This window comes from Phodopus roborovskii, unplaced genomic scaffold (assembly GCF_943737965.1).
Source record: "Phodopus roborovskii unplaced genomic scaffold, PHOROB, whole genome shotgun sequence".
Taxonomy (NCBI): Eukaryota; Metazoa; Chordata; class Mammalia; order Rodentia; family Cricetidae; genus Phodopus; species Phodopus roborovskii.
Genome location: NW_026125397.1, coordinates 6,235,590 through 6,379,768, shown reverse-complemented (window position 1 = coordinate 6,379,768; position 144,179 = coordinate 6,235,590). Strand labels below are relative to the sequence as shown.

The 144,179-nt window shown below is 39.2% G+C and overlaps 1 protein-coding gene across 1 annotated transcript; it reads right to left on the bottom strand.

The window, feature by feature from the left end:
- Window positions 1-52,306: 52,306 nt before the first annotated feature.
- Window positions 52,307-126,001, bottom strand: Moxd1 (monooxygenase DBH like 1). Its single transcript, XM_051175407.1, has 12 exons — window positions 125,701-126,001; window positions 104,146-104,292; window positions 97,580-97,747; window positions 97,338-97,421; window positions 73,065-73,244; window positions 72,657-72,759; window positions 69,933-70,099; window positions 68,765-68,956; window positions 66,681-66,740; window positions 63,401-63,543; window positions 53,426-53,594; window positions 52,307-52,537 (listed from the first exon to the last, which is right to left on the bottom strand). The coding sequence occupies exons 1-12, from the start codon at window positions 125,962-125,964 to the stop codon at window positions 52,373-52,375; spliced, it is 1,842 nt and encodes a 613-aa protein (XP_051031364.1). The 5' UTR covers window positions 125,965-126,001; the 3' UTR covers window positions 52,307-52,372.
- Window positions 126,002-144,179: the final 18,178 nt, after the last annotated feature.

Genomic DNA, 144,179 nt, shown 5'->3' with positions numbered 1-144,179 from the left:
TTATGGCTACTCAAGGTATGAATCTCATTAAGAAATTACTTATATAGCATTGGAGAGATGCTACCATTGGTAAAATGTTGGCAGTGTATGCATACGCATAAGGACCTGAGCTTCGATACCCAGCACTCACACACAAAGCTAAGGTGTGATCCCACGCATCTGTAATCCTAGCACTATGAGAAAGAAACAGAGAATTATGGATCCTCAGAGATCACTGGCCAGCCAGTTTAGCCAGTCAGAGTGTTCCCCCTCAGTGAGATATTCTATCTCAAAAGAAAATGTAGAGAGCAGAAAGAACAAGCCAGAGACATAGGATGCCATCCTCCTGCCTCTACACATAATAAGTACATGTGTATAGATACCTACAAGAATGCACAAACATAAACCATGTAAGTGCACAGAAAATATCTAAATAAATAAATAAATAAATAGAATAAGAAATATGTCTTATGGTCAAGTTCCAGGCAATCTGGAACAACATTCTCATACAGCGATTATTTCTCTTGCCTATTTTAGGTAAAGCTCTTCAGTGTGGTACATCAAATTTCCTTTAATTAATTTGAAGTATAAGTAGAATTTTACTGTCTTTTTTCTGGTCATGAATTGGAAGTTTAAGTACATTCCTATAGATATCATCTACTCTGGAATTGACAGCTAACCCTTAGATACAATTGTACCTGAAATAATTAGGAGTGGGTGGCCAACTCCTTTTGGAAACCAACCAAGGACTGGTCCCATTGGTTTTTTAGCCTGTGAAGACACATGATAACAATATAAGCATGTCATCGGTGAATGGTGGAGAGGAGAAAATACCTTGCCAAAGATTACGTTGCTCGTTGCCAGCAGAGCTTTGATGGGAACATTCTTTGCCACCAAGCCACCTATGTATACAGGATGCTGATTGGTGGATTATCTCTGTGACCTAGGACTATATCAGTTACTCAGATTGTCCAAATTACAAAGATATTTAGAATTTGTTACTTGGTATTCCACATCTCTGGAATATTGACAGAGGCCTCATGCCAAATTTTTATGTTCTTCAGTGGTCAAACAGCTAGATGTGTGTCCACCTAGTGGTAACTCTGTATCAAAGCAGGACATGTAAGAATTCTTTGTCTGGGATTGGTCATGGGTGAAAGTTAGTTCATTCTATGGTATAAGAGGATAATTTATTCCAGGAACAATAGAAAAGAAAATCCAACTGCAATAATGGTCTTTGATCTCTTCTAGTGACAAGGGCTCCTGTCCGATCATGGCTTCTTTCACTTTTCAACAGCTGGTGTGAACAGGGAACCATATAAATTATTCCATATATTAAAGGGAATTCTCAACTGCATTTCTTATGTAAATATACTCCATCTACTCTGATCTCTGGAATGGTTTAGGGATTGACCTCTTCAATAATCCCTCTTCCCTGTGAGCAGATGACGCAGCAATGATTAGCTCAATCTTTCTGAGCGGGCAACCTTAGCCTGATGCCTCGATATTCACATAATTGAGGTTGAACAGACTCCGGTGCGTTAACACATTCTGCGGCGATCAGTTAAATGAGTGAGTAATGAGTCTCCTCATCTAACAGAACAGCTGACGATTTCACGGAATTATCTGACAAATTACTGGAAAATGTACTATAACTCTGAACTAAGCAAACCAAAACAGCAGTTTTAAGTAAGGGCCATTGATAAAAGGACAAAAGAGGGCAAAGGGCAAGCCTCGATGTTGGGTTCAACAGACAAAATGTGAATTTCTTGTAGGCAGATGCACATTGCAGTCTCTCTCATTTATTTCTTAGTTTTGACCTTATGTTCACTGGAATGTCCAAAAAGGTACTTTATAGAACTGAAAATCACTTTTATTTCTATGCTATGATTTTGTTCTTGAAAGAAATCAGCATAATAAAAGTCAGCTTCATCAATGTGCACTCTTTTTGTGAGCTCCACTCAGAAAGGCCTTGGCTCCTTCTTCTGAGCTGTATCACTAACAACTAGATTATTTTCTCACCAGGATTTATCATCTACATATAATTCCAAATGAAATTCTAAGTGAAACCCTTTTAAAACTTGCTAGAGAGCTGTTAAATGTTGCCTTAGGCATTTATTTACTTTTTGTAAAATCAATTAAGCTAGATTACACACTTGTAATCACAGAGCTCGGGAGGCCGAGCAAGGATGAGCAGCACAAGTCAGGGTCAGCCTGGCTGCATAGTGAGTTGAAGTCTAGCCTAGGCTACATAATGAGACTTAATTTCAAAATAAAAAGAAGAAAATTAAAATGTATAATTTTTGTAAGGTAATATTCATGTCTTTGTATTCCACAAATACTTGAATTAAACACATACTTTGTAAATCACTCCTTCAAATATTTTAAACCTTCCAAAAGATGGTATGTTCCTTGCAATTTTAGAAATAGAGAATTAAAAAAAATATGTCTTATTATGAACTTGTACTTTGGGGTAATCAGTAAGAATTATTGAACCATAATTTTTACAGTGTCTGTAAATCCTTTTCAAAATGGTTAGTGATGAAATAATTCGAAGATCTGAAGCCAAGTGACTCAACTATTCCCTGAAGTGAAAATGTTCATCTGGGCAAGATCTGTTCCTAAATTGGAGCTCAGTAATGGTGCTGCTCCCAGACACAGCTCCTTTTTAAATTAAGTCATTGATCAAGTAGAAACAAGTCTACAGACTTATTGCCAACATGAGATTGTTATTTTCCCTCACTGGAAAAACAACACTGATATCAAAATTCTCCTCTGAACTGTAGAGTGTGCATTTCAGTTGCTTATATTTAAAGCTGTAAAGAGGCTGGGAAGATGGTGAAGAACACAGACTGTTTTTCCAGAGGACAGGAGTTCAGTTCCCAGTACCAACATCTAGTGGCTAAAAAAAAAAAAAAAAAAAAAAAAAAAAAAAAAACACCTGTAACTCCAGCTCTATGGGGGCCTCTCCAGGCACCTCACCCATGTCTTTCTAAGGACACATAAGCATGCACAGGTGTATGCAATTGAAAATAACCAAAATAAACCTTTGAAGTTGTTAAGTGACTGTTTGAAAGCCTTAACACATATTTATCTAATGTTAACATAGATAATTAAAAATTCTTATGAAGGATACAAAGGCAGATTCATGTTCTCCTGATTGATGCACATCTGTGTTTTCCTCTGCAGGCATGTTGCCGAAGTCATGTGAATCCCAGGAGCAACATGATGATGGTTAGACATTGCATAACTCTCTTACGAGGTAAATTAGAAATCTCTTCTAAACCTTGAAATGGTTATTTATAAAAGGTGTTTTCTTTAATGAAGAATTCTATCACAAAAATGCATACATCGAGATTCTACATGGAGGTCTGAAAGAGCAGGACTCTGGGCCCTCTCTCGGGTAAGCTAAGACCACATGGAAATATTTAGATTAACAGAAATGGGTTAATATTTAAGACAGAGCTAGCCGATAAGAAATGTTAGTAATGGGCCAACAGAATTATATCTAATACAGTCTCTCTGTGTGTTATTTGAGGCTGTGGGACCAGGCAGGTGGGTGGAAAAACTGCTCATAACAAAATGGTGCCTGCACCAATGGTGTAGGAGAACTTCCATTTAAAACTTGAAAAAAGCTTAAAAAGGAATTTTAGAAACAAAAGAACAGAGACAAGCAAGGCTTCTTAATAACAGCATTTTTCTCAGTTGGACTCTGTTTTGCTAGACAAGCAAGAGACTTATGCGACTCCTTTAAGGGAGATTTCCTTACTCAGCACAGTAGCAAAAAAAAAAAACCCACCTATTTTCAGAAACACTGCTAACAATTCAATGGTGTGTATGAGCAGCTGATTTAAAAAAAAATAGAAAGAGTAGCTGGGAATTGATGGTACATGCTTTTAATTCCAGCAATCAGGAAGCAGAGGCAAGAGGGTCTCTGTGATTTCAAAGGAAACCTGGTATACAGAGTGAATTCCAGGGCAATCAAAGATACACAGAGAAACCCTGTCTCACAAAATATAAAACTAGAAGTAAAAGACACAAAGTAATAAAACATTCATGTAAAGATGGAAACCACAAAAAGAATCTGGATACTATATGCTATTGTATTGTCTTTAAATTATTTGCTGAGGAAATAGCAACAACTGTTAAAACAAATGCTTCCAGATTAATCCAATTTATATATTTTTAAAATGCTTTGACTTCAAAATTTAAGTCTAAGGACAGGTTACTCAGGGAAAGGATTTCTACTTTAGTTTCCACAGAAAATGAAAAGCTGTGGATTCCTTCCAAACTAACATGATTTGATCAAGCAAGACCCCCTGAAGCAGTGTTCCAGGTGATCCAACATTTAAAACAGCTGGGACAAGGCAGCTTTGCAGACCACTACAGCCAGGATTTCCTACATCTTCTTAGGATCCCCATGACAGCACCCCACACCAGCAGGAAGTAGTTTAGAAAGAACGATGCCCAAATTCCCAAATAGTATCTATAAAAGTTTGTTTTCATTTAAATGGGCTTGGTTATAAATGGTTAATGATCACAACCAATCTCTTTGTAAACACAAAAAGGGGGTTATGGTATAGATATGAATACTTTGTTTTGGAATGGATTTTCATTTATTGATACAAATTTAAGGTCAGTTTTGTGACAGAAAAGAGAAGATGATTGGGGATGTCTTTCTGTATATATGTTTCTCTTATTTGCTGATGAATAAAACACTGATTAACTAGTAGCCAGGCAGGAAGTATATTCAGGGCTATGAGACGTGGAGAATTCTGGGGAGAAGACACCAAGAGAGGCCACAGGAAACGCCATATAGCCAAGGAAGGGTCTGGACCCTTCTCTGGTTAGATAAGACCACGTGGAAGTACTTAGATTAATAGAAATGGATTAATAATTAAGAGAGAGCTAGCTAATAAGAAGCCTGAGCTATTGGTCAAACACTTTCTAATTAATGTAAGTCTGAATTTATTTGGGGATAAATGGCTATGGGAGTAGGCAGGACAGAAACCCCAACTACAAATCAAGTTAAGATACGCCCTGTAGCCAAGACCATAACTAAATATCTTCACAGAAAAACATGTGCCTTTTCTTTTTTAAATTTTGGTTCTTTGAGACAAGTTTTTTCTGTATTGCTTTGGAGCATGTCCTGGAACTCGCTCTATAGAATAGGATGGCCTTGAAATCACAGAGATCCACCTGTCTCTGTCTCCCAAGTCCTGGGATTAAAGTTACGCCACCAATGAACTGCTTTCACTATCCTTTTTTTTTTTTTTTTTTTTTTTTTTTTTTTTTGGTGGTGGTGGTGGGAATGTGTAGCCCAGCCTGGCATCAAACTCGTGATTCTCCTGCCTCTGCCTCCTTCAGCAAATCCAACCGGCATGCACCACCACAACCAGCCATGCACCTTTTCTAACTCCTGTCAAATACATAAAAATGCTTATGTTGTGTTGATTCCAAGCACCTTTCATTGATCTGGTAGGCAAGAGTTGAAACTGTTCAGAAAGTGTTGGACACAATTTTCTTGAGTAAATTACTAATAGAACATGTGTGAGAATCTATTGGCTTCTGCACAATTGCAGAAATGTAGTAGGATCTTACCACTGTTTTTCCCTGATGGGAAAGTCAGTACTGTCTCTTAAACACTATGGAGGCTACTGAGTCAACTTCTTTTGTTCTGTGAGCTTGCTTTTCTTGTTGTATGATGGGTATGGTGACACATGCCTTTAATCCCAGCACTCGTTTGGGAGGCAAAGGCAAGCAGATATCTGTGAAATCTGATGAACAGAGAGTGAGTTCAAGTGCAGCCAAAGTTACACAGAGAAACCCTGTCTCAAGAAGGGAAAAAATAAAAGTAAAGTAAGTAGAATAATAAAACAAAGTCATGTAAAGATTAAAAAAAATACAGAGAATCTGGATACTGTATGCTATTGTGTTGTCTTTGAATTGTGTGACTGCTGAGGAAATAGCAGCAACTTCTAAAAGAAATGCTGTTGGATTAATTCAATTTATATATTTTAAAAATGTCTTGAATTCAAAATTTAAGAATAAGTATATGTTACTTTGGAAAAGAGATTTTATTTGTTTCTACAGAAAATAAAAACCTGTGGATTCCATCCAGACTGATATGGTTTGATGAAGACCCCCAAAGCAGTGTCCCAGGTGATCCAACATCCAAAATATCTGGGACAAAGCAGCTTTGCAGACTACTACAGCCAGGATTTCTGGGTCTTCTTAGGATCCCCATGGTATTACAGAGTCTCCAACCAGCACGAAGAAGTTTGGAGAAAAAAACACCCACATTCCCAAATATTGTTTACAAATGTTTTTATTTAAATGGGGTTGGTTATAAATGGTCAATGATCACAGCCAATCTCTTTAAAGGTAAAAGGAAGATTATGGTATAGAAATGAATGCTTAGTTTTGAAATGGATTTTAATTTATTGATACAAATTTAAGGTCAATTTTGTGATATGTATATTTCTCCTCTTCTTTAGGTATTGAGTTTGTATAGATATTTTAAAATGTAATGTATAAATAAGTACAGATTATAGATCATTACCTATAATAGTCAAAACTTATAGTTAGGTTAGTTAGGTTTTCTAGATATATAGATATATATTTCAAATGATTAGGCATTCTTCAAACCTTTCAAAGAACTACAGAATATGGCACTTAAAATGGTTTAGGGTTTTTCTTGACAGTGAGTCATAAATGCTCCTGACACCACCACCTGTGTCAGAAAAAAAAAAGGTGGGCATCAAAGATACTCATTATGGGATTTACTTCCAATGTGGCAAGATGAGCCATTTAGGCAAGATACTGCTCTTGTCTGGACTGTTTAACTATATGCTTTATAAAGTAGACATGCAGGACCCACAGGAAAGTGACTGCTGAAACAAGATGGACATTGCTTCATGGAAGAGTCTGCCAGACACTCTCCAGGACACACACAAAATTGACTGACAAACTGACAATACAGGTGGACACACAGAAAATAGACTGACAAACTGACAATACAGGTGGACAGTTTAAATTTTCCTATTTTGTGGAGAAGTCTTCCGGACACACTGTGGCCTATGGGCTAAAGATGGCTATCCCAACATTACAGAGAAACTTTGGGTGACTAATGAGGCAGCGAGTTATCTCTTCCTATTCTAGAGTCTGTGGTCTTTGATGGAGTTGAAGACAGATAGTCATGGTTATAGTTTTCCTTAGCTATGATAAAAGATAAGTTACTTATAAGACTTTAGATTCACAAAGATAAGATAGATAAAATATTTTCTTTAAATCTTACTAAATATTATTGGACTAAATATTGTAATTATAGTTCTTGCTTAATAACTGTTTTGTTATATATTTTACTATGTTAAAGTTGAAACCCTTCTTTTTATTTAGAAAAAAAGAGGAGATGATGGGAGATGTAATTCTGTAAATATGTGTCTCTTACTGGTTAATGAATAAAGTACTGTTGGTCAGTAGGAAAGCAAGATAGATGGGACTAGGAGAGGTGGAGGATTCTGGGACAGAGCCGTGATGTGATCTTGGGAAGAGAGGATTTGTGAATCTGGCGTTCTTGGTAAGCTAAGACCATGTAGAAAGACATATATTAGTAATTATGGGTTAATAAGTTAGACAGAGCTAGTAACCTGCCAACAGCTTTATATCTAATACAGTGTCTCCGTGTGTTATTTAGGGCTGATGTGGCTGTGGGACCAGGTTTGTGGGAAAGTGCTTGTAACAGTTGCAAGACCACCAAACTTCTGAAACATTTTTCTCCTAACTGCTCGCCTCTGATGAGGATTTTACTCTCCTGAGACATTCTCATGTAACCCAGGCTAGCCTCTACCTCACTATATCACCAAGGATGATTGTGAAATTCTGGCTCCCTGCTCCATCTCCTGAGTAAAAGAAATACAGGTGTGAGCCATCATATCTGATTAATGTGGTGCTGGGGATGGGATAAAATCCAGGGTTTTGTGCATGTTAGACAAGGACTTTACCAATAGGGCCATTTCCCTTGTCCTGACAATAGACTTCAACAGTTATACAGCTAAGTTGCTATGAAGTACTAAGGCTGATAAAATTTTTTTTCCTCACTATTGTGACATTATTTCTAAATGTGCATTTCTTTTTAGTAGGTGCTGTATCTAGACTGAGAAGACAGAACTCAAACAGGACTACTTAGGGACTTTGGAGCTAGCTAATGACCAGTAGTGTGTGGTCTACAAACCCACATTGTTTCTTTGCCAGCCATTCTGTTCAGTGAATTGGCCCAGAATAACTCTTTCTGCCATTTCATTCTAGAAACTTCTGTGTGATAATGACAAGATTAAATGGAGTCAAAATGAAAAAGCTCCCCATACCACCGCTTGTCTCTAACTCTTCTATAAGATTGGGTCCAACTATCCTTCATCTCACCTTTAGCCTGTTAACACATGCAATGTATCTATTAAGTTATATAGAAGTCTGTAGTGTATGGGAACTGGAGACATGGCTCACTGGTTAGGAGAGCTTGCTGCAAGTGCTAAGGACCTGAGTTCATTTCCCAATGAGTCAAGTAGCTCACAACCACCTGTAAGCTCAACTCCAGAGAATCTGATGCCATTTTCTGGCTCCACGAGGACATAGAGAGACACAGACACACATGTACACAAATGCACACGTATGTATAATCATATAAATTGAAAATAAAATAAATTTTATAATAATAAATCTATAATGTGTCAACCAGTCCTCTGACTGAGACTGTACACAAAACCTTCACATTTCCATCAATACCTTCTCTCCTGTCCTTCAAGATAGCAAGTTGGAAGCTCCAAACAGTAGAGCCATGAAACATATGGCTTCTAACATGCAAATGTGAAGATAACTTAAGCAAAATATAATGTGTAGTTTTATATTCACAGTATATTTAGTAAGTAATGTTATGCTTTATGATATACCTATGCTATATTTAATTATTTTATATGCTTAATCATATAAATATATATATATATATATATATATATATATATATATATATTATAACACACTGGAATTAACCAGACCCAAAGTCTACTCATGTCAATAAACTCCTATACAATTAGAACAGAAACTCAGAATGGAAGCCATGGAGCTCCATATGAATTTTATGGTTGTACTCCTGCTGAATATATCTATGCACTTAAAATGGAAAAATCCAAGACAGAGTTAGAACTAGAAAATAAATTAGCTTTATGCCCCTTTTCAGAACTCATGTCCAAGAATTGCATTTAGTTCTTCCCCATCTCCGAATATTTGGCCTATTTTCTCTTTTCCACATGTTATATTGTACACATATGTACATTACATCTATTTACATATATTTACACACATTATTGGCTAGATGCCACATACAAGGGAGAGCATCTCAGCTTTTTTCTTGCTGAGATTATGTTACCTCACATCTTATATGCACTAAATCTACCAATCTTTAACATTCATAGTACATTTAAAGACATACTTTTATTTCGCTAAATTCTGATTTGTCTCCCATTCTATATATTTTAACATACATTTCTCGTTATAATAGCTAATGAGTCATTTGGGCTCATTGCCCTTTAAAAATAAATGTTTTCAGGAAAATTGGAAAATGGTAAGCATTTTTATTTATGAAAATATTAAAGTAGTTTCACATGGTAACTACTCCATTACTGATTCACGTATCTTTGGATCATAAGCAAAGCATGCTTTGTATGAAAAGAAAGGTTGGATCAATTAACCTCTGAGATCTTTCTCAGTTCTTAATATTTCAAGCTCTCTTATTGTTAAGACAGATCTGAGCTTGTTAGGTTGAATATGTCTGCACATATAAGTAGTTCTATGGCAGCCACATGTACCAGCAAGTGACATTTTAAATGCCACCCTCCCCAACTTCCCTGAACCAGAGGAAGGGTGCATGATGTCCTCATTTTCACCAATGAAAGACTGTCTAAAAATCATGTTTATAAACACATTCCTTTGCTGATTGTATGCAGCCCCTGCAAGGTCAGAGCAAGGAGTAAAGGCCTTAGGGGAGGGCAGAGGCAGTGATGGGTGAATGAAGCCTTTTTCATCGTTGGAGAGCCACCCTCAATGAGGCCACTCTTCCATGGGAGATGGAAAGGAATCTGATGATGTCTGTTTGTGTTGGCTGCCCATGTCCTGAAGATGCACAGGTCCAGAGAATGACAGAGAGTCCTTTTTCCAGGCTAAGGCTAATTTGTGTTTCCATAACACTGTGGTAATTTGAAAATGCAAGTCACACAGGCTTGTCCCAGATCTGCAAATGAACAACCCTCTGCTCTCAGTGATACAGTCCCTAAATCACCTCTCATCCATTAATGATTCACTTAAAAACTTAGGAAGGAAAATGCTAAACCACACACACACACACACACACACACACACACACACACACACACACACACACACCACTCTGTACGTCTCAAATAATAAGGGTTGGCAAACAAATAAGGCTTTCTTAGTCATCAGCATCCATGATTGCTGAGGTAGCATGACAATTAGGTTTTTGGGGAACTTTATTAGCTTCATGGCATTCTTTGCAATTCTCCAAATATTGATTCACTGCTATTCTTGATTCTCATGATTTTACTGTTCTAAGAATCCTGGAGCAAAAAGCTCTCAGCACGATCTTTTCACTCAGCAATGAACATGATTATATTTTCTTGATGTGCATTCAATGATTTTGAATTCTTTATAAATGACCTATGTAGACACCCAGGTTCTCAAAATATAAGGTATCACAACAATGTAAGTTGAGAAGAGACATGAAACAAAGTGGCTAAAGTGTTCATGAATACTATTCAAGTTGTTTATATAGAACTTAATGCTGTCTAGAGATCCCAAAGACCACAGCTTAGAACAAGAATGTTAGCTTTCCAGTATTGGTTCTTCATCTCAACTTTCAAAGAATATGTACTATGTGCATTCTATTACTGTAACTACAGATTTTAGATGCATATTACACATGTGTTTGGCATTTTACTCAAACCACTGGTAGAGGTTGCTAGGATTTTGTTACTTTACACAAATATCTTTCCAATGGTTTTGCATTTTTGGTTGTTTCAAATTATTCAGATCATTCTTTGGACCCATATTTTTGAGCAGAGCATGACTAGTCATTTATGGAGAGATTAGTACCTATGCAGGTTCTTTCCTGGTAACAGCATGAAAAATAAAATCACAGTAGCCAGTCTTTTGTCATCACCTAACATTGTATCAAGCACAATGGTATTTTTATGTAGACTCATTGATTTAAACTACACAACTATCTTATGAAATAGATACCAGGATGAAAAGATAAAGATTAAGCAACTTGCCCTCTGCATGAAGTGAATACACACAGAAAATATTGACATCTAGGCACAGGAGAATGGTGAAATACTTATAAGTCCTTCTGAGGTTACATGTCATGTTTTAATACTTTTTAAAATCTGTAACACATAACTATTGATTATAGCATTATGACAGACTAAACTTGTGGACTTCCTACAGCAAAACCTAAAGTGGTGGATAAGGTGGAAATTAAATAACCAGGCAGTAAAGTAAAGCACAGATGAAAGTCAGCTGCTGGGTGTGATAGAAACTAGAATTGGAAGCTGATTTCTGTTGGGTTAAGTGTACTCACCAAAATTCAGGCTTTGAACTTGCTTCTGTGGCTTCATGGTGCAAAAAAGACAGGAGATCAAACTCGAGGGCTATTCCAAATTGTTGCCCTATAAAAAAGTATAAATGTGATGAGTGTACTTTCAGGAGGAAGTTGAAGTAGAAAGGAAAGTGCTTCCATTTACTTTGGGGCTGCAAAGAAATGTACCTCAGCCACCTCAGTGTTCAGTGTAAGTTGGGGAACTGTGTCCTGAGAATTTGTATCAAAGGTTCCATCTCAAGAGTTTCCTGAATCAATTTTAGATCACATTGGTCACCTGAGGAATTTTCAAACCAAGATTTTTCAGGTTGACTGTTTCTCTAGCAATAATAGATAGCTAATCTGCATCTTCTCCAGGACTCTTAAATCCAGAGTTCAACTAAAAAACTAGGTAACATTCCAAAAATAACAATAGTAATAGTCAAAAGCAGTAAAATAGAATACAATGTGCTGTGTGAGAGAGCCTGCCATGGAGACACCGTGTTCATACCCGGCAAAGTTATAACTACATAATGAAAGAGTGTATTCCCTGTTTTGAAAATAATACAAGAGGAAATAAAAATATTATTTTGAAGGAGTATGAAAGAACTACTAAACATAAATTTCAAAAGGCAAAGATGTAACTTCTAGAAAACATTGAAGGGATAACTTTTTAAATATTCAATAGTAACTACTAAAGTGATGTTTGATTAATTAGAATTTAAATCTGAAAAAAAAATCATGAAAACCAATACAGAGTCAAGAACAAGAACATTTGAGAGAAAATTTAAGTGAGCAAAATATATTATTAAACTTACATCCCAGAATCAGTATTTCTGGAGATAAGCACTCATAGTTTTCTGAAACTGAAAACATTCAACTCATGCTTTAAAAATTCAGTTGGATGACTATTAGAATGAATTAAAAGAAAATCTCACCTAGTTTAAAAAACATTAAAAAAAAAAGAATCAAGGCAATAGATAACCATGTACTTGCAATAGGTGATCTTTGTTGCATACAAATTACACTTCAATATTTCAGGTATGGTCCCCAGGGCTGGGACTCCTAGGTGCTATGGAAAAAGGCTGACTAAACCATGAGAAGTGGGCCAGTAAGCAGCACCCTCCATGGCCTCTGCACTGACTCCTGCCTCCAGGTTCCTGCCAGCCATGAGCTCCCTCTCTGACTTCCTTCCATGATGACCACTGAGTGATGTAGAAGAGCAAACAAAATAACCCTTTCCTCCCCAAGTTGCTTTTGGTCTTGTGTTTCATCACAGCAGCAGTCACCCTGACTATGAAACCCAAAATTGTTCCTTCTTGTACCAGTTTACATGTTTCTGCTCTTTCATTTGAACATTACGTTTATGTATGTATCTGTGGCATTTGTGTAAGAGCTTGTTGCATTAGTGTAACAGCTTGCTGTATTTGAGTGTGAGCTTGTTGCATTCGGGTATGAGCTTGTCCTACTTGTGGATGTTCTCTTCTCTCCTATTACTTAAGAACGTTGCAGAAAAACAACCCTTGAAGTGAAGCAGATTCTTCAGGTCTTCCCTGGATCCTGAAGAGGAAAACTGTGTTTTGCACATTGGAAAAGCTCAAAATAGCCATTTGGACTCTGGCTTGATTAAGAGAACTGACTTCTAATTTGTAAATGTCTTTAAATAGTGTGGACATCTAATATACTTGGAGAGTTCTGGATGGGGTTTGCATTTCTGGATTATGTGTGTGCTTTTTATCATTTCCTTGAAGGGTGCTTTGTCTAGTTATCACTGCTTGTGTTTGGCATGCATCATGGTTATACTGCCTCACTGAACTTTTCTGTTGGAACATATTCCTTATGTTCCAGTCTATCAACATACATTTGTCATGCAACCCCTGCATGCCAGATATTGTGTGGAGCTCTAGATACTCTGTGACAAACAAGATTTCCATTTGTTTCTGGTGCTTTGATGTTTATAATCTAATGGTTACAGAGGAGGCCTTGATCTTATTACACAAAAACCTCTACAATATCATTTTATTACCTTTATAATGATGAAATGATAAATTCTCTTTAAAATATCCCTTTCAAATGTTCACAATAGCATGATGACCTAATATTTATGAACTTAGAAAAGAATTTCATGGGAGAAACAGCTCAGAGGATAAAAGAAAAGCATTAAGATTACTGGTGTTGTTAGGGTCAGAGACTGTGCCCTGGTGGCCCCAGCAAGCTATGCTCTGCCATTTGCCTTTATACACCAAATAGAGAGATAAGTAACACAAATGGAAGGAAAAGGAGATTTATTCAGTGTGGCCACATTAAGAAAAGGAACCAATGAAGAGGCCCAGTGATCCCAAGTCCACATTTGGAATTCTGACCTGGATTATATTTAAATAACAGGCAAATGACACCGATACAATACCTAAACAGTCTTGGTTAAGCTATGGCACCATTCCTCAATGGCCCATCATTATTTCCTGTCCATCAAGAAGGTGAGAAGAATTGTCAGAACTGTGTGGAATCTCTCCTACAGGGGTGAGGTCCCTTTGGGGTGGCACCAGAGTGCCAGTCTTGCGTCCAGCCCAGAGAAAGTTCAATTCTTTGGAGTTCGCTGTCTCAATCGTGCTAGCTGAAGGGAAGGGTAGGAGTGCTTCCTTCTGGGATGTCTTTGCTCCTGATAGGATAAGGATGGCTTTATAATGGATATTTATAATGGATATTTATAATGGATATAATGGGATATCTTTGCTCCTGATAGGATAAGGATGGCTACAATATGAATGGGCTTTGATGATCTTTGTTATCTGGCAAGCAGCCATTTGTTCTGTAACTAAAACTTATACTTCATGAAATGACTGCGTTCCTACGTCAGAGTCCGGTACTTCATGGGGATGGATATTTTGACTTCTATTTTTTTCTTTTTCTTTGTTTATTATTTTTCTTATTTTACATATCTATCCTAAATGCCTCTCCTTCCTTTCCTCCCATGTCCCTCCTGCTCCCCCCATCCCATTCCCCACCCACTCCACAGGGAGGGTGAGGCCTTCCAGGAGAGATCATCAAAATCTGTCAAGTCATTTGTGGTAGGGCATAGGCCCTCCCTTCTGTCTCTAGGTTAAGGGAGTATCCCTCCATGGGAAATGTGCTCCCAAAGTCCTTTTCGTGCACCAGGGATACATCCTAGTTCCACTGTCAGAGGTCCCTTAGACTGCCCAGGCCTTCTAACTGAGACCCATGTTCAGGGGGTCTAAGTAGGTACAATGTTGGTTTCTCAGCTATCAGACTGGGGGGGGTGGTCCATTAGCTGCCCCTTGTTCAGGTCAGCTGTCTCTGTGGGTTTCTGTAGCCTGGTCTTGACCTCTTTGCTCATCACTCCTCCCTCTCTGAAACTTGATTCCAGGAGTTCGGCTCAGTGTTTAGCTGTGGGTTTGACGTCTATTTTTTAAAAGAGAAAACCCTATTTCCTTCCAACACATGGTCAACATAGCACTTAACAAATTTTTTTCATAACTGATAAAATATTGATACCTTTTAATGTTAAATGCCATTGTCGATCAAGCCATATGGTGACTGCATCTATTCACTGCCACAGATAAAGCAATTTATGATATAAAAATATTTGCAAATGAGGGTCTTTATTGTCTTCTTTTCCTGTTTGTATCTCTTTTGTCTTCTTTGCCTGTCTTACTGCTTTAGCTAAGACTTCAAGCACTGCAATGAATAATAATGCAGGGGATGGGCATAGCTGCCTGGCTCTTGGTTATAATGGAAACACTTGGGGTCTTTATTTCTTTGTTTAGTATGGCAATGATCAACACAGAGACCCACAACTGGCCAACATACAAAGAATCAGACAATGAAGAGTGCTTGGCCTTAAATGGGACATCCATGTCAAAGCCACTAGCCCCCAAACTCTCCCAGGCACATTGCCAGAGATGATGGATTACTACAACAAAACATTTTTTTCCAGGACACAACAGGGCAAGTGTACATACGAATTCATAGTAGTTGTGCCAGCAAGCACAAAAATGAACTAGATCAACACCAGACAAAATCCTAGCATGAGGGGGCAGGGGGATGAACCCAGATCCCCACCCCTAGCAGGGAAACTATTGCCAGTGATAGCTGCTGGGAGTGGTGTAGCCTGCTTCCTTCAAGGATGTGGTGTCTGAGGGACTATCCTTGATCCAGTAGATGGCGCTACATCCATGTGCTAATAGTCATGGCCCTACATCCATGTGCTAACAGTCATGGCCCTACATCCATGTGCTAACTAACAGGCAGCATCAAGTGGGCTCGGTGAGTATTACAAGAGAATAAAGTTACCTATGAAGGCAAGAGAAAATGATGGTGGGGAGAGGAGGTGAAGGGGAGGGGATGGAAGACAGGCTCTACACATTCTCTGCATGCATGGAATTCTTGAACAATAAGATATATAACAATCATTATTTGCCGGTGACGCGTAATGTCAATGCGTCAGTTATAGAGCAAAGGAAACAGTTGATTTAGATGCTTAGGACTGCCTCCCAAGGTTCCCTTCCTCGGCCTCTCAGCACCGTGTGACTTTCAAGCGCTTCCCCAAGCAACAGAGGACACATGGCATTTAACAAGGCTGTTTGGTTTTTCATTCTGAGCCTGAACATACCAAGACTTGTCTGGAAGTACTACAAAGTAGCATTGACAAACTTCTTGAAGACATGAGTGTGTCTCACAAAACAGTCTCTCAGGGAGAAGCAGCAGTGAAGCAGAAACGAAAACCACCTATAGAATACCGCTTGACTGGGTTCCCTCTCCCACAAAAACAAAACCCACAGAGAGTTGATCTGAATCCAGTGCGGAAGACATTTTTCATATAGAGGTTATTTTCCATGGAGCCCTGAGGCAATTTGGAAGATGCTTACCCTTTAATTAATTTTCTTGAAAGTTTGGTGGAAACATTAGCCTTCATAAGCCAAGATATACGGCATAGATTCCCATGGTTATATGCCTACTAATAAACACCGGATGAATATGTACATATGCACACACATGTTCATGGTTGTTATATGTAAGAGAAGATGGCGGAGGTGAGAAAGAAACATGGATGGTTTATTTTGCTGTCTCCCCTAAATCTATAAAAACATCCTCCTTTGATTCTTAATCAAACATTGGCAAATTCCTCAACAACAAGAGCATATATTTGGGGTGTAATTTTTTAGTTACCACATCAGTGTCAGGGATAAGAAATATTATCAGGTATGTACGACTTCCAAAAATACCACATTATCAAAAAAATAATATTGTACCAAGTAGGTCAGCCATTCATTAAAGTTTGGGTAACATAGTTACAGACTAATGTCAAGAAAGAGTAGATCTGGGCCAGCAGGAAGAAAAGCACGTTGTTTGCAGTAGACCAAACACGGACACACGGATATAAACGAGTAAATTACTTCCTCTTCAAAGGTTTTTTTTTTTCCACTTCCTTTCGTTTTTTTAAATCTTTAATGGTTCATTCATTCAACAAATATTTATTAAGTGTCCACTACATTAAAGACGCTGTTCCCGGAATTCAGGATTTGGCAGTTACAAACTTGTATTCACATCAATCTTACTTTTTAACAGGGAGACTGAAAATAAACAGATAGCCCCCTTGGGCAATGATGTATCACAACTCCAGGAGACACATCTTCCGTTTCAAATTTACCAGCAGTCATCATTACCCATCACACTTAGCATTGGTGTGACTGCTTTCAAATGTCCTCTATGAACATCTACTAGGCACATAACACACAAAATTAGCTAGAAGATATTGTCTGTGTACAGGAGGCAATCTGAAATGCATGAAAATGGCACAAGTCAACAAAAGGACATCTGATGTGTAGAACAACAACAAATGCTTATGTAAAATGTAGTTCACAGTACTATAAGATAACACAATTAGCATATGCAATAATTCACTTATAAAACAATGTGTCCTTCTAGTTAGGTGTGTACTCGCTGTACACACATGATACAAATTTATGTTATGCATGTTAATTCATAGTAATAACAAGTGGCAATGTAGAGTGTGGTGATATAATTATAGAAGTGACAGGAAGCTGATAAATAGATCATGAAGAGTCATGAGCAAACTTTTGTTTTCATCAGAGCTGCCATGGATTATTTCACCCTTTCCAATTATTCTCAGAACTCTGGTCATCCCTTGCCACTTTCTGTCATGGCTGAGCCAAAGTTTGGCCCAAAATTGACAGATTCCTTCCTGGGATTAAAGCACTAAACCCTGGATGCCTGGTGTCCAGGATGGGTCGGGTTGAGATAATTGAAGGCAGAGAACAATGGGTAGAGAAGATGTGTGTGAACCAAATCTAAAAACTGGGCACTGAAAGTCCCCTCGTCACAGCCACACTTCTCCCAGTTCAGATGGTGACACTCCTTGGGCTTCCTTTACAGAATTCCTAAGAACAAAACAGAAACAATGCACATATGCTTCAGCAACATTTTGTATGAGATGATGCCACAGAGTTAACTGGTTAAACTCTAGGTTATTTAGATTCAGGCAGGAGCAAATCCACAATGCATTCTATGGCTTTTGTTGCTTGAGCTATGCTGCATGGCAAGTTTCTCAGAATGAGTAGTGAGTAGGAGAACAGATTAAAAACTGAGTGTCCATTTTAGAGGGAATTTGTTACAGGGATTGGCCACAGACTGCCTATTATGTATCAAATTAATGAGCCATCTCTACTGATGCCGGGTGTCTCCTGGATAGCAGGTAAGTTTTGTTGACATGAAGGAGAAAGTGACAGGGACAGAATGACATGCTATCTGGCCTAGAGAGGGTGCATTTAGGAGGTATGGGAGTGGATGGGTTCTTGGGAATATAATGATAACAAAGGAGAACTGAGTTCATGGAGCAGGAGGAGGGAGGGACTATAACGGCATGCATGTGAACTGTCAAAACAGAATGGGTGCAAACTCTCATCTTCCTCTGTGGCAGACCAGACCTCTAAATGATACAAGATGGAAGACTTGCAGTTTTCATCTCGATGTTCAACAACATAGATGTAGTTATGATGTTTGTGAATTATCCAGCAAGGAAAAAGACGAAAAGCATAAAACGCTGCAGTCAACAGAATCCTTCTGGATTGACAGGGAAGCAAACACAGCCTAGTAGGAATGATCAGTGCATATCTTTGCAAGCCACAAGGTCCTCTCTGAAGACTTTCAAAGACTCAACTCCTTGTCTTTCAAAGGAAGTGGGTGTGATGCCTGCCAGGAAAACCACTTAAGCTGTACTCTAAGAGACCCTTCTCTTTCCCAGAGGGTCTGCCGCTCACCTACAGAGTACAAGGATGAGCACATGATTTGTAAAGAAAGACTTTTAATGTCTGTCTCCTGCACAAGTACTTCAAGCAATAAGTGAACACACAATCTGTTTATTTTCTTTGAAATATGTTTTTTAAAATATCCTGTGATCCAAAATATGTGTTTTCAATTTGGCTTGCCATCTCCTGGACCATGAGTGATGTATTTTATCCATATTCATAACCAGGCACAAACTTTCTATTCATAGCTCACTGGGCAGTATAAATTTTGGCTTCCAAGAGGAATTTCCTTGTGTGGCTCGCATATGGTAATCCTTTACCGCAGGCCTGGCTCCCAAAGGGTATTTGCATTCCTCCAAGGGCTCAGGTTCAATGTAAAGGGTCTTCCTTCAAAAGTTGACTGCTTTTAAATGTCAGGGGAAGGCAGGACAGTGTGTTCCTAACCCCTTGCTAGTTTCAGGAATGTCTAACCTGATTTCCTGCCATAAATATTTTATTTGAAGAAAAAAAAAAAGACTTTTCAAATATGCAATATGCCAGTTCAAACTCAGTGCAGACCCTTCCAGCACAGCTCTGCGGTGCCGGGAAACCAGCCCTGCAATCCCCAGGGCCCAATACTGGGAGGTCATGGGCATCCCCATGGGCCTCCTCTTCATGTTTGGTGTGAGGGAAAGTCACCCACCGGGGGCTTTCTACTGGGTGGTAGAGGGAGAATTGTGGGTGGCAGCATAGTTTGTGTGCAGAGAGCTTGGGCAAGAAGCCTGTTTACCAAAGGGTGGCTTCAAAGCCGCCTCAAAGAGCAAAGTCTCTGCCCCATGTCCATGCTGCTCTGGAAAACAGGCCCTTGGTCTCAGGTAGGAGCCCTGGTTGGATTTCCCTCAGTTGAGTGCCTGCTGCCAGCCTCTTTCTTTGCTCTTTGATGAGGTGACATTGGCTAATCACAGGTTTCTGCCGGTGCCCAGACTTGGAGGGGACCATGTTGGGTGTGCCTGTGACATGATATCTGGAGTGATCTGGACTTGGAGGTGAATAAATCAGTGAGCTCAAGCAGTCCCCCTCCTCAGTCCTTCACCAGGTCATGCCTTTGCCCTTGGCCATGGTTCCCAGAGCTACCAGTGAACTGAAACTGAGAGGCTATAAAAACAGAAACAGGAGAGAGAGAGGCAGAGAGAAGGCGGACGTTGTTCCTCTGGGACCCAGAGCGCTACCTCTCTCCAGGCTCTACTTCTTGTCTCCCCTGCCTTGGTATTCCTGCCTCAGAGAAAAGAGATCCCTGCTCCCTTTGGTTTTCCTTTCTGGGAGTGCCGGGTACCCTGTAGGGAGGAAGAGAAAGGCTGTGTGTAAAGCCACCAGGAAACAGCCAGTTGCTCCCTATTTCGGACAGGGGACATTCCTCTGGAGGGAAATGGGAGCAGAACTGGGTGTTTTTTATCTTACTTTTCCAAGATGCAGTCTCAGGTTTCCCTCAAGGGTAACTCAGGAAGATCCTGTTTTCTCTAGTAAACTTGGATCAATTTGTGTAGAGTTGTTGCAATGGCTGTTTTGACCGTTTTCAAACTGACTGGCACAAAACTAATAACATCGGCCAAGGCCAGCTGTGTCAACAGAGCCCAAGGAATTACTGAATGGCTAATTCATTGATATTTTATAATGATCTTGTATGTGGATGGATCAGTGATTATAATAAACAGCAGGTAGTGAACAATCAATCCACAATCTGTACATTCAGAAGTAGTTTCACCAAGAGCCTCACCATTCAGAATAATGTGGCTCTCTTGCCAGAAAGAGCTTCTACCTCACTCAATTATGCATCTAAGGAAAAAAAAAAAAGAAGAAATACATCTACAATTTCTGGAACACTGTGTGACACACAGATGATCCAAGGCTAGAAGACATGACTTTCCCCCTTCACAGAGATGACAGATAGATAGGAAAACGTATAATAATACAATACTACAAATACAATTTTGGAAAGATGCTTAAGGAGCAATAGAAGGAAGAAATGATTAAAACAGGTTGGGGAGTGAGTTGTCAGGAGCATTTTTGGTAGAGAAGAGAATTTCTGTTGCATCTTCACTGATAAATCAGATCCTACCAGGCTTGGATGGAGTGTGTGTGTGGTAGATGTCGCAACCCAAGTAAAGGTAGGAATATGGACAGACATTGAGAATCTGAAGAACCCAGAGTTTGCTAAAGTTGGAGTTTGGTTGCTAAAGTTGCTGCTTAAGGCTATTGAGAGTTAAGGTAGGAGAATTGTGTGTGAAGATGATTCACGAGAACTTTAATACCAGCCCATTAAATTTGTGCTGATAGTATTGCCTTCCTAGGGAAGACAAGACAAGAGTCCACTGGGAGATTTGCCTATGCCTTTTTCTTTAGAAATATTTGGGCAGGGGCATTGAAGACTACTGTGAAAAAGATGTGGATAATACTAGGAAGACTTCAAGGAGGCTAGTAAGTAGTACAGTAACAGGGCTTCAAAGCAAAAACAGAGAGCCAGACCTGGCAGACAAGCAAGCCATAACAAAGTTACTCATGAGACTGAGGGAGGAAGATTGCAAGTTCAAAAGCTGTAGTGAGTTCAAGGCCTGATTGGGCAACTTAGACCCTGTCTCACAATTTAAAAAGTAAAGAGATGAATGGGAATACAGCTATAGGGTAGCACACTTGGATAACATTCACAAGTCTCTACATTTCATTCTAAGTAAAGAAAAAAAATCAAAGAAGTCATAAGAGAGGGAAGTAAGGGAAGAATGTTATAACACCAATGAAAAAAAAACCTGTACATTTCTCTGCCTACTTGAAAAACTCATTACTTAAGTGAAGAAAACATGAACTACAGATCTAGACCCTGTTTTCCAGTTAAAAATTCTTCCTGCCACCACTTCATGAATGTTAAGAGCATACTTGTGTGCTTGAATCAGAGAGAAAGCAGAATTAATTAGTCATGGTAATTTCCATAAGTGAGACTTAGAAATCCTTATTTGTCACTAATGTTCTTAAACGAATATGATTCTGCCATCACAGAAATACAAAATACTGCATCTTTGTAATCTATGTTTTTAAAGTCATTAATGGTTTGTTTACTTCAATGGAATCATAGGATGCCTTGTGAAGAATGCAGTGACTTCAATGTATTAATTTGCAGATTAAGTTCTTGTTGCTCTGAATTTTAACAGTCCAATTAACATTTGTCTTCCTTTTGGCCATTTGGAAGATACAATCTATTTATGTGACTTAATGTTTTGCAGTTGCTATAGTTTGCCTGGGCCCCAAGGCTTCTATCACTAAAACCATTACAGCATTATACAACGATGTTCGTTAGTTTTGCATAGACAACAGTCAGTAGCTTTGTATCTAACCATCAACTTTCATCTGAAAATCCAAGGACTAAGTTTTCCCACAGGTTGGTTCGGTCATAATGAACAACATTTGATGGCCAACAGGAGAGTGTGTTCAGATTTCTCGCTGAGGTCAAGGATGATTACAAGTATTTATTGACATTCACATGAGAAAAAGCCTCAGGATAAAGAGTGGCTCAGTGCATTAAGCGCTTGCTGCAGAGCCTGAGGACTGAACAGTTTGATTCCCACAATCCCTGTAAATGCCCAGTGCATGTGGTATGTGGTGGGCTGCCTGTAATTCCAGCATTCGATGGCAGAGACAGTGGATGCCTGGGGCAAGCTAGCTTCCTGGACTAGTCCTGCCTTTTAACTGTGTATTCAGCTATGAGACCCTGCCTCCAAGAATAAAGATGGAAAGTAGTTGAGGGATGCTGCCACTGTTGGTCTCAGCCCCCCAAACCCATGCACAAGCACACATAACCACACCATGCAAATTAACAAGTAAATTTAAAAGTAGTGGGGAAAAGGCAAAGCCCTTGGATTTTCTGAGAGAGAAAAATGTGGGGTCAGGGTAAGGAAGTGTGTTTTAACAAAACCCTTACTTTTTAGCATGGGAGGGGCCACATCCTAATTCCTGCCCCATAGTTAGTTTTGGGGCTTTTTTGTTGTTGTTGTTGTGTTTTGTTTTGTTTCTGAGTCTTCATTTGTGAAACTGCAAAGCTATAGATTAAATCTTTGATCATGTATAAGATTTAGGGATAATTCATCTCAATTACTTAGCACATCAAAGCATTTTGTGCATTGGTAATTGTTACTGATTTATTGTTGCTTTCATTACTTTGTCTCTGACAAATAATATCATGGCACCTCACTGCTGTTCTGCCAAATTTAGGCCTCTCTTCATCTACAGGAGCATCCTCCAACCCATCTTTTTCTTTAGCTTTGACTAGCAATTAGTAAAGGCTGCTGTTGGTTGGTGCTGAATTACTATTTCCCATATACGATCTCATGTAAATCCTCCAAACAACCCAAGGAAGGAGAGAGATGTCTGTTCTTGCCCCCATAGGAAGGTTGTGCAAAAATAACTTGCCCAGGGCTAGCTGAAGTTAGAATAGAGTAGACTGTAGAACCAGAGCTCAGTTTCCACACCATTCTTCGAACCACCATTCCCTCCTCTCCTTTCCTGCCTCTTTTCTGCCCAAAGACACCTTGTTCCCCCTGCACATGAGCACATGAGCATCCCATCTTCCCTGCTGGAGATGGGACATATGCGAAGGGATCACCGTCTGTCACTTTTTCGTCCAAATTACCCCACCCCTTTGTTTCTACCACTAGTCACTTGGGAATTCTAGTGCAAACTAATCCATTCTTAGAGCCCACTACTGCTTGAGGGCCATGTCTTCGACACACATGCTGAGTGAGAGGGAAGGCATTGAAGACTTGAACCCTTACAGTGTCCTGCGCTCTTCTTTTACCTCTCATAGCGAGTCTTCTAATACAGCCCGGTGGTATGAGTAGGTTTTCCCTGCTGGCCTAGGCCCATACCCATGCCTGCCCCAAATAACACACAGAGTTGCTGTATTAGATATAATTCTGTGGGCCTATTACAAACATTTCTTATTGGCTATCCCTGTCTTAACTATTAACCCATTTCTATTAATCTTAGTATTTCTACGTGGTCTCATCTTACCAGAGAGAGGCCCCAGCATGCTTCTCCCTCCGTCCTCCATCTTGAATCTCCTCCCTACTACTTCCTCTCTCCTCCTTGTCACTTAGTCCCACCTATCTTGCTTTCCTATTGGCCAACAGTGCTTTATTCATTAACCAATAAGAGAAACATATTTACAGAATGACATCTTCCATCAGCCCGGTGTAACAGGGCTTTTTCTTTTGGGCCACCAACCAGCTCCCAAATCATGACTTATTATTAGTTACGAATGCTAGCCCTTATCTTATGCTTTTCCTACTAGCTCTTATAACTTAAATTGGCCTGTTTCTTTTCATTTACATTTTGTCTGGGACTTTTTACCTTTCTTTCATTCGGTATGTCCTACTCCATGTCTGGCTGGCCCTGGGCTTTCCCCTCTCTTTCTCCTTCATCCTTTTGTTTTGCACCTGGTAGCAGATAAAGTGCTAAAACCATCAGTTCTGTGGAAGGGAGGTTGTTTTTAGTGTAACAAAAGGATAGTTATCATGGGTTTGTGTCTTAGGTTTTAAAGCAGTTTATAACTTTATTTTTACATGTATTTATGTGTGTGTGTGTGTGTGCATTTGTAATGTACATGCAAGCTACATGTACACACATGCATTAAAGTCAGTAAAAATATTGTAGAAGTAAGTTCTCCCATTCTATCATGTGAATCCCAGAGGTTGAACTCAAATCATCAAGCTTAAACAGCAGGCAGCTTCATCCAGCAGGCAGCTTCATCCATGGGGTCATCTTGTGGTCCCCAGTTCATAACTTAAAAATTCACTGGGTATTTGTAAGACAGACTTAGGCTGAGTCATAACAGCAACAACAACAATAATTTTTATGCCATCTACTCCTAGTATATGAGTCATACTTAATATTGTTTCTGTTTCCTGTTCTGATCAAATGAGATGCTTTGAGAGTCTACAGAAATACCACCTACCACTGGCCCTGCCTCCAATCTGCCTGCTTTGTGAGGCCCTTCTTGCTCCCAGTTCTGTGTTCAGGAACCATCTTCTCTGCCTAGCCATGGGTTTGTGATTCACAACCTTCCCTTCAGAAGCCTTGTTTTCTTTTAAAAGAAAACTATTGTAATTTTGGTTTTCAAAAAGTATTAACTAATTGGAACCAAAGTACATCTACCTTTTTTACATAGAATTTTATGTTTTAATTTCAAATAATAGTCAAAGTTTGATATGCCTTTTGAAATTAAGAAGAAATACTTGTGCATTTTTATGGGGTATAATGTAACGATCCTATGGATGTGTGTGTGTGTGTGTGTGTGTGTGTGTGTGTTTGTCACTTAAGGAGATATGTGACAAGGCTATGATTATTCTAGAGTCTAGTTATTATAATTTAAAAAGTGGTTTATGAGAGAAAGGTGCAACAGAGCCCACGTGGAGGGGTTTTTATTAGGGGAAATGGAATGGGAAAAGGGGGGACAAAAGGGGGCAGATTAGCCTCTGGGGACAGGAGCAACAAAAGAGAAAAGGGGGGAGACAGAGAGACAGGCATAGAAGCAGAGTAAGAAACAGAGAAAAAGAGAAAGATGGGAGGCAGGCAGGGCCCTTTTGAAAGGGAATGTAGTGAATGTGCACAGGTGGTACTCTGAGTGGCTGCAGCTGAGGATGTATCCTGTCAGAACCCCAAGGGCAAGCCAGTACAGATTCCTGAATACTAATACTATTAGGATAGGCTCTTTTATTCTCTGTTTTATTCCTATTCTAAACGTTGATGACAATGACAGCAAATTGGAATCCTTTGGGTTTGGAAACTGTTTATAGTGAAAATGCACAAGGGATGTGTTACAGTAACAACAGATACACATAATATGAACATAGTATCAGGAAATATATCAATACTGGACCAGGGGCCAGCTATGTCTCAGAGCCTCGATTTGGGGTCTGTTTAGGTGCTTAAGCTATTTTTTTTCTTTCCAGTTTAGAATTGTATTCCAAATCTATGAAGTTTTTAAATGGAGGGCCCCTAAAGATAAGGTGCTGAAATAATGAGTTTGTTTCATTTTTGCCTGAACAACTGTTTTTGTTTAGACTGTAAAATCAGAACTTGTATAATGTTATGCTTAAAAGGATGGTCTGGGTTCTGTAAACTGGTTTCCCTTTTTGTAATTCTTGCTCAGGCACTCAGAAGCTCTATAATTTTAGGCAACTTGTTTAACATTTTTATGGCTCTTTTAGCTACAAAATGGAGGTAACATAAGACAATTCATGCAGCCATTGGGAAAACTAAGAACTAGGGATAACACCTATAAACTCAATGAAGGTTGACTTTTATCATTGCTACCATAACAACCCTGGGGTCAAGACTCCTCTCCTTAAAATAGAGATGCAACCTGTGGTGAATACCTATGATCATTTACATTTCTGCTTCCTGCCAAGACCATTCCCAAAAGCAATCTACATTCTCTTTAAAGTACCAGGGAGAACACCATCTAATTTTCTTTGAGTGTGGATGGACTTGCAACTTCAGTCATGGAGATACTGACTCATCTTTGTAGAGAACAGAGCTCTGTGGAGAGCAAGATCTGTAGGCTCTGCCCAAGCATCAACAGCCCCAGCAACATGGAGGAACCAGAAACTAGCTCTGAATTGAGAGAGATGCATGTTAATGTATTAGGAAGCTCTTTCACTCAGTTACTCACGAGGTACTTCTGGAAGAATGTAGCTGATTAATGACAGTCTTACAGAGCAGAACTTGTCCTGGGAGTGGATAATATTTACTAGGAAAATAAAGTTTTCTAAGTGCCTTTTTGGACTGCTAAATCTCAGATCTGTAAACCAGTAGAAAAAACAATGTCTCCAAAGAATGTGGCTCCCAGTAAGAACAGCAGAGCTTTCCTTTCATGCCCAGACCTTTCTTTGGGAAAAGGCAAACCAGTACCCTGCAGGGGGTTTTCCAGGTTGCTTTCCACCAGCAGTGCCCAGCTCTGGCAATCTGTGTTGACAGGCCAGCTGGAAAATGTTGAAACATTGACAAGCATGTTCTTCCAAGAAGCCAAAGCTAGTGGAATACCCTTTTGATATCACTTCACTTTTCCACAGTCTTCCAACTCAAGAAGGGAGGGGTGTGGGCTAGATGTACTGTGCTCAGCAGTGGCCATTAGACTGGATAGATCACTGAGCACAGATTTTAGCACTGGGGAAGCTTACATTCTAGACTAGCCATGAACTCTTATTAAACATCTCATGCCTGAGAGAGTAGGTTCTGAGGTGGGGTGGTGTTACTTCTGAAGAGAAAGCTGGTCTTTGAGGCAAGTTCAGGAAGAGAAAGCAGGATTGGTATGGATTAAAAACAGAGATGAAAGGTCTGAAGAGAAACACCTGGAAAGCACTACAGCCTCTTCCCATAATTCCTTACTTGTAAACAGCCCTTCTTCCTGCCCGACTCCACAGCCCTGATGCTTCTCTTCCCTGCTCCACCTCCCCAGGGGCAACTTGCCCATTATTTCCCATTAGCTCCTGTTTGGTGCAGGACAACCAAGCTCAATGGGCTCCTCGTGCCACCTAGTGGCCATGTATGGGAAACTTCTTAAAAGGCTGCTATCTCCCAAGTCTTTATCCCTCATGAAGCCACTTCTCTGCAGCTTAAATGATCTTTTCTCCTTTTGGGAGGGTGGCATCGGTGGTAGAACTGGGGGTTATGTCAAAATGGTCATTGTTCTCTCACATAACCAGAAGTACAGGGAAAAACTGGCTTCCTGTGCAATGGCTTTCCTCCCCGCGTATCACTAGCAATCATAGTGTGTTGTGTTAACCTCCCCTGTAGTTACTGGTATCTCCCAGAATCTTCTTTGCTCTCAGAGAATCAGTAGCCTGAAAGGTGCATAATGTGTCCTAGAAGCAAAATAAAGACCTGATAGATAATTTGAAGCTTCATTACAGTGCTTAGATTGAGTTCAAGCCTGAAGGGACACAAACAAACAGAGAAAACCATGAAAGCAGTTGTGAACAAATGAAATAATCATCTGTAAAGAAAATAGTAGATTTTTTTGAGTTTAGAAGGAAATTTCCCAACTCTCATTGAAATTATGCAGTTAAGACAGACAAGGCAATGTTGGTAAAAACCCTCGTTTAAATTTAGACATTGCTTTAGATTAGATTCGTGTACAGAGTTCTACATAAGAGGAAAAGATGTCAGTAGATAAAGAGTTCTCACCATAACCGTAATTAAATCAGATAACTTTGTTCAGCTCTTGCAGGCAGTCCTGGGAATGAACTGCTGAGGGTTACTTTTGGAGTTCTTGCTGTTCACAGGAGCTGATTTCAGCAGGTTAAAAGCCTAAACATCATTGATGTGAGTCCTGAGCCTGTGTTATTCCCATGCTTGCAGCAACTGCAAACTCACTCCTCTAGTGGACACAAGAGCACTCCAGGTTCACAATAAGATGATTGGTGGACAATCTCCTACAGTCTTAGCTCTAGCAATGCAAATCTTTGTAACCATCATCTGGTCAAGCCTTCTGTGCCATGGATGCCAATGGAAACTCTAATTGTGTGAACAGAAAAAAAAAGATCACATCTGATTTTTATCATACTGAGCTAAAGACTTTCCTTCTTGTCATGGTATAAATAAAAATTCTCATTTGGATTCTTACCATCTTTATGTGGTTCAGTCTGCACTTGAAGGGTATGTCATGAAACAGGCTCACTGCCATCTGGAATGGACACTTCCACAGCATGTGGTATCCGTGGTCCACATCACTCTTGCTGATCACAACTGTGGTAGACATGCTGGGACATCTATAGCTGAGTGATGTCGAAGAAGGGATTTCTACAGGCTTAGGCTTGACATGCTTTGAAACATGTGGGAAAAACAACATGGACAGTTCCTATAAATGCAGGGTGTCGGTTCTTAAATGTCTCCATGAGCTGTATGTAGCTATTCCTTGATGTTGTGAGCCTGAAAAGAGAATGGTTACACTCCCAACAAATTCAGTTGGCAACATACATTCATCTTTTTATAGTACAATATTCAGAGGGTGAGACAAAAGTTTGGTTTTGTCAACTTAGCAGAACCTAAGAACTGGATTGAAAGTGGGCGTAAGATAATAACCAAAGAGTTTGCTCAAATAATTAGTGCTAGTGAAACATTAAACTATTTTATTTGTAATAATTTAAGAAAACAAAGAATTATGTTAAATAACATTCTCTTAAACATTTTTTTTTTTGACCTAGAGCTTTGATAATAGTATGTGCAAGCATGACTTCAGGCCCATTTTCCTAAGATTTTTTTTTTTTTTTGAGACCTGTAGGGGTCAATATTCTTACATAACTATGGTCATTCCTCATGATAATTATGTTGTTTGTAGTGATAATATCTCAGTGTTATAGAACACCTCACAATTTTCAAATTAACAGAAAATACGTCATTTAGATTTTATGCGTTAAATAGATGTGAATAATTGTCACCATTACTTTATAAAACTAAATAATGTTTCTGGAAGGTTTTGTCTTTTAAAGCCATATTACCAGTAGGTAAAAAGAAAAAAGTGTCTATGTACAATTGGTGTTCAATACATGCTTTGTAGATGGATGGATAAATAGATGATGAATGGATGAATAAGTTAATGAATGAATAAACTAATTATACATAATTTTCTTTATACAAACTTAAAACAAAGAGAGTAAAGTACCATATCTTAGTACTTCTTTATTCCTAGTTTAACATGTTTTTCTTTATGTTTATTTCAAAATCATCCTATTTGGTCAGCAAGTTCATCTGTTCACATATAATTATTGGAACCGATGCCTAGGTACTAGATAGTGTTGATACTGCTGTGAGTTAGAAAGAACCTCTTTGAGGAGTTGAAATTTCCTTGGGGATTGGCAAGCACAGACAAGAAACACTACTTCCTAAGACAAACTGTGATCTTCTCAGGTGTTGAAAACTTACAGAGAACATAAAATGCAATGAAAATTAGGACACAAGGACACAGAAAGACATCAATGCTTTTCTGGGACCAACTAGGGAAACTTTCCCGTAGGGATAAATAGAGACAAGAAGCTGTAAAACAATGTTCTGAGAAAACCTTATTTTTCTCTTGATAATTCTTTTTTAAATGGTGCAAGATTATCTATTATGGTTTGGATCTTCAATGTCTCACAGAGGCCCATGAACTAAGATCCAACTGTCATTCTACAGTAGTGCTGGGAGGTGGTGGCACTATTAGAAGGCTGGAGTTAGGGGAAGAAAGTTAGGCTATTGAAGGTGTGCCCTGGAGGGTGTAATGTGTGCCTGGGCCTCTCCCCATCTCTTTCTTCTCCACTGTAAGGCAAGCATACTCGCTACATGCATTCTTGTGGTAATGTTCGAAATACACTTAGCATTGGAAGAAACCTCCCGAACTTAATCAAAATCAACCCTCCCTTTTATGTTGCTCTTTTTCAAGTGCCTTGATGAATGGTGGAACCTCACCTAGTTCAAGAGCTAGACATATCAACATGTATAGTCGAAACTACTAATTTTAAGTAATATGTATCAAGTTGTAAAATCTTTATAACTAATTACACCTAACTATAAGTGTTCTACAAAAATTGTAAGACGTGTTGCTAATTATTCATACTTTTAAACCTACTTATAATGATATTTTAATAGCAAGATTGTAGTTGATATTTAAAACTCTCATTATATCCTTTTTCTAGCGATACTTCTAGGAAAATATCAGAAATGAAAAATTTCCTCTTGCCCTTTTAAGGAATCCCATTCGTCTCAAAATAATCTGATGAAAACAATGCTCCAAATGCAATTAAAGGGAGAAGAGAGAGAGGAAGGCAAGCGGACCGTGAAGGTTAGGGACAAAGAACATGCCTTTCTCCCCCAAACCCAAACCCAAATTTTAAAAGAATGTTACTATTAAACTTTGCCATGAAAAAATGCTTAAAGGAAAATGTATGAGTCAAAAATGGAATGCATTGGCAGTCTAGAATCTCTAGATTTCCTCACTGTAACAGAAATATACATGTATACATCAAAAGCTGAAATAGATGTCCAAGACAGGTCTCGTAAAGAGTATGAGAAGTAAATAGATCAAGGATGACATTAAGATCAGCTGGCTCCTGACTGGTAGATCATGGTGGAAGTCAATGGACACAGTTCATGTGGGTTTCAAAGAGAAGAATGGCCCGCAGATGGAGGCACCCTGTCGTCCCAGTCCATCAGTTTAATGCTGTACACTGAAAATGCTGTCTGGAAGCTTCTAAGGACAGGATATACAAGATTTAAATTGTGGAGCAATGATCACTGATGTTTGTGTTCAGATGTAAATAAGGCAAGTGCTTGTACATCAGAAACACACAAGGAGAATAAGAAAGTTACCAGGTCAGGTCATGGTAATGTGGGATGGGAAGACTATGAAGACAGGGGTATTTATTCTCTTTATACCTTATAAACATTAACACACAAGACTGAGGCTTCTTAAACATGCTTCATAAAATTCAACAGAATTCAACATGTGTTGATAGCTCACTATCTACCAGTCATGGATCTAGGTCAGTTTCATCAGAGTCTTCCAGATATACCTAATGCCTAGCATGAGGTATATTTGCTGTTATGTGCTGTTTGGCCTCATGTAAGTGGATGAAGTACTCACAAGCCCTAGCCATAACTTAATTTCACCCATTTCTTTTAAAATCTGATTTCATTTATTTAAATGTTCAATATTTTCTTTAAGGATATTTGCATGTAATTGACCCGTGATCTCTCTACTTGAATAGTCCTAATTTTTACTACAGTTGGTAGAAGTTACTTTGTGTCTTAAGGTGGTACCACTAGTCTTACAATTCTCCAGCCTAATCCCAGGCAAGCTTTCTATGCTCAGGGTGCTGGAAGCAAGATGCTGGCTAGGTTAGGCTTAGAAGAAAATTGTTCTTCAGCCACATTCAGATTGGTCTGAACTCAGTTTTGTGCATTTGGAGAACAAAGTTCAATGTCTTCTTGCTGGAAGTTAGCCATGCGTCTTTTCCAGCTTTCAGGGAAATCCTCAGCTAAGCCTCTCCATCTTCATCCAGTGATTTCAAGTCATGCACACCATTATGTTAAATAATCCAGGAGTTACAAATGTAACTTCTTTTTCTGCTCCCAGCCACAAATAACTACTTTCAGAGGCAGGGCCATGTGGTTAGCTTAGGCCACCTACATAACTTCTCTTTGCTACATAACACAAAACATGACATAATATAAAATCCTATGACGAAATATTGGAACCTAATGTCATGAATGAAACACTTAGAGTGAAGAGTTTGGGTCATCTTCAAATTCTCCTTGCTGCAGTCCCCACCAACTCTCACACAAAGTACTGTCAGGTCTGGCAATGCCTCACTCTCTTCTGTTTGCATTATTATTAGACAGAAGTGAATGAAATGGATGGAAGAGATGGGAACTAATGACAGTATCTTCCACCCTGGATAAATACCTTCCAATGCTGAATTTTCATTAAAACATTAAACATGCATGTATGGGGGGAAACATATTCCTATTTCAATCATATCAACATTTACAAAATATACATCAGTATAGACATTTCTGTTAATTCTATCATATGCCCTCTGGTAAGTTTGTAACCTGTGTGCCAGACACTATACACATGGCGCTTCTTAAAGCAGTATCTCCACATCCTTAACCTTGGGAATTTTTTCTGAGCTCTTCTTTGCCCACAATTAACATATATTCAATGAACAAATTATGTCACCATTTTAATAATATGGGATAAATGGTTATATCATCTGCCTCTTTTATAGGAATGAAGTAAGAACCAGAAAAGTTTTCTGTCTACTTAGATGAGTTACTGCTCCTAACTTGAGATCACAGAAGAATGTTTTAATAGGTATGTCCCATGAGCAAAGAGTTCTTACCTACAAAATATTTTTAAAAAATATGTTCTACAACCAACACTGAAATTGCTCAAGGAAATAATTGTTTCTTAACAATATACCACATCACTTGAAGAATTTTTCTAATGTGCTCATTCTGGGTATATAATAACACATTTTAAGTTTCCACAACCTCCTGAGTTACCACTTTGGACAGAACCCGAGTCTCTCACCAGGATCTACCAGTGACACATGTTAATTGATATTATGTTCAGCATCATCTCCAAAGCATTATCCAATATGTAGATATTATATGATTTTCAAAATTAAGGTAACCTCCAATTACTAGGCAGATATCAATGAGAGTAAATTAAACCATGGATAAAGACTAAATGAATTACTAAAAAGTGCTTCTCTCAGTCATACAGATGACAAGCACATCACCTAAAGAATGTGCAAAATATTATTAAATTCTAGGTCAAATATCATGCTCTGCTTCCATGAATACTTGGAACCTATTTGTTCACACACACACACACACACACACACACACACACACTAAGCTAGAACTATCCATTCTGCTGCCAGTCTTCTAAAAAATAAAAAAATATATGCCAACCAATGGATTAGTCGGGTATTTGAGGTTATCAAATGTCACTTATTGTAATGAAAGACACAGTTTAGATTTAAAAAAAAATTAAAAATCCCTTCAGGTATTTATCTTTACAACAATGACTGCACAAATGTTGTTCAAGGGAAATATAAAATAGGCTATTGTCTTCTCAACATCCAAATAGAAAATTCCAAAGCATACCACCATTGGGTTTAGAGGGATCTTAGTTGCTCTCCGTCATCCCATGACTTGCTCACCTGAAGCTTCCAGCACCCTATGAAGAGAATGACATTTAAACACAAAGAAGAAACTTGGACTCTTAAGAACTCCATGAGGATGATTAAACCACAGTCTGCAAAAATATGTTGTGACTTGTACCTCACTATTATAAAACTAAATTTAGATATTCAACAATAATGTCCAATATCTGAAGCCAACTGAATTGAGTTCCTGAGAACCAAGAAAAAAATTAATGAAATGAAATGGGTACTTTAAGGAAAATAACTTCTGCGTCATAAAAGACAGCTGCTTTTTCAATTAGACCAATTGGATTAGGATTTTGTTCTCTGCCCTATGAAGGTGGTTTTAGTTAAATATAGTAACCAGAACCTACAGTTTGGATTTCCAGCCCTAGGCATTCTTAGGTTCAATTACTGATATTTTTAGTTTTATAGAGTTGTTCCAAGAACATACCTTTTCTCAAAAGCCAGTATGTCCTCTACCTTCAAAGGGAAATTTTAAGGAAAAGGTCAGAAAAACAGACTCCCTAAAAATGTACTCAATTTGCTTCTCAGAATTTGTACACAATTGGCTTTCTTTAGGCCAGTCTATTTGGGGAGTCTAAAGAACAAAATCCTAGAAAAATTCATAGTTATATCTCCACAATTTAACCATTATAAACTGTCAAACATAGACCGTACTTCATCAGCCATTACATCTCTGCTATTAATTATCTTGCTTGCTTGGTATTGAACCTGTGCTTGGTTAATCATCTCTATCTCTGTCCTCTCTCTCTCTCTCTCTCTCTCTCTCTCTCTCTCTCTCTCTGTCTGTCTTTCTCTCTCTCTCTCTCTTTCTCATCTCAGAGACTTATGATATAACCTAGTCTTGCCTGGAATTCATGATCCATGATCCTCCTAAATCAGCTTTCAAGTGCTAGAATTCCACAAATGCAACACCATGACTGGCTATTAGATTTCTCCTGGTTCAATCTAGTGTTGAGATTCTAGATGACATTAGCCACAAAGACTCAATTAATCCTTTGAGGGTCATGGGATTTAAATCTTGGGAGTTCAGAAGTGAAATCCCAACTCTACAATCTCCCTAGTAGAAATGGTTGGTATAAGATATACTTGAAGGATATGTAGTAATCACATTGACACTTTGTTATGGGTTAAAAGGTGAGAAAAAAATCAAGAAGCAAACACCTAGAATAATATGAGGCCAACAGTCATGAGTGATTCATGGAGACTTTCAGTGGTGAACATCATTAAAGCCAAAATTGACTCTGGTGATTTTCATAGCTATTGAATAATTAAGGCATTTGAGATTAATAATAGAACAACACATCTCCAGTTGGATAGAAAAACTGACTAAATCTTCCAATTCTAATTTATGCCAAGATCTCAGCAGACAGCTCTTTGTTGGGTGGTACAAAGTCATAGGGTCTGTGGACATGAAAAGTGGGCTGAGAAGTGAGTAGTGTTTTTAAGACAGCATAAATAAGGTCATGGGTCAGGGAAATGGAAGCACACTGTAAAATAAGAGAAGGCTGAAGAAAGGAGAGAGGACTGAGTGTGGCCAAAATTGTTGGTGTGATCCAAACACTTAGAACATGAATGGGAAACATTACTTAGGTGTGCTGGAGCGCATGCCTGTAATGTCTCGCTATGTTGTGCCCAAACTTCAGTAAAATCTGAAATAAACATTGTAACTTGTGAAGTCTTACTAAACTGTTTTCCAACATTAGCACAAAACTCACCTCTCCTCTTGGTGATCTCATCTGATCATCCATCACCCAGAAAATCCATCCATGGAATATACGTTTTTCATCCCCCCTGTTTCTGTAGTATTTCCTACAAACTTCTGAAACTTGCTCCTGAATAATGTTGCATGGGACTGGCTAAGTGGCTACTAGGCAAGGACACCTGCCATCAAGTCCCATGCCTGAATTCCACTCCTAGAATTACATGGTCGAAGAAGAGAACTGGTTCCCACAAATTATCCTCTGACCTGTTCGTGCACACACATGAATGCTCTCCCACAAGTAAACAAATAAATACAAAACAATTAAATCCTCTAACCTACAATGCCACATGCTTTTTAGTCAGGGGACTTTCCAATTCAGTTTTGTAAACATCAGAGCCCAGTGCTCATCTAACATGAGATCAGCATTCAAGACAAATGAATTGAAATGGATCAGATTTTAGGAATAAAATAACAATAAAGCAAAATCTACTAATCAGGTAGCCAGACTGATATGGAAATAGCATTTGTTATTTTGGTATTTGCTGTATACCTTTTACGCTTTTCAGACCATTGCTCAAGATACACAGCACTTTGTATGTGAGCCCTTCCATGGCCTTTGCATGGGTGTGTTGCCAGTCATTACTTTCTATTCTCCCAGGTGTACCTGTCCCAAGGCTGTTTGCTATTCCTTTTCTCACGCCCATCAACTGCCTCATGCCCAGCATCTAGAATGAGAATCTAAAAAGTTTTTGAGAAAGGAATTAGAACTAGAGGGAAAGGGAAGGGAAAGAATAGGAGGGGGGAACTTAAATATTAAAATTTGAGGCTGTGGTAAAGAAAATACTATTAGAATGTTTTGGAGTATTTTGATAGGGTTGAAAGTATCTAGGTCAAATGAGGCTCCCAGACATGTGTTTCCATGTTGACAGTGATGAAACCAAGTTACATGGATTCTTCCTGGTTTCCTCCTTATTCAGCAGGTGCCACATACGAATCTGACTCGAGACAAAACAGAAAGCTGGATTCCTCCTCTAAAAATGTGCTGGCAGGCGATGTGGGTGACCTTTAAGAATCAGTCATTCCAAATGAGCATTCAGCACAGGGAGTGACCCTCTTCCTCAGATGCTGGCAAGGAGGGAGACATCCAGTTACAAGCAGCAGAAGTGTGTGTATGTGTGTGTGTGTTCAAACTGCCTGCCCAAACCTTCCAGTACTTTCCATTCAGCCTCAAGCTGAATAGGATGTGAAAACTCTCCCTCCCTGACTCAGACAGCCTCCTTCCTTGGCTGCAGCTGGGGGTGGGGAGGGTGACCTCCTTTACTCAGCCCTGTGTGATTTGCGTAAACTGTGTTAGCAGCCAGATATCAAGAGCAAACATTGGCCTGTCTTCTTCCTGTGTCAATGACTTACTCCTTTATCCCAGGACAGCTGGCACTGTACCACAGTGGAAGCTGGTCCCTTCCCCTTGCTTATTGGCTTACTGTGGGTAAACACAGCTGACTGTCTTCTGTTCTTACTCAGCCTTTTCTTTCTTTCTTTAGCCATTCCAAGATTAGGGACGAACTGCCTATGCTTAGTGGTCCATTGGAGACCATGTGGAATAGGGTGGGAGTTGCTAATACGGAACCTATGTGAACTTTTAGAGCTAGACAGAAATTATGATTCTAGGATATTACACAACTTTGCTATTTCTGAAAGCTCCTACAGGTGAAATATCAAGGTTTTTCTTCAAAATATTAATTGAAATATTTCTTATTTGAGTGAAAACAGGCACATTTGCACACCCACACACCAGCACACAGGCTTGTGTACTCACACTCTTTCCTACATAAATGTGGCTGGCTTATTTGGAAAAGAGGAAGGTGGTCAGGAGGGGCCGCTGCTTTCTTTATGGCACACGTGTGTGTGTGTGTGTGTGTGTAATTAAGGATTTTTTGCCATCTCACACTTGTGTACAACACACTAGGATTACAGTCACTTCCCACCACCCTCTGTCCTCCCTGTCCCACTCCCTGCTTTAATGTCTCCATGCTTGTGATGATTCTGGTGTTGCCAATCACTGGAAAGTGTAGTGTATACAATGAAGTATGGGGCATAATACTGTCTCATAACAATAAACATGTGCCACTATACACATTTACTATTCTTCATAGTTGTTTTTATAATAAAACAGTCAGCTGACAGCAGTGTTATCCATGTTGTTTATTACATCTGAGTTGCATTAAAAGGCCACATCCAGTGATATATCTAGATTTGTATAAATCCACACCTTGACATCCACACTAGGATAAAATATCCTAACGACTCATTTGACAAACAGGAACTATACGTAACACAGAGAAGTATTGAACTTCTTAAAAATTAGATTCTTGTCTACAAAACAACAGTGACCTCCACCCGCTCCACAATACTGCTACCTAGTGTACTGGAGAAACTGTGGGAAGTCCCACCATCTTGCTATAATTTTGCTGTGTTATTACAATCTTTACTATTATCTTTAATCATCCACCTAGATTTTGACACTATATACTTTTTTACATTTGGCATTTTGAATGTACCTTTGTGACTTAGGGAAGAGCTCTAACTCTGAAGCTGTCCTCATTTGTATCCATAAGTGCCACAGGTTGTATGTCATTATCTCCTGTTACTCATTGTTTCTCTTGAAGACTGTTTTTAGATCAGTCTAAATTTGGGGAAGCAGACTGTGAGTTTCTTCCCCTCACTCTGCTGTTTTCTATCCCCCAAGACTATGCTGAGCACAGAAAAGATTGACAGGGACTGAGGGCATGGAAAGGAAATTGGAAAGTGATGCCAAAAAAGCAGATGAGTGTAGGGGACAGTCGATGTGTGAAACCCTTCACGTCACCGCCAGAGAGGAAAGTCTGAAGAAATCCTCTTTTTTTTGGCCTTGTGTTATGGAATAGGTACCTCTTGTAAAAGTGAAGAAATATAATTGTAAGTTCATTCTGAAAGTTCTAGGATGAGGTAAGAAAATCCTAAAGAAATAAAATCCTTTAGAATCCAGTCATTGATGCTAACGCCCCAGCCCTAAGCAGCCTCATAAAGCTGTAGGACGGCCAGCCTCTATGGTAGTTGGCAATGAGTATAACCTATTTCATGCTAAGACCTTCATTAAGGCATGGAATTTCATGATATGAAGAAGAAGCCTTATGTATCTGGATGCCTGTGGACCTGCTGCTGTACTTCCTATAACTATTCTGAAGGCAGGGGCAGGCCTCAGAAGGCCATTCTGTGTAAGTACTTTTATGTATGCCAAATTAAACTTTATCAATCCTCTATTTTTAGAACATTTAAAAATACACAAGAAAACTGACCAAAAATTATATCACTTTTGAGGAAAATGAAATTAAGATGTGGTTTTAGACAAATCTACGTTGTGAAAATCGGACTGAGAAAGATATTTAGTCATGGCTTGATTACTTTATTACTCAACCCATTCCTAGTAAATAAGGGCTTTATCTTAATAACACACTCTCCAGATGCACATAAAACAAACAAACAAAAACCAATTCACATGGTTTTTTTTTTCTCACTCGCCTATGTCATGAGCTGGGCTATATCTGAACTGCAACAGACAGATAACATAATGTGGAGTTTCTATTGATTAATTAACATATGATGATGTCAATTAGCCAAATCAACCAAATGTTTGCTAAGGTTAAGATGGAAGACTTATATTCAACATCATACTTTGCAAACTTTATTGATGTTTGCTTATCAGATTTGAGCCACTTACCATATCATTATTTTGAAGTGATTCCCAATGGTTTTATCTTAGTTGGGTTTTCTATTGCTGTGAAGAAACACACACCATGACCAAAAAGCAAGTTGGGGAGGAAAGAATTCATTTGGCTGACACTTCTGTAGCACTGCTCCTCATTGAAAGAAATCAGGACAGGAACTCAAACAGGGTAGGACTATGGAAGCAGGAATTGATGCAGAGACCATGGAGGGATTCTGCTTACTGGCTTGCCTCATGACCTATCCAGACAGCTTTCTTATAGAACCTAGGACCACCTGCCCAGGGTGGAACTGTCCATAGTGAGATGGCCCCTCCCCCACCAATCACTAATTAAGAAAATGCAGTACAGGATTGCTTGCAACTGGATCTGATGGAGGCATTTTCTTAATTGAGTTTCCCTCTTCTCAGATGAGAAGTCAGAAAATTAGCCAGTACAGGTTTACACAAAATTTCTTTTAAATGCCTATAATGAAATGAAATTTCTTGTTTGTCTTATGAAATAATATCAGGAAATGTGGTGGTTGAATAAAATGGTACCCATGGGGAGTAGCACTATCAGGAGGTGTGGCCTCGTTGGAGTAGCTGTTGCCTTATTTGAGGAAGTGTGTCACTGTGGGCATAGGTGGCTTTAAAGTCTCATATGTTCAAACTGTGCCCAGTGTGGCTTACAGACTTCCTTTCTGAGGCCTGCAGATCAGGATGTACAATTCTCAGCTCCTCCTCCAATATCATGTCTACCTACCCACTGCCATGCTTCCTACCATGATGATAATGGACTAAACCTATGAAACTGTAAACCATCCCCAATTAATTTGTTTCCTTATAAGAGCTGTAGTGTCCATGACATCTCTTCACAGCAATAGAAACCCTAAGACAGAAAATACAAAATTTCAGTAGACTATGCATGGTGGTTTACACCTATAATCATAGCACTGTTGGTTGGACACAAGAGCTCAAGTTCAGACCTGGCTACCTTGCCAGTTTGACTGATGAAACAAATAAATAGACAGACAGACAGATAGATATAGATAGATAGATAGACAGATAAATAGATAGAATTTAAAATTAAATTACATTAGTATGATGTGTTAGTTGCTTTCTGTATTTCTGTGACAAAATATCTTATAAAAGCAATCTATGAAGGAAAAGGATTATTTTGTTTCACAGTTTGAAGATACAAGCCATTGTGACAGGCAAGAGATTGAGACAGTTGTTCCAGGTCAGGAAAAAGGGGAGAGGTGTTGGTGTTAGGCTGGCTTCTCCCTTTACTTGAACCCTCACATTGAGGGTGAGCTTTCTCATTGCAGTTCACTTAACCTAGCTAATCCCTCACAAACATACTCAGGTGCTTGTATTTTTAGTGATCTGAAATCCTGTCAAGCAGACATTATTAACCCTTGAATATGTCCTTTGGTATTCCACAGATTGGCAAATACTCACCCAACTATAAAACAGTATTTAAGCCCTTCTTTTTTATATTCTATGCATATTTAGGTGATATATAAACTATATAAACTAATCATAGTATGGTATCATGTGACTTTTGCATCATGTAACCTGTATTAAGTCAGGTAAATTTTATCACTCTCATATATTATTTTATAATTTATAGTGGAGCATCCCAAATGCTTTCTCATTTTTTAAAGATGTACAGTATATTGTATTCCACCATATTTTGCCATCGCACACCAGAAATTCTTGTTCTTTCTTTTACTATAGCCTTACAATCTTTTGATCAAATCTTTCCTTACTAAAACCAGGATTCCACAAATTTGTCTTTCTCGTTGTAAAGTAATAGATTTGCCACAAGAGGGCACTGTGTTCACAGTTCGAGCAAAAACGATTCTAAAGTCTCACTAACTTAGAGCCGTTTCAGAAAGTTCCAGGTATTGCGAAAGAAACGCTTTCACCTGTCTCTTGTATTGGGACGGAGCTGAAACATTTTGAGCCAGCTCATGAGTTCTAACAGCAAAAACACAAACATGACGATTGGTTAACATAGTCATTTTCTTCGTCAATGCCACACGATGGCGCCTCGACCTCGAGTACAGCTGCGAAGGAGCAAAGAGGCAGAAGTCAGGTTTTATCCTCTGAACCCTCATTATGAAAACAGAATATTTCTTCAAAGAAGATGCTTTTTAATCCTTGCAACTTTTAGTTTTGTTTTATTTTCTCAAATAATTACAAAGATCTGTTACTTCCAGAGAACGTTCCCTCTAGAAATGACCAAACATTGAAAGTTGAAGTGAAAAACGGTTCCCATTTTAACTGTGGGATTTTCACCAGTCATATACAGACGCCATTCCGTGTAACAATGTTGATTTACCACCGTCACTTGTGTCCTGTGCCTCCTCAAAACTCTCTTAATAAACTTGAAAGTCCATCAACCACAATTCATGCTTCCAACCATGAAAAAAAAAAAAAGTTTGTAGTTGAAAACGTGGTGCGCCTCCTCCTCATACACACCTTTAATCCCTGAATTTGGAAGGGGTAGCAGACAGATCTCCATGAGTTCAAGGCCAGCCTGGTCTACACAGTGAGTACAAGGACAGCAAGAACTACATAGTGAAATCCTGTCTCAAAAACAAAGGACAAACAAACACCTGAGTGTGGGGTGTTTCTGGTTTGCAGGACTTTGAGATGTGGCCTTTTTTTGTCAAATGAAGGTGCTGCCATGTGCTTGCGTGAAGGGAAGCCATAGGTGCCATATAAAGAAATGAAATGAAGGGTTGGTTCTTTCAGAAAAACCAGTAAGATTGATAAACGCTTAGCCAAATAAACTAAAACAGAGGAAGGAAGACAGAGAGACTGGGACACACACACACACACACACACACACACACACACACACACACACACAAGGAAGACCAAATTAATGGCATTATAGATAAAATGAGGGATATAATAACAATAAGGAAATCAGAAAATCACAAGGCCATACTTTAAAAATCTAAACTCAAATGGGAAAATCTAAATGACATGGATCAATTTCTTGATATGTAAACCTGACTAAAGTTAAATCAGGATCAGATGAGCAAGTTAAACAGACCCATAATGCCTAGTGAAATAGAAACAGTAATTTCAAATCTGCCCACAATGACAACACAGAAGCCCAGGGGCAAAGAGGTTCAGCCCAGAATTCTCCCAAATCCTCAAGGAAGAATTATCACCAATAATCCTCAAATTATGTCACAAGTAGAAGTAGAAGGAACACTGCCTAATTCTTTTTATGAGCCTACAATTACCCTGATACCTAAACAATACACAGACCCAAAAAGGAAACTACAGACCAATTTCACTTATCAATATAGGCACAAAACTTTTCAATAAAATGCCTGAAAACTGAGTCTAGGAACACATAAAATGATCATCCACCATGATTGAGTAGGCTTCATCCCAGAGATGCAGGTATGGTTCAACATATATAAACCAATAAATGCAATTCACCATGTAAGTAGAATAAAAGACAAAAAAAAAAACCCACATGATCATCCATTAATTGAAGAAAAGGCCTTTGAAAAATTCCAATATCCCTTCAAGATGAAAGGCCTAGAGAAGTTCCAGAAACATGTTTCAACATTACAAAGACAATTTACAGCAAACCCACAACCAACATCAACCAAACAGAAAGAAGGAATTCAAAGCATTATGCTAAAATCAGGAACAAGACAAAGATTCCACTCTCTCCATAACTTGTGTATATAGTACTTAAAATCTTAGCTGAGAAATAAGAGACTCAAGGAAATCAATGGGATACAAATAGGAAAGGAAGAAACCAAAGTATATTTATTTGCAGGTAGTATAATTTTATATATAAATTACCCTAAAAACTTCACCAGGAAATTTCTACAGCTGTAATTGCTTTCAACAAAGTAGATACAAAACTAACACACAAAATTTAGTATCCTTCCTATCTATGAATAACAAATAGACCAAGAAAGAAACCAGGGAAATAGCTACCTTCAAAATAGCCCCAAACAAAACAAAACAAACAAACAAAAGGCACTATCTTGGGGTAACTATAACCAAGCAAGTGAATTATTGTATATAAAAGCTTTAAGACATTGAAGAAGGTATTAGAAGATGGAATGATCTCCCATGCTCATGGACCCATAGAATTAATGCAGTGAAAATGGCCATTCTGCCAAAAGCAATCTACAGATTTAATGCAATTCTCATAAAAATCCAATGCAATTCTTCACAGAAAATGAAAGGACAATTTCCACTTTCACATGGAAACACACACACTCAGAGAGAGAGAGAGAAAGAGAGAGAGAGAGAGAGAGAGACAGAGAGAGAGAGAGAGAGAGCAAGCAAGAGCAACAACAAACACCAAAGCCAAAAACCAGGACAACTAAAACAATTCAGAATAATAAAGGAACTGCTGGAGATATCAAAATGTCTGATCTTAAGTTGCATTACTGAGCTAAGATAATAACAGCATCATAGTACTGAATAAAAACAGGGTTGTTGATCAATAGAATTCAATTTAAGATGCAAATGTAAGCCTATGGACCCATGGATGCTTGGTTAATGATAAAGAAACTAGAAATACACACTGGACAAAAGACAGCAGGTGGTGCTGGTCAAACTGGATGGCTTCAGGTAGAAAAATACAAATAGCTTCATATCTATCACCCTCCACAAAACTCAACTCCAAGTGGATAAAAGATCTAAACATAAGGTCAGACACACTGAATCTAATAGAATAGAAAGTGAGAAATAGGATTGGACTCATTGGCACAGGAAAAGATTTTCTAATACACACTAATAGCAGAGGCACCATGAACAACTAAGAAATAGGAGTCCGTGAAATTTAAAGCTTTTGTATGTCAAAGAACAACATCATTGGAGAAAACAACTGACTAAAGAATGGGAGAAGATCTTTAGAAATTACATGGCTGATAGAGGGTTAATACAAAAATATGTAAAGAACTAAATGAAAATATCTAAAACTTGGGTACAGATCTAAGCAGCGTTCTCAAATGATGAAATGTAAAGAGCTGAGAAACACTTAAAGAAATATTCAATGTACTTAGTCATCAGAAAAATTCAAATTAAAACTCCTTTGAGACTTCATCTTACATCAGTGAGAATGGTCACAGTAAATGAAACAAGGACATCTTATGCTGGCAAGGATGTAGACTAGGGGGAACACTCATTCATTGATGTTGGGAGTGCAAATTTGTACAGCCACAGTGGAAATCAGTGTGGTAGTTCCTCAGGAAGCTAGGAATCAATCTATCTCAAGATCCGGCTACACCAGTCTTGGTGGTATATCCATAGAACTCTACGTTATACTACAGAGACACGTGCTCAACTATACTCATTGCTGCTCTGTTCATAATAGCCAGGAAGTTAAAAAAACAGCCTAGGTGTCCATCAATGGATGAAAGAATTAGGAAAATGTACATTTATATGATGTCATATTAGTCACCTATCTAAAAAAACAAACAAAATAAAAATTACAGGAAAAAGGATAGAATTAGAAAAATAAAATTGTTCCAAGTGAAGTAACCCAGATCCACAAAGACAAAGATGGATGGAATACTCTTGCACGTGGATGTTAGCTTTCAAGACTTTAATAGCAATGCTACTATCTGAGTGACCACAGAACTTAGGCATAGAGTAAGGAACTGGATCTTAAGGAAAGGATCGCCCAAGGAAGGGGATAGAATCTATATTTATTTTCACAATGGACTACTACTCCAGACACAGAAAGGAAAACATGTTATGTACTCACTCATAAGTGGATATTAGACATAGACCAAAGAATAACCAGCCTATAATCCACAACCCCAGGGAAGTTAGGAAGCAAGGAGGACCCTAAGAGAGACGTACATAAGTGGAAAGGGACAAGATCTCCTGAGTAAATTGGGAGCACAGGGAGAGGGGGGAGGAAGGTAGGAGAAAGAGGAGGGGAGAAGGGGAGCGTGGAGGGGAACATGAAGGATCAGCAAGGCCAACTTGGGAGAAGAACAGAGAAGTAGAGTGATGGGAGATGTCATTCTGTATATGTTTCTCATACTGGTTAATAAATAAAGCACCGTTGGCCAATAGGAAAGGAAGATAGGAGGGACTAGGAGACAAGGAGGAAATAGGAAGTAGTAAGGAGGAGTCAAGATGGAGAGTCTGGAGAGAGCTGGACGCCAGCCGCCTCCCCGGTAAGAGAAGGCCATGTGAAAATACATAGATCAGAAGAAATGGGTTAATACTTAAGACAGAGCTAGCCAATAAGAAAGTAGTAACTGATCAACAGTATAATATCTAATACAGAGTCTCTGTGTATTATTTGGGGCTGGCACGGCGGCGGGACAAGACTGGCGGCGGGAGGAAAAACCCATACTCCTTACAGAAGAGCAAGAAAGTGATACCTTAATAGAGGGAGCCATTATGAATTCAACAAGAAATCTAGCACTAGAGAAATGTCCAGGATACACAAGATTGACCCCAACTAAGAATCTAAGCAATAGTGGAAAGGCTACCTTAAATACCCTTCCTCTAAAATGAGATTGATGACTACCTTAAATGCCATCCTAGAACCTTCATCTAGTAGCTGATGGAGGCAGAAGCAGAGATTCACAGTTAAGCACTGAGCCAAACTCCCTGAATCCAGTTGTAGAGAGGGGGGATGATGAAAAATGGGGTCAAGACCATGCTGAGGAAACCCACAGAAACAGCAGATTTGAACAAGTGGGAGCTCATGGACCCCAGTCTGACAGCTGAGGAACCAACATGAACCAAACCAGGCCCCCCTGAATGTGGATGTGGGGACCTGAGCAGTCTACGGGGCCTCTGGCAGTGGAACCAGTGTTTATCCCTAGTGCACAAATGAGCTTTGAGAGCCCAGTCACTATAGAGGGATACTCTCTCAGCCTAGATACACAGGGGAGAGGGCCTGGGTCCTGCCCCAAATGATGTGACAGACTTTGATGATCCCACTCTAGATTAATAAACAATGGGCTATTTAATAATTGATAAAAACAGAGTAACAAAGAACCAATGAGCTCTAAGCATTTGTTACATTTTTAAGCTATGCTTAAAAAATTGTGTCTCCGAGTATATTCTTCAACAAATGTTGTCTTACTACCATTGGCACAATGGCCAGTGAGTCTGGAACATATTTCATACTAGGCCAAGTCTCTTCAAAGACATAATTAAATATTCAGAAACTCTATAATCAGTTTGTACTTTGCAACAATTTTCACCCTTCTTATTTTCCATAGAGCATAGCTCTCACCTGAGCACTAACAGACCTTTCCATTATTCTGTTTGAGTGAACATTTTCTGCTCATAATGTACCAATTTGACTGGTTGGATTTGGACTGCCAATCAAGATCTTCACAGGGTGTGGGGGGAAGATGAAAATTATATCAATCAATTTAATGGTTAAAATCATCTTTGGAAAAATTAATTGTCCCTGATGATGAAGTAGGCTGTTCTTAAATCTGTGTTTATTTAAAGGGTTCACATCTGTTCTGAATCTGTTTTTAAAAATGAGCTGTTCATGGTAAGTTTTGATTTATTCGAGCTTCATCATGAGACAATAACTAATTTTTCACTGTTATAAATGTAACACTCATGGAGTGCATATGTCTCAGTTGGCATTTAATACAATTAATAATAATTATTATTTTTCTTTGCTACTATTTTGTGAAATACAGAGTTGATATACTTCTAGAACTCAAACTCCTAGAATCACTGGAAAAATTTAATTTTGCTAACATATATACTGCATCCAAGGTGTCGTTCTATCTAGGCATAATCATTATTGAGATACCAAAGATTGTATTCCCAGTCTCTACTTTTTAATGAGACCACATGACTATTTTTAATGACCATAGTGCAAGTGAAGTGACTGATGTCCCTTCTTAGTTTTTCTCCAGCGTCATCTTGGATGCAGAGTATCCTTGGAAGCTAAGGATAGTGGAACCCTAACAAGGAAGGGAAATCACAAAATGGGTCATGTCCATTAAACTATTAAATACAAAATAAACTTTCTGCAACTAAAACAATAATATTTTGAATTTGTTCTGAATTTAGTGTTCCTTAGCATTTCTAACAATATCTACATATGGATGCACAAAAATATATACCTTCCTGGAGGTATGCTAGAAGCATGCACATCTGAAAGTTAAAAATGGTGTTACCTAGACAAGGGGAATAGGTTTTTTTTTTTTTTTTTTTTCTCTAAATCACCACATTTTTCTATTTTTTTTTTTCTGCTGCATAGGCTCTGCCACACATTAGGTTTGTAATCAAAGGGAAGCCCTTGTTGAGTTCCTTTTGTAGTGACTACCAGACATAACTCTTCCTTCATCTTTGTCCTTCGAACTCTTCCACTCTTGATAATTTGTCCCACCTCCCCTTTTTCAACTTTGAAACTGACAACACACTTTGTTGTTCTTTTGATACAACTATTGCCTAAGAAACACAAACGCGAGACTCAGCGCTCATGTGGAGTTTATTGAGGGAAGGGAGAGAAAGGGGGTAGCTGGTGGCCAACCAAAAGCAGGAGAGAGAGGGGGGAAGGAGGGAGGGAGGGAGGAAAGAGAAAGAGAAAGAGAAAGAGAAAGAGAAAGGGAAAGGGAAAGGGAAAGGGAAAGAGAGAAAGAGAAAGAGAAAGGGAAAGAGAAAGGGAAAGAGAGAGGAAGCAAGAGAGGGAGGTGTGCTTGGTGCACTTGCTTTAAAAGGGGGGCTTGTGTATGCGTAACTGAGTCCTCTGGCAGTCAGGTAAAGTTTGAGCAGCCAGGTAAAGCCTGATGTAGCGATGGCATGCCATGAGCATCCAGCCCATCATAGGGGGTGGGGGACAGCAGACTGCTGGTTCCCAACACACTTATTTAGTAACAACTGATAAAACTGGAAGTTGGAAGTCATCTCTCCTTCTTCCTTGTGCATCAGGGGACAAAAACCAGAAGTAGCCTTTGTTATGATGGAAACTTCACCCCAGCCCCTGACATACATATATGCAAAGAGTCTGGAATGTTTTGGTGGAAATTCCACCCAATCTTCCCTCTCTTACCTCCCTCCAAACCCTGTTGCATCTCAGAAAGCCCACCAAATGATGACCCCTCCCCCCAGAGATGCTCAAGACCACTCCCACGGGGTATTTAACTGCCACCCCCCCCAGAAAATAGACCTGTGGTTTTCTGCTCTCTTCTGTCTCTTCACTTGGGGGGGGGGGCTGGAAGGCCATCTGGGAGTGTTGTGTTGTATCCATTAAACGTGGGCTCTTTAAAAACTTCAGTTTGATTTGGTCTGGTTTGGATTACTGCATCTGCAGGGAGGCTTATCAAGATGCAGATGCTTATCATCTGCAGGTCCCACCCAGGGATTGTTTTTCCCTCATGGCCTGGCCACATGGTGGGAAACACCCTTCTCCCCCACACCTGCTCTCCACTAGGCTAAGATCAGCTTTTGACTTCATTAGTTGTCCTTTCCAAGTCATTGCCTTAGAGGCCCAGGGCCTGCTGGGATTTTCAGGGTATCCTGCCAAAGACACAGTTGTGCCAGGCCCCTGACCTGTTAGCGGGCCTTGTCCAGGACCTGCCTTGTCCAGGAGGACCCTTCCCTTCTTCAGAAGAAGTTCTGTTCAAGAGAACGTTCCACACCCCCTCTGTTTTTGACCCAAGGCCTACCACAGTGGACACATTGCATTTTGCATTAGGCTTTGTTTTCTGGCATAAATTTGTGAAATGGGCACCTGCCATTCAAAGCCAGATCCTCAAATGCCCTTCCTGAGCCTAGGGTAACATTGCAGGTATGGGCTAAGTCCATTACTTTTCTTTTGGACATGGGGGCTACCTACTCTGTTCTGACCTCTCACTCATGTCCAACAGTTCCCTCTCCAATTCCTGTCATGGGGTTGGATGGGACCTCCTTGTTTTCATTTCAGAAAAACCTGGGGCTGCTTTAGTTGAAAGAGCTGTCTCACTTCTGCTCATTTATTCATCCCTCTCAGATCTGATGACGTTTGATGACTAGGGTACCTGAAGCTCATTAGTTCATTAGTTAGGTTTCCTGCTAAAAGTACAGACAGGTGTGCCTCTTTTTAACAGGTTTCAGATGTAACTTCAGAGTTTTACATTTCCTCTGATTGTCTTCTAAAGATGTTTATTTCTTTTAACCAAAAGCCATAGCCTTTTACTATAGCACCAAGATGTAAATTTGTTCCAGCTGTCTTACAGATACCTGCAATTTCCTGGGAGAAGTTCTGCTTCTAGATCAAGAAATCTGGTCTGATAAAAACATTCGCCAGAACCCATTTTTACCCCACCCATTTTCAAGTGTATCTTGCATTTGCTCTTCTGCCTGGGCCAAGGAGAGCCCACAGAGGGTCGTCCAGATGATGCCAGCACCTACACCAGCTCTTGAAACTTCACCATTGCAACCTGCCATCTCTCCCTCCTCAATGAAGCAGCTACCTTCACTCACACCATCTGCTGATCCTGAGCACACCAGCTCCTGACTCTCCCCCTCCCCCACAGCAGGAAGAAACCAGACATGAACCAGCATCTGTATACCCAAAGAGACTGAGATGTAATGGTGGAAGCTTCACCCCAGCCCCTGGCATCCATATACCCAAAGAGTCTGGAAGGTTATGGTGGAAGTTCCACCTAAACCCTTCTGCATCTCAGAAATCTTGCCAAATAATGACCCCTCTCCCAGAGGTACTCAAGACTACTCCCACAGGGTATTTAAACTGCCTCCCAGAAAAATAGACATTTGGTTTTCCCATCTTTCTTTTCCTCTCTGGGGAGGCTGGAAGGCCATCTGGGAGTGTTGTATCCATTAAATGTGGGCTGTTTCTAATTCAGTTTGATTTGGTCTGATTTCGATTGATGTATCCTTGGAGAGGCTTATCTATGAGGGTGTAGACAATTTCAGCCTTTGTGACCAGTTATGAATCTGATTAAGCAAACTGTACAATGTTCTTTTTTGCCACACCCAAATGTAGGGTTACTATCTATGGCAGAGGGCCCTCTTGACTGCATGTTCCCTCTGTCTTCTCATTCTGAAATACTTTCAAACAAAAATCATTGCAAGAATTACACAGTGAATCCCTGCACTCTTCATCCGACCCGTCCTTGTTATCCCTTCGCCATGGAAATAGAAGATAATAGGTAGATGTCAGAAAAATTTGGAGCAAAGTTAAAGGTAATCATCAATAGTCATCAGAATTCATGGAAATGGATGTGACTATTTCCCTAATTCCTCTTATACACTGAATCAGTTGTAGATAGATACTCAGAGGTGTGATAATTTTTCGTATAAGAAAGTTAATGATGCTCATCATACAGAAAACCAGAAATAGTCTTCATGCTCAGCAGTGAGTTTCATTAAAGCAAACTGCATTTCTGCTTCCAAATACCCTTTCCTTGGTCCCTGAAGCCTTTAGAACCAGGGGCAGGACAAAGCTGCTCTATATATCTGCTTCTGCTGAATGCATTTGGTCTTATCAGCGGTAGGACCCCACCTGGACCATTTCAGAAAAGTGTGACCATCCAAGGGCCCCTCAACCATGGTGAATTCTGAATTTCATTATATACATCTCCCTTACATGCCCTTCAGCTGAGGATCAAAATAGAGGCCATCTCATTTGTCTGGATTCTATCCCTCCCCAAGCATTAAGCTTCCTTGCCTGACAACCTCAGGAAGGAGCTGATATTGTGTTGACTTAGCCCAAGGCAGCATCACAAAGACCATGAGCAAGTGCTGGCTGTATATGAGATTTCTCAAAACCATATATAGTCAGGAGAAAACCCTAAAGGAACAACAATACCAGCTTTGTGGCCAGAAATGCCAATGGACTGGCTCTTAGCATCCCAGCTCCTGAAGTTGGGTGTGCTCATGTTTCTTACCATGAACAATGACAATAAATACAATACTGCTTCATTTACAGTGGAAATCATTTGGTTTTGATACCTCAGATCTAGAAAAATCTGAAGTAAAACAAGAAATTTCAAATAGAGTTTATCTGAGGTGATCATATTTCTTAATGCAAATATCCAAATGAAAAAGTAGACTCTGATATAAACTATTCACATAAATAAAAATAGGTAAAATTAACCAGAGAATATGTCAATATTTTCAAAATGAAAAAATTCTTTGAATCAAGAAGCAAACACTGTAAAACGTAATATTTATTTAAAAGATGATATATTTCATGATTGTAAGACAGAAATGGCTTAAAGTGGAGAAAATAGTTTCTCAGCTGACTTTATTGACATCAGTACACAATCACTTGATTCTCTCAAGGACAACATAAGATACTATACAAAAACTCTGATTCCATTAAGTTTATTAATATGATCCAAACATGGGCCATAAGGATAAAGATAGAACAGAAAACAAGATTTAACTAGCTAATACAGAGAACCAAAAGAATGATAAGATCTTCAGTTGGTGGAAATTTTATATTTGAAGCCAGTTTATTAACTAATATAAAAATAAATCTATCGTAGGAAATATGATTCAGATTGAGCCAGTGTGAAATACCCAGTGGTGAGGGACATTGCAGAACCCACGACTTCCTGCTTGCTCACAATGTCTGCTCTACTTTGGAATTTTATCTCCTCTAGGAGTCTTCACAGCAAGGGGTTTGCAACCATCTGCATTTTTTTCCTTAGCCTACAATCAGCCACCACCATGTCTACAATTATCAAAATCTCTTTCTTTTAAGAGAGTTATAGAGCTTAAGAAAAAAAAATTCAGCTGGATGGTACTGCAGAGACAGGAAAATACTTTGATGTGGGTTGGGCTATCAACAGACTCAGATAAGCATGGAAACAATAGAGGTACCACCAAAAAGCACTGAGCTCAGAGGTCCTAGAAAACACAGGAACTGGGCAATGTCAGAAGGTAGGGCTGTGCTCACACTTGCAGGTTACACCTAGGAAGGAAGATGGCATGGAGAGTAATTCCTTTGACATTGTTTGTGAAAAAGAAGGATAGTTGTCAAGTTGAACAATGTGTATTGAAACAACACATAATGTAGGGGGGGAAATTAAAGATTCTTTTCATTCCATGTGACTTGTCAAACTTTGGAAACAGTTTTTATAAGGAAACTCTCCTTATAAACCCCAGTGGCATCGCTCGGGTACTCTGGGAAGGACAATGGAGGGAGTGTGTGAAATGAAGATCTCTATGCTCTCCACACACATCTCTTCTTGCCCAACATGAACATCATCTTTAATCTGACTTTGAAGGACAGTCTCAGATTCCAGACTCTAGTGTCACCGAGTACAGCAGTCACAAGCCCTGGGTGCTCAGTGTGCTCCCAAGAAGCACAGAGCACATCAGCAACCTAAGAGAGAAAGCATCATGCAGAGTAGCGGAGGCTGATACCCCACACACCAGAGGTTCTGCTTTGTAAGGCCTTTGGACATCAGGAGGTAACGCTGTCATCCCTTGAATCTGAAAAAGACAAAGGCAGTTCCTGTGAGCAACTGGGTGAGAGCAGGGCTGTGGCCCAGCTTGATTCAGTGGCTTGAATGGGAATGACCCATATATTTGAACACTTGGTCCCCAGCTGATAGAACTGCTTGGGGAGGATTAGGTGTGGTTTTGTTAGAGTATGTGTATCAGTGAGAGTAGGCTTCAAGGTTTCAAAAGCCCAAGCTACTCCCAATTAGTGCTCTCATTCTCTCTCTCTCTCTCTCTCTCTCTCTCTCTCTCTCTCTCTCTCTCTCTCACACACACACACACACACACACACACACACACGAATAAGAATCTAAGCTCTAGCATCATTCCTGCCTGATGCCATGTTTCCCACCATGATGGCCATTGGCTAACCCTCTGAAGCTGTAAGTCCCCAATAAACTCTTTCTTCTATAGGTTGCTATAGCAGTGGTGTCTTATCACAGCAATAAAAAAAAGTAACTAAGGCACTTGCTTGTTCACCTCTGCTTCTGGTGGAGATTGGGGGATAGAGTGTACTTGCTGAAGAAACCAAGTGTCAGAGGAGGAAGAAACATTAGCCCTGGAAAGAGGGGAGGGGTAAGGGCTAGGCACTGCTTGGGAAGAACTACCAGCCAGTCCCCTGGGGTTCTAAGCTGTCACATCTATTCCACTTTATCACAACTACAGTGTCAGAAGAAATTTCTCTCTTCAAATGGATTTCTCAGGAATCAGAGGTTGTCAATCATCTCAAATGGTCATTAAGCAAATTACATGACCAAACATGAAAGGGTACCCAGATCACTGATTTATGGATGACTACATGAAGCTTAGATTTTTCTTCTTTGGGATTCAGGCCAACTGTGACAACAAGCATCCCAGAGGATGAAAAGCAGGGCTTACCGACCACTCCGCATTGTCTGTCTTGGAACATCTCACATTTACAGGCAGGCTAAGGACAAGCTTATTGAAGGATAGCCCTTCCTTTTTAGTCCATTTAAACTTGTTCATTGCATCCATGAAAGAAAGGTTTCTATATTGCTTAGGGCTTTTGATAATGAAAGGCCATGTCCTGAAATTAGATAATCACAATTAAATTTGGTATATCACATTGCAGTATGGTATTGTATTTGTATTTCCTATCATTTTAAACATTCTAACATAGACTTCATACATGCCCATTTTTTAAATACAAAAATAATTTCATATAGCATTTATGAACTCATTAGTTGTCGCAGGAATCTACTCCAAATAAGGATTTTGTTTCTTTTTATGTTTACTTATTTTATATGCATGAGCGTTTTGGCTACCTATATGTATGTATACCACGTGCATGCCTAGTGCCAAGGGAGGCCAGATGAAGGGTTCAAATTCCCTGAAGTCCGAGAGTTATGGCCTGTAGTGAACTGCTTTGCGTGTGCTGAAACAAAGCTGGGGCTCTCTACAAGGACAAGTGCTCTTAACTGCTGAACGATATCTCCAGCTAACCAGGGAGGCTCTTAAAAGAATGATTCACCTTGTTTAGATGCAACTGGTTACTTTATTTTTATTATTAGTTAAAATCATAGGCAATCTTCATTTATATTTTTCAGTTCCACACACTGACTGAATTTTGTTGCTAGGTGGTTTGTTATGTTTTCAGAGAGATTCTTTTTGTTCAAATTCCCTTTATTACTGAGGATATACACATCTACAACAAAATTTGATCCTATACATATATGATCACCTCCATATTTCCAACACACCCCCTCCCAGTTTCATATCTTTTCCTTTTCTTTTAGAAGAAAAAGAGATAACAAGAAAGCATCTTAGCCAGCTTGAAGGTTATCAAGAGATAGCTTCTGCACGGATTCAGGCATTTTGCTGGCCTGCCCCTGTCAACTGACAGAATGCACTCAGGCAGTAGGCTGGTCAGCTCAAGGTCCCATGACTCTGTAGTCTGCACTCAGGTGCAAAGGACCCCTTTAAAAAAAAAAAAAAAAAAAGACCCTGCCCACCTGTGCTCTCTTTCCCTCTGGTCCCCTGGGACAGACAGGACTTTTCCTGTCTCCCTCTTCACTTCGGTCTGCGCTGTGTCTGGCTACCTCTTTTCTTGCCCCCCCCCATCCCCTTTATAATCAAATTTCTCACTTAAGCTCTGTCTGCCTGTCATGTTCCCCGCCCCCCGCCTTAGTCACCCTGGCTTGCCATGGAATCCTCCAAGGCTCACCACGTGTTTTATTCCTAACAGCTTCCCTTCAATGCTGCATATTACAGATTTCTAGACAAAGAAACAAGTTTGAACTATTTATACATCCAAGACTTTGTATTAACTAATTCATAGTTGTTACACGGGATCATCATGAGTGACCCGTAAGTGTCAGACCCCGTGACAGCCAGGAATGATGACTGCCAGTCGTCACCGATAACCATGCCCAGCTGCGGAATCCACAGTTGAACTGCCGGGCCCACACTCTGTTCACTGGCTTGTTACCGCCTCCATCCAGCCTGTGCAGCACCCTGGATGTTATCTTTTGAAACGGGATACACAAACTCCATGGCTTTGAGGGGCAGGAGGTTATGAAAGTAATATTTTTGTGACAAAATTGAAAATTATTTTTTGTCTGTCCTAAGAAGTGAGGAAATAAGAAAGGTGGGTACTGTTTTAGTAGGCTTCTGTCCTTCAGCACCCCCCCCAATTAAAGTCAATATAACTTTGTGGAGTCTTAAATACATTATTTCGCACAATCTTTAAAGTTGAGTACTGTAGTAAGAGCAATCGGCATCACATGGATTAAATAAATCGTGCAGTTTTCTAAAATCTATGGCATTTTCTAACCGAATTGTGGTGATTTATAGATGCAACCCAGAATTGCCATAGCACAAACCTTGAGTAGAAAGTAGCCTAGTAAATTTGCATATTCTGCCATTTAAAATTTGCTGCTAGGTTTTATTTACATGTTAGAGAGTTTTATATTCAATATTGAATAACATTTCCTTTGAAGAGACAAGGTATCTAAGCTGAGGGGAAAAAAAACCCCTTTGTAAATGGAAAAATGAAGGCAATGCAGGGGTGGATGAGAAGTATTGGCCTGCAATCCTCGGAAATACCAGCAGGGGACGCCTGAACTTTCACTAAGGGTTTTTGTGTGATGAAAGGGTGGTTAAATGTGACCTTCCTAGGCTTTGAGGGCCAAAGTGAACACTGTGAGCATTCTGTAGGGCTGACTCTAAAAGCTTTGATTCTATAATAAGCCAGTAAGTTAATATTTATGGAGATTTTTCTTCCAGAGAGTGGAAGCTGTAACTATGGGTGTTGGTGGGACGGCCAGGGAGATGAGAGCAAAGCGAAAAGCCCCTTTAGGAGACAGTGCCGGAGGACCGAGAACCTCAAAAGCCAGTACCAGCCTTTCTGAGCTTCTGTGACTCACACTTTGTCTCTTTGACTCTTCATAACAAATGTCCTTTCCGTCACCTCTAACCAAAAACCTTCCAAGTTTTCTAACAGCTCAGATTACTCCCTGGAGAACTGAGAAAGGAGGAGAGGAGAAACATTGCAAAAGCAAATAAGCTTAATATTTGTTTGAAAAGGACTAAGCTTTTCACCAGAAATAGTGGTGGGATTAAATAAATAAGTTCAATTAACACAAATAAATTAATTAAATTACTAAATACCCCACTATTACTGGGACTAGGGTTCATTTGGAAGAATCGCGAATGTTGAAGAAACTAAGTGATATATTTCGGATGTGTCTACCCAGACACAACATAAAAATAAAATGATATTATAAGTAATCATAGTAGTTTATTTGAACAAATTGTGTTAATTTTATACTTTAATACTGATGGATAATTTTCCTTTGTAAATTGAATTTAAACTCCAAAATATATTTTTCTTGTAACACAGCAAAATTCACTACTACCCATGGTAGTACAGTGTGTATTTTAGTTTCCTTTGCAAAAAGTAAGCAATATTATTTGTAAATTCAGTTCATTTAATGACTCATTTAAAAATGTAATGACTTTAGGCATGGCTCTCCTGCTCTGTATAACAAAACACCGGATGGAAGAAAACAACTTGTAGTTGTTAGACTTTGCATCTGCCTGTAACCCCATGGCTGCTGCAAAGGTCTTAGTTCTAGAGTCCTCCTTGGGAACAGGAAGAGGTGTGAAGAGGAGAAAAGAAAGTGGGCAGCTTCAGCCAAGAAGCAGGGCAAGGTCCATACAGCTGCATGAATAGCCTCCATCACACAAATAAACACATGGTCAAAAATTAGTAAAACAAACGAAGTGCTCGTTAATGGACTTTCACTCCTGACCATGTGCAGTAACAGACACCAGCTTCCTGTGAAACATGCCAACACTCATTAACAAAGCTGTACAGAGTGTCTAGACTCGGAGACTGGAAAACAGTAGAAATCTGTGACCCTGAAGGAAATGAACACATGTCATATGCGAACACTGTGTTCACCCCAGGGTTCTGCCTGTGCTCAGCAAAGGAGAATTTCTGACCAATAAACCGACATCCTCAAGGAATTAAAGAGACAAAGTCAGAATGAGGGAGCCTGGAAGCATTGCAAGCCTCAAAGCAGAGTCCTTCAGGGGAAGCTATCACACACACACACACACACACACACACACACACACACACACACACACACACACACACACACACACACACACACACACAGAGAGAGAGAGAGAGAGAGAGAGAGAGAGAGAGAGAGAGAGAGAGAGAGAGAGAATCCTTTAAGTCTGCAGCAGGGGTAACTAAATACGTGCTTGAGTAATGAGACATGAAATTGCATAAGGATTGGCAAAAAGTAACTGAGGAACTGTTTTAAAAAACAAAAACAAAACAATGATTCTGAGAGCTCCCAGAGCTGGTACACATTCCAGTTCCAACTAGCCAGAGCAGAGAATCTTCGCTGATGACACAGGCAGTCGGTCACATCCAAGGTCCATCTGAGGGACATGAGAGTGAATCAGGCCTTAGTGATAAAGATAAGTGGTCCTGAACATCTACTCCAGCCAGAGTCACACTGACAAGGATATTAAAGAATTAGAGATAGGACAGTGCTAATCATCCCAAAAAATATACATATAGTCATAACTGAATCTACAGACATACTGGATAAACACCAAGATTTGGAAATTAGAGAGGCGAATTACAAAATTAGCACACAGAGGTGCTAAGATATAAAATATAAATATTACTACCAAAGGTGAAAACCACCAACTACACTAAAAACTACAGAGAAAAATGGCAAAATACTTCATTAAGTGAAGTACTATGTTCATGGAATAGATTTCCCACGGCTAATACATCAGTTTTTTCGAGTTGACACAGGGACACCATACCATCCACATAAATCTCTTTTGGTCGTGAGTGTTTTGTTTTTAAACTTCTTGTCTAGAGATGGAAACAGGGGCTGTTATATTGCTAATTGAGGATGTCTGGTTTTTATTTGGTGGCTAATGGGTTCCTTCTGCATGCCCTGAGCTTTTGGTAGTGTTTCCAATCAGATTTTCTTTCTTTTTTTTTTTTCTTTTAGGTTTCTGTTTGGATATTTGTTGTAAGAAACTGACAAATTGTGTTAATCTTATATATGAAAATATAATGAGCCTAGACTATCAGATTAATTTGGGAAATGGTAACAGCGAGTGGCAGTCTACAGACTATATTCTGTTTTAAAGTCTTCCTCTAGGACTGTAAAAGTCAAGTGTGTATTAAAGTAAACCTAGGGTACACAGCCATGAACAGACTCCAGGCCAGAATAAGCATATAGTCAAATGAGTCTTGACAAAAATTCCAAATTTCATAGTAAAAAGGCAGCTTGCAGGCCTGCAAGATGACTCAGCAGGTAAATATCACCAAGCCTGACAACCTGAATTCTATCCCTGAGGATCACATGGTGGAAAGGACTAACTGATTCCTATAAATTGTTCTACACACACACACACACACACACACACACACACACACACACACACACACTTTTAAATAAATAAAAAATCCATTTCAAACAAATCATCAGTCTAAATGTAAAAGTTAAAGTCCCAGAGGGGAAAACATTCACAATGTACACTTCAAACAAGACACAAATGACAGCAAACAGTTAAAATAGAGCTAGAGATGGAGAGGAATTATCCACGGCTCCACATCTAACAAGAAGATCCACACTATAAAGAGCTCCTACAGTTCCGTGAGCTAACAAGTGATTCGGTTTAACAACATATGCAACGTGTTTAAAAGTAAAAAAGAACCACACAGAAACACTCAGAAATGACTTAAGGGAACTTTCTGTCTTGTTGTAATTCTGAAGATTTACCATAGAGGGCTCTAGGAATGCACATACAAATCAATGGAGGGACTGACTGGAAGAGAGCAGGCTTGATCCTAATACCCCTTGCTGTGGTCTGAAACTGTGATGGGCCTATTAAGAAGGAGATCCACCCAGAGGAATGTTACTCAGCAAGAAAATTGTATTGGGTGAAACAGCCACAAATGTGAATGAATCTCAGAATCATTGTTAATAAAGGAGCCAGACACAGCTGTAGCTGCACTTATATAAAATGCAGAAAAGAAAAAAAAAATAACATATAGTACACACACACACACACACACACACACACACACACACACACACACACACAGAGCAGATTCTCATCTTCCCAGAACTTTATGAAGAAGGTGGGATTGCTATCCCTCTTTATGTTATGATTGGGTAGGATAGGTATGACATTGATGGACTTTTTCTAAGATCACAATTTAATTTTAAATTGGGCCCCAAGCAAATGACGCAATTGATCATCAAGAAGAAAACAAAAAGAAGATATAACTTGATGTCATAACCTTCTGATTATTAATGAAGGACGATGGACAGTCTTTCTCAGTAATGCCCACTCTGGTGAATGACTGGAAGGAACACAGCCAGATGAAGTCTCCTAGGCAGAAGGCAAGTCTCCAGGGTGGCAAGAGACTGGACATCCCTGCTCAAAGCTGACAGGTTCCTCCATGAAAGTGATTCAGCCCACCAGAAAGAAGGTGGCTTCCAACAGTAGTAATAAACCCAAGGCAGAGACAATGCAAGAATTCAACCAAGGAGTATCCAGTCCCACCCCACAACACTTTCCTCTCAAAATATGTGTGCAGGAAAATGATTCATCTAATCCTCCAGCTGTGGTGTGGCAAGAAGAAAGCCTAGGTTCAAATATGTTTGATGAGGTTTTGGACAGACGCCCTCAGAATAAGCAAGAAATGAGATGGGAACCAAGAAACCACAAGGCTAAAGAAAATCACATGGTACAACTTATAAAATACTTATAAAATATAAAAGAAGGTTATAGAGATTGCTCAATGGTTAAGAATATGTATTGATCTTCAAGAGGACACAAGTTCAATTCCCAGCGCCCACGCCTGGCAGCTCACCACTCCCTTTTGTACCAGCTCCAGGGGTTCTGACCCAGGGGCCTCTGTGATCACCCACACTCAAGGGCACACACACTCCTGTGATCACCCACACTCAAGGGCACACACACTCCTGCATGCACATCACTAAACACAATAAAAGCACATCTTTAGAAAAACAGGAAAACTGAGCTTAGAAGAAAGTAGTGAGAAGAAAGAGTGAGGCAGCAGGGTTGTCATGGGTTTGAGGCCAGTCTGGACCACAGAAAAGCACTGTATCTCAGCCACTGCCTTCTAAAAAGAAAACATTTTCTCAACAAAGAAGAAAACATCTGAGGGAAATACTAAATAGATTAGAATAGATATAATACAATATAATAGATTTTACACACACACACACACACACACATATATATATATAATACAATATAATAGAATACATATATATATATATATATATATATATATATATTAGATTAGAATAGGTATAATACAAGAAAATGAAATACTATTTTTTTCCTGGGTAATGAAAGCCCACAGCTAACTTTGCTTTGGAAAGTAATTCTTCCTGACATTCTAAGGGGAAAAATGCAAATGTAGCATTCCCAGGGAAGATAGAAATTAGGGATGCTGGCAAAGCCCATTAGGCACTGAGAGGAATATGTGGAGACACTCTGAACAAGGTGAGCATAAAGGATGGAACAAGGTGATGTGGGATGTCTTTCTGTACGCTGTGAATATGTGTTGCTCTTATTGGTTGAGAAATAAAGCTGCTTTGGCCTGTGACAAGACAGGATAGAACCAGGCAGGAAATGCCAGCAGAGATTCAGGAGAAGAAAGGCAGAGTCTGTGGGATGCCAGCTAGCCGCTGAAGAAGCAAGACATGTAAAAACTAAAATAATAAGCTATGAATCATGTGACAAGACATAGATTTATTTTAAAATGGGTTAATTTAAATGTAAGAGCTGGCTAATAATAAGCCTGAGCCATTGGCCAAGCATTGTCAAGTAATATTAAGCCTCTGAGTGATTATTTGGAAGTGATTGCAGGAATATGCAAGACAGAGAAAATCCTACATTTTCAGCAAGGAGCGTCCATTCATTTGTAAACATACAGCCATTTGTTTTATACATTTTTGTTAATAAACACACAGTTAGGAAACTTCTGTTTGTGATGTAAAATATATTCTAAAGGAAAAATCTACTTGAAGTAAGGAGCAGTTGTGACTATTTGGGAAACTAGAGGTATAAGTCAATTGTTCATCACTTGCTTACCATGTGCCAGGCTCTGAGTTTGATCTCCAGCATTGCCATACATCAATGTGCATGCACAAACACATACAAGCACACACATATATGTGCCAAAATCCAACCACCCAAATATTTAAACAAATCCTACCTGATGTTTCAATGGGCTTGAACTTAGGTTCTCATGCCTGGTAGCAAGTACCTTCTCCCAGTGAGCATCCTCACTGTCCCCTGTCCTAGTGGTTTTTTTATTTTTTTTAAATCACATTTCATGTATTGTTTTGATCTCTATCAGTAGCTTGATCATCCTATGTACTTCTGTCTAATTACATCATACTTTCATTTTGAGAAGTTTGAACATTGAGAAAGTTCTTCCATGAACAGATTGTGAGGAGGATATTGGATTGAGAAGTCCAACTTTCCGATTTATAATATACTATGCAGTGTGGATCCGTTTCCTAATCTTGGCTTCTGTTTTGTCCTCTATAGCATGGACGTTCCATGTCCTGCTCTAGCAACGGGGATTATGGACAACTTAGTTAAACTAGATCATGCATGTGAACGTACTTAGTAACTGCTGCTCAGTTCACACAGGTGTTTGTGATTGATATCTAGTGACGATAACTAGACTATGCCTTCTGCTTTTACAGCCACAGCATGGCTTGGAAAGGGCCAGAGAAAAGCATATACACGCACCTTGTTTAATATTTCTAACTCTTATGTTACTTGGAACATATATTATGTCATATATTTTCTTTGACTATCTACATTTCATCATGTCTTCATTGAGTGTGTTTTATCCTGTTCTTAAAAACACTCTAAAAAAAATCTGTGCTGATTCTTGTTCGATTGCATCAGTCTTTTTCATTTTGAAATGTCTTAATTATCAGAAAGATCTTTCTGTTAAGACAAATTACATCCTCTATAAAGTTCCACCGACCATCCTTATTCTTTGTGCCAATGTTCCTGAGAACAAGTACTCTTTTTTTAGCATCTGCTGTAACACATCCTTAGCATGATGTCATTCCTGGGTCCAAGATGCCCTTGGCTTTCAGTGTACAGTCACAGTAATTTCCTGATTGGTACTCTTACCCCATCTTACCCTCCTGTGGGCATTTCTTTTCACTCTAACCAAATGGACTTTGCTTCTATCCCATAGTGACTTCTTTTTGTGCTACTCATAATGGCCTCTGTGGTCCAGCCTATTTCTGACACTACATCCTCATACAGTCTCTGGCATACTTCACTCTGCTCTACCCAATGGCATCCTCTTGCTCATTCTCAAACTGAGCAGAATCATGACATACACACACATTATTCTCTTTTGTCTGTGTATAAAACTTCACCATGGAGGTCCATGCTCAGATGTCACCTTCCCAGAGAAGTTTTGACTCTTCTGCTGGTAATAATAGCTCACTTCATTATTTTCACTGTTTTATAACAACCACTACTGTTTAAAATTTAATATCCATCTGTCTGTCAATTATATCCCTGTAAGCTCTAGAATATAACTTTAAGAAGAGAAGAAAAATCTTTTTATTTAATTATACTAGTTGCTATAATATTCAGTCATACTGTATTTGCAGAGCAGACCTGAAACTGTTGTTTATAACACTGTGTCTTGCCTGTACAAGGAGGCACACAACCAGAGTCCTAGCACCTGGGAGGCAGAGGCAGGAGGATCACAAATTTGAAGCCAACACAAGACATTGCAAAAAGGCCCTATCTAAAGTCTGATCACAAGGTTCACTTTTGGCTATGGGCAAACAATTGAGACTGCCATTAAACTTCCTCTAAATGATCAGAAGGCTCTGCACTATAGTCAATGTTCATTTTCTGTCAATCAGTCTGCAAATTGTGCATGCATGAGGCATCCCTAATAAGAAGCCCAGGAAGCTGCTCTATGGAGCTTTTCTAGGAGACCTCCCTTCAAGGACATTATTGCAAATGGAGGTGTATTCTGGGAGAGGCTTCTGGGAGCTTGGGTGCTTTCTGACTTTGCCTTTTCCTTGGATCATTTCTCTTTGTATCCTTTCCATGTAATAACTTTGGCCAAGAGTACGGCTGGATCCCTTAGGTCTTCCTAGTCATCAGTGATCCCAAGGGTGTTGTGGAGGAACTTGGACATCACAACCAAAATGCTTACTCGGTCCCCTGAGTCCCAAGCACATAAAATAGCCCATAATGTCTCAGTATAGAGATGAGACCTGCCCTTGGAAGCCTATGGTCCATGACACTCACGTGACGGGTCTGTAGATCTCCTTCACACCAATGAACTGCAGCTGTTCCATGATGTCTGGGATGCTGGCACACCGGGTCAGGTTAATTCTTGGATAATAAAGAAGGTATGAGAGACACATCTCGTTCCTGGTGCTTAATCCTCCCTAAAAATGGAGATGTTTTACTTTGCAAAGTTTCCCCCAGCTCTCACATGCAGAACACAAAGCCAACAGTGTCATACAGATCCTCAGTTCTGATATATATTTGGTTTTTATCAATTGCAAGTAACAGGTTATTATTACTTCTTTTTATTTAATTTATTATTTTACATGTCGATCCCAGTTCCCCCTCCTTCCCTCCCTCCCTCTCTCCCTCCCTTTTACTCTCTCTGCCCCCTCACATGCACCCTAACCACCCTCCCCTCCCATTCCCCCCACCCCAATTCCATATGTAGGGCAATGCCATCCAGGTGGGGTCATGTAGATCTGACAGGTCATTTGAAGTAGGGACTAGGGCTTCTCTCCTGTCTCTAGGTTAAGGCAGTTATCCCTCCACGGGGGATGTGTCCCCAAGGTATAGTACTAAGTATCAAACTCAGGCCTCAGAGTTGGTGAGCACATCACTACAAAAAAAAAGTTCTAGCCCAAGCCTAAGTGACTAGGGTTGGCCTTGAACTCAGAATCCTTTAGCCTCTGCCTCTCAAGTAGCTGACTTGAAAATTATTAACTTAAAGAACTCAACTTTCAAAACTATTGAAACATTAAAAATTAATACTATTTCTATCTCTTTAAAGGCTGCCTTTCTAAGATAATCTATTGGAGTGTATAACAGCTCTATTGATGTAATACAAACTTGTGCCACAGTAGACATTGCAGAAGTTCCTGGTGTCATTTTCACGTTACAAATCACTTCACTGGAATTACTCAGGATTGTGAGTGAGTCTCATGGAGCCCAAACTGTTTTTGAATCCCTTATCATCTTCCCTCCACCTCCATGTACTGTTGGAGTTTTTTCTCAGCCAAACTGAATTTTTTATATTATTTTTAGGTATATTGATAAAGCAGCTATGTGTTACGGTGTCCACAGGCAACACCTTTTAAATAAACAGGTAACATTCTACTGTTTTAGTAAAAATTTCAACTTTTGCAGAGTCTAGAGTTGCTTCAGTGTTTCCACTGTCCAGTTTTCAACAAAAAGGTGTTAAAGAAACAGTGAATTGTTTTTACTCAAGAAAAAAGTCACTAGTCACAGACTGTGAGGAGATAGAGATGTTGGATTTAGAAAAGACCATAAAGGTCAAGTAGTTAAAGGCAAATATGATCAGAATGAGGGGAGCATTTGGGAGAAGCACTAGAGAGAGAAAACCCAGACCAACGGAGTGTGAGAACGTCCACAAGATGAGGTCAACAGCATATTCCCTATGACCTAGGGAAGAATTAATGAATTTTAAAATGATCCAAAAAACAGAGAGGGAGGACATTATAAAAAAAAAACCTAGTTTATTTTTCTTATTATAGGTAGCCAATCATGCCAGCATCCTAAAATAAAAAGGTCCACACCCTGTCCATCTGCAACCACATTTCTAGATGTAGGGTCTGTAAGTTTGTTGCAAGGATTCTAACTGCAGAACCAAACTACCCTGGGTTAGTTTTCACAGCTATAAAATAAGGCTTGCTTTAGCTCACTTCTCATCTGACTCTCTTCAGCAGTCTTTCCTATTCTTGACGCTTTGCTCCTCCAAGTATATTTTTGGTGCATGTAAAAACTAAAACAGCAAACAATTTTGTAAAAATGAAAAAAGAGAAGATCTTAGTGGCGATTAGGCAAAGGTTTATTAATGAACATGCCACCCCTCCAAATCATGAAATCTCCCTAAATTTCTTTTACTGGGATTGCATAAATTTATAGAGCACTTCCTTTCTTTTACTTAGTTTTCCCTTTTTTTGGTTTTTATTGATTTTTTTGAATTTTTGTTACTGTATATTAAGTAGTACACAGTATTGGGTTTACTAGGGATATTTTATGTAAGTGTGTAATTATTTTGAGCATTCTGTTCATGAAGACAGTGTCTCTTAATTTCTTTAGATGTTATTTACTGTCTCACACAAATATTTCTATTTTATCTATGAGATTAACCATATATAATGTTGGGTTTGATTCCTATATAAAATTTTATTTTCAATTATTTAACCTCGATTGCTCTTTGACATCAAACTGCAAGTACTTGGAGAGGTTTGGATGTGTTTTATTCTTTCACGGTTTCCTTAGTGGTACTTATAATTCTTTTTCTTTTTATTCTCTTCCAATAAGGCACAATAAAGTTTCAACACAACACCCAATAGAAGTGGTGATTTAAAAAAGTCTCTGAACTTTTTAAAAATGTGAAGAAATGTTTTTAATATTTGATTTAATATTAGCTACAGATTTGACTATAGCTAACTTTGATATAGGTGAGGTGGTTCCCCACTAATCCCAGCCAATGACCTTTTCTGGGAAGCTCCACCCTCTGCCTCCAAGCAAGCTTCATTTGTCAGAATTAAAAACAAAATATCACACAACATTTCCCCCTATGATAGGCTTACGTTTTAGGAAATTTTTCCATGCCTCTTTTAGATAAGTTATATCTTTTTTCCTTCATCCCGTCAATTGTCAGGATATATTTTCTGAATTTTTAACTTTATATTCTTTATCTAAAGCCAAACCAGTTATAACAGATTTATGTATAAAACAGGGTGCAATCTGTCAATATTTTTCCATACGTGTATATTGGCCTAGTTCATGCCTTATATGTAGCTTTAGAATGAAGATTAGTAAAATGGTGGAAGATGACCTCTACTTGTGTTCCTAGCAGAGACCACACAAGGTATGAAATATCTATTTCTTGGGAGTATGGCAGAAGTCCCCAGTAAATCTGTTGGGACCAGATTTCTCTTTGGGTCAGAAGCTATGAGTTCATGTACTTTATTCTTCCTTTTGAAGTCTGGATTTATCTAAGTAAACACCCAGGCAGACCCAAGTAATCTAAAATGAGTTAATGCCTTGTCTATTTAGTGAGGACACTAAATAGATAAGGAAGGGTAGCTTTCCCAAAGCATCAATAAATTACAGCGTAGTCGTTTCCACAGTACCACCAGGGTTTGTAGTCTGATAAAACACTAACACAGCTCTTGCTTCACCCCTATCATGCTTCATGCTGAAGAGGTTCAGAGCTTTGTTTCAAGATAGGAATGGACTTTTTGTCTTTAAAATCAAAGGTTAACTTCCTCTCTTTAAATGAACTTTAAAAATAATATTTTCTTACCCAAGTCATCCCAGATCTGTCCTTGGTGTTGTACCGACATTCAGTAATCAGATTATCTCCCTAAAACAACAGCAAGAGTCTTCAGGTTAGAGTTTTATGCTGTTTTGTTTGTCTAAAACATCTTGGACCAGCAGTTTGTAGTTACTGCTTGAAGGAAAGCATCGGCAGTTTGATTCAGAAGATGCTGATTTGCTGAACTCCAGTATGTTAACACAATTAGCAAGAAAGCAAACAAGAGCACTCTCTAAGTCCAGACTGGATTGTACATAGGTAAGAGTTTAACAATCTGGACCCATTTGTTCATCTGAGCATAGTGATTAACATAGCACTTACCTTGTACAGCTCTTATGATGAGATCTGATGATATAATTAGTACTCATTCTTTAGTAGAGATGAATTATGTAATGAAATAGTAGCCAAGATCCTAACTGTGATTATTTATGTATCCATGGTCATCCTTAAAGCTCTTTAGTTACATTCTTATTTCCTTAGAAATTATTAGGAATTTATTGTTTAGTGCTTCCCAACTCTTTAAACATTACAGAAGACATGAAGAATGATGATATTTTTTATAGCTTTCCACCATGTAGATAAGATATTTCTGCTGCTGCCATTTCACAAGTTGTATAAAATCTAACTTCTGAAAGCAGATTTAAAGGGTCAGTGAGATGGTTCAATGGGTAAACATTCATGCCATCTGGTGTAACAGCCTGAGTTTGATCCTCAGGGTTCAGAAGAAGGACAAAAAGAAGCATCCTATTAAGTGTATGGAAGACCTCTTTGTGGCTGGAGGCCAGCATCTCTGGCACTAACCCACAGGTTTTCCTCACTGCACCTGAGATCAGTATCTCAGCTTGCGTATGACCCAAATCACAGCACACCTGTTAAAAAGGGATGTGCTAGAATAGCCAGCTATGAGACCAACATAATGAGAGAAAGTGTACTACAGAAGGAATCACAACACACTCTTTCTCAAAACATCTTACATCTGTCAAGGTAAATAAAATTTTCTGAAAGGAATAATGCGTCAGAACTATGAGTAAAGTGTAATCATTAAAAATAAAAATATTAGGTACCCTTTCTCTTCATCAGTTACTTCTGTTTTCCACACTTTCCCCTCAACATTTTGTCTTTTTTCCTGACAGTTCAGTTCATCTAAACAGTTCTACTACAAGCCTTATTGGCCCAGAGAAGACTTGTATGCCGCTGCCATTTCACAAATTGTGTTGTCATTTAACTTTTAATAGTCTATTTTAGGGTAGGAAATTGTATGACTACTGAGCCCGATGGGCATAGGACAATATTTGAATGGAGACAATGCATCCAAAAAAAAAAAAGTTTCACTATTCTAAGAGATACAATTCTCTTTTTTTCTCTTTTTCCACCCTAACCTGAAGAACTGCTACACGTTGGATCATACAGCAAAGAATAATTTATGTCTGGTGTTTTTCTTGGGCTTGTGTATGCGTGCACACATGACACATGCATGTTCCTGTGGGCATCCACAGATGCTGGGTGATCACTGATCCTCTCCTCTCTGTCCCCGAAACCTGCCTGGCATAGGCATAGAGGGATACATACAATTTCTGCAAGGTTGTTGAGACTTGAATGCAAGTCCTCATGGTTGCAGAGCAAGACTCTTAACAACCTTGCCATTTCTCCAGCCCTGCTATTCTCATGGAAAACTTATCCTAGGTTCATTTCTCACGAAAATGAAACTAGTAAAATGTGTTCCCTCTTCAAGATAACATATCATAACATGCAATTTCACCATTATCATAATTGCAACCCAAAGAATCACCAGTCAGTGATCGGAATCTGAACTCTTCGTTGTTTTGTTTTGATTTCTCGTTCTTTAATCAAGAACTAGCATTGCCTCCAGGGGGGCATGGTAAGAAAAGTGAGTTTCCAGTTTGGGAAGCAGATCAAACGCATTCCCTCTGATGTAGGCAACACCCACAGTGGGTGGCTTTAAGACTATGAACTTGATGAGCAATTCTCTTGGCTAGCACCATCCCTAGTGAATCTTGGTAGATAAACCTCCAGAAGCAATATTCTCCAAAATAAAGAGCATGCATGCCTACTGGTAAGATTGTTTGTTCTTCCTTCAGATACTGAAACTCCTGGAAATTGAAGTCGAAATCATCATCGTAAGCCAATGATGGCATTTCCTCTCCATTGCGAAAATGACGCAGCCTGACACCTCTGCCTGCCAGGTGAGCGTGGAGAAGAACAGCAAACACGTGAACTCCACTTGGCTTCTCGGCTCCCAAGGCCTGCAGGACAGCGAATAGGACACGATTAGCCTACCCAAGGCATGCTCGAACAGTTCCGGCATACTTGAGGTACAACTAACAAAAGAAGATGAAACAATTTAAGGGAAAGCTTGAGTTGCCAAACACTGAGAATTTGGATTATTGACTATTCGTGCTCACCGTTTGCCACAAGAAGGAAGGGGAAGCTACCAGGCCACGGTGAACTTGGCTTTCTCCTTACTTCCACTGGGAGGTAAAGAGACAAGCAGGGATCCAGCGAGAAGACTACAACATCTCACAAACGGGAAAATGCAAACTCTCAGAAAGAGAGCCTGTCCCCACTTTCCCGGATAGAAGAGGGTACCTTCCCCAGTGGAATTAAATGATTCACCCTGGTTCTACAGCTGATACATGTTGTTGTGGTTTATCAGGATCTGAGTGACTCAGCAGAACAAACCTGTCCACTTCACCAGTGAACAATCACAGAGTTCCATATTTCAGAATTAATATGACCCATATTGAAATAACTTATTCAAGAGAAAAACTGTTCATGAGAGTAGTAGTGAGCTGCCTACAGTTTCCGGTTTCCCTTCCACGCCATCTATTTCACATTGCTTGTTCTTATTAAAAGAAGAGAACTACAAAGCAGAGGAAAAGAGGAAACTCAAAGTGGATAATGGAAAAGTATGGGAATACCAGGTAAAGAAAAAAGAGAAAACCATACAAATAAAGAAAAGTCATAAAACGCATAAAGGAATTAGGAACAAAAGCAGCCAAGAAAGGAGAAAACACCTCAGTTTTTCTGTCGTCCATCATTCTTCTCTTCCAGCCTTTGAGATTAAAAGAGTAATCAAACATCCTGCTTGAATTACACCAAGGGCTTGAAAAGATGCTATTATCGAAGCTATAATGAACATGCAAGGAAACTTTCACACACAATGTCTAAGAGTATTTGCTAATCTGGAAATGGCAGCTCATAGACTATGACACAGCTCACCTCCTCTAGGCACTCCAGAGTACAGTGACCCTCAGAACGGAACTCAGGCATCCCTGGAGGGATTGTATGGAAGAGGCTCACCCAGAGGCCAGCCTCTATCACTCCTGCATCATATTTCCTTACATCCATGGTATGGAAAAACCGCAGCCCAGAACTGTCTATTAAGCCTGTAACAAGAGCAAATAACAAAAAGTGAAATGGATTCCTCTAAAAAGTTTTCACATTCATTTGAATGGATCATTCATGGATTGATTTATTGGAAATTAAAATCTTACAAGGAAAAGGAATGCAAGCAGAAATGACTGGAAACATCTGTGAGATGTTTCACAATTATCAAACATAACAGCAGAAGAAACATTTTAAAGTCACTCATTATAAGACTGGATATCATAGAAGTTTTATTTTATATTGTTTTGGGGTGACATTCTACTCTTACAGGTATAAACCGTACAACTTAGAAACTGTCTACTCAAAAAAGAAAGGAAGGAAGGAAGGAAGGAAGGGAAGAAGGAAGGAAGGGGGAGGAAGAGAGAAAGAAAGGAAGGAAGAAAGAGGAAAGCCAGGTAGTGGTAGTGCATGCCTTTAATCCCAGCACTTAGGAGGCAGAGACGGGAGGATCTCAAAGTTCAAAGCCTGGTCTACAGAGCTAGTTCCAGGACAGCTAGCGCCCTTACACAGAGAAACCCAGTCTTGAAAAACTAAAAAGAAAAAAGGAAAAAAAATTATCTACTTGCTGAGAAAACTACTAAAGGTTAACTCTGTATAGTTTATTAACATCTCTTCATCCTTAACAAACTCAAATCAAATAGTTATTAAGGGTTTATATGTGAACAGTTACGTGGTGGGCATTGTGGGGTTAAAAGACAACTAACACATTCATTGCCATGACATGTTACTGAAAGGAAGGAATATATGTGGCCTGTAATATACTATAAACCTGTAATTAACTTTAATTAATTGAAAACTTTCCCAGAGATACTTCAATGTATATCTATGAAGAATCTATTTTTACAAGGAAAACTTTAATAGACAACTACCACATCTTCCTGGCTTAATTGGGTCAACAATTAAATACTCAAGTACTGTCAGATACATCCCTTTTGTATCAACTATCACAAACATATGTTATTTTAATTGTTTCTCTTTCCTACTGGACTATAACTTTTGTTTGTACCATTTTGTTTTGTTTTGAGTCAGGGTCTCACTGACTTCAAACAGCCAATCCCAAGTGTTGGGATTACAGGCATGCACCACTATACACAGCTGTGACTATAACTTCAATGAGCGGAAGAGTATGTTTTTCACTCATATTAATATTTAAGCACAGAACAAGCAGACAGTGTTCTGTGTTTGCTGAAAACTTGTGGATTAAAATTAATAAGATTGCTTCCATTGGTGAAAATATGTTGAACCTACTAATTGTTTTTCTTTGAAAAACGTTATGAGTAAATTCAGAAATTAAGTGCATATCCTCATCCCTACCTCTATCGTGCAGTTTTAGCATAGATATTTCTGGAGTACAGTTGTAGATGTTCTGCTAACAAATTGCTAGTAGTTTTTAGTATGGTGAAGGGTAGTAACTTTTTCATACATATAATTAGAAACATGTTTAGGGCTGGAGAGATGGCTCAGTGGAGAAAGTGTTTTCTCTGCAAGCATGAGGACCTGAGTTCCCTAGCCAGCATGCCTGTAATGCCAGTTCTGAGGAGGCAAAGACAGGAGAATCCCTTGGGCTTGCTAATAAGCCAGGCTGGTAAAATCAGTGCAATGCAGATTATCAAGGAACCCAGTGTCTTAGTTATTGTTCTATCGTTGTGAGGAGACACTGCGACCAGGGCAACTTACAAAGGAAGACTTTACTGAGGGCCTTGCTTACAGCTTCAGAGGGTTAGTCCATGGCTGTTATGGAAGAGACCATGGTGACAGGCAGGCATGGCACTGGGGAACACTAGCTGACAACATACATGGTACGGCAACGACGACAAGAGAATGAGTTGACTGGGAATGGATGGCATGGGTTTCTGAAACTTCAAAGTCAACCCACCTCCAGTGACACACATTCTCCAATGAGCAACAACTCCTAATCCTTTCCAAATGATTCTACTAACCAAGTATTCAAATGAGCCTGTGGGTGCCATTCTCCTTCAAACCCTCACATCCTTTCTCAAAAAAAGAAGTGGAGGACAATTGAGGAAGGCACCCAAAATGAGGCACCTGTCTGCATACACACACACACACACACACACACACACACACACAGAGAGAGAGAGAGAGAGAGAGAGAGAGAGAGAGAGAGAGAGAGACAGGAGATTTTTTAAGCACCACATGTATTTGGAACTTGATATATATATGTATGTATGTATGTATGTATGTATATGTACACACACACACACACACACACACACACACACACATATATATGTATATATCACACCACAAAGGGAACTTTCATTTTCCTACTTCTGGGTGGAAAATATGAGGATGCATTCCTAGGATCTATGACCGTATATGCACCTTTCCTTAGATGCTGCTGGTTAATGACTATTATCCTAGTGTAATCCTGAATGGCAACCTGTTTTTCTTCAAAGGGCATCTTAATTTGGATGGCAAATGTACAGATTAACACTTTCTAATACAAAACTCCATATTTCACTTCAAATATGTTACAGACAATGATTACATGACATGTTAAAACTGGCAGTTAAAAACAAAATAAGAATTTACCTTTCTTATGTGTGGGATTATCATAATGGACTTCTAAAAGCACATAATGAGGATCCAGTGGCATGCCAAGGGATAATCCTACATGAGGTGGATAAGTAAAGCCCTAAATATGAAGAAAAAAAAACTTCAGGACACAGTAGACACAGTAACCTATGAAAAGTCCCTAAGAATTCTGTCCCCAAACCCAACCATTACCCCAAGACACTTCAGCTTTCGGAACAATGCCATTCATGAACATAAACCAAATATAATCATTTAAGGGAAGGATCTTTTCCTGTAAAAGTAGAAATATAAGTAAATCATTGTGCATTTTTTATATGAGAGTTGCATGTTTCTACTAGAGCCATACATGCGGGAGAAGCACAATCAAAAAATTTACTACAGATTGGTCATCGTCATTAGCATTACCTCTCCACCAATGGCCCAGGCAAAAATCACAGTTTCACATGTCAGGAAGGCATCAGGCATATTTGGGTGGTAGCATTCATGGCCATAGTCCAGAACACTGTCGTTAAAGTTGCTGCTACACTGATAGAGCAGGATGTGATGGACCAGGCTCTCATGGCCTTTCTCTATTACTGGCTCAACCTACACAAATAAAAAAATAAAAGGAGAATGTCATAAATGGCAGTGCCTTATAACATCTCAGAGTGAGCATGAAAACAGCATCCGTGGTTGTTTTGTCTCTGTTATAAACCTCTTGTTATATCCAAGTATGCATTGTCCTGAAGATGATGCTGATGGTGGTGATGCTAGATGGATGGATGATAACAATAAAGATGAGAAAACCGTGTATTCCAAGAGTTGCAGGACTGCACCAATCTTCTCTTTTCATGTTAACTCATGTCTATTTCATTTATCCACTCTGAATACAGCTTACATTCTTCCAAGCCCCTCACTTTGTTATTACTTCCGCTTACATTTTCCCTCACATGGAAAATATATATCAAGGCTACTGGTACACACTCTCTGCCTCCTTCTCAACCTGAAAATATTCTTACCCTACTGGAAGTGACAGATGATATCTTGGTCATTTTTACATGTCCATGGTTTGGGCATGAAATAGGGCTCAATAATGTATAATTGTATTTTGACAATAAAGGTTCCATTTTAACAACAATTTGGGGGAATGGAATTTGGGAGTCAAAAACCCAACTACTAATGATGAAATACTGTGACATTTGTTTTTTACTGTCTTTAAAGGTCATGAGTCCTGAAGGCACAGACTATGTTTTTCATTTGCTTGAGAATGACAGTTATGGTTCAAACATGATTATAAAATTAGCCATAATTGCACGGAAGTCTAATTCAGAACTTTTTTCAAAAACTTGTTTCCATATCTACTCTGAACTGTCCTGTGATATTATGACTTAATTGGATGCATTGCTTCACCCACAAAGATAAGACAAAACAAAGATCTCAACATACAGATATTCAAATTCACATGAGGTTTTGTTATGTGCCTTGGAAAAGTTCGAACAGAGCCTGGATGGAGTCTGCATAGAATTCTGCAAAACAGAAGTCCAAAAGGAGGCACAAGAACAAAGATGAGCTTTGCTACCCAAACACCTTCATCAAGGCATAGTGAGAGGGAGCTAAGAGTAGGAATGCCGCGTGATGGTTGAGTTTAGGGAGCTCTAAATAGCACTTTAAAAAGTCTTTTCAGAGCAAATCTTTGTTGTTGTGGGAAGCATTGAAACAGACATCAAGCTTGTAGATTACAAAGTCTTCTTTGAATAACAATATCTCTCCTTTATCCAGCAACTCCCATGTGTCAACCACAGGATCATCCTTTGTTCCGATATCTACACACTTAATATGAAGTGCATAGCTATGTGCTAGTCCTCTCCACCAGATAAATGAGAAAACTGAGATTTGGAGAGAGTAGGCAACAAGTCACAAATACTGTAGTTAAGCAGTGAGAGATAAAGATGAAAAAGCAGACTGCTCTGACTCCAAGGTCTCTTCTAATGAGAACATGCTGTGGCGGGAAGTGCACTGGAAAGTCACCAACATTACAAGCCACTGCCAGTGGGACCAAGGATGAAAGGCTACAATAAGCCTAGCTGCAGACAAAAATGGTAAGAGAGAAATGGCATCACTGGTTAATGCCAGGAGGTTTGTTGGGGCACAGTTGGCAAGAGACACCACACAAAGCTCCTGTCAGAGAAGCTGTATCGGGCTGGAAGTCTTGCGCTGGGGTCTGCTGATCTTCTTACTACCCTGTTAACATAGTCTTTTCATGAAGAGAACAAACAACAGTGTGTCTCCAGTGAACCTGCCAGAGCTGCAAGAAGGATTTGATTATGACTCCATCATAGATTACAAATTGAGAGCATGACATAAAAAAATAAGGATATTTAGAGGAATAAACCACTTACCAAACTTGATGCAGACCTGAGTTCTGACTGTGAGAGAAAACGGAGAGTAAGTTGGAAGAAGCAAAGTCCTTTGGAACATAAAAGGAGTGGGAGCGAGAAGGGGAAAAAGAGAAGGGATCATGCTAGTTCTGCCCCCACCTTGAGCTAGGATAGAATGTTGTTGTGCTTTCAAGATGTCCTGCTTGTGACTATTTATTCTAGTATCCAAGAGAGCTGATGCATCACCTGTTCTAAATTTTGTACCATAAATTAGCAATTTTCAGGTCTGTGCGTTTCTATGGAGGTCATGACTGCCCCCTGCAATTGTCTGGAACACAGGAAACACAAGGAGGCCTGTGTCTCCTGTGATTAATGCTCTCCTTATCTAAAACCGTTGTGCATTTAGCCTTAGTTTTAATGTGGCAGGGGAAAGGGGAGGTGTGCCTTTCTTGTCCCATCCAACTGGGCTGAGCATAACCACAGGGCACCTGGGACTATACAGCTCTTTGGAGCGGTTTCCATTTTCTTATCCTTCCAAGTTATCCGCCTAAGATGTGGTTCTTTGCTTGTTGGAACATGAGTGGAGGAGTGGAATGACGCTCTCCAAAAACAACTTGCGTTTCAATAAATTAAAGTTTGACACAAAAGGGAGAGGTGATGGGAGAAACCTGTGATGAGCTGGAATTTTGGTAAAGTCCTGTCAGTTTTCTTCCTGCTGATTCTTGTTCCTGGCACTCTGCTTCATGTAGCACCCCTGGCCCCCAACCAGGCCCAAGTTAATGTCCATGGGAAAGTCCATAAACTGTCTCTCTGATGAAGGGTATCCAGAGGTTAGCTGGCCCTTAAAGTGCTGCTACCTCTGAGGTCCCAGGCAGAACTGCACTTCAGTAGGTCTCTGCATGATCTCATTGATATGCTCATATGAAGATGATAGGGAAAATGTTTACCCTCACCGACCCTGGCCTTACCATCATCTCTGCAATGGGTGATATAACAATGCATCAGATGGAGTGAGTATGGAAGGGAGTCTTCACACCACAAATATTCCACTCTGAAAACAAGTAAGGGATCAAAGCAAAGCATGATTTGATGTGGCTTCTAAGACCCAACAAGAATGTATTTGTCAGCTAAAGGAGATGAGAATAAGAGGTCAAACTGGGGTAGACATGGGGGGAAAAAGACTAAAGAATCAGAAGTAGGGAGAAGAAAATTCTGGGAAACCATTCACCCCTTACTGCAATCGGAGTTCTCATAATTACTATCTTATACATACCACAACTGACCAGCTCAGGGATAGGTACCCAGCCCATCTATGTGTCCTAGTTTTGTTTTTTTTTTTTCTATAAGAGGTAATATGATCCTCTTAAAAGACTGTCAGTATGAGCTCACCAGATGCCACAAGTGATGTGTTCTGTATGTGGGACGAAGCCCCGGAGCTTGGGTACCAAGTCAGTGCATAGAGAAGGGACAGATCCAGGGAAACTTTAATATTTAAGGTTTCTGAATCCAGTTCCTTCTCTGCCTTACTGAGACTGAGTAACCTTTCCTCCTAAGCTAATATATTCCTTTTCTTCCCAAGATGGTTCACTTTGTTGTTGTTTTGTTTTTGTTTTTTGCCATTGGCAATCAAAGGCTCTTAAACATGAATACAAGTCTCCAATTCACCATGTGCCCTGCACACACCACTTGAAGTTTTTATTTTTCTTAGAAACATTGCCACATAAAGTCGTTTTTATTTGCTATTTTAACTGGACCTGGGCAAGTTATCATCAGCTATTTTAGTGAATCCTCTGTAAGAAGTGTATGAGACAGAGACTAAAACACAGCCGCTAGTGTACAGACTTCCATCTCCCGCCTGTGGCTCCTTAGTTTCCACAAACGCTCTAGCTTTTAAGCTGTTTCACTTGATGAACACGCAAGTTCCCTTCAGAAAGGTAACATATTGTGACAAATAGCCATTTATATCTGAAGTGAATTTAAAAACCTTAATAAGTAAAGCGTTGAATATTGAGAACATGTTGGGAGACATCTTCAGAATGCCTTTAACGTTGCTCTCTAATCCATTATCCCAGCCCACACTCTCCATGCACACACACACACACACACACACACACACATACACACACACAGCAAGGACCTCCTGTGAAAGCAGGGAGCAGCCCTCAGCAGTTATCAATGCCAATGCTTTGCTTTCAAATAAAACTTTGCTGTGTTTATGGTATGGGTTTTGGAAGTTTGGTGTGGTAGTTCAACTCCTCTGTACAACAAATCTAGGGAAACAGGAAGTCCCCTCCTTACTGTTCATGTATGGACCCATCGGGTGCCATACTTCACATTAGTGCCTTTATTTTGGACTTCCAAAGACCAGACTGATAAGTAAACTTCTGTTCTTGATAAATTCTAAGGCCTGGAGTATTTTGTTATAGCAGCATACACAATCTGAGACAGATGTTTGGACACTTGCCCCCCCCCCCGACAGCACGTCAGGTGCCAGCTAGTCTCCCCAAGACAATGCTTGGCACACTGGCAATCTGACCCGTATTGCTGAGCCATATATGGCAGCCGACCAGAGGAGCCTTCTTTTCTGACATTCATGGCCGTCTCTCCTGAACTAGCTGCCCATTGCCCACACCATCCCTCTGACATGAATTCCCAGGCATCGAGACCCCAAACTTCTTTGTATCCATGTCCACTCTTGCCACAACGATCCCTTCATTCACTTCCCCCATCTTACCTCTCTCCTCTGTTCAACCTTAGTGACACCTTACGCCTTTTTGGAGCCCATTTGGTTTCTTTGGATGCCTCCTCTAAATCTGGTTCCCATTTGCCTTGTTTCCCCAAGATGCAGTACTGTGCACAGAGCCTGATGCCAGAGTCTGTGTTTGGAACACTAAGTCTGACACTCACAGGCTTTGGGATCTCATGCTCATTTCTGTACCTTGGCAAAAATCAGTTTTCTTATTTATGAGTGGAAATCCAAATCCAATTTTAGTCTATTATAAAAACGAAAGGAGAAGCACATCCAATGTGTAACATAAATATGAGTGAAAACTGTACTTAGTGGATACTTACATTTTCTCTTGGAAAAGCCCTCACAGAAGAGACATCCAGAGATGGCATAGGAACCTCTGGGCCCTGATAGTTGATAATCAGGATTAACTAAGGTCTAAAAGCCAAAGGAACATATATGTACATAGGCAGAGAGAGAAAATTATCAAAATAGACAGGTTTGCATACAGACACAGAGAAGGAAATTTCCAGAACAATACAAGAAGATATTAATGATGTTTTGTGAAGAGCTTGAGGCACTTTGTTATTTGCTTTAACAATTTGATTTATTTTGCTGTGAAGAAGATATTAATTCACAGTACATGTTTAGAATTCTGATTTTTGTCACTAAATGGCCTGTGACAAGTACTTAACATTATGAAGCTCCATTTCCTGTCTTGTAAGATGGTCATGAAGAGAGGCTGAATTAGAGAGTGGCGTAAAAAGCATAGACCTAGTATCAATGGTAGTATTTTTCTCCACAACTTGTTATTTCCATCAAAAATTAAATTATATTTATTGTGGGCTACCATAGTTAACTAGGAAGAGTGTGCACAAACCTTGAAAAATATTTATATCTACCCACCAAATTATCTGCCTGCTGATTTACAGTTAGATAAAAGCAGGATGTGGTATGCTAGGACCCAGAAGGACTATAGAAATAACATGCATTGTATTTCTCAAGAACTTAAAAAAAAGCTTTCAGCATAAAGCAATGACCAATTTTGAGGAGACAGGTACATATATCCTGGTTTAAATATTACTCAATATGTCCTTATGTATCGAGTCATTCATGGTATTCATAATGCATATCTTCTGTTTTTATGTTATCAGCTAGGCTTTCTAATTTAAATGTTATAGATATTTATTTTCCGAATATTGTGTTAAAACAACACAATTATTCTCCTTTTATAATTTTTATTTAGAGCTTATATTTATAATAGCAATTAATTAAAATAGACTTGGAGATAGGTTTGTTAAACAATGTATATATTCCCTTTTAAGACTCAATTATGGTCTCAAGGTTTTCATTTCATAACATAGCCAACACAGTTTTATTATTCAAATCTGGTGTAAAACCTTCTCAGCCCAAATTCCTTGACAGCTTCATTCCCCATGAGAGGATGCCAACAGCAATATCATGCTCTGTCCTGGATTCTATATTGCGTGGTTTCTACTTTCTGAGCTGTCATTCACTTCTGGGTCTCCTTTGAAGATCAGCCTGCTGGGCTCTATCTTGTTTGTTGCTATTAGTGTTGTGTCCTTATTTTATCATTTTTTAAATTTATGATTTCATGATCTTAATGCCAACCATGATGGGACAGAACTTAACAGATGACTCTAATGGAAAAAATGTTATAGCCCCAAATTTGAAGTTAGTCCAATCTAACTTACAAACAAAAACAAGTTGAATGTATTGATTACATCCTTCATGTTTTAAGTAACTTCCTTGTAATATATACATATATGTGTGTGTGTTTATATATATACATATATTACAAATAAATATATATACAAAATTGTATATTTCTTGTAATATATATATATATCAGTTTTATCATGAAACTTCAATTTCCTATATTAAATATAATTTATCATAATGATTTTGGCAGTTTTAAATAAGGTATACTATTTTAGCATTTATTTTCCATAAGTTTTTTCCGAGACAAAATTTCACTGTGTGTAGTCTTGGTTGTCCTAGAAGTCTCTTTGTAGACTAGGCTGGCCTTAAACTCACAGAGATTCACCTGCCTCTGCCTCTCAAGTGCTAGAACTAAAGGCACGTGCCACCCCCCGCCCAGCTTGTCATCATAATTTGATAATGAATTTATTTGCTGGAGGAATTCAATAAATGAATGTGTCTTGTTATTTCTTCTGATAGCAGGGAAATAATACATGCCACTTCTTATTCCATCAGACATGATCTAAAGATTAGATCTAATTACCCGCAATACAAATTAGGAACATTGCTTCATGCAGAATTCTGTGCTGGACTTCATCTAAAATCCCAGAATTCATTACTCTTTTAAAGGTTTTCAAAGTAAATTCTGTTTTATGAGTAGCGGAAGCAGGACACTGATGTTGGGTTTTCCTCTAAGATTCATGATAAACTTGCTTTAGACCTGATAACTGCCTGGCTTGTTGAATGTTAGTTTCCTTTCCTGAATTTTGGTTTCATTTGTGATGTGTCTATAAACAGGGCAATGTGGCTCATCTGGCCAGCCTCTCAGTGAAACACAGACTCCACAGATAGAGGTCACTCTCTTAAAATTCATTTGTCCTAGAGAGAAAACAGATGTGCTGAACATTATTACAAATGACCACCACTTACTCCACTCAGTCTAGGTCCAAGTCATTAATTCCCACAAAGATTTACTAAACACCTGGGACCTGTGCCCAGTACTAAAGATCAAAGATGGCATGATACAGTTGCCCCAGGACTGAAGGTTAAAACGGAGATGCTACTATATCAATGGTAACTGTGATTTGTGCATTGGTATACATACCACTCCGTGTAGATTACATATATTATCTCATTTAATTTTAATTTCATGTAATCTTTATGCAACACTGAGATTTGTATTTTCTATTTTCACTTTATAAGCAAAGAAACTGAGGACAAGTTAAGAAATGTGAACATGCTGACACAGCTTCTGAGTTCCGAGCCAGAATTTGCCCTCACAGTTTACTGGTTTCCATCCCATTTTGAGAGCAACACTGCTGGTCAGTTGCTCTTACCTGTACGGGCTGCTGGGGGATGGCAGAGTGAGGGCTGAGGTCAAGAAAGGGATTAGAGTGAGACCCAAACCAATTTTGTATTACAGCACTGTTTCAAAAAGCCATTTTATTTTATGAGTATTTCTTTGTGGCTGAAAGGTGGAAACAATTTTTAATTGGAAAGGTCATATTGCCCTTTCATTAACATGTAATTCATCATTCTTAGAATTGAGACATATAGTCTAGGAGTGGGGAGATGGCTCAGTGGCCAAAGGGCTTGCTGCATGAGCATAATGAGTTTGGATGTCCGCATGCAGGAAAAAGCTGTGTGCAGAGGTGTGTCTCTGACCCCAGCTCTGTGGATGTGAGAAGATCCTAGGTGCCTGCTGGCCAGCAAGTCTGTCCTAAACATGGCAAACTCTGAGTTCAGTAAAAGACTGTACCAAAAAATTACATAGAGAGCATATGAGGAAAACATGTGATGTGAATGTCTAACCTACACACATATACACATGTTCACATACACAAACACAATCATAACACATTCAGTCACACACACACACACACACAAACTCATTCTCTCTCACATACACATACTCACACATGTTTTCTCTCTTTCTCTCACACACACATACACACACTCACACACACATACACACATTACATAACACACACCCAAAAGGGAAAAGGAAACATGGTCTTTGGGGTTTTATAAAAGTTGATAAATTGATAGATTTTAGTTGTTATGACTTTTTTGTTGTTCTTCATGTGTTTAAACAGAAGGTAACCATTAAAAAATATCACCATTCATAAGACAATTACATAAAAAGGAGAAAATAACAACCTCACTTGTCTCAGGCCATGACTGTGTTAAACATAGGTGTCACTGCTTGATAGATAATGGCACCTTATAGTAAGTCTGTCTGTCTTCATAATCAGGCCCATACTGAATCTGCCCTCTCATGGCATAAGGTTCCTGCTGCCTTCCAGGTATGTGAATAATTACCCTTCGCCAATGGATGTCACTCAATATTTGAGAACATGGCAAACATCTTATTAGTCTTTGCAGTTGTCTGCCCCAAATGAATTCGCACTTTTAATGATTATTTTATCACTCATCATGCTCCCTCCACTAAATTCAGACGATTTCTGCATTCCCTCCAGGTGCTTCCGGTGATAAAATGAATAGATAAACCCAATCATCAATGTGAGCGTCAAGCACAAAATTGAGTTCGCTAGTCTCAAAAGATCTAATCTTTTTTTTTTTTTTTTCTAAGCATATCACTTCCTTTTATATAACGCAAATGCAATGGCTTTGGCAGAATTTAAATAGTCTTAGATTTGAGTCACAGAAATTGCATTGCAAAATGGATCCAGTTACAAATGAAACATAAATAAAGGTGATTTATTCTATATTTGGGTATTTTCCCAGGCGGATAAAAGCCAAAGTCCATTTCAACTTTGTAACTCAGAGTCTCCTTAGGTACTGAAAGAAAAGGTTTACAACTTGAATTATAGTCCCTCTCTTTTCTTGGCAAACCAAGGAGGGTTCTGGAGAACTGATGTCTTGAGTCATAGTCATGATTCTATGGAGGAACTCGCCATCCCGTCCCCCTTTTGAACCATCACTTCTTCTCAGATGTTTTTTACAATCCTAATCCTAACATCCAATGAAGTGGTACAGCAGCCTCCTCCTCTGCAAGCTCTCATGGACATCTCTCTTAGTCCTCAAAGCTGCTTCCTTTCCTTTCACCCCAGCCTCATGCCTCTGACTGAACACCTAGCTCTAGTGATCTGAATTCTACATTCTACAGCACATCACTCTGTTTCTCCAGTCCAAACACAGGAGCATTGACTTGAGAAATGACCCAATGGGGGAAGTATTTGTCTCCTAAGTATGAGGACCCAAGTTTGATACTCAGTACTCAAGGACAACCTAGGGTCAGCAGCACATGCCGCGCCAGTAACCCCAGCACTAGGAAGGCAGGCCTGGCAGTCTGGACAAATCATTGAACTTCAGGCTCAGTGAAAAACCCTTTCTCAAAAACCAGGTGGAAAGCCAATGGGTGTTGCTTGCTGAGCTCCTACTGACACAGTCACATGTTTGTACGCATATGCTCACACTTACATGTGATTGGTTTTTGCTCAAGAAAAAAAAAAACTCGTCTCAGAGACTGGAAAGATATCTTCGTGGTTAAACTTGTTTGTCCTGTAAGCATGAGAGTCTGAAATTCAATCTCACATCCCATGTAAAAAGTCAGACATGGCTGAGGGTGCCTATAAGCCCAGCACTGGAGAGCAATAACAGGCAGATACTGAGAGCTCCCTGGCCAGCCTAGCCAAAAAGGCTAGGCTTCCGTCTCAAAGCAATAAGTCAGAGAGCTATAAAGACCTCCAGTGTCTTGCTTTGTCCTCTCTATGTATGCTTAGAGAGGCATATACCCACATACCTACATGCACCACCACACACATACATGTATAGAGGGAAGAGAGGGGGAAAAAGAAATATGCAAACACACATTCTCTCTCATTCTTTTTCTCTCATTCTCTCTCTCTCATTCTCTGTATCTCTCTCTCCCTCCATCCCTCCCTCCCCCAAAACTAGAGACTTTATTTTTATGGCCTACCATGCATGATTTTCTGGTTCTTTTACAAACCCTTCCAACACTTCCAATACTATTTTTTCTTCTCTGTGCCTTCGGCCATGCCCATCTAAACTTCTAAAGCTCAAATCTGACAAAATAAAGTTGGAGCCCCTCAGAACTTGAGCTTCTGACAGGGTAACAAGATTTTGTGAACATCCCTTACAATCATGCCTGCTTTTAGCCATCAGTTGGCAATGACCAACGTGCTCAGTGCTAAAAAATGCTGAGAAGGAAGTTGCACATCCTGATGGTGATGTGAGAGAGGTACCAGAAACTAACCTGGTAAGTGTATTAAAATGCATAAAGCCTACGCCCTTGACCCGGTTCATATTGCAGTCCAAACTAAAGAAATGAAACCATCAATATTTAAGATTATGGTTATAACAGCAAAAAAGACGCAGACCACTTTGACTGTTCATCAGTAGAAGAGGGCTTCAAAAACATGTTTTATTAAAAAAAAAAAACACAGGAGGAAGTTAGGAAGTAAATGCTGTATTATATTTTAACTTGTAAAATGTATAGGAATTTGTTAAAGTGAATTTCAAAGTAACTTTACAAAAAAAGGAATTAAAGCAATAACACTTTGTATAATGCTCTAAGTATTTCTTTGAGCACAAAATTATAAAGAATACAGATATTTGTTATCATTGGTCAACTTCCTCACAGAAGTGGAAACAGGAGAAAAAGGCATCACTAATTTTTTTTTAATGCTTCTCATTCTCACTTGTTTTAACAAGTATACAGACTTTGGATCTAGTTAATTTTGGTGTACTATAAGTTTTTTATATGAAATTAAAACAAAAACAGGAAAATATTTAAGGAATTAAAATAGAAACATGTATTATTATGTTGGAAACATAGAGAGTATTCTCATGCTGGAAAATAGTACTGTCTTTTTTTTCTTTGCTATCAGGACCTTTATTAAGGATGTATATTAGATGAGTTAACAATAAGACTTTCTTTTTAATCTTCCCTTAAATAGTACTGTCTTAAGAGTTGAGGACATTCTCCTTTCTCCTCCCAGTGCAGAGTGGTCAGAATGTGGTTGTTTTGACTTCTTTTAAAGACCTCCGAAGGCCAATGCAGGAGAACACAGTGTGACATGGGGATTTCCCATTATTAACTCAAGCTGAAGATATAAATTATTTCATAATTGTAACTTTTAGCATGTCAGTAAGTAGTATTTGGAAATATATCAGCAAACTGTTGGAAATTTTTAATTGCTATATAAGTGGAAAACATTACTCAGAGAACTGCTGTTCCCTGTTTATCTTTATAAAGAAGAACTTAGTTCTCTGACCTTGTAAGTTTAGGTTGGTTGTAAATTTTACAAAACCTAACCTATCTCAGGAGAGATAATCCAACAAAGTGTGTTGGGAAGCAATCTCTTAACTGTTTAGAACGGAGTAATAAAAGGCAAAGAAGGTCAAAATATTGAATTCCAAGATGTAAAGGAATTCATACACCTCATAGAATCCAGTCAGCTATAAACAAACACATTTCAATTTTCCATTCTGAAATGTCTTGAAACAGTCAATGAAATCAAAGTGATTTTCCAACTGTTTGAATTATTGTATAATCACATCCAAGTAATTAGAGCTTTTTCAAAAGCTCTGAAAATTCTTTAATTATAGATTATTAAAAGATTACCCAGTAGAAAAGAATATATACATATATATATTTTGTGTGTGTGTGTGTAATATATATATATATATGTAATATATACGTGTGTGTGTGTGTGTGTGTGTGTGTGTGTGTGTGTGTACTCTGGAATTTCAAGTAACAGCAATTTATGGCTTACATTTAAATCCTAGTTTAACAAGTTGAGAGTTGAGAAAGTTTTTTTCTTTCTCTCACTAGACTTCATTTTTAACAACCATGAGATAAAATGTTGACAAAAGCAGACAGCTAGTTCAGACTGTCAGAGAAAGAAAGGTAACAGAGTGGCATCTATCAGCCCATGTGCTCTCTAAGGATTTTCAAGTAAGTTCAAGGTCATCTTGTAAACAGGTAACATATCTGTTTTGCCAATACAGAAAATAAGATTCAAAGAAATTATTAAAAGTTAAGGGTAGGGCAAGCATTTTAAGCCATCTTTGTGATCTGAAAGCCAAGACCCTTCAACCTCAGCTAAACTAAATGAAATTAAACAGACTCAGTTTGAGGTTCATTATGCTCATATTACCTATGTATGTGGGCAAGCCAGACTCCAACATTGTTTCTATCCTGCCTCCATCTCTGTGGCTTCAGAAAAGATGCCTATCATTTTTGAGCCTTGCCTTGCTCTTCTGGAAGATGCATGAGTTTAGTAAAACAGTGTCAGGGATGCAATGAACAATCACACATGTGTGTTCTCTAAAACTTGACACTTTTAAATCATTCACATTTACATGCAGATAACCACACTAATACCAAGATCATGACAGCTGAAGGGAAACCACGGAGGTGTCTTGCCCTTGTGGGCTATTGAAGCCACTGTTGTGATGAGGAACTTGAGTTGAACTTCCCTCCAAAGTGATGAGTTTTTTCCTCAAGTTATGGGTCAAAAATCAACTACTGTGGATATAATAACCAGCTTCATAGTGGAAGTGATTATAGGAAAAAGATGAAAGGGACTGGGAATATGGCTTAGCAGTTGAAGTATTTGCTGTAAAACCAAGCCGACTGAAGTTCAGATGCCCAGAATCCATGCAAATGCAGATGGCATTTGTAATTCCAACTCAGGCAGGCAGAGACAGAGCATCCCTGAAGTAAGCTGGCTAGAGAGATAGCTGTATGGGTGAGTTCGGAGTTTTGATGTCCCAACTCAAAGGACAAGGAGGAAAAATAACCAAAGAAGATTCCTGATGTCAACTTCAAATGTTCATATACCAAGGACATTCACACACACACACACACACACACACACACACACACACACACACTCCTATACACCACACCCACACACAAATGTGCACTCACACACAGAAAGATGCATGCACATGTGTACATATACCACACAGTTATATACCCAAGAAATTAAAAAAAAATCATGAAGGGTTGTAAACTTCAGAGAATCAAATGTAGAGTTAGGTAGGTGGCTTTAAGGTGGTGAATTATTTTTCTTTTTTGAGACAGAAGTTTGCTACAATATGATATGAAGGACTGCTCTCAAATTCATGATCTCCTTGCCTCTGCCTCCAAAGTGCTGAAGTTATAGATATGCACCAGCATGTCTTGTTCAAGCAATATATTTTCTTAAATGTTGGACAATAAGCAAATAAATATCTTGGCATCATTTTATGTTTGTATTTCAATAAAAAGAAAAGCTGAATTATACAAACATCATCTCTACAGATGCTTACACGTATCATATACATTTAAAGTATTAAGACAAGGTGAACAACATTGACATGGGGGTAGATACTATTTCAATGAACTCAAGTTCTATTCCCCAAGGGAGATCCTTTCATTTCCATGAGAACTGAAGGGCCATTGCCCAAATCTTAAGAGCAGCCACAGCTTCACTTCTGATGGTTATATACATGTGCATGCAACTAAGAGGTAGCCTTGATATCTGTTGTGGAAAGTATGATGCATTTGCCAAAGTTTTAACACTAAATGAAGTTGTGAAAGCCACATAATGATATCATTCAAGACAAAAATCTGTAACTCCGTTTAGGTATGAAAGGCTACAGTATGCAGGCCTCTTTCGATATTTCACACTTGGAGTCTTGGTTAGGGCGCTCAATGATTTAAAAAAAAAATGTGGTTTCCCTGACAAGAAGTCACTGTACATTCAAATTTGACATATTTAGACTAAGGACCTCAAGCTGAACCAGCAGCTGCTTGCTCCTTGGCTCTGGTACAAGCAGATGCTGACCACAGCATCAAAACTTCTTTGCCACACGTGGAACCAAATGGAGCTTCCTCCACACTGACGTGTCCTGCTTCTGAATGCTAAAGACAAAGCAAAGGCCTGAGCTTTTAGGCACTAGACACTGTTTTCTACAGATACAAAAACCCCATTGAAGGCTAAAGCACCCACAGTGCTGTTCGTAGTTAGTTTTACAGTAGGCAATCTTCCTCAGTGGAGATGATGCCAAGAGGAGGGTAATCAGCCACAAGCAAGCTTCTTAACCTGTTGGGCTTGAGTTTCCACTGTAAATGAAGGCAGTGATAGTGTCTCTTTAGTGAGTTTTGATGTGAGAATAGGTAGGGCTGTCAGTGAGCCTTGGGTCTTATGGTCTTATGTGAGTACCAAGTCTGTCCCAGAGAGCTTGCTTCTAGCCAACCTCAACACATCACCACTTCTTCCACTTGAAATCTGTCTCATTGGCATCGTCTGTAATTTAGTGTTTCCATAGGAAACTGTACCCAAACTCTACTGTTCTCTTCCTTTGCTTCTTTTACTTCTTCTACCGTGGAGTTGGGCACAAAGGTGCACTGGTTTGTTGTAGGAATGGGCTCTCTTAACTTCTGCATATACACATTTTTTCTCCTTATGGAGGCTGAGTCCCTTCATGCATGTGGCTATTATATTACATTACTCTTATGGTAAAAGACATGCACTGAATGCTGTCTAAAGCAGACACCACACAGGCACTCACTTATCCTTTGCAGTGTAAATGTGTCAGATGAAAGGATGGCTCTGGGTAGTTAAGATATGTAATAGAAATGCCAAGCATGTGTCTGGATTGTACTGTTAATTAATGCTCCATGGATGTCCAGGGATTCTTCAGGCTGAAAAACTATAGGCAACAAGAACGTACTAAAAGTTACTGTCAGATGGTGGTGGTGGCACACACCTTTTGTCCCAGTACTTGGGAGATAGAGGCAGGAGGGTCTCTAAGATCTTCATTCAAGGCCACCCTGATCTACAGAGCAGTTCCAGAGTGGCCAGGACTATACAGAGAAACCCTGTCTTGAAAAAACAGTTATTTACATGGTCTTGCTTTTACTTAATACTTAAAATACAGATAGTTTTTAGTGGGAATTTGATTTCAGTGATAAAATCTAAGATTTGGTGGGACTTTGGATGACAAAATGATTTAAAGAAATTCACCTTTTAAATGTGTACAAGGTGGCCTTCAGTATTGTTTCTAGAATATCATTACATTATAAACATCAATGTCTCGACATAACGTCAGTGCATCAGTTTCACTAGAACATAATTCATTTTTTGCTTCTTGAAGAAAACACTCTCTAGCCTGAATTGGCTTGGGTTTTATAATAAAAAGCAGCTGTGGCTCTAGGAAACTGCTGAGTTTTCAGCTTCTCTATTTCTGCAGAAAAATACACAATGCACCAAGGAATGAATGATACCAATACCATAAATTGTTAAATTATAAAGATTTGTTTCTAATATTGCTATGTGTATGTCTGTACCTGCCTGAGTTCATATATCCTGTATCCCATGTGTGCACCATCCCACAGAGGCCAGGCAAAAGCACTGGGTCACTTTAGCTGGATTTACATGGCATTCTGAGCCACCATGTGGACACTGGAAATAAAACCTGGGTCCCCTCCAAGAGCAACAAGTTCACTTAAACACTAAGCCATTTCTCCAGCCACCTGGGTCTGCTTCGCTGGTAGACTACTGCATCCTGATAGTAGATGCTCAGTGTGTGTTCAACCTTCCAAAATATGTTGAGTAGAATAATTTATTACTATAAAATATAGTAGTAATGTCACTATGAAAAGCACTTTACTGAGTGCTATAAAATATTAATATGAAAAGTGCCATCTGGGAATTTTAAATAAGTACAAAACAGTGGTTCTCAAACAAGAGGTTGGCATCAGAGTTAGACGGAGAATTTTGTCAAATATCAACAATCATCCCTTCACACAGGAATTGGCATCACCCATACTCAAATTATTTTTAAGCTGTCCCCTAAGGATATGAACCAAGCAGAACAATAGTGACTCAACAGAGGAAGATGCATCCAGAATGCTTTTAAATTTGGTGTAATTTCCCTGTTCTAGAATAGCTGTATTATTAAGCTTGTATTTTGAATTTTTGAAGAGCAAGTGGCTTAACAGTATATTAATTCAGCTTTGAGAATGCAAAGTACAAAGTTATGAAATATATTCAATTCATGAATTATACAAGCTTGAATTTCAAATATCTCATTTATGAAAAAAGTTTTCATTGCATGCATGATGGGTTTTTTATTAATTGTTAAAAGTTCCAATTACAAAAATTATAATAATTGGTTGTTGCATCAGTTGCAAGCCATCCTGGTTGTATACTAACGTGATTTTTTACACTGAAAAATGTAATATGGTCTGCTGTAGGAACACACAAAAGTTATCTGCATTATATTTTAAATTTAAGATAATTTAGTATTAAAACTCAGTTTACGAAAGAATGCAAAGAGGCACTTACAAATTTATTTATTTATAAATGCCCAGCTTTCTCAATTATACTACTCAATGAAGACACAATGTTCTCAAGGACTAATAATCACATAGAACCCGTCCCCAGTGTCACAGACATACAAATTTGCAGTACTTTGGGTAACATAAATTTAATCTCCTGCATAGAATTGGAATCTGGATTCCTGGTGGTTCTTAGGCAGCTCTGAGATGCCAGTTTTTCTAGCTTTCTTCCCAATGTGTCCTATTCTTGTTTTACAGCATTACAAGTATTTATAAGGCCAAATGGAAATGTCAGTATTTCATCCCATGGGTCACCTCATATAGATCATTGTAAGGATGGGAATAAAATGGTTGGTTACCATAATTTTCCTTTCTGAGAAAGATTTTTAACTCAGCCACCAAAAAAAAAAATTGTTGGCTGGTTTCTAAAAATCATTATGCTACAGCATATGCCTATTATCTTCTTTTCATTTAAAGTACTGCCAATTCTTTCCCCGATAGCATCATCTCAGATTCAACATTTTGCCCCTTTCTGTAGCCATATGCACAATCTTTAGCCTAAACATCTTAACTCTAAACATAAATTACTTCCTAAATCACTCATCCTTCATTGGTAGTTTGTTCATTTGGTTTTGTTTTCTGTTTGGGGTTTGTTTTTGTTTGTTTGTTTGTTCTAATGTAGAACATTGAAACTGCAAGCCGCTGTGTACTCAGATTCCTCACAATATCTGTCAATTTTTAGGATCCTTAATCCATAGTCTTGAAGATTCTGGTAAAGTTGCCTCATGTAACCTAATAAATATGCTCACATTCTATGGGACTCAAAGCACCCTTCCCAACATAGTTCTGTATACTTGAAAGTTTGTTAAAATGGCACAATTCATGTTAAGTGTTCTTACTGCAACCAAAAGAAAGGAACATTAGGAAACTTTGGGAGATGGTGAAAACATCTTTTACCTTGGCTTTGGAAATAACAGCAGCAGGATTTACATGTGTTCAAACTCATCAAATAGAGTGCAGTAAACATGTACAATTCCTTGTATACCATTTGTTTCAGTAAAACTTTCAAAAACATAAACTAAAGTATCCTGAGCTCAGAGAAGCCTACAAAAAAAAAAAAAAAAAAAAAAAAAAAAAAAAAAAAAACCCAGGCTGAATGTGTGTTATCAGACATTTCCCTAATGGATGTTTTTGTTGTTGTAACACAAATATCTTGGCGGGAGTGGGTCAAAAGGCATGAGTTAGTAAGACTATACAGAGAAAGGTCTGTTAGTTTTTCACTACAGATCTATGCTCAAATCTTGGCTCTGCTTCCTATGCATTGTATGGTGCTGAATATGTTACTTTGACCTTGACTGACACCAGAAAGCTGTGAAAAGTCAATTTATCTTATAAGAAAATATGAAATCCTGATGAGATGTTATATCTAAGAAATAAAAATAAGCAAAAGCTTTACCTAATGCTTCCCTGTGTCAAGGTAAAGTCATTCATATCTCAATGTCACCCACATCTACTAATCTGACTGTACACCCACACCTAGAATTCAATATAAATATCTTTGTGTTCTGTCAATGAAAGTGACGATCGAATCTCTTGCCAATTTTATAGCCATTCACTCCCATTATACATGCTAATGCTTTATCATGTTCTCATCCAGCCTTTTGCACCATTTGAAAGTGATATGCTGGTTGGAGGTAGGATTGAGTGGTGGAAGGAAAGCTGAGGAAAATAAATATCCAATGTCTGTTGAAAATGTCATTATTTCAAGTCAACAGATGCAAGACTAACTAATGGGAGCGCTAAGAATGTCCAAAACATCCCAGAGGAGAGTCACCAGCTGGCCTTTGTCCTGCCTTAAGACAAGAGTAGGGAAAACAGCTTACATTTCATTTGGCTTAAAGTGATGGATACAAGCAATGAAATCTAACTCCCGAAGAATCTTTCTTTCAAAATAAAATAGTGACTTACTGCCTACCACGGCCTCTGTGCAGCCTATGAGAAAACACTAGAAGTAAGTTTTAGTCATTTCTCACTACAATCCCCTTCGAGGGAACAAAACAAGCAATTATGAGCTGGTTATGCAACAGGTGTTTTCACTTGTCTTCATTTCTTCTTCAAGGAGAATTACTCTTCCTGCTCCAGGACTGAAGAGTCAAGCTCTGATAGTTTACTTTGCCCAAGGGCACTTAGCTAATGAAGAGCAGAGTTGGGATAATCACAGTGCTCTACTCCAGCCCATTTCAGGAAAGCTGAGCCTCCCTCTTCTCCTAAGATTTAAGAGGTTTGAAAACCATGGGAAATGGGTAACATGACTAGGTCCTTATTAAGCCAATATATGCTAAATATGTAAACACTCATTTGATAATGACAACTAACATTTGAGACAAATTCTTTTATTAACTCTCCTTACAAATGGTAGCCTATGACTTAAAGTAACTCACTTGGGTTGAACAGCTATTGGCTGAGCCAAGATTTGAATTACAGACTCTGCTTGAGCCACTACATAATACAGACTGTAAAATTGTGTGATTTCATTGTGTTGTTTAACATAAAATCTTTAAATATTCATAAGAAATTGGTATAGAAATGTAATAGTCATTGAATAATAATAGCAACAAGCTCAATAAGTTGTGGGTATAAGGATTAAAAGGTGAGCAGTTAGTAGCCCAGACAGAATGAAGTCTCCTGATCTCTTTTTTAAAAATTGAGTCTTTCTGTCAACATACGGAACTGCCACAATTGTGTCTAGACTTCCCAAATTCTTCTGATGGCATGCCCTGTAGAGAATTGAGATATATCAAAATCTATGTTAAAGGAACCACTTCAGGGGGCCTTTTAACTTCAGGGGGAGGCCTTTTCCCTCTGTAGGATTGTGAAAAGCCAGAGTATGGGAAATTCAGGCCACAGGACATCTGGTCTCCAACATAGACTTCAGCTTTTGTTTTCAGCAAGTCATAGATATTTTAGAACCAGAAAGAGTCAATTGAGATCATCTGGTCAAATCTCTTTATCTGACTGGGAAGGAATTTGAGGAGCAGGCAAGGTTAAGTGTTTTCTCTGGGGTCACAGAGCTAATTAGTAGCAGAGTAATAAATCACATTCACAAGCAGACATGCTTTCAGAGTGAACTCAATAACTTGTACTCTATGTGACTACAGAGAACACCCAGGTAGCCAGATGTATCTGTGACAACCCCCGATTTATCTGTGGCATAGATGTATCAGTGACATAGACATAGATCCGTGACATAGAGGATACAGAGCAAGTCTTCAAACCTGAGCACCCTGTATCAGTCATCTTTAAAATGAGCTACTTAAAGAGTAGGGATATAATTATTTAACACCAATAATCTTTGTGACAATAATTGCCAAAATGTGGATATTTGAAATTTTATTTTACAGCATTAACGTTTACTGGACTAGTTAGTGTTGCAAAGTTTTTTGTTTTTGTTTTTGTTTTTGTTTTTTTTTTCAGGAGTGAAAGTGCTTTCACATGAGGCTCATTGTGAAAGTTCCTTTGTCTCACCTTGTTAAACAGAGCCATCTAAAGATCCAAAGATTTGCCTCTAGGGAATACGGTAAGAGTCAGGGATGAAAGGGAAAGCAGTGGTGAGCAAAAACCAACCTACATGATCAACCTACATCTGAGGAAAGCATAAACAACCATTGAGTCAGAAGTCAACAGAGAACATCTAGCTTCCCACATGAGAAACAGAAACAGGAGGTGGACACATGAAAAATGGTTAAAGCATGGAGAAACATCCTGCTAACAGATCAAAACCATTTCCATGAGGAAGAAAGCCAACATCAATTAAGGCATCTTTCCAGGGGAAAAACAGGAATGAGATACACTGTGAGAGAAAAGCTAATCCTGATACTTAAAGAATCCAGTAGTTTTATGCCAGCCATGCTCAATTTCCACAATTACTAATATTTACTCCAAAGGATTACCTATTACCACATTTTGTATTTTTTGATGTGCTTTAATGATGAAGTTCTCCATTCAACAATGTTTTTTATTTTAAGGCAGGAGTGAACACACTAGGAAAATTTGTCCGCTACATATATTTAATATAGGATATGAAGACAAATGTTTATGCTATATGCCTAGGCCAGGGATCCACTTTCTAGTAACTATTTTATGACTATACAGTTCATGTTTCAAGGACCCTTCATGCCTATTTACGGCAGTTATGTTCGGATTTTTCTAGGAAGCATTCTACATAATCCATCATTGAGATTTAGCAGCAATGTTGTCGGAAAAGCCCAGACGTATGTCTAATCGAATGGAAGGAAATATGCTTTGTTCACGGACACACATAAACTATAGCATTTTCCTTCCAGTGTTTAGAGAAGATAACAGTGTCTCATTTTACATTAACATTCTTTAATTGCATTCTCTAAAGCACATATTTTTCAAGACCATCTCCCTGAAGTAACTGAAAATCTAGAGGTTCATTGTTGTATTGTTGTGTGGTGTAGGTCAACCCTGGATGTCTTCTTCAATGGATATCTCACTGAACCTGGAGTTCAAATTCAGCTAGGCTGTCTGTCTAGTTAGCAAGCCCCATGAATCCTCCGATCTTGATCTCTCCAGAACTGACACTTACAGGTGTTTCACATGGGTGCTGGAGATCAAACCCTTCATGCCCTACTCAGAAAATACTTTACTGACTGAGTTATCACCCCAGCTCAATACTGCATGTTTTATTTTAAATCCTTGAATATCTAGAAAGGCTAATGGAAAATCCCTCAGCAACTCAGATACCTAATAAGATGATCAAAAAACTAGCAAAACTAGCTGTTAATCATTGCAAATAATGTAGCATTTGATAAACTAGGTGTCAGTTGGGTCATAATTCTAAATAACAAACCCCTTTTGATTCACTCATTAGTCATAGCGACATTGTTAATAAGATCTACTCCTCAGTTTGTAGGAGGGGATATTAGCAGAGAAAGGTAAACAATTTATAATTTGTCAAAGCAACCCTATCTTAAACCTCAGCTCTGGTTAAACTTTTAGTATAGTGCTTGTCCTTTCCCAGGCTTTCAGTAAATACAGTTTTCAGTGAAAAAGACATTTCGGGAGAAAATGTAAAATAAATTGCCCAATAACAACAGTCAGGTTGGTGAAGAATTTCTGTATCTATGTGTTCTGAGGGTCAGGGGTTGGGACCTGCCCAAACTGCAGTTTAACCCTTAGTTATAACAACTCTTGGGGGAATTATTATATTCGTTTAGTGAAGACTGGGCTATAAAATGACTAACGACTCTCCCATAGGCCTGTTGAGCAAATGACTTGAAAGGACTCAAGTTGAGTAAGGCTTGCTGCTCCCTATAGGAAACCAGGAAAGTGAGGCTCTGAGGAGATGCAGGGACCATGATTATTCTAGGCCACACATTGACTATTTTGTTCTCCAATATAGTCAGCTGTCAATAAGTACTTGTTAGTTAAATGGTGTTGCAGGATATTTGATCAAACTCTAAAACTCCAAGACTGTGTAAATAAAATTAACCATAGATCAGGGGGTGCAGCCAAAGACTAGTTGACAAAAATTAACTATAGAGAGTACAGAGGACGAAGAGAGATGGATAGAGAGATGCAAAGAAAGTAGTAGGAAGGGACTCTAGAGATTTGAGGCCCTTTTTGTTCTGGGATGTATAGAGATGCACTTCCTGGGTCTTTGGTAAAAGGGGAAGGTCAACTGTATCACTCCTCCACCACCTCTATCATCTGTCAGGTTTTCACCCCAATATCTGACTCATGAGTTTTTATTGGTAATCGAACAACTTAGAAAAAAAAATTATGCATCCTGTTCTATCAGATAAATTCAAGGTGCAGATTACCTGTTAAGAGAAGAAATCCCTGATGATAAAAGGCCTTAAAGGATACTGTATTAAATCAACTAATAACTCCAACTTCTAATGCAACATGCTTATGTGTTATTAGTCATGACAATTTTATTGCTGTTGAGCACACCACATGAATGAAACTTTTATTAAAATGAAATCCAAACTGAAGGTGAGAACTCCTGTTAAATAAATTCATGGTTGTATCACTAATATGTTTTATCTGTTTAGTTATTGTTTACAACCATTAAATATATAGCCTCAACATTTAAGCCACAAATAGAAGCTTTCTTGAAATTATAGTGAAATTTATATCTTATAAAAATCTATAATCAATACTTTTAAAACTTACTATAAGTCACATACTTGATAATCCAACAGTTATTTTATGTAAAAAGCACTTTGTACCAGAGAAGGACCTAGGCCTAATTTTTATATATATATATATACTTTGTGATGTTTAGTTTATGTCAAGTTGTGTTTCATAATATTAAGTGAACTTTACTTTGGGGGCTGTGAGATAAGATCAGAAATCTACTGTGAGAGATATTTTAAACTAATTAATAGACTATTAAAATGTAGTCACTAAAGATCTCCTCAGTCACAAATTTGATAGGAGCCTCTTTCTACTTGGTGACCCTCCTTCAAACTCTTACTCAAAGTAAAGATCTCTTGGGTTTTTGGTAGAATTTCAAATTATACATACATATATAGCCTTTCATGCTCTTGATTCCTCCTGCTACAAGACTTTTAGTAAAGGCATTGATGGGCTCCACAGTACCTAATCCAAGCCCCCCTTATATGTGTGCTACTGTGATATGTTTATGACAGAAAAAGTACCTAAGAATTCTCGGAGAGGTATCAAGCAAATGAAAGCCATACTGACTATACAGATAGACATGATTATCTTTATTTCATGCAACTCAATCTTTAGCATTAATAATGGTAAGACTGAGGCATGTGAGTGGAAGCAGTTAAGGGTTTTATCACCAATCAAAGTTTAAAATGATGAAGGTCGTATTTTGTGAAACATTTGCTTTCATTTTGGGACCAAGTTTTATATCTGTTTCTTAAGCCAAAAGCTTTTAAATTTGCTGTAAATGACACACAGTGTTCATGAATATTCTATTTTCTGAGAAAGATCCATCTTCTACTTACACATTCATTAATTCGATGTAAAAGTTTTCAGAGACCGAATTCCAGGCAATGGGAAGAGATTATTGCATGTGAAGGGCAATTTGAGCTTATCTATCTTTTGAGCTTGTCAAATTTTTTGTTTTCATCAGTTCAGTGGAAATTCACTAATTATCTTTTTTCCAATCTTCAAGAAAACACAACAGTCTTTTTTATGACATGTACTATTCTCAATGAAGCAGATACTCTCAAACAATGCAAGTGAGAAATACCAATTTTACTGCTTAGGATTTATCAATTGGTAAACATATTATTTAAAATAGCATTTGTTACTACAGATTGGTGCCTACTTTCCTTAGATGGGTAAAATTGAAAGAAAATTGAAATAACCATAATTCAAGCTTTCAATATCTGAAAACAGTGTGTGGGTCAAATCAAACAGCTTCTTCTTTCTGAAGAACTTCCACACACTTAGAAATCATTTCTATAATTTTTACTATTTTTATTTTAAGGGATAAATTTCTTCATACGCATCAATGAAATTTGGCCCACGTGAAAGTCACATACCTTTATTACATGGTGCTTTTCCTGGAATGCAGGGATCTTAAACATTTGGCACCAGTATGTTGTGCCTTTGTTTGGAATGGGGACCTGTCTTAAGAAGAAGGGGAAGAAAATAAAAAGTCACATTAGGTTGTCATGGCATTAAATTTAATAACATAAGTAAACAGTCCCTTATACAGTTCTCGTTAACAAAACTTTTTGTTTAAAAACAGGATGGGGAAAAACTAAAGAAAGAAGAAACTTACGTCTTGATTTACCAGATCAAAGTATGGTGAGGCTGAGGACAACACATTGGCTTTCTCAGGGTTCAGTAATCTCAGACTCCTTGTGCCTCGATTTGAGTCATGGTACTTGGGACCAGATTCTCCAGGATCTTCATGGTGGTAGGCCCAAATAACTCTCACTGTGCTATCCTGGTAATCAGACATAGGTACATTATGTCTCATAACAGCACTTTCCTTACCATTGAGTTGTATTTAAAGAACTCTACTTAAAGCAGCATATAATAATGAAGATATGAAGCTGGGAAACCAGCATTGGACTAACTCAGAACCCCTGAACGTGGGTCTCAGTTAGAAGGCCTGGACAGTATAAAGGACCTCTGACAGTAGAACCAGGATGTATCCCTGGTGCACGAAAGGGAGCACATTCCCCATAGAGGGATACTCCCTTAACCTATAGGCAGGAGAGTAGGTCTAGCCCCTACTTCAAATGACTTGACAGATTTTGATGATTCCTCCTGGAAGATATCACCCTCCCTGTGGAGTGGGGGTGGGTGGGGTGAGAGGAGGTAGGGAAGACATGGGAGGATTGGGGCAGAGGGAACTGGGGTCAATATGTAAAATAATAATAATAATATAATGAAGAAATGAGAGTAAAGATATTAAGAGTATCCAAAGAGTTGATTCTAATCTCCCAATAACCCTAAAATGATCTAATACTAGCCAAAGTGATCAAAACAAAGAGCAAGAATATTCAAATTATTAAATTGGAGATTAAGAAGGGAAATGTTATCTAAATATAATTCAAAAACTCTTTAGAGAACCCCTTGAAAACTGATATTAAAAAATAGAAAATGTAGAAGAAACGATAAATTCCTAGACATACATGGGCTGTGTAGAAATTTCCTCTAGAATAAAATCTTCCATCTATGAGGAACACTCACTAAACTATGGGAAGTTCTAAAGTGAGGTGAAGCATTCTATCCTGGAAGTCACCCCCTTAAACCCAGAAAGGAAACAATTCAATAGCTTCAGGAAGTCCCTGAAACTGACCAAGTACTCTACATTCCTCCTTCCCCAAGTGTATATAAGCACTAAGGACTTCTAAGAGACACACTCAGACAAAGAGAGACTGAGAATACTTTCCAGCCATAAAGATTCAGATAAGCTGAGATGTCTAGAAGAGGCACAGTACCCATGCCATCTACCCACTTAATTGAAAGAAGCAGAGACCAACTGAGCTGCTTAGAAGAAAGTTATACAGTGCCCCAGGTTCCCAGCTTTCATGAGCTCTGACCCAGGCCAAGATGAGCTCTTAGTAATCAGCTGTCTCAGTAACCTCTCACCCATCCTCTTGTTAGTGATGACAATATAACCTATTGGTTCACCAAGTGTGACATTGTTTTGCTTTGTTGCTGTTTCCTTATCAGGGTAAGTAGATGTTTGCTCATGTCTACCCATGAATAGTGTTATGTAACCATGTGACCTACCCAAATTAAACTAAGAGGATATAAATAACTTAAACAGCTATATAACAACCAAGAAGACTGAAATAATACTGGGAAGTCTTACAACAAAGAAAAGCTTATGACTAGATGAATTTATTGCCAAATTATACAAAACCAATTTCCATATGAATATAAAGGCAAAATTTCTCATTAGAATACTAGCAAATCAAACTCAAGAATACATTAAAAAGATCATACTCCATGACTAAGTTTATCTCGTTGCAGGATTGTGAGGTTGGTTCAATATACTTAAGTCAGTAAATGTAATACAGCACATAGAATTAAGAAAATAAATTATCTAGTCCATTGCCTTACTCATCAATGACTACAGTATGGCGGTTCCTCAGGAAAATGTGAATCAATCTACCACAAGAACCAGCAATTCCACTCTTAGGTATATACCCAAAAGATGCACATCCATGCAACAAAGACATCTGTTCAACTATGTTCATAGCAGCATTATTTGTAAAAGCTAGAACCTAGAAACAACCTAGATGCCCCTCAACTGAAGAATGGATAAAGAAAATGTGGTATATTTACAAAATGGAATACTACTCATTGGAAAACACACACACACACACACACACACACACACACACACACACACACACACTGGAATCTTGAAATTCGCAGGCAAATGGATGGAATTAGAAGAAACCATCCTGAGCGAGGTAACCCCGTCACAAAAAGACAAACATGATATCTACTCACTCATACTTTAGTATGAGGCTTTTAGACATAGAGCAAATGATCGCCAGCCTACAGTTCACACACCAAGATAGGAAACAAGGAGGATCCTAAGAGAGACATACATGGTCCCCCACAGAAGAGGAAAGGAACAAAATCTTCTTAGCATATTGGGAGCATGGAGGGCAGTGAGGGGAGAAGGAGTTAGGAGAAAGAGAAGGGGAGAAGAGGGGAGAGGAGAACATGAGGGAGCAGGAAGATTAAGTCAAGGGAAGAATAGAGGAGAGCAAGAAAAGAGATATCAGAATAAAGGGAGCTATTATAGGTTTGAAATGTCCACAGACCTACAAGGATGACCCCAACTAACAATCTAAGCAATAGTGGAGAGGCTACCTTCAATGACCTTCCCTGACAATGAGATTGATGAGTACCTTATATGCCATCCTACAGCCCTCATCCAGTAGCTGATGGGAGAAGAAGCAGACATCCACAGCTAAACACTGAGCTGAACTCCTGGAATCCAGTTGCAGAGAGGGAGAAGTGATGAGCAAAGGGATCAAGACCAGGCTACAGAAACCCATAGGAACAGCTGACCTGAACAAGGGGGAGCTCATGGACCCCAGACTGATAGCTGGAAAATCAGTGTAGGGCCAACCCAGACCCCCTGAACGTGGGTCTCAGTTAGGAGGCCTGGGCAGTCTATGGGACCTCTGACAGTGGAACCAGAATGTATCCCTGGTTCACAAAAGGACTTCAGGAGCACATCCCCCAAGAAGGGATGCTTCCTTAGCCTAGAGACACAAGGGAGGGCCTAGGCCCCGCCCCCAAGTGACTTGACAGATTTTGATGATCCCTCCTGGAAGGCCTCACCCTCCCTGGGGAGTGGATGGGAGATGGGGTGGAGAGGTTCAGTTTGTGGGGGGCATGGGAGGATAGGAGGAAGAGGGAACTGGGATCAATATTCAAAATAAGAAAAAATATTAAAAAAAGAAAGAAAAATAATCTAATGACATCAACAAATTCTGAATAGGCCTTATATAAAGGTCAATATCCCTTCATGATAAAATCCCTTAAGAAACCAGTAATAGAAGGAACATATCTCAACAAAATAAAGACCATATATAACAAAACTGTAACCAGCATAGCACATAATGGATGATGGAGAACATGTTCTCTAAAATCTAGAATGAAATAAAGGTACCTCTCAAATTTTAATCACTGTAGTGGTTGAATTCTTAGAGTATTAAGAAAAGAGGAGGGTATAAAGTAATACAAATAAGATTGAAAACAGTCAACTTATTATCTTAATGACCCTAAAGATTCCATCTGGGAATTGTTACACCCAATAAACACATGGGACAAAAGAGCAGGATACATAATTCATTTTTAAAAAATCAATAATTTTTCTATAGATCTATAATAAACTTGTTCAGTGGGGAATTTAGGGGAAAACATCATTTGCAATGGCTTCAAACCAGAAATAAAACTAAATAAATACCTCTACAACCAAAGCTCTAAGACCCTGAACAAAGAAAGGTAGAAATCGCTAGAGGATGGGAATCTTCTATGCTTAAGGGTTGGCAGGGTTACTATGAAGCAGATGTATAGGCCAATAGAGTACAACAGAAGTCCTAGAGATAAATCCAGGAAGCTACTGACAGCTACTTTTCAACAATGTCCTCAAAGCACACCTTTCAGAAAAGACAATGCCTTCAACAAACAGTTCTGAGGAAACTGGATTTCCCCATGAAGAAAAAGAAAACTAATATTTTACCTTGAACCAAAATTTGATCCAAAATGGATCAAATAAATACTTTAATATCAGACCGGAAAATTGAAACTGCTAAGGAAAAACACAAGTAAAACACTTCAAAATATAGGCATAGGTGAGGATTGTTTTTAAATAAAACAGGAATTAATCCCTGGAATTGAGAAATGGGATGACAGTATCTTCACATCAAAAGATACAATCACCAAGGTAAAAAGAAAGCCTGACTACACCAGGGAAAAAAGTCTTTCCCAACAACTCATCAGAAAGAAGAATATTATCTCTGGCACAAAAGGTGCTACAAAAATTAATTACCAAAACTCCAAATCAGCCAGTCAACAGATGGGCTAGTGAAGAAAATAGTCTAGTCTATTTTCAAGATAAATGCAAATGAACAATAAATACAAACCAGTGTTTTAAATCCTTTGGTATTAGAGAATTTCAAAATAAGCTGAGATCTTTGGGGTTTCCTTGGTACCACTTTGGCTAACCAATCAACTAAATGTGATCCAGTCCTGGCAGTGGAGGCTTCATTTGGTGGCGTAAGATGTTGGATGGAGCTTTTTCTCACCCACTGTCTGGTGACTCCATTTCCATTTCTTCCGTTCATGTACACATTTTCAGAGGCTTCTACAGCAGTAAGTTTCCATATTGTCTTCCAAATGGCTGTTAATGTTAACTGTCTTTCCCCATATCCTCTCCATTACCCCTCTCCTCCCTTTAGTCCTGACATTCCATTTCTCCTCAGTCAGAACAGCTATCACCAAGATAAACAAATTCAGGTGATTGTGTGGGAAAATGTAACCCTTTACTCACTGCCGCTGAGAGTGAAAACGTATAAAGCCACTATGGAATGTGAAGTTTCCTCAAAAAGTAAAAACTAGAACCATATAATCCAGCTATTCCGCTCCTGGACATATCTCAAAGGACTTCATGGCCGGCTACGCAGATACTTTCTATTCATGCTCTAGTATTCAAAATAGTTAGAAAGTGGATTCAGCTTAGATGTCCATCAATTGATGAATGGATAACGAAAATGTAGTTCACATTTATAATGGAACAATGCATAGCTGTTTGTAAAAGGAAATTTTGACATTCTAAGGGAGACCGATGCCATTGAAAAATCACCATGTTAAACAAAATAAGCCAGACTCAGGAAGTATCCGTATGTTTTCTTTTGTACATGAACCTAAAGTGTAAATTATATGTATGTATTTATGCATGTGTGTATTTGTAGGACATGAAACTGGAGTGGAGATCATGAGAAAGTTCAAAGAGATCTTCAAGAAGAGGGAAAGACAGATAAGAAAGCAGAAAACGACTATTGTGAGAAGGAAGGAACGGACTGAAGGGACAGAAGAAGGCAGTGAGGGAGGGGACAAATGTAGGAAAGTATAATGCCATGTTTGTATGAAAACGCTATAATGAAATCCTCTACTTTGTGTGCTAACTTTAAAAATAATTTTTAAACTAATTACTTTTTTAAATTACCCAAGACTGTTTTTTCCACAACAGATTTTCCTCTAGGCGCTAACTCAATTATGGATTTACAGAAGGAACAAATACAGAAAACAGCAGCTCTATGCCTGGGCTTGTTCATTTTACAACTCAAATCTGAACTCAGTATGGAATACTGGGAATTTCCAAGGGGAAGCCAGTGAAACCGGCTTTGACTGAGCCCCAGAGCGAGACTCCCTGAGGGGATGTGGCATAGGAAAGATTTACAGGAGTAAATAGAAAAAGACTGCTTCCTTCCACAGATGAGGGTGAGGGTGTTTTGCCAGCTCCTTGGAATAAGAACTTTGAGAATAAATAATTGGAAAAGCTACTCATGATAAATGATCTCTCTGCTCTATCCCTTGTGGGTCCAATGACTATAGTAATATTTCAAGTGAATTACAATTTACTGAGTGCTACGTGAAAAGCAATGCCCATCTGTTCGCCTTCCTTATTCTGCCTTCACTCCTTAGGCTGAGGGTAATCAGAGTGACTTCGGATCTCTTTACATTCTCTTTCTTGAAGCTTTAGTGGATTGAATGAAAAAGAAAATTTTATTGGTCTGCAATAACATGAAATGGCAATAGCAACCCATGGAAAGTACCACAGGAGTATATTTCCTCTAAATATTTAATTTGCATATTCATGAAGATAATTTTGTGTGAAATCTGAAAATAAGAAGCCTCATATAACGTGCCAATAGGTGATTATAATCAACTGACTATTCATTTGGATTTTGGAAATTTACAAAGCCAAATCGGTTACAAATCAGATGAGTTACACCCTTATACTCAGCATCATGATCGTCTGTTGTGTAATTCACTTCTTCAAACCTTCATTATCTATTTTTGAAATTTATAGGGAAAAAGCTGAGAAGTACTTTTATTTCTTTTAAATCAACTGACTTAAAAGAGAGCCTCAAAATGTTAAACTTGCATAAAAACACCTTCTCTAAACTGTATAGTTTTAAAACTGTGAGAACTTGGAAAGAGAAGTTCAGAAAATTCCCCAGGTTTGTGTGACTTTGCCAATGCTGATTGCTCCCCGGGCCTCCTCCTTTTACTCTGTCAGCAGCTTCGTGCTTGTAAACACAAGCTGCCCATGAGAGTGTCCACTCTCACACTTCTTACCGTGATTCTCTTGTCATTGGCATCACAAGTGTGCAGTTCTCTGGTAAACTCAATCACCGTGTGTGTGCTGTTTTCCATGGCATAGTCTAGGTGGTAATCTTGCTGGGTGTCTTTCTCCAATTCTTTATTGGCATTTGTGAAATAGTCCTGTGGGGGGAAAAAGGGACATTCTAAGTACAGAATGAAAATAATTTAAGAGAATGTAGGGGACGTTTTTTATCTAGATCCATTTTTATGAATCCCGGGACTTCCCGATGAACTGGATTGTTACAAATCAAGAGCTGGTTATCTAGGAAACTGGTCTGCATTTAAGCAACTGCTCCTTCTATGAGAAGCAGTAAAGATCTATACTATTGACTAAGTGTCCAAAATGATCACAAAATACCGAGTTTTATATATAGCGTAATTGTTTTTCAATATCTAATATATTTTATTTTTGAAAAAATGATATTGTGTTAGAATATGCATGCCAGGATATAATTATAATTACTGTAATCAACATTACATTATATTTGAAGAATGGTTGCTATGCTGGACTCAGAAAACATAACACACAGGCAAAGTATGTATGAGAGCAACCGTTGAGTGACATTTGGTAGTTTTATTCTTAGTATACTTTAGCACAATTACCAGATGTTTAGAAATTTGACATCCAAGATCAAGACATTTTTAATACAAGAAACTCTCAGATTACTGACAGTACACAGAGTCTAACTAACATTTTTCTACCCTGGTATTGCAAACTATAAGTACATTATGCCCCAGGCATATCTGCACCATGGTACATGTACCAACTCATTCACTAGTATGTCAAATCGATGAGGTGGAATTATTTTTCCATTTGCAAACAACACTGAAGTAATGGGTACAGGAAATCCAGCTGGAAATGGGAACAACAACATTCAGATATTGTCGATCAGAGCTCACAGTCTGTATCCTTCTTCACTGAGTTGACCACTGCAGGATGTGTGTGTGTGTGTTTGTGTGTGTGTGTGTGTGTGTGTGTGTGTGTGTGTGTTTTCCCTTCCTGCAGAAACTTGTTACATTAGTTTCTACATAAAATATTACCTATATGTGCTAAACATGAGAAATGGCCATTTATTCTGAGAACTAGGTTATAAATGTGAAAGGAATTTAAATGCCATATCTTATGATGATGCCTATGTGTCTACTGGTTTCTATCACATGAATTTCAATCTTTCAGTGAGATTCCAATGCCTATGGAAAGAAAAATTGTGATCAACTGTGCCTTTGACTCAGCCCATATTTCACTACATTAGTCATACAGTTCATTCTATAAACAAAATGAATACAGTACAAAATGTAATCAGTTCAAAGTATAGAATAATTATCCTGATCTTGTAAATGTTTTCCAAACCATAGTTGCATGAAATATCCAATTTGCTTGCCAAGTTTCCATTCATCTTATTCCTGCTCACCAAGACTAATTCCTACCAGCTACTTTTTTTCTCAGAGAACTTAGCTATGAGAAATTGGGAGACATGTCACTTAGTACTTCTGTCATAGATAAGTCAAAAATAACTATGTATGTATGCATGTATGCATGATGGATTTTGTGGTACCACATGCTAGGCAAGCTCTGTATTGAAATTATGTCCCAAGTCCTCTTTTTATATTTTTTAAGTTGCCAAAATTGGCTTGGAATTTATGCTGTAGCCCAGTATTGAATTTGAATTTGTAATCCTCCTGCCTCAGCTTCCAACATAGCTGGAACTACAGATCTATGCAGCCATTAATGTTTCAGCTGTGGGTCCAGCATTCAGGAAGAGATAGGAGGAATCTTTGGGGACATCTAGTACCAAATAGCATTTTCCAAAAAACAGCTGACAATCTCAGCATTGGTAAACTAAAATAAGACTGAATGTTATTAAAATTAAATTGGTATGCAAAATAATCTAGCCACCATAATGACTTCCCCATTTCCTATCTTAGCTATCCAAATGGTGTTATTGTTGATATATGTAGTTCAGATCATCAATGACTAAAGATCTCCCTGTCTTCAGGCCTCCCAACCAAGGGTACCTTTAAAAGATGTCAATATTCCCCCAGTCTCACACAATATGTCTTCTCTTATTTAGTGAGAATTTCAGCCATGATACTTGAGGGCTCTTTTCCTACCTTCTTCTATCCTAGAAAATACCAACTCTGCTAAATCATAAAATACAACAAGTCTAAAAGAAACACATAGAGGATATGAGATTTTTTTTAAAAAATGAATGTAAATGAAATATAGGGCAAAGGGCAAAGGTCACATCATATTGTGCAGATATTCAAAGTTTATGACATCATGTACTTCTTAGTGGGAAAAATATGGAATAATTTATAGACAAAAAATATAAAGACAAAGCCAGTCAATAAAAGTCATTCAGGAGAACACAAGACAGTCAAAGTAGGCTCATAAGTGAAACACTTCCTACAAGGAAAATTCTAGGCCTTGATGGTTTCTCTTAAAAAAATCTATCAAATAATGCTGCTATGAACATAGTTGAATAGATGTCTTTGTTGCATAGATGTAAATCTTTTGGGTATATGCCTAAGAGTGGAATTGCTAGGTCCTGTGGTAGATTGATTCCCATTTTCCTGAGGAACCACCATACTGATCTCCAAAATGGCTGTACAAGTTTGAACTCCCATCAGCAGTGGAGAAGTGTTCCCCTTTCTCCATATCTTCTACAGCATAAGTTGTCATTGGTGTTTCTAATTTTATCCATTCTGACAGGAGTAAGATGGTATCTCATAGTTGTTTTGATTTGCATTTCCCTGATGGGTAAGGATGTTGAGCACTTTCTTAAGTGCCTTTCAGCTATTTTGGATTCCTCAATTGAGAATTCTCTATTCAGTTCTGCACCCCACTTTTTAATAGGGTTATTTGGTATTTTGGTGACTACTCTCTTGAGTTCTTTGTATGTTTTGGAGATCAGCCCTCTGTCAGATGTAGAGTTGGTGAAGATCTTTTCCCAGTCTGTGGGCTGCCATTTGGTCTTGTTAACTATGTCATTTGCCTTACAGAAGCTTCTCAGTTTCAGGATACTGGTGTTATGTTCAGGAAGCTGTCTTCTGTACCAGTTTGTTCAAGGGTACCTCCCACTTTCTCTTCTAAGATATTCAGTGTGGCTGGATTTATGTTGAAGTCTTTGATACATTTGGACTTAAGTTTTGTGTATGGTGATAGATATGGGTCTATCTGCAGTCTTTTACACACCATCATCCAGTTGTGCCAGCACCATTTATTGAAGATGCTTTCCTCCTTCCATTCTAGATTCCCCTCAGCTGAAGAATGGATAAATATGTGGAACATTTACGCAATGGAATACTACTCAGTGGAAAAAAAAATCAATGGAATCTTGAAATTTTCATGCAAAAGGACGAAACTTGAATAAACCGTCCTGAATGAGGTAACCCAGTAACAAAAAGAGGAACATGGTATGTACTCACTCATATATGGATTTTAGACATAGAAAAACACCAGCCTATAATTCACACCGCCAGAGAAACTAGGATACAAGGAGGAAGCTAAGAGGATTGATACAAGGTCCCTCACATAAGGGGAAAGGAACAAGATCTGAGCATACTGGGAGTTGGAGGAGAGGAGAACATGTGGGACCATACCAGAGCGGGGAAAAAAAAAGAGATGCCATAATAGAGGGAGCCATTATAGGTTTGAAGAGAAAACTGACTCTAGAGAAACGCCCAGAGATCTACAATGATGACCACAACTAACAATGTGAGCAACAGTGGAAAGGCTACCTTATATGCCCTTCCCTGATAATGAGATTGATAATGAACTTATATGTCATCGTAGAGCTCTGATCTAGTAGTTGTTGGAGACAGAAGCAGACACCCACAGCTAAACACTGAGCTGAACCCCTGGAATCCAGTTGCAGAGAGGGAGAAGCGATAAGAAAAGAGGTCAAGACCAGGCTAGAGAAACCCACAGAGACAGCTGACCTAAACAAGCTCATGAACCCCCAGACTGATAGTTGGGAAACCAGCATTGGACCAACTCAGACCCCCTGAACATGGGTCTCAGTTAGAAGGCCTGGGCAGTCTAAGGGACCTCTGAGAGTGAAACCAGGATGTATCTCTGGTGCATGAAAGGACTTTAGGAGCACATTTCCCATGGAGGGATACCCCCTTAACCTAGAGGCAGGAGCGAAGGCCTGGACCCTACTCCAAATGATTTGACAGATTTTGATTATCCCTCCTGAAAGGCATCATCCTCCCTGTGGAGTGGGGGGGGGGTGCGATCTGTGGGAGGAATAGGTTCGGAGCAGGGTCGGGGCATGGGAGGGTGGGAGAGGAAACTGGGATTGATACGTAAAATAAGAATAAGAAAAAATAATAAATATAAAAAAGAGCAAATAAAATTTTAAAAATGTCTCAAATATTTTAAGAATAAGTTAATACCAATTCCACCTAAATTTCTCTAGAAAATAAAAGAAGAGGAAACTTTCCAAGTCATGCTTTTAACTCTCTAGCATTAGGCTAATATCAATGTAAGAGACATTACAAAGAATTGCAAATTAATATCTTTTATCAAGTTAGGTATAGATTTTTTAAAAAAAATAAAGACAAAAGATAATTAGAAAATACATGGCAGTAATATAAAGATAATGTACCATGGATATACAGACTTGAGTCAACAACAGAAAAGCAGCCATCCAGTCTTCCTATAAAAGATGTAACCAAAAAAAGTTGTATTTCAATAAGTGCCTTCACTGGAAGAGATTATTCACAGACATTAGCAATGGCCATGCAGTAGAAGGATGGTACTTATAACTTTCAACCATAGACAGGGAAGAACCAATGAAAGGTCCACAGATACCTTTATAATTAATGATGCAGGACTAAATTCTCCACCAGCCCTTGGTTGGGAATAGGTCTTTGAAGCAAGGCAAAGAAATATACATGCACGCACACACACACAGACACACACATACACACAGACACACACACACACACATACACACAGAGACACATACACACACACATACACAGAGACATACACACAGACACACGCACACAGACACACAGTCAGACACAGACACACACAGTCAGACACAGACACATACACACACAGACACAGACACACACATACACACATACACAGTCAGACACAGACACAGACACATACACACACTGCTCCACTGTGGACAGCTGCACTGTTACAGGTCCATTCTATCCCTGTTGTTCTCTGGCCCTAATGAGCCCTCCCATCCCCTAAATAATGACGTCAGATTGTCACCTTTAGTCAGTATGACCAAAGCCCATTTCATTGGCAAGTCTTGCTGTCATTTCAAATGCAATGAATCAAAGCTTGTACTCCCACCCCAGACGCCTTGAATGTTTTCCAGATTGTTTTTAATGATCGGACATTTCTCCAGCTACCCAAATTCAAAGCTCTCATCATCTTTAACTTTTCTGCCATGACTCTTCTCTGGACAGACACTTCTGCCCTATCAAGTCAGACTTTGAAAAGATAATTCACCTTGTTCTATTTCATGCCAACAACTCATTTTAGACTCTCTTGACTACACAGTTCTGTGAAGGTTTTCTTTCAAATGTTACTGCTTTTCTCTCAGTATGCCATTGCATCTAATTCAATGCATGTGCTACAATGTACTAAAATCTACATTCCAGATTCCTTGTTCCCTGAAACTTATCCTAACTTGGACTTCAACAGTTGCTATGCTTAATATTATTATCTGCTTCCTGTGTATTCCTTTAAATATTTAACTTTTCCTAAGCTTTTTGCTTTGTTCAAATTCTTCTTTTCCATCTTTCTAGTCTCTGAATGAAACCAAGCTAGTCTTTCCACTAACTTCACCCACTGAGACTCTCTCTCTCCTTCATGCAGTTTTCTATTCCTCTATGTATTTTTCATTGACCATCCTTGGAGGAAGAGATCACTGTCACTCTAAGTCTTTATTCCTCTGCTTACATTATTCTTACAAGTGAGATATTCTAGAAATTGCAGAATCATCTCAAGCCTGAGGCAACTGCCAAGAAAAGGTCAACTAATCCTCTTAATCCAATTACATATTTCTAGATTTAAAATAGTCAATTATATTTAAATGGAACCACCCAAAGGTGATCCAATTGATTAATACATACTCTCAATTACATCATTAAGGTCTGGTGTGGAAGATTCTAGAATAGATTTGGATCCACATGATCTACTGTGAAGCCCAGCTATCTTTGACACTCTGAAATACTGTCATGATCTTTTAGTTCTTATATGAAAATTATCTCCAGGGACCGAGTTCATGATTTAGGGGCAAGACAGAGAGAGAGAGAGAGAGAGAGAGAGAGAGAGAGAGAGAGAGAGAGAGAGAAATTACCAGGCAACTGCTTAACACAATGAAGACATTTTAAGTAAGAAATAAGATAAAGATGGTCTGGCTTGTCTCTTTGTTGTAGATGAAAAATTGACACAACAAAGTGTGTGGACAACCTCCAAGCACAGCTTTGATGGTGTTAGCCTTTAACAGAAGAAAAGGCAAATTGGAAAACCTTCAAGTGCAATTAATAAAGGAAGGGAAAGGGGAAAAGAGGACAAAAACTTGTCTCAAGCTGCACATCCTTCAAACATTCTTACTAGGAAAAACAAAAGAAAAAGAAAGTAAAGTTCAGTACCGAGAGTTAGATTGTTAAACTTAAAAAAAAAAGTTTGACAGTTTGAGAAAAGAACAAATTGTTGTTTGGGGGCTAATCAAAGCAGGAGTATTGTTTTGTTATCCTCTGAGGAGAAGAAAATGAAATTGGAACACTAAAACATTGATAAATGTTTAGTGATCTAGACATTGAAATTAACAAAGTGATACTGTATAATACTTACGATATTAAATCTCTCAGTTCATTTCCTCTGTATGTTATTTCCACCTTGATAATTAAACCAAATGATGCTCTAACAACTCCCTGTTCTATGTAGCAAATGGGACTACACACGTCTGCACTGCACACGCAAGAAGGTCATTGCTCAGCCATCTTCCCACAGTGCATGGTAGTCTGGGATTTAAAATAAGAGTAGGAATGTGGCTCACAGTATATAGGCATTGTCATGGTACAATGCTAAAGCCATTATAGAATTTATCACCTATGCAATAAACACATTTATTATAAATATGACATAAGATAGGGATGCGGAAAAGTTCCAATCAAGACTATTAGAAATGAGTGGCTGAAGAAATAGCTCAATCAGTAAGTGCCTGCTGTGCAAGCGTTCCAACCTGAGTTCAGATCCCCAGCACTCAAGTAAAAGGCAAAGCGTGCACCTTTAACTCTGCCACCATGGTGGAATGGTGTGGACAGTGATAAGCAGATTGCGGAAGTTCATTCACCATGCAGCCTAGCCAAATCCATGAGACAAATCAATTCAGAGTGAGAGATTCTGAGTAGCATGTTTTTAAAGGTGGAAAGAAGTCAAGAAAAGACACCTGATGTCACCTTCTGGCCTGTGTTACACAAACCCATACACACACACCCATAGTACATAAGTGCACACATTCTTTCTCTCTCTCTCTCTCTCTCACACACACACACACACACACACACACTATTTTTTTTTTAGTCTATTAAACTTGTATCTTTAACACCAGGGAGGCAGAGAGGATAGAGGAAGCCCAACTTCATAGAAACTGTAAGCATTATGAAATAAAAACATGCAGACATCATTAATAATGCAAACAGAAGCTTGGCTATGCTCAGTCACTTCTAATGAGCTGCAGAACAAACATGAAGGGCTGTTGCGGGTCCCCATAGATTCTCCTACAGATACCCAGCCTGGCTCGTGTATGGACTGCCATTGATCTGACTGTGGACTTGTCTACTGATAATATATATATATATATATATATATATATATATATATATATATATATATAAAACCCTTGTTTATATTTTCCTAATAAAATATCACCCACTACCCTCAAAAGTGAGTTAACACACCTCAACAATGAAGATATTCCTTGGCTGTGTCACTGAAAGTATAGCCCTTAAAGCCTGTTTTCACAGGGTATTTCCCCTGGAATGCTTTGCATTTAAAAAATAATAATAATAAGGTGTATAATGGAGATTTCAAAATGCTGTGCAGACAACAATAAAGTAAGTTGCCCCCACCAGAAGTTGGCAGGAGCTGACAATAATTATTTCATATGGCACCACGAACACTGGCTGTCATTTCCAAAGTGAGATAATGTACCAAAAAGCTAGCTTCGCTGACAGGATTGCTAAAGTCTCTTGTTGAGAAATACGGTCACGCAGATGTTCAGCTCCTTCTTGCTCATCGTCAGTCTTTTTCCTCATCTCTGAAATGAAATCTCCACTATAGAATAGAGCTTTGATGGATGCTGTGTTAAACAGGATGAGGCAAAAGCTCTGGTGGTGTAATAGAAGATATGAATAGACTATAGTTCAGCTTGGGGAAAAATGGATGTAAGCACAGCTGCACGGAGATCTTGAGAAAAAAAATGTTTCCATCTGTCATCATGTTCTTCAACAGGTGGCTGCAGTTCCTACGCTGTTTCTGCTTCTCAAAAGCCCATCCTGTCCCACATCTCTGTTCATGACATTAGCTATAATATTAATGGTACAATAAACGTGGTTGTGTGAAAGAAGCATCCTTCATTCTAAACAGCTGGGAGGCTGTATAAAGCTGTACTGCAGATTATATAAATGAAATCTTCCCATTTCAATAACTTTCAAAAGGAATTCCTTCACTAAAAAAAAATCAAACTGGAGTTTCAAAATAGAGGGTGACAGTGCTTAGGAAGTAATGTCAGACAAACTTCTCTCTGGGTCTCACAAGAGTCATTAAATAGCTATCTGAAGTCTAAAATATTAACTCTTAGGTGTCGCCAAAGGGCTACCCGAGGAGTGTGCTTTTCTGCCAGTGTTTCACTCTGACACACGCGGTCAACAACAGCCCATCCTTTTATTTCAGCTTTCTTGTAAATAATCTACAGAATTATGTGAAATATACAATAAAGTTAATTGTTTGACCCTTCATTCCTAATGATATACTTTTGTAGAAAAAAAATCTCAGTTTTAATCATTCAAGGAATATTATTTTACCTCCATCCTAACTCATCTTCTGATTTGTAAGGAAAAAATATTTTAGATGACTTCACTTAAAAGACCATATCCGTTTTATCCAAGGAGTAATAAAAATCTTTAGAGAACAGACATAGTCTTTCTTTCTAGGCTCCTTTCCCCCTTCCCTGCCTCCCTCCCTACTTTCCTTTACTCCTCCCTTTTTCCCTCCTTGCTTCCTCTCATGCAAGTGTGTGTGTGTGTGTGTGTGTGTGTGTGTGTGTGTGTGTGTATTCACAGATTACTGTGTGGAGAAAAAAGAGGAGAAGGCAAGAATGGTGGCCAGGAGATTCAGAAATCTCTCAATAATCCCTCTGGTCTTAGTTCAGTGAAAGAGAATTGGTGCAGATTTTAACTCCTTAGAGGAAGTGCTGTGGGACCTGAAGATAGAGTTTAGATCATGGGTAGAGAAAAGAGAAGGAACATTGCTCCTAATGTTAAACTGGAGCTAGCAAAAACTGCCATTTCCTAAGGCGGGGAAGGCTGGCAAGGTGACAGGATGGAAGTAAAGGTGTGAACAACCTACCTCCATATTGTGGTGGGCAGGTCAAGAGGCAGAAAGTGCTTCAAGAAAGGACAAAGCAGGGCTGGAGAGATGACTCAGAGGTTAAGAGCACTGGCTGCTCTTCAAGACGTCCTGAGTTCAGTTCCCAGCACCCTCATGGTGGCTCTCAACCATCTACAAGCCAGAACACTGCATATATAATAAATACATTTAAAATATTTTATATGTATATATATATACATATATATGTATATATATGTGTATATATATATATATATGAACAAAACAATGCATGGTGTGGGGGGAGGGGGATGAGCAGGCCTCAGAATCTTAACAAGTTCATGTTTGACTTTGCTATTGAAGCCCCACAAATATTGCTTTGAAAGATAAATGCTCTTCTTTTTTATGTTGCCATATTTAAAGATGAACGCACCATTATACATAGTTAAATATACTGAAGTTTATGGAAAGGCTAGAGATGGCATACCATCATGATGTACTACCTCCATACATAACTATCCACAGAAATATGGAAAACTGTCATTTAAAAAGCAATATGAAGTTTTCTAGTGGCTAAATCTTTCTCTATTCATCTCTTGGATTATCTGAAAGCATATGTGTGCAGAGAGGCTCTCTTCAGCACCAGGCTGAAGATGGAAGCTAACTCTTAGGGCAACCTAATCCTGGCTGGCACTCAACAGGCTTTCTCTCAAATGCATTCCTATCACGTGTGTGTGCATGTTTGGGAGTGCTTGGATAGCCTTCCTCAGGTACCATCCACCCCTAAAACTCTCCAATGAGACTCAGTTGGCTTGCCATGACACCCCTCCAGTTTCCACCTCCCAAGCTTTTTTTACTTAGTTCTAGGAGATCAAAACTCCAGCCCTCATATGCTTTTGAAGCAAGCACTCCATTGCCTAATCCATCTGTCTCTGCAGGTCTTCAGAGGTATCTCTAAGAGATTGCCACATAGTACTGTACACTTACAGTATGAAGTCATGATCTTACAATTACGTGAGACCACCCATTCCATTTTAGTGCCTCCGATCAGCAGAACCACACTAACACTAGGCTAGATCATTCTTCTACCCCTTAACCTTAAGGTGCGCCAACTGGATCTTTACTTTTCTGGAGCATAATGGGTGGCGTTTCACCCACCTTTCTGGAGGAAGTCTCCCCACTATTTGATAATGATCATGTTCTTGAATCATTCTTTCTCTGTGAAAACACTGCCAGCTATTTGTCTATCCTTGGCATTCCAAATTTCCAGAAGTTTCTGTTACCTTTAGAATGTTCTCATTTACCCAAATGACTTTTAAAAATGCTATTCCCAGAAAGGGCCTTTTGGTCAGCCTAGGACACAGCAGTTTCGATATTGCATCCTTTGATGTGAAGAGCTCAGATCACTACACTAACCAGCCACATTATAGTGAACTGAAACGTAACCTACTGAATTAAGTAAGCCTTTATCACAAAACCCAATTCAATACAGTTTCATAAAGTTGTATGTTATACAGTTAGTTTTATTCAACTAAATTGTTGATCTTCACTTTTATTTTCAAATGTTTAGCCTTTGGTTTCCTTGCATTATTTTAGTGTATCACTGTTATTTTAGCCCTCATCTGAAACTTAAGGTGGCCACTTTGATATCCTGTTCGGGTGGATATGAAATATTTATGACTATAACTAATTCAATATTTTAACCTATCTTCGGAGATATAATGAGAAACCCTGAAAAATGTTTTACTATATCATTCCAGATACACCATTTTTTAATACCCTAAACTGTAAGAACAAATCAAATACAAAAGAAAATGCAGTTTCTGCCTATAAATTATGTTTATGAAAATTTGTTGGCCTCTAGTCATTAATAGTTCAAACAGTCACTACCCAAGTGCTTCAACTTTGTCCTAAGATTTCCTCATGATTTACTACCTTTTTCCCAAGCTGAAAGCCTGGGACACTTGTCTCTCTGTGTTCCCAGACTGTTCCCTAACAGTGCCGTAACTGTTCCCACAGTTCACTATTGAATCACTATAGTCATGTCTCTCATTTATAGGGTTCTACATGTAGCATACGGCTAAGAGCTTTAATGCCTATGCTGTTTAATCCTCACAAAACCCCCAGCTAAAGAACATTATCTACCTCTGCACAAAAGGGAACTGCCATTTAGAGAGGGGTAAGGGCTTGCCAAGGCCACACAAGGAAGAGCAGCAGGCATGGCTGTGCTCAGTCAGTCTGGAATATTCCCTGCTCTTAACTGCACTCAGCCATCTTTCTTGAGGTCCTGCCAAGAACATGGAATTGTTCCTGGTACCTTAGGGAGGTTTGGCAGCACGGACACAGTCATCAACCTACAATGTTCCATCCATGCCCTAATAAGATACTAATTACCCACCACCCTTGCATCTCTTCTCCTCCTTCTGCAACTATAGCTTGAGGGCATTTTCATGGCTTATTAGCAATCTTGCAGATTGGAAGAGGGAAGGGAGTGCTATCTATTTATGTAATGAGAAACACAGAGAATATTTCCAAATACAAAAGAAAGAATTACTGTTAAGTCCAATCAAAAGTTTCCAGTCAGAATCCTTCTCTTGGTGAAATTATAGACCCAAGATATCCAATTAATAATAAGAAATGATGTAGCACTTGGCAACCCATACCATACATTTTACACTGGTGCTTAGGAATACAGCAACTAGTAGAGGCTGGTATAAAGTGTGTAGTTATAAAGAGGGCTGTGAGAGGGAAGGAAAGACTCCTCACTAAGCATATCTTCAAACTTGCTTCTACTCAAAGGGTAAGAATCCCTGTCTTGTTATAGCACGTGAATTTGAGGGAATGCTTAGATCTATATACAGATTCATTAAATGGATCTCAGAAGTATTCCCATGCTGAGAACAACTGCCTTGTGTTTCCATTTTAAAATATGCTGCTAAACAGCCAAGCTGGTGTTAGCCCATCAAATGGTCTCTGTGAAATTGCTTTATATGAACTCTTCTGCCAGGAATCTCCCAATGCCTATAAGTTGATTTCTGTGATTTCTATCACAGAGCCTGACCACAGAAAATCAACAGTTAGCCAACTTGCTTTAATACTGGAATTTCCTCAGGCATCTGAAATATGGCTTCATTGTACCTACATGTTATCTTTATTGGTTACTGGTGGATAGAGGAGGGTACCGAGGCATTGGAAATTGTGGTGGAAGTGTCTTTGCAAGTGTGTGTATGAGTGTATGAAGACCAGAGGAAAGCTTCAAGTGTCATCCCTCAAGACTTTCCACCTCATTTTCTGAGACAAGACCTCACATTGGGACCTAGTGATCACAGGCTAGGGTGAGGCAGACTGGCCTTCCTATTTCCACTTCCCTAGAGCAGGGCTTAGAAGCTTTACACCATACCTGAATTTTTCACTTGGGTTCTAAGGAGCAAACTCAAGTCCATGTTCTGGGACAGCAAGTACGACCAATTGATTATGTCCCCAAATTACTGGTAGAGCTTTCAAAGAGGATCAAAGCACTTCATTTTTGATGTGGAACTAGGTGATACCCTTTCTTGTTCTCAATTATTGGCCATCTTTAACATAGCTCCATAACGTGCCATAACATGAATCCCTCTCTATTCTGGACCACAACGGCACCCAGTGTCCATATGGTCTCATTGGCCTCCAGTTCCCTTGTTGTGGTGGTTTGAATGTAATTGGCTCCCATAATCTCATTGGGGGTGGCACTGTTAGGAGGTGTGGCTTCGATGGAGTAGGTATGGTCTTGTTGGAGGAAGTGTGTCACTGTGGGAGTGGGCTTTAGGTTTCCTAAGGTCAGGACACTTCCTAGTGTCTCAGTTGTCTTCCTGTTGCCTGAAAGATGTAAGAGTCTCAGCTACGATTCCAGCACCACATCTGTCTTCATGTCACCATGCCTACCGTGATGATAATAATGGACTGAATCTGAATTGTAAGCTGTCATCTCAGTTAAATGTTTTCCTTTGTAAGAGTAGCCTTGGTCATGGTGTCACTTCACAGCAACAGAACCCCTAAGACATCTGTGTAAGTAGGTTTCAGTACATGATATTTGCAGATATTTTTTGTTATAATTATATCACTTCCCCCTTTCCTCCCTCCATATCTTCCCATATACCCCTCCTTGCTCAGAGAATGACTTTTTTAAAAGCAGAAATTCAGAACTTTTCTAAGAAATGGAGATTCCTAAGTTTTCATATAAAATGCCATATTAAAAAATGAAAATCTTTCTCAAAGACATGATGCTTTGTTGATGTAATTTCTCAAGGGTTCTTAATTCTAATTTCATTCCATCATCTAGAACAAACAAATATAAAACATAAGCCTTCTCACTGAGGGCTGAGAGAGAAGCTCGTACAAAAACACCATCTCTAGAGCTTGGAAGACCCCCCCCAATAAGCTTACTCATCACCTCTGTGATGCCAGTGCTGAGATGGGAAGGAGCTCATGTGGTTCAGAAACCTTTTTCATTATTATTGCAAATACTTTCTGCAGCATGTTTGTCTTTAATTGCTTTGTTTTTAATTTTTTTATATATTTTTAAGAAAATTATTTCTTTATTTTACATCCTGTATGCAGCTTCCCCTCCACCCACTACTCCCAGCCCCTCGCCCCAACATCCCCTCTCTGCATGAAGGGCAAATTCTCCACATTTCCTCCAGGTAGACAGTTCCCTAATTCAATATACTATGAGTTCTTTATTCATGTGCAATATTGCCTACTTCCTGCTACATGATATTTGGAATTGGGAACAGTGTGGCCAACTGCCAAAGACAGTCCTCAACACTCAGGGTGCTTGTTTTGTCCTGCTTGGGTTTGATAGCATCATGATGTGAGTCAGGCATACAGCCACACCTTCTCACATCCCTTCATTTGAGTTCTCTGCCCAACATTTCTCAGTTTAATAATTATTTGTTTATGGAAACGGCTATACCAAAACATAAATTCATGAGACCTCTGATGCCATCTGGTTCTATGATGTCCAGTGCCCCTCCACCCCAGCATCTAGACCTGTCAGTCAATTGTGTCTGAATGGAAGAATGAGCAGCCCAACATCCTCTGCCTATAGGGGAGTCCTTCCATGAAGCAGCTGTATGGAAACCACAGATGATTTCCAGGATGTGTAACCTGGAACCCAGGGTTTAACATAAGATATTGGCCTCGACATGGGCCATTTGAGAGTTACGTGGACAGTGATCTAAAAGACTCATCTCAGTGAATGGCATATAAAATCCTATCATAGAAATGCATGTATGTGACATTTCAAATGGAATAAATTTAGTAAGAAACATACTTTACAGCACGTGTACTTTTATTCTTTAGAAAAAGTAACTAGGATGTGTTTTTCAATCTGCATGACCTCCAAAAAGTCACTTAACATTTGCCTAAGGCCCTACTTTCCTCACCTGCAAAATGGGGAGGAAGAATGAGGGGCAGGAAGTTGGAAAGGAAGCCATCAAACTCTGAACTCTTAAAAGGCAATGATTAAATATTCAAGGCACCAACATTTAACCTGAAAAATCAATGAAAAGGCCATAACTTTGAGTCATACTGTGTGAACACACAAACAATACTTTCTTAATGAATTATTTATTTATATTGCACTCAAACTGATGATCCCAGGACCACAGCCAATAAACTTATACTTTTGCTTTTTTTTTTAATTAGGGAAGAGGAGAGGTGTGTGTGCATACATGACATGTGTAAGCCAGAGGACAACTTTTGGGAGTTATTAACTCTTTCCACCATGTGGGTTCCAGACATTGAACTCAGGTCAACGGGCTTGGCAGCAAGCATGTTTATTGAACCAGGCACCCTGTAGTTTCTTTTGCAACAGCCTTTTCCCATATGCTTGCTGTATGGTATCCTCTAGAATTTAGCAAGTTAAAATACATATATACAATTGAAGCTGGGTGTGTGGTGGACCCCTTTAATTCCAGCACTTGAGAGGCAGAGGCAGGTGTATCTCTGAATTCAAGGGCAGCCTGGTCTACATAGTGAATTCCAGGATGGCCAGAGCTACATAGAAAAACCCTTTGTTTCAAAACAAAATAAAACAAAAACAAAACAAAACCAACAACAACAAAACAAAATTTTGGATTTGAAAAAAATTATGCTTTATGTGTTACTTTCTTTAGTCATGTTACATGCTCTGTGATTTATTTCTCCCATGCATAGAATAAGGCCATAAGGCCATTAATCAGACTCACACACACACACACACACACACACACAGACACACACAGACACACACACTATAAATTTGGAAGAAGCTTCCTAAAGAAATTATTTTTTCCTACTTGAAGGTTCTTTCTATATGAAAGATTATTACTGGTAGTTCATTTTATATTACAGGGAAGCATTGTGAGACATCTGTATGTATTTTATTTTTATTTTTATATTGTCGTTATTATTATTACTCATGGGTCAAGCATTTTCTGAAACACAGTAGTGTATAATGAATTCATCTCTTTTGGTGAGTAACTTTAATAACACCCTTTTACAAAGTATGAATCAATCAGCCACCATTCATTTTCTTTGAAGTGGACTCTGGCATCTCCATCCAAGATTCCCAAAATCTGACTTTGGTAGTCCAAAGCCTTGACTCTGTTTGTCAAATCAGGTGCGTTATTTCCTTGGCTGTGAGGTCGGCTTGTTTCCCCAGGCTAATTATGAAACTTCCTATTCTTGACAGGAGAAATACACAGCTTCCAGCTGAGGACCATCATCTTGTATTTGAACAGTGGGACATGTGTCTTTGTTCATAATGCCCAGGGCAAGAAGCTTGGAATGGTCCCTTCTTCTTCTGTTAATTGGGGTGCACCATCCCAAGATTTATAAATATCTCTTAAGGAAGCTGCAGCTGAGTGGTGTCAGGCTTGCACACTTTCAGTTTGCTTTGCCAATGTTGCTTTTGTTGCAGTTGGCTGGTGTGACCTTAAAAAGAAGCATGTCACTAACCACAAAGAATGCTTACTGTTTTCTGTGATTTTAGATCACTTGCAGGCACTTCCTCAGTGAGGGGCCCCGCAGCAATTACCCAGATGCTCAAGACACTGCTCTGCACAGAAAGGCTTCAGTTTTTGAATGGGTCAATGAGTAAGGCTACCACAACTAATGACATATGTGTTGGCCTCCATTCACTGGTGATGTCTATCCCCCTCGCAAGGGTGAGTCCATTTTTGTGCAAATCAAGAGCACATCCGACAATGATGCTCTCTTCTCTCCCTCACACAAACTGGGCATTCATCAGCTGGATTGCTGGCTTCGAATGGATACTCACAGTTGCTAAATGGTTTGGATGGGGATGGAGCTGTCATGTCAAAGGTGCAAAACACAAGGGAAGGACAGGAAGCCATCGAGAAATGAGAGTTGGGATGATTCAATGAGACTAATACTGTGGCTCTGAGACACCAGTTAGAAAGGACAGCATGTTTCCCACTTGGGTCCTGCTGTGAAAGTACAATAGTAAATGACCTTCCCAGTGCTCCACTGGGGATATTTCCATGAGTGTAAACTACCCAGTTCATCCCCCACTACACTTCATCCAGTAGATTTCCCCAAGACAGACTTCCCTTCATAGTAATCCCCTCCTCTTTTCCTCCCCATCTTGACTGTAGCTGCTCAGACATAAATGACAACACATCTCCAGAGGGGCAGAAAATGGGCAAAGTAAATTTCCATAACTAATGGGCTAGATTGTTTATTCTTTTCTTTGTTTGTTTGTTTAGAATTAGCATCTTATTATGTATCCCAGGCTGGTTTCAGCCTTGGGGTCCTCTGCCTCAGCCTCTCTGGTGCTGGAATTACAGATTTGCGCTACCATGCTGAGCCTCATCTATAGTTTTAAGAGTATTAAGCCTATTGCTTTGTTGACTCACAGGAATCCAAATTTGAATTTTATTTATTTATTTTTAAACATCTGCAAGCAAGCCGGCAAATGTTACACTGTCATCTACAGGAATTCCCTTTGGGTCTAAGCTAAATAAATGACTGATAACCATAAAATTAAACAAACAAACAAAACCAGGGTTGCCAAAGTTCAGAAATCTTATACGGGGGAATAGGTACACAGAGTGGGAACTGAGTGGTTAAACAGGGTACTGACAAAATTACCTGCAGTGTACTAATTCCTCCTGGTGTTTGGAGGTGGGGGTGAACACAATGAGAAGAAGAAGAAATGGTCAATGCGTGGACATTATCTCCCGATGTCAGCTATATCAAAGTAGAGTTACATATGCAACTCAAGTGTTTAAGTGATGGGGTGGCGATGGGAGAATGGTGAGTGGGAGAATGGGATCGGTGTGATAGAACCATTTTTACAAAAATGGGCACACTAATATATTCCATTGTCGAGATAAGATGCTCTCTTCTGACTCTCTGTGCCTGTGGCAACAGCGCAAGATCATAAAAGCCTATACATATACAGTTTCTATGTGGGCTTCTAGGGATGCCCAATCCGAGATCAGGCACAATGCTGTGAGGAGGCGAAGCAGCCATGTGGAGAGGCCACAGTCAACACCACAGGACTGACCGAATGAGGGAGGCCCCAGCCAGTAGCCAACCTCAATCCCAGGCAGACATAAAGGTGAGTAAGCCTGCAGATACGTCTAGCCACATGCCTTAGAGTTGACACAGAGTGGAGAAGAGCAGCTGCTCCCATCAAGCCCTGCTCAAATCACATAGTTTTGAGCAAAATAATGGTGATTTATGAAACTACTGTGTTTGTGGGTGGTTTTTGAACATTACAATACATAGTCCAAATAATAGCCGCAACCCCAGATACTGAAATCACTCCCTGGAACGTAGTAAGTACTCCGAATGGAAACTGGACTTGCCTTTCTGCTTCCCATGGATTTTCATACTTTGTGTTCATAACTTATTCAACTTAGGTTTATTTTTCCTTCTTGGTCTAAGATCACACCATCTGTAAGATAGACCCCATTTGAAACTGTACATGTATGCACACTTTGTACATAGTGCTATGTACAGACTTGAATGGGAAGCAGTATTGATAAGTCAGAAGTACACAGGCACATACACATACACACACACACACACACACACACACACACACACACACACACACACACTGGATTTCTGTCTTCTCTCTAAAACAAAACAAAACAAGCAAACACTCTGGCAATTCTGGATTTGTACTTCTCTGAGTAGCTAACTCACAGAAAGTCTGGCTTTCTAGCATGCCTCATTTGTGATGTGTGCTGCCTATTCTCCTCAAGTATCTGCTATGCTTAAACTGCTATCCTCTTGATTTCTCCAGGCATGTGGGTTTGTGGCATCTATTAAGACAAAATTTCTCTGCCTGATTGGTTAGGATTACTTAGTCATACCAGAGTCAACGCCCGTCTGCAAAGATGAGTCCGTAGATAACTTTAAAAAGAATAAAAATAAGAACATTAAGAAATCAAATGTTTAAGTTTAAAATTAAATTGAAAGGACTAAAATATAAGGAGAAAGCTACAAAGTGAAATGACTGAGATGTCAACTTAGGTAAATCATGCAGTCTGACGCCATTGTCCATCTATTTGTGCTGGCCACACACACACTAATGCCCCCCAGGAAACAATGCTTTTTGTGTTGTTGTTCCATGCAAAGTCTGTTCTCACTGGAAGCAAAATTGCATAAAATCCAATGTCTACTAATAAAATCATATACAGTTCAATGAAGAAGCACACTATGGTCTGGGTGTAGTTACTTAAGATACCCTTAGCATACCACTGTTTGGGAAATCTCAAATAAATACAGAGAAGAGTCCATTTCAAGTATTAGAAAATTAAGTCTCACAGTCTACATTACTGGCTATAAATTAAAATATTTCTTTTCATTAATCTTATTAATATTATTAACCCTTTTCCTTAATAAAGAAAGAGGTTTTTGAATAGGCTCTCTTGCCAGTTAACTAATAAAATTATATGTGCCCTAAAAATCAGTAGGATCTCTAAGAAAATGGAGTGGTAAAGGGTACCAGCCAAATGAGAAACTGAGTAGCCCTTATATATGAAAGCAAAGAACACATTTCTGGACCAACAGAAAGTAGAAAAATGTTGTTTCTTGTTCATTACATATACAGTGTCCACTTTTGATTTATCTCACAGTAGCTTGTACCTCCTGTTGCTTTAAATAAAAATTAAAGTTTAAAAATCACTCTGAAGAATGCTTAATTCTTACACAATCTTAGCACAGCCACCCACAAGAGGGAAATATTCTGTGGTTTAGCACTATGTTTGTGATGGGCCCATTATGGCAAGTTGGGTCAAGATTCTTGCCTCTGACTTTCATTTGATACCTAATTGTGTAGGTTTTCTAGAAATGCTGTTCTTTTAACAAAAGTAGTGTCGGATTAACTTTTAAAGTGTGCACTATTGCTATTATGAAGCAAGATGCCTCACGCCCACTTCTATATCCTGTGCAGGGTCATGATAGTCTACAAAAACAGCTTTTAAAAAACTTTGTTGTTCTAGGCTGTGGTAGAACATGCCTTTGATCCCAGCACTCAAGAGGCAGAGGCAGGTGGATCTTTGTGAGTTCCGGTCCAGCCTGGTCTACAGAGCAACTTCCAGGACAGGCTCCAAAGCTACAAAGAAACCCCGTCTAAAAAAACCAAAATAAAATAAAATAAAAATAGCTGCAATGGGTATTAAAATAGTCTCAGATCACAGGAGACTGGGGCCTGTGCCTGGGATGAAATCCTTAAGCAATACGTTTCATACCTAAATGATGTTGCAACAGAAAACTCACACGTGGGGAAGTCCACACTGTAAACCTTTATTCTATCTCAATTGCATAGTACTTACAATGGGAGGAAGCAATGAATTTGAGATGAATAAAGACACGATGGGATGGATTGAAAATATGCATTGCTGTCACTTTATTTCTAGCCAAAGTCAGAGTCACAGTTGAAGCTAAATTGTAAGGGCATCTCAGTCCGAATGCTGTGAAAATCCAGCTTAGAAGTCTGGAGAAACACACGTTGAAACCCACGTAGGGCATTTTCAGGGAAGACAGTGTCAGAACAGCGAGTTTTCAGGATGCCCAGGACAATATTCTTAGATGGAAGTTGGCCCCTAGCACAGTGTAGATACATCCACTATGACCCAAAAGTTATTCAGTAGCACAGGAGTATCAATGTCCAGGAATCGCAACCACAGAATCGGAACCTTTCTTTCACACACCTTTCCCCACACAGAAAGATGCCCATAGCAGGTAGCATCTACCAAGGTTTGCCCCCTCACCCCTCTCCCCCACCCCACATCCAGAGCAAATGGGCAGCAGGCAAATCAAATGAACTTTGTTGCCTGTTACAGTGGAAAACCTATCCCTGAAAAGGGAATTCTGCTCGAAGACTATGGGCTGTTCTGAAGGTGGCTAAACCTGGCTTCCCCAATAGTTGTCAATAACAAAACTTCCTTAAACAGCTCTTTGGAACTCTTCATTCATCTAGTGTATGCTGTAGTAAATGTGGATCCCGCTCCTGGGGCGCCCCAAACAACCACTGGAGACTTTCTGCGATTCCCAACCTTAAACAGCAAGATTACCAAGTGCATCCCTCCCTTCCTTGCAACCTGTAGAGTTAAGTCTCCAAAGCTGCAGCCCTCTGTTCCTGAGGAGTGGAAGGGAATGCGTGGCGGGTGCGCGGCGATCTGTTAAGTGGGGCACTGGGATGCGAGAGCGTCCCGATGAGGAAAACCTCCCGGGATGGAACTGCAAGGGGCTTAGGCAGAGACCTCAGGCCGGGCGCCAGCGATCCCAGGGCGAAGGCGAGAGGGAGTCACTGTGCTGAGCCAGTGTCAGCCTCGCAGCACTCAAGTGGACTCCGCTACCCATCCACTCCTACACAGCGCTCCCGGGGTGACAAGGGACGATCGCAGCTCAGGGAGGTCATCGAAGGGACCCGAGCTTACCTGGAGGTAGGGTCGCCCGTGGGCCACGCCGCCCACCACGATGTCTGCCGCAGCCATGGTCCCCGTGGGCGAGAAGCCGAAGCCCACGTAGCCGGTCGTGCGCACCTCCAGGCGGAAGGCCAGCCGTCCGCCCTGGCGGCCCCAGTGCAGCCAATACTTGCCCTCTGGGTCGAGGACCGTGGCGTGCGGGTACCAGCGACCCGAGCTCCCCGCTGCCGTCGCGGGGAGCAGGGCCCACAGCACCAGCAGCCGCCAGCCGAACATCCTCCTGTCCCGCCACACCTGAGCAACAGCCACTTGGGGGCAAAGACCGCACCGCAACCGGAGCCCAGCTTGGGACCGCCCCGGGGCTGGCCTTGCCCGCCCGTTGTCCCCGCCCCGCTGGCGCCGGGTCCTACCAGCAGACTCCCTCACCTCTCTCCAGGCGTCCACCTGCTGCCACCCTACACCCCCGAAAAAAGTCTGGGCTGGAGGATGGGAATGCAAAGAGTTTCCAGGAAGAATCAGAGAGATTGGGACCCATCCCGGTAGAGAGAAAAAAATGAAGGAAGGAATTTAAGTGCAGACTGGAAGGGGCTTGGGGGTGCGGGGGTAAGAATCGGACGCGCGCGTGCGCGCATGTACGCACACCACACACACACACACACACACACACACACACACACACACACAGAGGCACCCATGGAAACTGCACAGTCTTCATCCCTGGCTGTGGACTTAGCTCAGCCAGAGCACCTAACAATACTTGCAAAGAAGGCACAGATCACACATACACACACTCCCCTTTCTTCAAGTCTTGCCTCCTGGGGGCGTGGGGACATGTGCCTGTTTAGGAACTTTCCCTCTGGGTTTGGTTTGGTTTGATTTGGTTGTGAAGGAATGGCTTCTGCTTACACATCGGAAAAATAGGTCAGGGTCTTTGAGTCTCTGTGCCCTGATTGTTTAACTTCTGGCCATGGGCATGTTCATTGAAAGTCTTATTTGGTTTGTTTGTCTTTGAACACAACACTCCTGCATTCCAGATGCTCGGTACTCATACTGAGGATAAATTAGATCCCTCATTTGTTTAGGTACACATTATCATGTGTACATAAAGCAAATTCTAGCTTCACTTAAAAAAAAAAAGTACAAGGGAAGGAATACAGATAAAGCATCCTTGCTCTGGGTTTGGAGATGCTCAGGCCAATTGTACTACTCATTCTCTCCATGCGTGTTAGATGTCAGCCTGGGGTGTGTGCATGAAACTTCCACATCATAGTCCATCATTCAGGAAGTCAGGATAGGAACTCAAACAGGGCAGGGACCTGGAGGCAGGAGCTGATGCAGAGGCCATGGAGGAATGCTGCATTCAGTTTTGCCCCTCAGGACTCGCTCAGTTTGCTATCTGCTTCCTGTGAACACAGGACCACCAGTCCAGGGATGGCCCCACCCACAATGGGCTGGGCCTTCCCATCAATCACTAAGGAAATTACTTAGAGGCCCACCTCCAATGTGATTTTATGGAGGCATTTTCTCAATTGGGGTTCCCTCCTCTCAGATAACTTTAGCTTGGTCAAATTGACAAGAAGTGTGTGTGTGTGTGTGTGTGTGTGTCCTGTACAACATCTCTAAGTTCTGTAAGAATCAAGCACATTTCTTTTTGAAAACCAAATCACATTTATATGAACTAAATTATCTAGTTTAGAGCTTAAGTTGTGAAAATTTTCAAGATACTGAAACTAGAGCTCCAATTTAGAGATGAAATAAAATTTTGCAGCATGGGAAATACCAATATTCATATTTTACTTCTTTATACCTGTATTGAAAAGTAACAGTGACCGTGCAAGTTCCAGGGATAATCTGCCCAGATTTCCTATAGCACCCAGTACATATGAGTGCACCCAGTCTATGTGCTTGTTTTCCTTTACGGGGTGATGGTTCCTTGGCTGCTGCATTACCTAGCACACACACAGGCAGGAGAGAGACACTTAATGAGAACCCATAGGAAGACCAAATCTAAGCATCTCTTAGTTACTCTTGGAGAGTCCTATTAACTATGTAGTCTACCCAGGGTGAGTATGAGTGGAAATTGTGATGGATTGTTATACTCTGTATGGGCATTAAGGCAAAATATGAACCCACACATGAATATACAACAGAGAAAAATGTTAGTTGGTTTCATGAAGATCATTCAATGTGAAATTACTTTTTTTCTGAGAAGAAAATAGACGTTAGTGATAATATTCAGTGTTAACATTATCAAGTAAATGATGAAACTGAAACTACATAAACTGTTGGAAAAAATATAAAACAATTTTACAAATAATTCACAGGCAACGAGATAGTTATTCAAAGTTATGTGTATTAAATATACACTTAACAGTGGGTATATGCATGTGTCATTTGACACAACAATTCATACTAACTGTGTTGATTGGAGTGCAGTGATGGGATGCGTTTCTACAAGTTTAATTGAAAGATCAGCTTGACAATATGATTTTTTATAAAAAGAGGTTCTTGCCTTTTGTCTGTCATGACTGGCGCTACTTCTCAAGGCTCTGATACTTGAGAGATGTTAAAAACCAATGTAGTCATCTTGCGCTTAGTTGAACACACAGAAAACTATCAGCATAATTCTTACTCAAGAGACATACTCTACTTTGCTCTGAAAGAGCCCAGTAATTTAAGACAAAATAGAAAATTGTGTCATGTTTCCTTTGTAAGTACCTGAGTTTCCTAGATCAAAAACCTCTTCTCAACTCATTTGGAAGTCAATTGCTGTATTAATGTCTGCCTTAAATTTATAAGGAAATTAGAAGGAGGCCTGAGGTATGGCTCAGGGGCTGCTTAGTGTGAATAGCCAGGCTTAGTCCTTAACAATAGAAAAAAAAAAAAGTTGAGGGTAGAATAAGTAAGTCTTAAATCCATTAAAACTTGGTATATATTGGAGAAGAGAATGAAATCAAAGGCAAAAGAGGGTACAAGCTCATTTTTAAGCTATTGGTTTCGTAAGAATGAAGTGTGTTTTTTATATAGAAAACTCTGAAAAGCATAAGTAAGAAAATAAACTTTAAAAACCTGAAAAATCTATCATCCAAACCTAAGCGTGTATACATTCCTGGACCTTGACACCAGGACCGGTTACATTGAAACATCCCAGGAACAGCCCATTGGGCAAAAACGTGCCAAGAAACAAGTGAATTAATTTTGTGAAGACTCCATTCAAAATAAACAGAGTGACTGGAAATCTCGAATGGGCTTATTTTCCTCCCACGTGTCACTGGAACACGTGGATAGGGAGAGAGAGGGAGAGAGGGAGAGGGGGAGAGAGAGCGAGAGAGAGAGAGAGAGAGAGAGAGAGAGAGAGAGGAAAGAAAGTGGAACAATAAAGACAGAAAAGAAGGAAGGGAGGGAGAAAGGGAGAGAGGAAGGAAAGAAGGAAGGAAGATAGAAAGATAGATAGATACATACATACATATATACATGCATGCATAGATAGATAGATAGATAGATAGATAGATAGATAGATAGATAGATAGATAGCTATCATGTGAGATCCTACATTCAGCCAGATTGCTCATTCTTAAAATGAGTCACTTTTGCACACTTTTCATTCAGGAACTTAAAGTTCAATATTTGTGTTGACTTTCCTCTTGTGATGATACACAGCTTGACATCAGACAGTGTGACTGAACCCAAGCTGAACTTCCTCACCACCCCCAACCTCTGTTGCTAATGTATATTTATATTGCTACATTAGTCAACTACACAGAGTTGGTTGAGGGTGGGGAGAAGGGAAAGCCAGCACACAGGCAGGTGGGGGCAAGCCAATCCAAAATCTCTTGGTATACACTAGGAGGGTCTGAAATAGTTCACTTCTTGGGAGGATCACAGTTTTTCCTGTCTCCTTGTATCTAAGGTATAACAATAATACTAAATATTTATAAATTTCCTGTCTCCTGGGGAGCGCAAAGAAAAATATTTATGTAAGTGTTCAGCAGTTCTCCAACTCCAGAATAGGAAATTTGAAGTATTTTGACACTTGACTCTATGTAACTAAGCTGTGTTGTGGGTAGGTGACTAGTTCAAATTCATACTGAGTCGGTGGTTTAAAAAAAAAAAAGACTGAAATAGAAATGTAATATCTCCCTGGCTACATACATTATTTAGCTGTCCACTCATCTCCAATGGAAACAATAATAAAATATAAAGCCACCAGGTTATGGCCTTGGAGCATTCAGTAGGGCTGATACTTTCCTCATGAGCAAGAAGCTGCCTGGGTTGATGGTGTATTCATCTCAGGGATGCTACGACTGACAGCAGAGATGCACAGGGAAAACATGAGAACCAATTGCACTGGCTTCTACTACTGGGTCTAGAGGTGACTTTGACATGGGTGCCAGTTGACAGTAGAAATCATTCCTAGAGTTCTGCCTGCTGGAAGCCATAGAATGCAAACCACTGCAGGCAAAACATACACTTTAGTGTTACCTATGAGCCATGCACAAAAAGTCAACTGCTTTAACTTTAAAAGGCTGTGGGATAGCGAGGGGGTGTAGCAAGAGCAAAATTTCTTTTACTATGTTTTACTACCATTATCTGTTAGAATTTCCTTTTAAAAGGATGCATGGTGACCTCAGAAGTATGTTAGGGGGGAAAAAACTGAGTTCTACTGAATATGCAGCTGTATTAACATGAAGCCATTCTAAAAGGCTGTCCTGGAGCCCAGGGAGGGCAAGCCTTCCAACTGTGCTTTTATGAGAATGATCCTTAACATTAGGGAACTGCCTATATTCTTGATTTGTTAGATCTCACTTCTGAGGGGACCAGACAACTCCAGCTGTCAACAACTTCAGGAAGAGAGGCAGGCGAGAGGTAGTAAAAGGACTGAGTGAGTTACAGCTTTGCATAGAACCACAGAATTATTTTCCCCATACTCTTGAAAATAAAGGAAATGAATCCAATGGAAATGTGAATTCTTCCAGACTACAGTTTCAAAAGTAAATGGGCAGGAAAATGGGTTGTCAGACACAATCGACAAGGCTTGCTCCTCCACATCCTCCCTTTAAAGGACACTCTTGAGTCTCTCCAGTACACCATTGGCAGTGGTTTCACAGTTTGGAGGAGACTTGCAGTAGAGAGTAGAGAGGAAGATGTCATAGTGTAGGCATCATTTTTCACCCAAGCCTATAACTCCCTACACATCACCCTTCCTGCTCGACACTTTTATACTCCTGTGGCCATCAAGTTAAAGAAAAGCATGCATTCTGTCAAAATGGGATAATGATGTTGACTCAAAGTTGAATGCAAATTTAACTACACACTCACAATGACAGGCAGGTTCAGAATAACTGACTTGATTCCAAATTTCCATAATGTGGTTTTAGAAAATTTACTGAAATCTGTACTGTAGTGAAATAGTATACTATAATCTGTATTGTAATAAAAGAAGAACACCAAGACCAGAAATATAAAACTAAATTTTAATATCCGAAAGCTAAATTGAAGTCATTGTGGCCATTACCAAGAATAATAAACAGTGAATAAAGTTTCCTCTGAAGAGGAAAAACTAGAATTAAGCATTTATCTCCATATGGAAAATGACAGATTTAGGGCATATTTGGGGAATGAGTGTTGAGACTTTGAAGCCCTCTCGACACAGGGACTAGAAAACTATGAGTGCCAATTTCTCATGTTGCAAGACTTTATTTCATAACTAAGTCTAATCTCTAGTCTCTCTCTCTCTTTCTCTCTCTCTCTCTCTCTCTCTCTCTCTCTCTCTCTCTCTCTCTCTCTGTAATTTCTACTCTTTAAGATCCAAGCTAGATAACTGTCTTTGGATAAATATAGTTTGGTTTTCAAAATGAACCATTTCTTTTCCTTTATATAAATATAGAATATAATTTCAAATAATCTGATTCAACATCACAATTGTAATAGGCTGTGCTAGTTGTATCTGAGAATGGAAACCCAAGTTTGAGAAAATACATGTATTGGTTAAATCAATGATTGATATAGTGGCAGTGCTCAGCCCAGTGAGGATGGGGCCATCCCTGAGCAGATGGTCCTAGGTTATATAATAGCAAGCCATGGAGAGCAAGACAGGAAGCAGCGTTCCTCTATGGACTCTGCCTTGGATCCTAACTGCAGGTTGCTGCCTTTTGACTTCCTTTGCTGATGAACTGCATTGTGGAAGTCAAATAACACCTTTCTTCCCCGAGATGTTTTTGTAATTGTGTTTTATAGAAACCTTTAGTAAAGCCTGGGCCAGATAGTCACTTTCACTTTGCTTAAAGCAATATTTGCCCAGATGGGGGGGGATCTATCCAGACCCCAGGCTATTCAAGATAACTTCAAACAGCAGGAAAGCATTGGGAGTCTCACCAGCAAAGCAGAGCCTGGGGAGTCTAGGTTGGGAAAAACTTACTCCACGCAGTCCCTTCCTCTTCTCCACTCTTTCTCTTCTATCACATGTATGGGAAGTTAATACATGATCAAGACAATCCAACACTTGCCCTAATGCGTGGGAAATAAGATTCACTGGGACTCAGTGTAGGTTGAGGGAGATTTATTTCGGGAGAATTCACTTACACATGAAACAGATGACCACCATGGTTCCGCTCCACGGATGCCAACCTGCCACCCGGATGCTCTCCGAAAGCCGACCAGGAAGCAAAAGCAGGAGCTGGGGCCCTGGACCCCTGACCTAGCCTTCCCTGGCTTGTCCACACCTGTGCCCACGCCCCCAACGGGCGTGATCAGTGCAAGAGATGCGGGCGGGCCGGTGGATACCTCTCCATTGCACCAGAAGCAAAAAGAACTGCTAGGAGGAGGTGAAAGGAGCCAGTTACCGTTTAGTACTTAGTGTAAAACAGCAGCAACAGCAATTCAGAGTCTTCCGGTGCAATACTTACACTTCGTGGGAAGCAACTGGAGAAGAAACAATTTTCCAAATGCTGTAAGAACAGAAAGATCATCTCTCCATTGTGAAGGAAGAATTTTCCTACAATGCTGTTTATTAGACTTCTCCACTGCTACCTTTCTTAAAACGGTTTCATATTTCTCATCAAATAACTGTATCGACACTATGATTGTTGCATACAGATTAAGTAAGCAAGAAAGGACCAATCTGCTACCGGTATTTGGAGCTATCCTTAATATAAGTTTTTAGGATTTTATGTGGTTACTGAATTCCCGTGGGTGTGGACATCAATTAATCACATGGCAACGGAAATAAAATAGTCAAAGTGAAAAAGTCATGATGGGAAAAGTGAAGAGCAGAAATGAGTAAAGCTGAAAAGAGTCTCTCTCCCCCTTCCTACACACACACACAGAGAGAGAGAGAGAGAGAGAGAGAGAGAGAGAGAGAGAGAGAGAGAGAGAGGGAGGGAGGGAGGAAGGGAGAGAGAGAGAGGGAGAGAACTAATTCAGTCATTCTTTCTAAGGAACATGCTACTGCTGACTATTTTCTTCTCTTTTGGCTGTTAGGAATAGGAAAACTGAACATTGTTGATAATTCAAACTTTGCACAGCATAAGCTGAGAGAGGATACATCATAAGATATAACTTATAAACAAAAGAAATCCAGGTCTGTTTTTCAAGTATGTAATCACTGCTTAGAAGTCACAGCAGCAAAACATTATGGAGAAAATTGCCAGGATCAGATGTTTTTAAATTATGTGTTTATCATGTGACCCGCAGTGACATCAGAAGGCAAAGGCATTTTAGTTCATTCAAACCATAACTGCAGTTATGCCTTAACCCATCACTGGCTACAATAGATTTCGAAATTCTATTGTGTTATAGTTGCCTGATTATATTAACTGTGCATTCTCTGTGTCATTTCCTTATGTACACATGGCCTACTTTGACCACACCCACTCCTTACCCACCTTGCTTGCTCGCTTTTCTCCTCCCTCCCCATTCTATCATCTTTCCCCTAAATGCATGTCGTCTGAACATCTAATTCAAAAAAGAAAAAAAAATCTTCATTTTAGTTGACCTGATTGATAAGGCTTTATTATTGATATTTATATAGCAGGACCAATAAATAAGAAAAATCAAACCTAAAACAATCAAAATATATTCCCTGAGATATAACCAGGAAATCCACTTTACTTTTATATCTCCAATACTATTAAAGAGCCTTTCCCCCCATAGCAGAAGCAAGATTTTATTTTGGAAAAAGAGTCACTTTTGTAAGATTTATTCGTGTACAGAATATTAGATGCATACATTTTCAAGGTAGGGGCTTTGAGTTGATGTGTGGGAACTGCTCTTTTTGCGTCCCACAAAGAGGAAGCCAAATGATCGACACAGGCATATGAGTGCCTGCTCCCATACTCCCTTCTTGTTGAATTCATGTAGAAATGTGTACATCAGTCAGTGTAGGTCCTGCGGAAATAATGAGTAGCTTAAAGAACATTGACCTTAACACTTTAATGAATGGTGAGCAAGGAAAATTAGCATCAGAGCTGGATGTTACTTCAAGATGGCAAGGTCCGACAAATAGAAATCCTTAAAGCATAGATAATAACTAACAGGGAAGATGAGCTTTTTAATATGGAGAAATTTCTGGAAACAGCTAACAGAGCCCAGTCTGTGAGTCTCTGCACTGCCTAAGGACAAGAAAAGTAAGAACTAGAAAGTAGTAGGTGAAATTCCTCTGACCAGGTCAGAGGATTGAGACGTGTATAAAAACAGGAGGGGCAAGGCTAACAGAATTTCAGAATCCTGCCAGCGTGAATCTGCTGGCCTCAACCCCATGAGCTCCACTTCCCATGGTATTCCACTTCAAGGTAACTCTATTCACTGTGGTTGATACCCTTCTTGGCCATTTTATGGAATTTTGCCACTAACACAATGCAACTAGTGGTTCCAGCAGGAGACATAACTCACCTTGTGTGTGTTTCCCAACATATTTCTGCACAACTGATGAACATGTATGAGGGAGACAATGGTGCAGCCTGAAAAGGGGTTAAAGACTAAAATGGAAAAGGACCATGTATGTGGGTAGTACATGCCTCAGATGTATGAGAAATCTCTGTGGTTCTGACTGTAAGAAAGAGCTCTATCTAACAACCTCAGCTATGGAAATATTTTAAAAATCATAATAAAGTCAAAAAGCATTGTGATTTTTGTAGAAAAGAAAATTTTAAATTAAGATATATTACTCCAGCACTTAAATAAGAAACATTACCAATAGACATTATATAATAAAAATTATTTTAACATATCAGTTCTATGAATAGCTACCAGGATTTGCAAATTTCTGTATTTGTGTGCAGCGGATTTTTAAATTATTAAAACAATCTTCTTTTACATACCAATCCCAGTTCCCTCTCCCTGCCATCTTCCCACTCCCTCCATCTCCCCATTCCACCCCCCCATCCACTACTCAGAAAGGGTGAGGCCTCCCATAGGGAATCATCAAAATCTGTCACATCATTTGGTGGGCAGCTGATTTTCACATGGGAGAGATCTTCTACATGGACATTTTTAGAAAATAAGTCACACTGACAGCTCTGTAAATGACACTTTCTTGATTCATTGAAACTGATTCTTTCGTGTTTTGTTTGTTTGAAAACACACACATTTTTTTCACTTATCTTGCATCCCATGAAGTTACTTAGCTCATTGATTTACCAATATTTCTGAAAATCTGCCATGTACCTTTGGATAACCTTGAGATACAGTGCTGAACAAAACTCATCTTAGCCTTACATGGTTCTTACATTCTAGTCCTTAAGTGACTTTAAAAGCATTGGATGTGGGCAGTTGAGTGGTGGTGGTGCACACCTTTAATCCCAGCACTTGGGAAGCCAGCCTGAGCTGTAGAGGGAGTTCCTGGGCAACCAAGGCCACACAGAGAACCCCTATCTCGAGTGCCCCACTACCCCCAAAAAGAAACATGAGCCATCACACTCATGCATCTTTAAGCCAAAATAGCTCAGTTGGGATATTGTTAGAATGAAAAAGTATTGGAGAAAAAAATATAGCTGTTCACAAACCTGACAACACTTCCCATTTAAATATAGGACAAATTTTTCTTTACTATTAAACACCTTTAAAGATTTTACTCACATATAGCCAGGCGTGGTGGTGCATTCCAGTAATTTCAGGCATGGAAGACTGGTACTCAAGATCAGCATTAGCTATGTAGCCAGTTCAGGTCAGTTTGGAAGATGTGAAATATCTCTGTCTTCCTGTCTCTATCTCTTTCTGTCTCTCTATCTCATATCTCTCTATCTCTCTCTACCTACTTATCATCTATCTATATCTATCTATTTTTCTATTTGTCTTCTATTTATCTGGCCTACTTTTTTTTTCTTTAATTTTAAGCTCTTCAAAACAAAAGTATAAAGTGAGGTCTCCACTCTCCTAAATAAACTGTTGAATTGTTTTTGTCATGTAGTAAGAATTATCAGAACTAAAACAAAAGGAAAAACTGTGGGGAAGAGCATTTTCATAAAATAAAACTTCATCAAGATACTCTTCATGGAGCCAAGACACAAAGTCTTAAGCAGCAAAAGTCATGCACTTGGGCTCTAAAGAAACAAATAGAAAAGTGTTCACCAACCTCAGAAATAGCTGTGTGTTTTGCTATTTGTTATCTCAAAACACAGCTGTTTAACTTATCAAGTTAAATGAATTGGTAAGCAAATTCAGCTGAGCAAATGATTGTTTGGGTATATGTGAAGCACTTTATCATTAGCCATTGGGGAATTAGAAATAGTCTCAGCTTCTTTCCTAGATTTACTCAAGTGGACGCACATGCTTGTGTTCACTGTCATTCTGTAAGCCTCATTACTTCACCTTCACCTCCCAACATCATTTCCTGTACAGCCTACATCACACTGCAGGCATGAGCCAGCACATGTTTTATGGACTAGCTGGATCTTCCTAGAAAACACACACATCAATAGCATCTGACTAAAATCAATTAAACCCATTCTTTTTTTACAATAGTCATTGAGTCTGCATTTAAAACCAGAACCTTATATTTTAAGACTGAAACTTAAACTTTTCCTTCTAAGTGTTGCTCAATATGTATTGATCATTTGTATAATATATGTGAAGACAGAGACTGATCATTGCCACTTACGCTTTTCCTTCCCTTCTTATATTATACTTCTCTCTCTCTCTCTCTCTCTCTCTCTCTCTCTCTCTCTCTCTCTCTCTCCCTCACCCTCCTTCTGCTGATTTTTTTCTTTCCCTTTTCCTTTCTTTCTCTAGGTCTCCAGAGGCAGGTAACCCTTTAAGTGACAGCACATTTAGGGCAGGTTGAATATGAGCGCTGGGACAGGGGAGTGAATTAATGGAACCGAGCCTCGGCCCTGCCACCTACAGTTTCCACAACTTTAATTAAGTTAGTTAATTTCTCTGTGCCGCATCGTTATCCCTTGTAAAATGTGGGTAAAACTCAAGAGACTTTTAGGAAAACATAAACTTATCCGCAAAATCCTCAGAGTCTGGCACTAGGAAATAATATGTAAGCATGTAGTCAATTAAATCAATAAATAACCCTAAAGACAAATTCATATTCACTTCCAGAAATAGTTTCCCTAGAACAGAGGCACAGAAAGTTCCTGAAGGCATCAGGTTTTTTCATTGACACATACTACTCCCTTTCTTGCACAACAAATACATTGTTTCAAGAAGCTGAAGTGACTCCTTTTGATCTGCTGAATTCACATTTGTTCAAGTCCCATAAAGTGTCCACTGCTACTGTTGCACAGGTCATTCTGAGAGGCGGGGCTTCTTCTGAAATTAGATGGAGTAAGAGATGAATGTACCAAGAGTACCTAAAGATGCAAGAAAAAATATTTACAAGTGCTACAACTAAAAACATTCAGAGTCCTGTTAACCTTGGCTGGCTCCTGTCACACGGCTAGAAGAGAAATGGCCCTTTCCTGTGTCATTAGCCATAAATACAGAGGTGAAGAGTTGCCCAGTGGATAACATCAAAAGGGAAGGGAAAGTGTGATGGGCCAAGGGGCCCCACCCATTCCCCATGGGTCAGCAAGATTTTCCAGTGTGCTAACCAAATCTGCAGCTTTGATGCTAAGTGTGAATTTTTTCACTGGCTTTATAAAAAAGTCACTCCTGGGTACCAACTAAGAAATCATTTAAGTTACGTACCAGATGTCTCATGAGCCACGAGACTGCTGTGTGGGATCCTTGAATAAGGCCTCCTCAGACTGGCAGACTCCCCTGCGGGCTTTGACATCACTCACAAAACACTCACCCTCTATGCTCTGCATCAAACTGACCTTTGACCAAATGGAAAGATCTAGTTCCTGAGAGTTCTGAGATAGCTATTCATTAGCAAGGAAGTGAAAACACAAGTCTGAAGGAATCATCTGAAACTAGTCAGCCATCCTGAGACTTTAAAGTGTGTATTTTCGTTTCTTTAATGCAGATTTATATGTCCCTATTCAGTGTCTTACTCTTTCAGACATAGTGAAAGAAATGGTCAAATGTGGAGACATAGAGTAAAGTTTTTATTTAAATGTGTCAATGGGAGAACAGCAGGCTCTCATGACCAGAAGTTTATTCTCTGTGTGACAGAAGAGAGGGCTTCTGGGGAGCTATTCTGGTGACTGTCATTCTTCAGCAAGCAAAGGTAGCCACTGAACTTACCCCAACTTCACCTATTTCTAAGCAGGAGAGTTTCCAGTGAATTAATTTAAATTACAGAGACTTTCTGGCATACGAGAAGTTGCAGTGAATATGAGCATACCTCCGAATGGAGGTGGCAGGTTGAGTCATCTTTGGGCTTGCTCTACCTGGATTCCCTCCATACCCTAAGCTGACTTTGCAGAGCCTGAAAGAGCAACAAATTCTGGAGAACTATGACACATGTAGAGCAATGCCCACTTGCTCCCCAAAGCTGGGGGTACAGTCTGAACCAGGAGAGGGATGACTTCTTAAATCAATCTCACACTTTCCAAATGATGCATTAGCCTCAGGAATTCCGGGCAGTTCTTCAAGAGATGGTGAGTGGAGAGAACCATTGCAACAGGACAGTCACGAAAACTCAGGGAAAAGACAATCAAAGCCTCACCGCATCCCACTCAGCTGCACCTACAGACTTTTGTCTATTGCAGCCCCAAACTGAAGGCTATTCTTCAGAAAGAGAAACTGATGGGCCCAGAGGCGGCTTTGGGAGAAGGTCTTGGAGGAAGAGGAGAATAAGTGTTGGATGTTATAGATTTGTGCCTAGATTTCTGGGAATGGGATTTAAACCCTGAGGATGGGAGATATAAGACTCTTCACTGGAGGACCCACTCAGCCTGAAGACTGGATTTAGGGCCCCTCACTAAACTGCCCCCTTAGCACCAGGTTTCTCCCTAAGCCCATAGGGGCTCTCTCTATTAAGACATCTTTTTTGTTGTCCTTCCACTGCATCCTCCCTGCCTGGGCCATCTCATTTCCTCCGGTTCTCATCTCCCCTCCCATCCCCCTTACTACCCGACCTGTCCCCAGTAGACATCATCTAATTTCTCTTCCAAGGGTGATCCATGTGTCCCTCTTAGGGTCTTCCTTGTTACCTAGCTTCTCTGGAGCTGTGGACGTTAGTCTGATTATCCTTTGTTTTACATCTAATATCCACTTATCAGTTAATGCATACCATGTTTGTCTTTCCATGTTATGTCACTCAGGATGGTCTTTTCTAGTTCTATCCATTTGCCTTAAAATTTCATGAGGTCATCATTTTTTACCACTGAGTAATACTCCATTGTGTAAGTGTACCATATTTTCCTTATCCATTCTTTGATTGAGGAGGCATCTAGATTGTTTCCAGGTTGGGAACAGAACTAGGTCCTTCATATGTGGGAGACAGTTGTGAAGCTTGAAATATCAGAGGGTCCCCGGGTAGTAGGACCACAATACAAGCCAGGTACACTAGCAAGCTTGTTGAAGTTCATTTCTTAGAGTGAAATGCCATAATCAATGACAATAGGACCACGATGTCCTGGTACGTGACCTAGCTTCTCAGAGCCCATTCCCTATGGTGAAGTGCCATGCTCAGTCTTAATGCACAGGAGAGGAACCGGGCCCTCCCTAAATGTATTGTACCAGACTATGTTGACTCCTCATGGGAGCCCATACCCATGAGTAGGAGTAGATTTGGGGTGGGCTAGTGGGGAGGTGAAAAGAAAAAGAACAAAGCCTGCCCCCTTAGACCTCTAACAGTATGATAACTCTTTTGTGGAAGTTTCTCCCATTCTCCCAGCTCTCGGAGTGGTTTGGAGGAAATCCAGCTACTCTAAAATGAAAGTTAGAGATGAAAAAAACACCAAAACTAACATAAGGAGAGCCATAGAATGTTTTTTTTTTTTTTGACAGAGTGTCTAATATGGTACTGATCAGAAGGAACAGCACTGGCTAGCCCTGCTGTGGAGGTAATCTTTAAGAAGAAACACCCAGTCATTCACAGTTACACAGGATGCTACTTAGACAATTGCACAGGTGCACTTTGTCTCTTCCAGAAGTTTCCTCTTATCTCTGTCTCACTGAGGTCCTTTTATCATAAGTGAGTACTGATCTTGTTATTGAAATGAGCAGACATTCTGTCCAGCTTCACAGGGAACAAATTTATTTCCTCACTTGCCTATGCTATGAATAGGGTATTCCCACTAGATGACCATATTGATTATGTTATTTATTACTAGTGTTTTGTTCTTTCTGTTTGTATTTTTTCTAAACTGAATGATCTTTTTGTATGTGTTTATTTCATTTTTACCCCTTTAACTATTTTGTACAGTTACATTATGTAATTATTTTAATAATTATTAATTCCAAGTTTCTATGGCTTGATTCTGTCGTTTACTATTGCTGTGATTCTCACTCAGAATGCCTTATTTGTTGATGTGTTCTATGATTCTGTGACTTGTTCTCAAGTTTACTATGCAAACACTACATAGGAATCATGGAAGCCATGACTGAAAAACTTCCTCCTTGTGGTCTGAGTGGGAAATGCACCCCATGAGCTCATGTATTTGAACACATGGTCTGCAGTTGGAGACACTGTTTGGCCAGGTTCAGGAAGTCAGCCTTGCTGGAGATTGTACATCAGTGGGGTATGGGGTGAGGGTTTATAGCTTCCCTGCACTTCCAAGTCGCTCTCTTCTTCATGCTTATGGGTAAAGATGTGATCTCTCTGCTTCTTGCTTCTAGCGCCATGCTTTCCCACTTGTCACATCTGCCACCACAATAGACTCTGCCTCTGAAACTATAAGCAAAAATAGACTCTTCTCCCATTAGGTACTTTCAGTCATGGTATTTTATTGCAGCAACAAAAATGATACCAATACTCTACTCCTTCGGAGATGTATCTCAAAGCTACCAACTCAGGACCGCTTTACAAATTTTTTTTTTCGGTTTTTCTTTTGGATTGGAATTTTGGATTCTTCAGGAAGTATCATTACTAACCTAGAGTCATGTGGAAGCCTAACTATGGGTACAAGTCCTTAAGGAACTTTTTCACCTACCAGCATCCAGGGCAGTAAAAATGATAGTTCACTGGGATCTTTTCATGCTATGTGTTTCAAGCCTTCCTTTTTATATGGGTTCTGTATTTTGAGGTTCTTACCACATTGTTTGTTTTGTTCCAAATTATTATCTTTCTAGGCTTATTAATAAGTGATATTATTTGTAAGTTTAATGATATGTTGTCTGTGTTTTAGACCCAAGGTATGGTAATTATTAATTCCATGTTAATTGCTACAGTTTTTTTCCCTAGGCTTTCCATGTTTCTCGAATGCACACCTATCTAGGTATCAATAGTGCATTTGGCTCCAAAGACAGCCTTTAATGTTCTTTTCCAGTTGGCATTCAGATCTTGTGCAGCTCCCTCCAATTTGAATGGCTGACCCCTGTGTCCATTTGGATAATATGGAAATGACAATCTGTTTTCCAAGTTAGGTCATCTTATAGCTTTGCTGTTACCTGGCTCTTATGCTCCTGCTTCTAAAGTTTCAATCTTCCTTTCCCCTTACTCTCCTTCAGATCCCTCCCACAGATTTTTATCATAATTAAAGATAGCAAGAGTTTCAACTGTCTGTATTTTACTAGAGCATATATGTTACAGAGGCATAGATTTTCATCTGATAAGTATGCTGCTATGCTTTGTAACATAAAATAGGGCCTGGAAAATGGTAAGTATCCAATAATGTGTCTAGAATGAGTTAAGTGAGCAGGAGAGATTTTAACATGAGCCTCATTCAGGTTATTGTGATAAGTATCTCTCCTGGGAACTCTGATCAAGCTCCCAAAGATTTCCAGAAAGATCAAGCTCCCCTGCTTTCCAAATTGTGGCTTTATGCACTATACTATCTGTACTTCTCTCAATGCCTATAATGCTCATTGGGTTCTCAGTCACGGAAAATGTTCAGCTATTCGGTTTCCCTGAGTTTCCCCTTTTACTTTGGTTTGTTTGATAATATCTTCTTTGCTTCTTAAATCTTGTTAATATGTAACAGTCACTCCATATTGAAACTAACCCTCTTCAGATCTCTGAACTTAGAAAGGGGCTGAGTCAAATAACTTTTATCAGACTTCAGGATTTCTTCCATAAATTTTTCAAAGCTTTGCATGTAGACACTCTGAATCTCACTATTCATGATAGTCAATAAAAAATTCCATGCAAAATAATACTGGAAATTCCAGGGAGGAAATGAATATAAATAGTTTTAAGGATATTATTCCTTCTTGAATTATGAACCATAGATACTTTTTGTTTTGACATAAATACCACAAAAGGAGTATGTTGATTTGAATGTTCTTCACAAAAAGGAAGGAGGAGGAGAAGAGGAAGAAGAGAAACAAGGAGAAGGAGGAGGAGGAGATGAAGAAGAAATCAAAGCTGTGATTGTTAATTGTTATTCCAAATATTGAAGAATGGAAGAATGTGGGTTACCAAATAAGAATGTAACCTAATTAGACTCATTCCTCGAGCTCCTCTTACAGATTTATGTTGTGCCAGCAGAACATGATCAAAGCATGGCCACTTCTGCATTAAAAGGAATACAAAGGAACAGTTGTTTCAACTTAAGCAATGTGTCTCTTAGAAATACTACTCGGAAATATTTACTTGGACAAAATATGGAAGGGAAGTTATTTCTGGTTCTTTAGAGCATATGGATGTTTGAAGTATACCATAAGACTTCCATTCTACTGACTAAAGTCAGAGCTACACATGGCAAATGAACCAAGCCAATTACACGTGGAATGTTCATTGTTTTAAGGTTAATTCAACTGTCACAGAGATGAAGCACTACAGGAGGAGGACCAACAGGCAAGGAAAATCAGCTGTGTATCTACCAACAGAGGAGAAAATCCTCTGGGGGAATTGTCATGGTCATATGAATATTTAGGGAGAAAGTATTGGCCAATTTCCCATTCTATAATCTTGATGAGATGACCAACATCATTGCCATAAAGTTAAATGAAATCACTATTCATGGAATCCACTACTCATGATTATATACAAAATATCCAAAATTTCCCTTTCTTTGACATAGCTGTGGTGATATTTTTGTGGGGATGTACTCTGAATGATTGCAAACTGTCCCTAGCCTACTAGAGATCTCTGGAGTGTGTGCATTGGCAAATCAGAGCATGTGTGTTGCAACAGAGAAAAGAACACAGAAGGGAACACCTTTCCTCCAAGACTCTTGCTACTCTGAGATTGAGCTGTTAGGGCCCTGTTTCTGGCAATACATGGACCACTTCCAGGGAATTTTTTCAAAACCTATGGGCAAGCCAGTGCATTTATGACTATATATACTATTCCAGTAGATATTCTGGGAAATCAAAACTATATTAATTTAGCATGAGCCAATATTAAAATCTCTATAGATACTAATCAGTGATTACATGGGGGTCACAAATATGACAGCCAGTGATAATTCAAAGATTCAGGTCTCAGAGTTGAGCAAGAAAAGACTGTGTTAATCATTGGACTATTCAGATACTAGTTTGGGAAGGGGCTGTGGACTGCAAAGAATGTGGGAACTTTGTAAAACAAAGATCCATGTGGCACCCTAAGTCCCTATATGAAAATTCCTGAGTATTTCACTTTCTGGACTCCTCCTACAGGACATAATCCTGAGAGGAACTCAACATGTTTTCTTGTTGGGAAATCTTTCCAGTATGAGAAAAGGGAGTTGGTGCTCCATCCAATGCCTAAAAATACCTTATGTCTATTCATAAATACTCTCAATAGATACTTACTCCCAACTCTGCCCCTCTTCTCAGTTGGGACTTGTTATAGTTTGAGTATGAAGTATTCCCACATATTTGTTTTAGGCACTTGATTTTCAGCCACTGTCACTGTTTAGAACAGAGGTTCTCAACCTGTGGGTTACAACCTCTATGAAGGTCAAACAACTAACCCTTTCAAAGAGGTTGCATATCCGATATCCTGCATATCTAATATTTACATTATGATCCATAATAGTAAGTAACAAAATTACAGCTATGAAGTAACAACA

Coding starts and splice junctions, on each gene's coding strand:
- Moxd1 (XM_051175407.1), bottom strand. CDS start 125,964: ATGTTCGGCTGGCGGCTGCTGGTGCTGTGGGCCCTGCTCCCCGCGACG. Junction 63,544..66,680: donor ACAGATCTGGGATGACTTGG/GTAAGAAAATAT, acceptor CTCCATTTTTAG/GGAGGATTAAGCACCAGGAA. Junction 52,538..53,425: donor CAGACAATGCGGAGTGGTCG/GTAAGCCCTGCT, acceptor TGTCTTTTTCAG/ATTCAAGGGATGACAGCGTT.